This window comes from Ranitomeya imitator, chromosome 1 (assembly GCF_032444005.1).
Source record: "Ranitomeya imitator isolate aRanImi1 chromosome 1, aRanImi1.pri, whole genome shotgun sequence".
Taxonomy (NCBI): domain Eukaryota; kingdom Metazoa; phylum Chordata; class Amphibia; order Anura; family Dendrobatidae; genus Ranitomeya; species Ranitomeya imitator.
This window is the reverse complement of record NC_091282.1, coordinates 300829757-300971899: the sequence shown is the minus strand read 5'-3', so window position 1 is coordinate 300971899 and position 142143 is coordinate 300829757. Positions and strand designations below refer to the sequence as shown.

Genomic DNA, 142143 nt, shown 5'->3' with positions numbered 1-142143 from the left:
AGGATCTGTTCCGCAGGACTGGCGCATAGCAAATGTGGTGCCAATATTCAAAAAGGGCTCTAAAAGTGAACCTGGAAATTATAGGCCAGTAAGTCTAACCTCTATTGTTGGTAAAATATTTGAAGGGTTTCTGAGGGATGTTATTCTGGATTATCTCAATGAGAATAACTGTTTAACTCCATATCAGCATGGGTTTATGAGAAATCGCTCCTGTCAAACCAATCTAATCAGTTTTTATGAAGAGGTAAGCTATAGGCTGGACCACGGTGAGTCATTGGACGTGGTATATCTCGATTTTTCCAAAGCGTTTGATACCGTGCCGCACAAGAGGTTGGTACACAAAATGAGAATGCTTGGTCTGGGGGAAAATGTGTGTAAATGGGTTAGTAACTGGCTTAGTGATAGAAAGCAGAGGGTGGTTATAAATGGTATAGTCTCTAACTGGGTCGCTGTGACCAGTGGGGTACCGCAGGGGTCAGTATTGGGACCTGTTCTCTTCAACATATTCATTAATGATCTGGTAGAAGGTTTACACAGTAAAATATCGATATTTGCAGATGATACAAAACTATGTAAAGCAGTTAATACAAGAGAAGATAGTATTCTGCTACAGATGGATCTGGATAAGTTGGAAACTTGGGCTGAAAGGTGGCAGATGAGGTTTAACAATGATAAATGTAAGGTTATACACATGGGAAGAAGGAATCAATATCACCATTACACACTGAACGGGAAACCACTGGGTAAATCTGACAGGGAGAAGGACTTGGGGATCCTAGTTAATGATAAACTTACCTGGAGCAGCCAGTGCCAGGCAGCAGCTGCCAAGGCAAACAGGATCATGGGGTGCATTAAAAGAGGTCTGGATACACATGATGAGAGCATTATACTGCCTCTGTACAAATCCCTAGTTAGACCGCACATGGAGTACTGTGTCCAGTTTTGGGCACCGGTGCTCATGAAGGATATAATGGAACTAGAGAGAGTACAAAGGAGGGCAACAAAATTAATAAAGGGGATGGGAGAACTACAATACCCAGATAGATTAGCGAAATTAGGATTATTTAGTATAGAAAAAAGACGACTGAGGGGCGATCTAATAACCATGTATAAGTATATAAGGGGACAATACAAATATCTCGCTGAGGATCTGTTTATACCAAGGAAGGTGACGGGCACAAGGGGGCATTCTTTGCGTCTGGAGGAGAGAAGGTTTTTCCACCAACATAGAAGAGGATTCTTTACTGTTAGGGCAGTGAGAATCTGGAATTGCTTGCCTGAGGAGGTGGTGATGGCGAACTCAGTCGAGGGGTTCAAGAGAGGCCTGGATGTCTTCCTGGAGCAGAACAATATTGTATCATACAATTATTAGGTTCTGTAGAAGGACGTAGATCTGGGGATTTATTATGATGGAATATAGGCTGAACTGGATGGACAAATGTCTTTTTTCGGCCTTACTAACTATGTTATGTTACTATGTTACATAGTCTATAGCCACACCCACAGGTGAGGTATCCATCACATGGGCTGATCACATGATCGTGACATCACTGCAGGTCCTCAACCTTAGGAAAATAACAGGCCAAAACTTATCCTGCTGGGAGAAATATATCTTCCGTCCAACACCTTTTACTGCACCACATACCTCCCCCCTTTGTTCAACCCTATGGGGGTGGACACATGACATACAGTGGACTTTGGACAGGGCATCTGCATTCCCCTGTAGTCTGCCTGCCTGATGTTCTACTGAAAATTTAAAATTTTGCAGGGACAGAAACCATCTGGTAACTTGTGCATTTCTCTCCTTAGCTTGACTCATCCATGTAAGAGGGGAGTGATCTGTCACCAAACGAAATTTTCTCCCCAGCAAATAATAGCAAAGAGACTCAAGTGCCCATTTAATGGCCAGGCACTCTCTCTCCACAATACTGTACCTGCTTTCGGCTGGGGTAAGCTTCCGGCTCAGGAAACTAACAGGATGCTCTTTTCCGTTAATTTCTTGAGACAACACGGCACCAAGATCTATTTTAGAGGCATCGGTTTGCACGATGAACTCTCTCTTGAAATCAGGTGTAATCAGAACGGGTGTACCACACAGTACTGATTTTAACTTTACAAAGGCCTCTTCTAACTGATCATTCCATTGGACCATCACAGACTTCCTCCCTTTCAAGCAGTCTGTTAAAGGCGCGGACAACGTTGCAAAGTTGGGAACAAATCGCCTGTAATATCCCACTAAGCCTAAAAAGGCTTTTACCTGCTTTGTTGTGAGGGGACGGGGCCAGTTCTGTATTGCCTCCACTTTGTTTATTTGTGGCTTAAGGACCCCTCTCCCAATGACGTAACCCAAGTACCAAGCTTCCTCCATCCCTATGGAACACTTCTTTGGATTGGCTGTTAGCCCTGCTTGCCGGAGGGAATCAATCACTGCCTGTACCTTGGGTAAGTGACTTTCCCAGTCTGCACTGTACACAACAATATCATCCAGATAGGCTGAGGCATAACGGCGATGGGGACGAAGAACAATATCCATTGACCGTTGGAACGTCGCCGGCGCACCATGCAAACCAAAAGGTAACACCTTATACTGAAGCAACCCTTCAGGCGTTACAAAGGCTGTTTTTTCCTTAGCTGCCTGTGTTAGGGGCACCTGCAAATACCCTTTTGTAAGGTCAAGGGTTGAAAAATACCGTGCCTGCCCAAACCGCTCTATCAATTCATCCACCCGGGGCATGGGGTAAGCATCAAATTTTGAAACTTCATTAAGTTTTCTGAAGTCATTACAGAATCTTAGGGTCCCATCAGGCTTAGGTATTAGGACTATTGGTCTGGCCCAGTCACTTTGTGACTCTTCTATGACCCCTAACTGTAACATATTTTCCACCTCCCGGGATATGGCTTGTCGCCGAGCCTCAGGCACCCGATATGGCTTTAATCGGACTTTGGCCTGTGGCTCCGTAACAATGTCATGTTGGACTATGGAGGTACGTCCAGGGAGTTCAGAAAAAACGTCCATATTTCGGCTAACAAACTCCCGGACCTCCTGAACATGTTTAGGAGATAACGTATCTGGTATTTTGACTACAGACAAGTCTTCTCCTGACTCACCCAGAGGTAATGGAGTCTTCTCTACAGGGAATGAAAGTAGCGGACTATCCCCGCCAAGGTGCTCTCTGTCTTTCCACAGTTTAAGCAAATTAATATGATAAACCTGCTCTGGCTTCTGTTAGGAGTCGAGTTTCCTCTGCTGCACTGGGGGAATCTCGATCCGTCTCCGCTGCGGTCTCCCATTCTTCTCCAGCCGCGGTGGAGTCTGCTCAGCAGGGACGTCGATCCCAGCGTCTCGCTCAGTCTGACTCTGTGCGAAGAGTTACTGCTGCTTTTCCTGCTTCTGCCATTGAAGCCAGTGCTGGGCAGCGGCGAGTGGACGTTTCTGGATCTAAGTCCTGCTTTTCTCTGTCTGAGCATGCCCAGGGCAGGATCTCCCGTTGGAGATCGAGGGTCACATGCTCAGGTATTGCAGCACATCCCATTGGTCCTCTTGGCAGGTCCTGAAAGGGCAAAACTTCTGGAGCTGCTTCCTGTGCTGCTACTATATAAACTGCGCATGACCGCACGGCCATGCGCTAGTATTGTCTTGTAAATATGTGTGTGTGTTGTGAGTGAAAGTCGCTCTTTAAATAACCCTCCCTATTGAATGTCTGTTCGCGGAAGGTGTATGTTTGCTATCTAGCGCCCGACTTGTCCAACAGCACGAAACACACATTACAGCTACCAGTTGCTGTGTCCGCCAGTACGGCGCCGTGCGCTTGCTCTGCGCTTTCCTGACCCAAGCCTGGGTGGTTAGTGGCGTCCGTCAGTGCGGCACCACACGCACTCTTGTGCCTTTATATTATTATTTATGTTCCTCTGACACACCCAGTTGCGGTGTTGTGCCAGCAAGTGTCTAATCGGACTTCGATCCTGTGTAGGGGTTGAGTCCGCTGACTTCTTGCTCGCGCTTTATGTGCGGTACTGCGGTCCTGTGACGCAACAGGATCGCTTCCTTCACGCAGGGTGAAGTTAACCCATGTGTGTATTCTTAGTACCGCCATATAGTCCGTCTTACTAGCAGCAGGGTCTTTTACCTGCACGGTGGACCTCGGACTGCGAACGCACCTAGTTTCTTATTATCTATACTTGGTGCGTTCCGCCGGTCCTTAACAGCTTCCTTCGGCCTGGTTGGTGTACCTTATAGTCTACCGGTCCCACCTTCTCCATAATCTCATAGGGCCCCTGCCACCTTGCCAGAAATTTGCTATCCACTGTGGGCACAAGTACCAACACGCGATCCCCAGGACTAAAGGTTCTTACCCGAGCCTCCCGGTTATAGACCCGACTCTGAGACGGTTGTGCTGCTTCCATATGTTCCCGGACCAATGGTAGGACTGTCTCCATCCTTTCCTGCATTTTTGCAACATGCTCTATTACACTCTTGTGGGGGTTTGGTTGGTTCTCCCAAGCCTCCTTAGCTATATCCAGTAAGCCCCGGGGATGTCGGCCATACAATAATTCAAAGGGCGAGAACCCCGTAGATGCCTGCGGCACCTCCCATACTGCAAACAACAAATATGGGAGTAAAAGATCCCAATCCTTCCCATCTTTAGAAACGTTTTTTTTTAGCATGCTCTTTAGCGTCTTATTGAATCTTTCTACCAGCCCATCTGTTTGGGGGTGATAAACTGAGGTGCGCAACTGTTTGACATTTAACAAGCGGCAGAGCTCTTTCATAATTTTTGACATAAAGGGGGTTCCTTGGTCTGTTAAAATCTCTTGCAGAATCCCCACCCTAGAAAACATACCCATGAGTTCTTTTGCTATGAGCTTAGCTGACGTGTGGCGCAGCGGAACAGCCTCAGGACACTGGGTAGCATAATCTAGAACTACTAGGATGTGTTGGTGCCCCCTTGCTAACTTATTGACAGGACCGTCCAGATCCATTGCCACTCTTTCGAAAGGCACCTCTATAATAGGTAAAGGCACTAAAGGACTCCGAAAGTGTGGCTGGGGACTGGTTACCTGGCACACAGGACAGGAATTACAATACCATTTAACTTCTTCATGGACCCCTAGCCAGTAAAACCGCTGCAAAATTCGGTCTAGGGTTTTCTTTTGGCCCAAATGCCCCCCGAGTACATGAGCATGCGCTAGGTCCATTACCAGCCTACGACAGGCCTGAGGTACCAATAGCTGTTCTACCATTTCCCCCCGTACTTTATCAATTCGATACAACAGGTCTCGGTTTAGCTCAAAGCGTGGCAACTCGGTGGCCGCCCCAGGTTGTTGGGGTTCCCCGTTATTAAACAGTACATTTTCCCTGGCCCGAGTCAAAGTTGGGTCTCGGATTTGCGCTGTACCAAAATTATCGCTCGATACATTTAAGTCTAACAATTCAGGTCCTGGCGGCAAGTCTTCCACATCCCCAGCCAACACTTTTATGGGAGAATTTTCCCCCTCCTCCGCCGAAGGGAAGACCACCCCTACTGCCAATTCTTCTTTCCTCTGGGCTACCAGGTTCATGCCCCACTTCTGGAGAATGTAACCTGGTTGTCACCGGTGTCGGCAGTTGTCCACTGGGTGAGACAACTGTGGGCCAAAGTACAGAAAATAAAGGAAAATCTCTACCAAGTATCAGTTCATAATGTAAGCTAACCACAACCCCCACCTCGTGGCACCGCCTCCCCGCTGGCGTGTTTATCACCACTAGGGCGGTAGGATAGTCTTTTAAGTCCCCATGTATACATAACACCCCAACGTTCCGACCAGTGTACTCGCTGGACTGAACCAGACTGGCTCGTACCAGGGTCACGAGACTCCCCGAGTCCAGTAGGGCCACGGCTGGGGTACCCTCTACATCCACCTTACACAAATGTCCCATATTGGATCCTTCCTGGATACCTGTAGCGCAAATCAGTTCGGCATAATAGGATTGGCGATACCCAAAGTTTGTCTCCATAGGCTCAGCCAGGTGGGGGCAATCAGCTCTCATATGGCCAGGCTCCTGGCACCGCCAGCAGACTATGGGGCCTCTTTCTCCTCCAGATAAGTCTTGAGTGGCCTTCCTGGGCTCTGCTCGCCGAGCCAGGGGCGGAGATTTAGGGAACCTTCCGGACACCTTCCGGGGAGTTCTATCAGGTCCATCATCTGGAGTGCATTAGTAGGGGATGCTTGCCTGACCCATGATTGGAGGGAGTGGGGCAAACCCCTCCAAAATTTATAAGTCACTATGCGGTCCAGCATGGCCACGGGAGACAGAACCTCAGGCTGCAACCATTTCTGAAATAAGTGCAACAGGTCATAATACTGGGATCGAGCTGGCTTGGAAGGGTTAAACTCCCACTGATGTACCCGCTGGGCCCGGACCAACACATTTACCCCAAGACGTGCCAGTATCTCACCCTTGACGACTGCGTAGTCCTCCCTCTGCTCTGGGGATAGATCTTGATAGGCTTTCATAGGTCCTGGAGCCAGAAATGGAGCAATGACTTCTGCCCACTGGTCCCGGGGTAGTCTCTCCCGCTCAGCTACTCCCTCAAACATCTCCAAGTACATCTCGATGTCAGATTTCTCCATTTTGGGGATCGCTGTACGAACCGCTTTCCGGACATCATGGATTCCCCGTGAAGCTCCTCTTGTCTGCGACGCCGTGATATGCTGTATCAACAGCTGGTTGGTTTCCTGCTGCTGCTGTGTAGCCTGCTGCTGTTGTCGCATAGCATCCACAAGCACTTTTATTGTGGCCTCCATTTCTGCAGAGTTCCCCGACTGGGTCTGCGCCACTCCTTTCACCCAAGACATAGGCCGGAGTTCAGAGAAAAAAAAAAAAATAGCCTGGCCTCACTGCGTCTGCCCGCATGCGAACACCAAGATGTAGGGATTGGCTCAGGTGAGCAATGGCAGGGCCGCAGTAATGAGGCAACACACAGGCTTCCAGTCCAAACTTCAGTGGTTTATTTTCACTTTAACCCCTTCGCGACATGCGCCGTACTAGTACTGCGCTGCCGGCACTGCATTTGTGCCAGCAGCAGTACTAGTACGGCGCACCGATCACCGCAGTCTCAGCTCTCAGAATAAAGCGATGCAAAAACAATTATTTTTTTATATAAAATAGTTTTTATTGTGTAAAAGCGCCAACACATAAAAAAAATTACATAAATGAGGTATCACTGTAATCGAACTGACCTGAAGAATAAAGCTGCTTTATCAATTTTACCACACGTGGAACGGTATAAACGCCCCCCTAAAAGAATTTCAGGAATTGCTGGTTTTTGTTCATTCCGCCTCACAAAAATCGGAATAAAAAGCGATCAAAAAATGTCATCTGCCCGAAAATGGTACCAATAAAAACATCAACTCGTCCCGCAAAAAACAAGATCTCATATGACTCTGTGGGCCAAAATATGGATAAATTATAGCTCTCAAAATGTGGTGATGCAAAAACTATTTTTTTGCAATAAAAAGCGTCTTTTAGTATGTGACAGCTGCCAACCCTAAAAATCCGCCAAAAAAAGCTATAAAAGTAGTTCAAACCCCCCTTCATCACCCCCTTAGTTAGAGAAAAATAATAAAATGTAAAAAAATGTATTTATTTCCATTTTCCCATTAGGGTTAGGGCTAGGGTTAGGACTAGGGTTAGGGCTGGGGCTAGGGTTAGGGTTGGGGTTAGGGTTACCATTGGGATTAGGGTTAGGGGTGTGTTTGGATTAGGGTTTCAGTTATAATTGGGGGGTTTCCACTGTTTAGGCACATCAGGGGCTCTCCAAACGCGACATGGCGTCCGATCTCAATTCCAGCCAATTCTGCTTTGAAAAACTAAAACAGTGCTCCTTCCCTTCCGAGTTCTCCTGTGCGCCCACACAGTGGTTCCCCCCAACATATGGGGTATCAGTGTTCTCAGGACAAGTTGGACAACAACTTTTGGGGTCTAATTTGTCCTGTTACCCTTGGGAAAATAAAAACGTGGGGGCTAAAATATCATTTTCGTGGAAAAAAAATATTTTTTATTTTCACGGCTCTGCGTTATAAACTGTAGTGAAACACTTGTTGGTTCAAAGCTCTCACAACACATCTAGATAAGTTCCTTGGGGGGTCTAGTTTTCAATATGCGGTCACTTGTGGGGGATTTCTACTGTTTAGGTACATCAGGGGCTCTGCAAATGCAACATGACACCTGCAGACCAATCCATCTAAGTCTGCATTTCAAACGGCGCTCCTTCCCTTCCGAGCTCTGCCATGCACTCAAGCGGTGGTTTCCCCCCACATATGGGGTATCAGCGTACTCAGGACAAATTGGACAATAACTTTTGTGGTCCAATTTCTCCTGTTACCCTTGGGGGAAAAAAAATTGCGGGCTAAAACATCATTTTGTGGAAGGAAAAAATGATTTTTTAATTTTCACACCGCTACATTCTAAACTTTAGTGAAACAATTGGGGGTTAAAAGTGCTCACCACACATCTACAGTCATGGCCAAAAGTATTAACACCCCTGCAATTCTGTTAGATAATACTCAGTTTCCTCCTGAAAATGATTGCAATCACAAATTCTTTGGTATTATTATCTTCATTTAATTTGTCTTAAATAAAAAAAAACACAAAAAGAATTGTCCTAAAGCCAAATTGGATATAATTCCACACCAAACATAAAAAAGGGGGTGGACAAAAGTATTAGCACCATTCGAAAAATCATGTGATGCTTCTCTAATTTGTGTAATTATCAGCACCTGTAACTTACCTGTGGCACCTAACAGGTGTTGGCAATAACTAAATCACACTTGCAGCCAGTTGACATGGATTAAAGTTGACTCAACCTCTGTCCTGTGTCCTTGTGTACCACATTGAGCATGGAGAAAAGAAAGAAGACCAAAGAACTGTCTGAGGACTTGGGAAACCAAATTGTGAGGAAGCATGAGCAATCTCAAGGCTACAAGTCCATCACCAAAGACCTGAATGTTCCTGTGCCTACCGTGCGCAGTGTCATCAAGAATTTTAAAGCTCATGGCACTCTGGCTAACCTCCCTAGATGTTAATGGAAAAGTAAAATTGACAAGAGATTTCAGCGCAAGATTGTGCGGATGTTGGATAAAGAACCTAGACTAGCATCCAAACAAGTTAAAGCTGCCCTGCAGTCCGAGGGTACAACAGTGTCAACCCGTACTATCCATCGGCGTCTGAATGAAAAGGGACTGTATGGTAGGAGACCCAGGAAGACCCCACTTCTTACCCCGAGAAAAAAAGCCAGACTGGAGTTTGCCAAAACTTACCTGAAAAAGCCTAAAACGTTTTGGAAGAATGTTCTCTGGTCAGATGAGACAAAAGTAGAGCTTTTTAGGCAAAGGCATCAACATAGAGTTTACAGGAGAAAAAAGAGGCATTCAAAGAAAAGAACACGGTCCCTACAGTCAAACACGGTGGAGGTTCCCTGATGTTTTGGGGTTGCTTTGCTGCCTCTGGCACTGGACTGCTTGACCGTGTGCATGGCATATGAAGTCTGAAGACTACCAACAAATTTTGCAGCATAATGTAGGGCCCAGTGTGAGAAAGCTGTGTCTCCCTCAGAGGTCATGGGTCTTCCAGCAGGACAATGACCCAAAACACACTTCAAAAAGCACTAGAAAATGGTTTGAGAGAAAGTACTGGAGACTTCTAAGGTGGCCAGCAATGAGTTCAGACCTGAATCCCATAAAACACCTGTGGAGAGATCTAAAAATGGCAGTTTGGAGAAGGCACCCTTCAAATATCAGGGACCTGGAGCAGTTTGCCAAAGAAGAACAGTCTAAAATTCCAGCAGAGCATTGTAAGAAACTCATTGATGGTTACTGGAAGCGGTTGGTCGCAGTTATTTTGGCTAAAGGTTGTGCAACCAAGTATTAGGCTGAGGGTGCCAATACTTTTGTCTGGCCCATTCTTGGAGTTTTGTGTGAAATGATCAATGTTTTGCTTTTGCTTCATTCTCTTTTGTGTTTTTTCATTTAAGACAAATTAAATGAAGATAATAATAACAAAGAATTTGTGATTGCAATCATTTTCAGGAAGAAACTGAGTATTATCTGATAGAATTGCAGGGGTGTTAATACTTTTGGCCATGACTGTAGATAAGTTCCTTAGGGGGTCTTCTTTCCAAAATGGGGTAACTTGTGGGGGGGGTTTCCACTGTTAAGGCACGTCAGGGGCTTTCCAAATGCGACATGGGTTCCGATCTCAATTCCAGCCAATTTTGCATTGAAAAGTCAAATGGCGCTCCTTCCCTTCCGGTTTATCCCCATATATGAAGTATCAGCATACTCAGGACAAATTGCACAACAACTTTTGGGGTCCAATTTATTCTGTTACCCTTGGGAAAAAAAATTTGGGGCAAAAAGGTCATTTTTTGTGAAAATTAATATGAAATATTTTTTACGGCTCTACAGTATAAACTTCTGTGAAGCACTTGGAGGTTCAAAGTGCTCACCACACATCTAGATTAGTTCCTTAGAGGGTCTACTTTCCAAAATGGTGTCACTTCTGGGGGTTTCCACTGTTTAGGCACGTCAGGGGCTCTCGTTTAGGCAATCGTGACATGGGCTCCGATCTCAATTCCAGCAAATCTTGCATTGAAAAGTCAAATGGCGCTCCTTCCCTTCCGAGCTCTACCATGTGCCCAAACAGTGGTTTACCCCCACATATGGGGTATCGGCGTCCTCAGGACAAATTGTACAACGACTTTTGTGGTCCAATTTCTCCTGTTACCTGTTGTGAATTCTGTGGCAGAGCTCCCTCCTATGGTCACAAGTGGTACTTCGGCTGATTCTCTCTGTGAGCTTCTGTTGGTGGAGGGAAGTGGTACTGCGGCTTCTGAGTTTCCTCCCTCAGGTGATCTGGTGAGGTCGTTAGGTGCTTCTCTACTTAACTCCACCTAATGCTTTGATCCTGGCTTCCTGTCAATGCTCCAGTGTTGGACTTGCTTTTCCCTGGATCATTCCTGTGGCCTGCTGCTCTGCATAGCTAAGTTCTTCTTTGCTATTTGTTTGCTATTTTTTCTGTCCAGCTTGTCTAATTTGTTGCTGGAAGCTCTGGGACGCAAAGGGTGTACCTCCGTGCCGTTAGTTCGGTACGGAGGGTCTTTTTGCCCCCTTTGCGTGGTTTTCTTTAGGGTTTTGTGTAGACCGCAAAGTTACCTTTTCTATCCTCGATCTGTTAAGAAAGTCGGGCCTCACTTTGCTGAATCTATTTCATCTCTACGTTTGTCTTTTCATCTTATCTCACAGTCATTATATGTGGGGGCTGCCTTTTCCTTTGGGGTATTTCTCTGAGGCAAGGTAGGCTTATTTTCTATCTTCAGGCTAGTTAGTTTCTCAGGCTGTGCCGAGTTGCATAGGCAGAGTTAGGCGCAATCCACGGCTGCCTCTAGTGTTGTTTGGAGAGGATTAGGGATTGCGGTCTGCAGAGTTCCCACGTCTCAGAGCTCGTTCTATGATTTTGGGTTATTGTCAGATCACTGTATGTGCTCTGACCGCTATGTCCATTGTAGTACTGAATTGCCTTTCATAACAGTACAGGAAGCCCAAAGTACTAATGATTCTCAATAGAGGGAAAAAAGAAGTTTCTTTGCACTGTGTTTTGCCTTTTTTTTCCCCTAGACATTTGGGTGGTTCAGTACACAGGTGTAGCGATGGACATTAGAAGTCTGTCTTCATTTGTGGATCAGCTCTCGGCAAGAGTACAAAAGATTCAAGACACTATTGATCAGAAAGCTATGTTGGAACCAAGAATTCCTATTCCTGATTTGTTTTTTGGAGATAGAACTAAGTTTCTGAGTTTCAAAAATAATTGTAAATTATTTCTGGCCTTGAAACCTCGCTCCTCTGGTGATCCAGTTCAACAGGTTTTGATTGTTATTTCTTTTTTGCGCGGCGACCCTCAGGACTGGGCATTTTCTCTTGCGCCAGGAGATCCTGCATTGAGTAATATCGATGCGTTTTTCCTGGCGCTCGGATTGCTGTACGATGAACCTAATTCAGTGGATCAGGCAGAGAAAAAATTGCTGGCTCTTTGTCAGGGTCAGGATGAGAGGGGGTATATTGTCAGAAATTTAGAAAGTGGTCCGTGCTCACTCAATGGAATGAATCTGCGCTGGCAGCTATGTTCAGAAAGGGTCTCTCTGAAGCCCTTAAGGATGTCATGGTGGGATTTCCTATGCCTGCTGGTTTGAATGAGTCTGTGTCTTTGGCCATTCAGATCGGTCGACGCTTGCGTGAGCGTAAATCTGTGCACCATTTGGCGGTATTACCTGAGCTTAAACCTGAGCCTATGCAGTGCGATAGGACTTTGACCAGAGTTAAACGGCAAGAACACAGACGTCTGAATGGGCTGTGTTTCTACTGTGGTGATTCCACTCATGCTATCTCTGATTGTCCTAAGCGCACTAAGCGGTTCGCTAGGTCTGCCACCATTGGTACGGTACAGTCAAAATTTCTTCTGTCCGTTACCTTGATCTGCTCTTTGTCATCGTATTCTGTCATGGCATTTGTGGATTCAGGCGCTGCCCTGAATTTGATGGACTTGGAGTATGCTAAGCGTTGTGGATTTCTCTTAGAGCCCTTGCAGTGTCCTATTCCATTGAGAGGAATTGATGCCACGCCTTTGGCCAAGAATAAGCCTCAATACTGTACCCAGCTGACCATGTGCATGGCTCCTGCACATCAAGAGGTCATTCGCTTTCTGGTGTTGCATAATCTGCATGATGTGGTCGTGTTGGGGTTGCCATGGCTACAAGCCCATAATCCAGTATTAGATTGGAAATCCATGTCGGTGTCCAGCTGGGGTTGTCAGGGGGTACATGGTGATGTTCCATTTCTGTCAATTTCGTCATCCACCCCTTCTGAGGTTCCAGAGTTCTTGTCTGATTACCGGGATGTATTTGATGAGCCCAAGTCCGATGCCCTACCTCCGCATAGGGATTGTGATTGTGCTATCAATTTGATTCCTGGTAGTAAATTCCCAAAAGGTCGACTGTTTAATTTATCTGTGCCTGAGCACGCCGCTATGCGCAGTTATGTGAGGGAATCCCTGGAGAAGGGGCATATTCGCCCGTCATCGTCACCATTAGGAGCAGGGTTCTTTTTTGTAGCCAAAAAGGATGGTTCGCTGAGACCTTGTATAGATTACCGCCTTCTAAATAAGATCACGGTTAAATTTCAGTACCCCTTGCCATTGTTATCTGATTTGTTTGCTCGGATTAAGGGGGCTAGTTGGTTCACCAAGATAGATGTTCGTGGTGCGTATAATCTGGTGCGAATCAGGCGAGGAGATGAATGGAAAACTGCATTTAATACGCCCGAGGGTCATTTTGAGTATCTAGTGATGCCATTCGGACTTGCCAATGCTCCATCAGTGTTTCAGTCCTTTATGCATGACATCTTCCGAGAGTACCTGGATAAATTCCTGATTGTGTACTTGGATGACATTTTGATCTTCTCGGATGATTGGGAGTCTCATGTGAAGCAGGTCAGAACAGTTTTTCAGGTCCTGCGTGCTAATTCTTTGTTTGTGAAGGGATCAAAGTGTCTCTTTGGTGTGCAGAAGGTTTCATTTTTGGGGTTCATCTTTTCCCCGTCTACTATCGAGATGGATCCTGTTAAGGTCCAAGCCATCCATGATTGGACTCAGCCGACATCTCTGAAAAGTCTGCAAAAGTTCCTGGGCTTTGCTAATTTTTATCGTCGCTTCATCTGCAATTTTTCTAGTATTGCCAAACCATTGACCGATTTGACCAAGAAGGGTGCTGATTTGGTCAATTGGTCTTCTGCTGCTGTGGAAGCTTTTCAAGACTTGAAGCATCGTTTTTCTTCTGCCCCTGTGTTGTGTCAACCAGATGTTTCTCTTCCGTTCCAGGTCGAGGTTGATGCTTCTGAGATTGGAGCAGGGGCTGTTTTGTCGCAGAGAGGTTCTGATTGCTCAGTGATGAAACCATGCGCTTTTTTTTCCAGGAAGTTTTCGCCTGCTGAGCGAAATTATGATGTGGGCAACCGAGAGTTGCTGGCCATGAAGTGGGCATTCGAGGAGTGGCGTCATTGGCTTGAAGGAGCTAAGCATCGCGTGGTGGTATTGACTGATCATAAGAACTTGACTTATCTTGAGTCTGCTAAGCGGTTGAATCCTAGACAGGCTCGTTGGTCGCTGTTTTTTGCCCGTTTTGACTCTGTGATTTCGTACCTTCCGGGCTCTAAAAATGTGAAGGCGGATGCTCTGTCTAGGAGTTTTGTGCCCGACTCTCCGGGTTTGTCTGAGCCGGCGGGTATCCTCAAGGAAGGAGTAATTGTGTCTGCCATCTCCCCTGATTTGCGGCGGGTGCTGCAAAAATTTCAGGCTAATAAACCTGATCGTTGTCCAGCGGAGAGACTGTTTGTCCCTGATAGGTGGACCAATAAAGTTATCTCTGAGGTTCATTGTTCGGTGTTGGCTGGTCATCCTGGAATCTTTGGTACCAGAGAGTTGGTGGCTAGATCCTTTTGGTGGCCGTCTCTGTCGCGGGATGTGCGTGTTTTTGTGCAGTCCTGTGGGATTTGTGCTCGGGCTAAGCCCTGCTGTTCTCGTGTCAGTGGGTTGCTTTTGCCCTTGCCGGTCCCGAAGAGGCCTTGGACACATATCTCTATGGATTTTATTTCTGATCTTCCCGTTTCTCAAAAGATGTCAGTCATTTGGGTGGTCTGTGATCGCTTTTCTAAGATGGTCCATCTGGTACCCTTGTCTAAATTGCCTTCCTCCTCTGATTTGGTGCCATTGTTCTTCCAGCATGTGGTTCGTTTACATGGCATTCCAGAGAATATCGTTTCTGACAGAGGTTCCCAGTTAGTTTCAAGGTTTTGGCGAGCCTTTTGTGGTAGGATGGGCATTGACTTGTCTTTTTCCTCGGCTTTCCATCCTCAGACTAATGGCCAGACCGAACGAACCAATCAGACCTTGGAAACATATCTGAGATGCTTTGTTTCTGCCGATCAGGATGACTGGGTGTCCTTTTTGCCTTTGGCTGAGTTCGCCCTTAATAATCGGGCCAGCTCGGCTACCTTGGTTTCGCCATTTTTCTGCAATTCTGGGTTCCATCCTCGTTTCTCTTCAGGACAGGTTGAGTCTTCGGACTGTCCTGGTGTCGATACTGTGGTGGACAGGTTGCAGCAGATTTGGACTCATGTAGTGGACAATTTGACCTTGTCCCAGGAGAAGGCTCAGCTTTTCGCTAATCGCAGACGCCGTGTGGGTCCCCGACTTCGTGTTGGGGATCTGGTTTGGTTATCTTCTCGTCATATTCCTATGAAGGTTTCCTCTCCTAAGTTTAAACCTCGTTTCATTGGTCCGTATAGGATTTCTGAGGTTCTTAATCCTGTGTCTTTTCGTCTGACCCTTCCAGATTCTTTTTCCATACATAACGTATTCCATAGGTCATTGTTGCGGAGATACGTGGCACCTATGGTTCCATCTGTTGATCCTCCTGCCCAGGTTTTGGTGGAGGGGGAATTGGAGTATATTGTGGAGAAGATTTTGGATTCTCGTGTTTCTAGACGGAAACTCCAGTATCTGGTTAAATGGAAGGGTTATGCTCAGGAAGATAATTCCTGGGTTTTTGCCTGTGATGTCCATGCTCCCGATCTTGTTCGTGCCTTTCATGTGGCTCATCCTGGTTGGCCTGGGGGCTCTGGTGAGGGTTCGGTGACCCCTCCTCAAGGAGGGGGTACTGTTGTGAATTCTGTGGCAGAGCTCCCTCCTGTGGTCACAAGTGGTACTTCGGCTGATTCTCTCTGTGAGCTTCTGTTGGTGGAGGGAAGTGGTACTGCGCAGGGCAGGCTCCAGGTTTTTGAGGGCCCCGGGCGAAAGAGTCTCAGTGGGCCCCCCCTTTAACACATATCACGATTCATGATCGCATATAAACACAGCCATGTAGTATATAACACAGCCCATGTAGTATATAGCAGCCCAGCCCACGTAGTATATAGCAGCCCAGCTGCCCATGTATTGTATAGCAGCGCCACTCACTCAGGCACTGGTAGGAGCTCCTCCGGAATCTGCCTAAGTTCAGCAGCACAGCAGCCAGCCAGGGGCGGAGATCAGAGCAGGAGAACGTGCTCTCTCCGCCCACAAACAATGTCACACAGGCTGCCTTCTCTTAACCCCTATGTGTGCCTGCCTGGCTGCACTGACTGAGAAGATGCTTGTGTCAGAGCTGGCACATAGGGGTTAAGAGAACGCAGCCAGCAGTGACTTTGTGGGCGGAGAGAGCATGTTCTCCTGCTCTGCTCTCCCAGCTGTATCTATGACAGCGTGAGTGGGCCCCCCTCTCTCTCTAGGGCCCCGGCATTTGCCCAGGTGCGCTGGGTGCTGACGCCGGCCCTGGTACTGCGGCTTCTGAGTTTCCTCCCTCAGGTGATCTGGTGAGGTCGTTAGGTGCTTCTCTACTTAACTCCACCTAATGCTTTGATCCTGGCTTCCTGTCAATGTTCCAGTGTTGGACTTGCTTTTCCCTGGATCATTCCTGTGGCCTGCTGCTCTGCATAGCTAAGTTCTTCTTTGCTATTTGTTTGCTATTTTTTCTGTCCAGCTTGTCTAATTTGTTGCTGGAAGCTCTGGGACGCAAAGGGTGTACCTCCGTGCCGTTAGTTCGGTACGGAGGGTCTTTTTGCCCCCTTTGCGTGGTTTTCTTTAGGGTTTTGTGTAGACCGCAAAGTTACCTTTTCTATCCTCGATCTGTTAAGAAAGTCGGGCCTCACTTTGCTGAATCTATTTCATCTCTACGTTTGTCTTTTCATCTTATCTCACAGTCATTATATGTGGGGGGCTGCCTTTTCCTTTGGGGTATTTCTCTGAGGCAAGGTAGGCTTATTTTCTATCTTCAGGCTAGTTAGTTTCTCAGGCTGTGCCGAGTTGCATAGGCAGAGTTAGGCGCAATCCACGGCTGCCTCTAGTGTTGTTTGGAGAGGATTAGGGATTGCGGTCTGCAGAGTTCCCACGTCTCAGAGCTCGTTCTATGATTTTGGGTTATTGTCAGATCACTGTATGTGCTCTGACCGCTATGTCCATTGTAGTACTGAATTGCCTTTCATAACAGTTACCCTTGGTAAAATTAAACAAATTGGACCTGAAGTAAAAATTTTGTGAAAAAAAAAGTTAAATGTTCAATTTTTTTTAAAAATTCAAAAAATTCCTGTGAAGCACCTGAAGGGTTAATAAACTTTTTTGAATGTGGTTTTGAGTACCTTGAGGGGTGCAGTTTTTAGAATGGTGTCACATTTGGGCATTTTCTGTCATATAGACCCCTCAAAGTCACTTCAAGTGTGAGGTGGTCCGTAAAAAAAAAAATGGTTTTGCAAATTTTGTTGCAAAAATGAGAAATCGCTGGTCAACTTTTAACCCTTATAACTCCCTAACAAAAAAAAATTATGTTTCCAAAATTGTGCTGATGTAAAGCAGATATGTGGGAAATGTTGTTTATTCACTATATTATGTGATATAACTCTCTAATTTAAGGGCATAAAAACTAAAAGTTTGAAAATTGCTAAATTTTCATAATTTCCGACAAATTTTTGTTTTTTTCACAAATAAATGCAAGTCATATCAAAGATGTTTTACCACTATCATGAAGTACAATATGTCACAAGAAAACAATGTCAGAGTCACCGGGATCCGTTGAAGCGTTTCAGAGTTATGACCTCATAAAGTGACAGTGGTCAGAATTGTAAAAATTGGCCCTGTCACTTAGGTGAAAACAGGCTTTGGGGTGAAGGGGTTAAACAGTCCGTGACAGAAAGTAAGAAAAAAACAAACATACTCCAGCTTGGAGAACCACTGGTCTCAGACTCACGCTTACACGGGATGGGCTTAACTAAGCGGCTGCCAGGTCAGCAGCTTCCGCCAGGTGCCATTCCCAGGGTTGCTAACCGTCATGTCACCAACCTTTGTGACATGTGTGGCAGAGCGAACAGTTCAGGCTTCTTCCAGCCTAGCTCCTCAACCTTAGGGAAATAACAGGCCAAAACGTATCCTGCTGGGAGAAATTTATCTTCCGTCCAACACTACACCTTTTACTGCACCACATAAATCATTATCTATAACTGTGCTGTCATCTCTTATATGCTCTGTAGGGCTGGTATCTACCACTGACCATATGGCGGTAATATCCATGTTGGTCGTTATATAGAGATTATCTTCAGTAACAGCGCGGTCATCTGCTGAGGTTCTCCTCCACTATTAGGGGGCGTCACCCAGTTGTAATCAAGGTTACCTGGTTAGGGGCCCACTCAGAAGCTTTGCCCCCCCCGGACCAAAACCCTAGCCACGCCTCTGGTTCCAGAGTTATAACCTCATAAAGGGACAGTGGTCAGAATTGTAAAAATTGGCCCGGTCATTAACGTGCAAACCAACCTTGGGGCTTAAGGGGTTAATGTACAATGTGGCCTGGTCCTTAACCCCTTTACCCCCAAGGGTGGTTTGCACGTTAATGACCGTGCCAATTTTTACAATTCTGACCACTGTCCCTTTATGAGGTTATAACTCTGGAATGCTTCAACGGATCCCGGTGATTCTGACACTGTTTTCTCGTGACATATTGTACTTCATGATAGTGGTAAAATTTATTTGATATTACCTGCGTTTATTTGTGAAAAAAAAGGAATTTGGCGAAAATTTTGAAAATTTTGCAATTTTCCAACTTTGAATTTTTATGCATTTAAATCACAGAGATATGTCACACAAAATACTTAATAAGTAACATTTCCCACATGTCTACTTTACATCAGCACAATTTTGGAACCAAAATTTTTTTTGTTTGGGAGTTATAAGGGTTAAAATTTGACCAGCAATTTCTCATTTTTACAACACCATTTTTTTTTTAGGGACCACATCTCATTTGAAGTCATTTTGAGGAGTCTATATGATAGAAAATACCCAAGTATGACACCATTCTAAAAACTGCACCCCTCAAGGTGCTCAAAATCACATTCAAGAAGTTTATTAACCCTTCTGGTGCTTCACAGGAATTTTTGGAATGTTTAAATAAAAATGAACATTTAACTTTTTTCACAAAAAATTGACTTCAGCTCCAATTTGTTTTATTTTACCAAGGGTAACAGAAGAAAATGGACCCCAAAAGTTGTTGTACAATTTGTCCTGAGTACACCGATACCCCATATGTGGGGGTAAACCACTGTTTGGGCGAATGACAGAGTGCCATTTGACTTTTCAATGCAAAATTGACTGGAATCGGGATGGGACACCATGTTGCGTTTGGAGAGCCCCTGATGTGCCTAAACATTGAAACCCCCCACAAGTGACACCATTTTGGAAAGTAGACCCCCTAAGGAACTTATCTAGAGGTGTGGTAAGCACTTTGACGCACCAAGTGCTTTACAGAAGTTTATAATGCAGAACCGTAAAAATAAAAAATCATATTTTTTCACAAAAATTATCTTTTCGCCCCAAATTTTTTATTTTCCCATGAGTAAGAGAAGAAATTGGACCCCAAAAGTTGTTGTACAATTTGTCCTGAGTACGCTGCTACCCCATATGTGGGGGTAAACCACTGTTTGGGCGCATGGGAGAGCTCGGAAGGGAAGGAGCGCCATTTGACTTTTCAATGCAAAATTGACAGGAATTGAGATGGGACGCCATGTTGCGTTTGGAGAGCCACTGATGTGCCTAAACATTGAAGCCCCCCACAAGTGACACCATTTTGGAAAGTAGACCCCCTAAGGAACTTATCTAGAGGTGTGGTGAGCACTTTGACCCACCAAGTGCTTCACAGAGGTTTATAACGCAGAACCGTAAAAATAAAAAATCATATTTTTTCACAAAAATTATCTTTTTGCCCCCAATTGTTTATTTTCCCAAGGGTAAGAGAAGAAATTGGACCCCAAAAGTTGTTGTACAATTTGTCCTGAGTACGCTGATACCCCATATGTGGGGGTAAACCACTGTTTGGGTGCATGGGAGAGCTCGGAAGGGAAGGAGCGCCGTTTGACTTTTCAATGCAAAATTGATAGGAATTGAGATGGGACGCCATGTTGCGTTTGGAGAGCCCCTCATGTGCCTAAACATTGAAACCCCCCACAAGTGACACCATTTTGGAAAGTAGACCCCCTAAGGAACTTATCTAGATGTGTGCTGAGCGCTTTGACCCACCAAGGGCTTCACAGAAGTTTATAATGCAGAGCCGTAAAAATAAAACAAACATATTTTCCCACAAAAACTATTTTTTAGCCCCCAGTTTTGTATTTTCCTGAAGGTAACAGGAGAAATTGGACCCCAAAATTTGTTGTCCAATATGTCCTGAGTCTGCTGATACCCCATATGTTGGGGGGAACCACTGTTTGGGCGCATGGGAGTGCTCGGAAGAGAAGGAGTGCCATTTGGAATGCAGACTTACAGTAGATGGAATGGTCTGCAGGTGTCACATTGCGTTTGCAGAGCCCTTAATGTACCTAAACAGTAGAAACCCCCCACAAGTGACACCATTTTGGAAATTAGACCCCCTAAGGAACTCATCTAGATGTGTTGTGAGAGCTTTGAACCCCCAAGTGTTTCACTACAGGTTATAACGCAGAGCCGTGAAAATAAAAAAAATAACTTTCCCCCAAAAATTATTTTTTAGCCCCCAGTTTTGTATTTTTCTGAGGGTAAGAGGAGAAATTCGACCCCAAAAGTTGTTGTCCAATTTGTCCTGAGTATACTGATACCCCATATGTGGGGGGGAACCACCGTTTGGGTGCATGGGAGGGCTCGGAAGGGAAGGAGTGCCATTTGGAATGCAGACTTAGATGGAATGGTCTGCAGGCCTCACATTGCGTTTGCAGAGCCCCTAATGTACCTAAACAGTAGAAACCCCCCACAAGTGGCCCCATATTGGAAACTAGACCCCCCAAGGAACTTATCTAGATGTGTTGTGAGAACTTTGAGCCCCCAAGTGTTTTACTACAGTTTATAACGCAGAGCCGTGAAAATAAAAAATCTTTTTTTTCCCACAAAAATTATTTTTTAGCCCCCAGTTTTGTATTTTCCAAAGGGTAACAGGAGAAATTGGACCCCAAAAGTTGTTGTCCTATTTGTTCTGAGTACGCTGATACCCTATATGTTGGGGTAAACCCCTGTTTGGGCACACGGGAGAGCTCGGAAGGGAAGGAGCACTGTTTTACTATTTCAACGCAGAATTGGCTGGAATTGAGATCGGACGCCATGTCGCGTTTGGAGAGCCCCTGATGTGCCTAAACAGTGGAAACCCCCCAAATTATAACTGAAACCCTAATCCAAACACATCCCTAACCCTAATCCCAACAGTAACCCTAACCACACCTCTAACCCTGACACACCCCTAACCCTAATCCCAACCCTATTCCCAACTGTAAATGTAATCTAAACCCTAACTGCAACTTTAGCCCCAACCCTAATCCTAACTTTAGCCCCAACCCTAACTGTAGCCTTAACCCTAGCCCCAACCCTAACCCTAACCCTAACCCTAGCCCTAACCCTAGCCCTAACCCTAACCTTAGCCCTAACCCTAGCCCTAACCCTAACCCTAGCCCTAACCCTAGCCCTAACCCTAACCCTAGCCCTAATGGGAAAATGGAAATAAATACATTTTTTAAATTTTTCCTTAACTAAGGGGGTGATGAAGGGGGGTTTGATTTACTTTTATAGCGGGTTTTTTAGCGGTTTTTTATGATTGGCAGCCGTCACACACTGAAAGACGCTTTTTATTGCAAAAAATATTTTTTGCGTTACCACATTTTGAGAGCTATAATTTTTCCATATTTTGGTCCACAGAGTCATTTGAGGTCTTGTTTTTTGCGGGACGAGTTGACATTTTTATTGGTAACATTTTCGGGCACGTGACATTTTTTGATCGCTTGTTATTCCGATTTTTGTGAGGCAGAATGACCAAAAACCAGCTATTCATGAATTTCTTTTGGGGGAGGCGTTTATACCGGTCCGCGTTTGGTAAAATTGATAAAGCAGTTTTATTCTTCAGGTCAGTGCGATTACAGAGACACCTCATTTATATCATTTTTTTATGTTTTGGCGCATTTATACGATAAAAACTATTTTATAGAAAAAATAATTATTTTTGCATCGATTTATTCTCAGGACTATAATTTTTTATTTTTTTGCTGATGATGCTGTATGGTGGCTCGTTTTTTGCGGGACAAGATGACGTTTTCAGAGGTACCATGGTTATTTATATCCGTCTTTTTGATCGCGTGTTATTCCACTTTTTGTTCGGCGGTATGATAATAAAGCGTTGTTTTTTGCCTCGTTTTTTTTCTTACGGTGCTTACTGAAGGGGTTAACTAGTGGGCCAGTTTTATAGGTTGGGTCGTTACGGACGCGGTGTGTTGTGAATTCTGTGGCTGAATTCACTCCTGTGGTCACAAGTGGTACTGCAGCTTCTGGGCTTCCTCCCTCAGGTGTTCTGGTGAGCTCGTTGGCTGCCTTGTTATTTAACTCCACCTGATTCTGTCTTCCTTGCTCCTTGTCAATGTTCCAGTGTTGGATCTGAGCTTCTGGATCTTTCCTGTGGCCTGCTGCTCTGCTTAGATAAGTGCTTCTTTGCTTTTGTTGCTGTTTTTTCTGTCCAGCTTGTCTATTCGTTTTTGCTGGAAGCTCTGAGACGCAAAGGGTGTACCGCCGTTCCGTTAGTTCGGCACGGTGGGTCTTTTTGCCCCCTTTGCGTGGTTTTTTGCTTTAGGGTTTTTTGTAGACTGCAAAGTTCTCTTTGCTATCCTCGCTCTATCTAGAATATCGGGCCTCACTTTGCTGAATCTATTTCATCCCTACGTTTTGTCTTTTCATCTTGCTAACAGTCATTATATGTGGGGGGCTGCCTTTTCCTTTGGGGTATTTCTCTGAGGCAAGTCAGGCTTGTTTTTGTATCTTCAGGCTAGTCAGTTCCTCAGGCTGTGCCGAGTTGCATAGGTAGTGTCAGGCGCAATCCACAGCTGCCTTTAGTTGTGTTTAGGATAGGTTCAGGTATTGCGGTCTACAGAGATTCCACGTCTCAGAGCTCGTTCTATTGTTTTTGGGTTATTGTCAGATCACTGTATGTGCTCAGATTACTGGCACACTGTGTTACTGGATTGCCTTCATAACAGCGGTGATACTAAATATGTGTACTTTTATTGTTTTTTTATGTAGATAAAGAAATGTATTTATGGGAATAATATATATATTTTTTTTTCATTATTTAGGATTTTTTTTTTTAATTTTTTTTTACACATTTGGAAATTTTTTTTTAACTTTTTTACTTTGTCCCAGGGGGGGACATCACAGATCGATGATCTGACAGTTTGCATAGCACTCTGTCAGATCACCGATCTGACTTACAGTGCTGCAGACTTACCAAGCGCCTGCTCTGAGCAGGCACTTGGTAAGCCACCTCCCACCCTGCAGGACCCAGATGCCGTGGCCATTTTGGATCCGGGCCTGCAACAGGGAGGGAGGTAGGGAGACCCTTGCAGCAACGCGATCACATCGTGTTGTTGCGGGGGTCTCAGGGAAGCCCGTTGGGAGCCCTCTCCCTGCGAGATGCTTCCCTATACCGCCGACACACCGCGATCATGTTTGATCGCGGTGTGCTGGGGGTTAATGTGCCGGGGGCGGTCCGTGACCGCTCCTGTCACATAGTGCCGGATGTCAGCTGCGATAGGCAGCTGACACCGGCCGCGATCGGCCGTGCTCCCTCCGTGAGCGCTGCCGATCGCATATGATGTACTATCCCGTTGGTGGTCATACGGGCCCACCCCACCTCGAAGTACTACGTCTAATGTCAGAAAGTGGTTAAGGGTATAAAGAATATCACACGTTTAGCCATGCTATATCAAAATACTAGGAAATTGCCTTACCACTTTTGTTGGAACAATGGAGATGTGACGATATACAGACATAAAAAAGATTATGAATCTCCATCACTATCCCACATGTAAAACTAACTCTTGAATAATGATAGATGATTGCAAAATTTCCTCCCTCCACCATTAGTGTCCACTGAACTGTATGTAATCAATGGCATATGTGCTAATGGAAGAAATACCATTATCGTGAACAATATCAATATCAAATAACAAGGATACTGAACGATAAAAACATCAAGAAATATTGTTATTGACAATACCTATATCAAATGATAAAAATACCACACAAAACCGATACCATGCGATAACAATATCCAGATATAGATTCTGGAGGACAGTCATCAAATAAGGCACACTGACAAAAGTGTACAAAAAAGTACACTGTTGAAGGGACCGGAGTAGTCTCGAAAACTTGCAATTTGTTACCATCTTTTCAGTTAACCATTAAAAGGTATCAAGTTTTTGTGTACTCACCGTAAAATCCTTTTCTCCGAGCCAATCATTGGGGGACAGAGACCGTGGGTGTATGCTGCTGCCACTAGGAGGCTCACACTAAGTGATACAAAGAAAGTTAGCTCCTCCTCTGCAGTATACACCCTCCTGCTGGCTCTCAGCTAACCAGTTCGGTGCAAAAGGAGTAGGAGATCAATAACAACATATGAGCATATAGCATGTCATATTATATATGAGAGTATAGCATGTCAAATTATAAAACAAGCACAAGCTAATAATAGGGTGGGAGCTGTGTCCCCCAATGATTGGCTCGGAAAAAAAGATTTTACGGTGAGTACACAAAAATCCCTATTTCTCCTACGCCTCATTGGGGGACACAGACTGTGGCATGTCCCAAAGCAGTCCCTGGGTGGGGGCAACATCAGATCAGGCCCTGTGTAACCGCTACTTACAAGTGCGACACCACGGCCTGCAGAGTCCGCCTGCCCAGACTCACATCTGTGAAAGTCTGGGAATTATAGTGCTTCAAGAATGCATGTGGACTGGACAAACCCGCAAGCTTGCAGTCATGCTGTGCCGACGCCTGGTGCCTAGAATCCAAGAAACCTTGATAGACAGGGAGATAGGCTGACATTTAACATTTAAGAATTCCTGGATGGTGTAACAAATCCACCAAGCTAACATGGCCGATGAAACGGCTAAACTCTTCCTGTAACCATCAGGAAGCAGTCCTTTTACAGTGAGGTAGCCCAAATAAAGTGTCCAACCTTCGGAAGGATGCCGTCCTCGAGACGTACTTACTCAGAGCACTCACCACGTCCAGAATATGAGGAACCCATTCCGTTAAAAAGCACATCTACCTTGATGTTCTTGTCTGCCAACCGGAAATGGAGAACAAAATAAAAGTGAGCCAAGAACAAAGACCACCTGAGTTGACGCAAATTTAGGCGCTGTGCAGACTGCAGATAAGCTAAGTTCTTGTGGTCGGTATAGGTAATTACAGTATGAACAGCTCCTTCAAGTAGAAAGCGCCACTCCTCCAAAGCCAATTTAATTGCCAATAGCTCTCGATAGCCTATCGAGTAGTTGCATTCTGAAGCTGAGAAGGCCTTGGAAAAGAAACTGCAGGTCACCATATGCCCTGTGGGAAATTTCTGAGTAAGAGCGGCACTGGCCCCAGAGGAGGAAGCATACACCTCCAAAAATAATTGTTTATTACTGTCAGGTCAATACCGCACTGGAGCAGAAGAGAAGGTCTGTTTTAAGGAAGAAAAGCAATTTCAGCCTCCGGAGTCCAATCCATAGGGTTCGCTCCCTTAGAAGTCAAGGCAGAAATTGGAGCAGTCCTAGTGGAGAAATGTGGAGTGAACTGGTGTTAGTACTTTGCGAATCCCAGAAACCACTTGATACCTTTCAGGCCAATTTAGGATGGCAGACACTTTCTCGGAATTCATCCTCAGTCCAACGTCAGAGATGATGTATCCTAAGAAGAGACTAGAGGTTTGCTCAAAGATACACTTCACAAACTTGGCACACAAATGGTTGTTTCTCAATCTCAGCCTGGTGGACATCCCTCCTGTGTGTGGACACATTGGAGGAGAACAACAGTACATCGTCCAGGTAAACCACTACACAAGAGTAGAGAAGATTCCGGAAGATATTGTTTACCAGTTCTTATAAGACTGCTGAGGCATTGCAAAGCCCCAATGGCATTACGCGATACTCATAATAGCCATCTCGGGTGTTGAATGCAGTCTACCATTTGACCCACTGGTGTATTCAGATTAAGTTATATGCTCCCCACAGAACAAGTTTAGTAAAGACTCAAGAACCACTGAGACAATCAAATAACTCTGATATGAGGGGCAGATGATATTTATTCTCGATTGTTATCTGGATGAGACCCCTATAGTCAATACAGGGACAGATGAGCCATCCTTCCTTTTAACAAAGAAGAATTCTGCTCCAGCTGGGGAAGCTGACTTCTGAACAAATCCCCTGGCAAGATTCTCTTGGATATATTCGGACATAGCTTGGGTCTCTGTCTGAGTCAGGGGATAGATTCGACCATGAGGAGGAGAACCAGGAAGAAGATCTATAGGACAGTCATATGGCCCATGTGGTTGTAGCATCTCAGCCTCACTTCTTATCGGAGACATTTGCGAAGGCCTAATAAGAGGGTGGCGAGTCAGGAAAATTTGATGTTGTAACCGGAGGTTGAGCAGGACGAATGGGGAGCAGGCATTTCTTGTGACAGTACTAACCCCATCACATTATCTCTCCTGATCCCCAATCCAAGACAGGCTTGTGTTCACATAGCCAAGGCAGGCCCAGGAGCAGAGGATGAGGTAGGCCCAGAAGCAGAAGATGAAACAGACCTGGTAGCACTTAAAAGGAGATTTTCTTTTAGTGCAACATTCCTACCTGATGCTCCACAGGCTCAGAGCTGAAGAGAACGGCTTTGGGTAGAGGTCTCTCATCCACAGATGATATCACCAATGGACTCTGGAGAGGGGTTTTAATACCGATCCACAACAGCATTTTGTATGAAATTTCCTGCGGAACCAGAGTCCAGATAGGCCTATTCAATGAAACGGGTGTTGCCATAGGAATTCGACACTAACAGAGTCAGCGGAATAGAGGAGTAGTTCTCACTCAGGTAGCGTCTCCTACTGACCCTAGGCTGTTGAGTTTCCCGGCTTCTCTGGACAGGAGTGAATCAGATGTTCGGTACTATCACAGTAGAAATACCTCCCCTCAGAACATCGGACCGTCTGACAATGCTTTGCTAGTTTCACTCAGTAAACTTGCATAGGTTCAGAGGAGGGTGTCAAAGCTGAGGTCTACGGCTTGATTGACCTTTGGAATATAGGAGCCAATGTGTTCATGTGAGCATCTCCTCAAGATAAATAGAAATGCTGCGGTCTAGAAAGACGCATCGCATGTTCGGATGTAATGGAGATGGGATTTCATAAAATCCACTCCACTATGCTGTAACATCTGGACGCTGCGGATTGGATGCTGCGGCTGTACACACATCCAATCCGCTGCAAATCCTGATGTAATACGCCCAGTGGAAACATACCCTTATAATGAGAGATTGAAAAAGTTGGACTTGTTTAGCTTGGAAAAAAAACATCTCAGAGGAGATCTCATTTACACACGTGGTTAAAATTGTTGGTACCTCTTGTTTAGTGACAGAAAAACCCACAATGGTCATAGAAATAACTTGAATCTGACAAAAGTAATAATAAATAAAAATCTATGAGAATGAACAAATGAAAGTCAGACATTGCTTTTCAACCATGCTTCAATAGAATTAAAAAAATAAATAAATAAAACACATGAAATAGGCCTGGACAGAAATGATGGTACCCTTAACTTAATACAATCTTTTGAGGCAATCACTGCAAATCAAATGAATCAAATGATTCCTGTAACTGTCAAGGAGACTTCTGCACCTCTCGACAGGTATTTTGGCCCACTCCTCAAGAGCAAACTGCTCCAGGTGTCTCGTGTTTGAAGGTTGCCTTTTCCATGTTTCAGCTCTTTCCAAAGATGCTCAATAGGATTTAGGTCAGGGCTCATAGAAGGTGACTTCAGAATAGTCCAATGTTTTCCTCTTAGCCATTCTTGGGTGTTTTAGCTGTGTGTTTTGGGTCATTATCCTGTTGCAAGACCCATGACCTGCGACTGAGACCAAGCTTTCTGACACTGGGCAGCACATTTCTCTCTAGAATCCCTTGATAGTCATGAGATTTCATTGCACCCTGCATAGATACTAGACAACCTGTGCCAGATGCAGCAAAGCAGCCCCGGGACATAACAGAGAATCATCCATGTTTCACAGTAGGGACAGTGTTCTTTTCTTGATATGCTTCATTTTTCCGTCTGTGAACATAGAGCTGATGTGCCTTGCCAAAAAGTTCCATTTTTATTTCATCTGTCCATCGGACATTATCCCAGAAGCTTTGTGTCTTGTCAACATGTAGGTTGGCAAATTCCAGTCTGGCTTTAGGATTGTTTTTCAACAATGGTGTTCTCCTTGGTCGGCTCCCATGAAGTCCACTTTGGCTCATACAACGACAGATGGTGCGATCTGACACTGATGTTCCTTGAGCTTGATGTTCACCTTTAATCTGTTTAGAAGTTTTTCTGGGCTCTTTTGTTAGCATTAGTACTATCCATCGCTTTGATTTGTTATAAATTTTCCTCCTGTGGTCAGGTCCAGGAAGGTTGGCTACAGTCCCATGGATATTAAATTTCTGATTAATATGTGTAACTGTAGTCACAGGAACATCAAGCTGCTTGGAGATGGTCTAATAACTTTTACATTTAACATGTTTGTCTATAATTTTCATTCTAATCTCCTGAGACAACTCTATCCTTCGCTTCCTCTGGACTATGTTGAGTGTGATACACACCATGTCACCAAACAGCACAGTGAGTATCTGTAGCCTATATACAGGCCCACTCACTGATTCCAAGATTGTAGACACCTGTGATGCTAGTTAGTGAACACACCTTGATTTAACATGTCCCTTTTGTCACATTATTTTCAGGGGTACCATCATTTCTGTCCAGGCCTATTTCATGAGTTTATTTTTTTTTAAATTCTGTGGAAGCATGGTTGAAAAGCAATGTCTGACTTTCATTAGTTCATTTTCATAGATCTTTTATTTATTATTACTTTTATCAGATTCAAGTTATCTTTGTGACCATTGTGGGATTTTCTGTCATTAAACGAGGGGTACCAACAATTTTGACCACGTGTGTATATGTATAAATACATGTGTGGTCTATACTAAGGATTTACACATGACGTATTTGTTCCAAAGGCCTCACAAAAGACCAGGGGGCACTCATTATGTGTAGGTAAGGAGATTACAGTAGCTAAATAGGAAAGGATTTTTTACAGTTAGAGCAGTCAGACTGTGTAATCTCATCTGCAAGAGGTAGTAATGGCAGACACTATAACATCATTTCAAAAAGGGCTGGATGCTTTTCTCACAACAAATGGCATTGTGGGATATAAGTAATCTAGTGATGGATGGAGAATGTATAACTGGTGGAGAAAGGTTGATCTCGATGAACCTGTGTCTTTTTTCAACCTATGTAACTTTAACTATGTCACCAGTGATATTGCCAAGGACTGCACAAACTGCTGAACACAGGGATATAGAGGTGATCATTGTCTGATTGGTCAGGGTCTGACACCACGGCAGTCAGCGGTTCTCGCTGTCAACAGGAAATACTCAATTGAGGAGCTGCTCCCTCTTACGATAGTGGCTGCAGCAGGATTCTGCACATCTGCCTCCTATTGATTTAAGCAGAAGACAGAGCAGCTGCACAATTGAGCAGTTCTGGTCAGCGTCCGATGATGACAACACCAAGAACAGCTGATCCCTGACCGATCAGACATTGATGACCTATACTAAGGATAGGTCATCAATGATAAAGTAGTGGACAACCACATGAGGGTGGCATAACACATGACTAGGCACCCACATTGCACCGGATGTGAGTATAGGCTGCTTTCATTTTACAATGGGGAATATAGCAATGGAGAAGTTGTCCTAGTAGTGGACAGCCCCTTGAAATGGGTTCTACTCTTTGTTGAAACTGAAGTTCAACTATTATGTCCACACCAGATAACAAATAAAAGCCATAAATGGATTGCGGTTACTGTTTCACAAGACTTTTTGCCCTATCTATCTGATTAGGCAGATAACTGTCTTTGGTCATGTAATTATGCTTCACACAGATTTCATTGTAATCAGCAGGCATTCTAGCCATGTACTGAAGATAAAAGAAAAGCCTTGATCTTTATTCCTATGTTAGACAAGGCTCTTCACTGAAATCCGGCTTTATTTACCACTCATTGTGCCACAAGCTAGGAATACAAATTTCAATTTTATACAGTTCACGACTGGTTACTTTTCTATATAATAGCAGCACCCCATCTATAATGGCACATGCCACCTATAGGCAGGAGTCTGCAGAGCAAGACAAAAAATAAGTATGACTTTTACCCCCTTCAGTGACTACCTGTAAAACATTCATTTTCGCTCTTTGTTTTTTTGTTCTCAAGAGTCATAACTTTTTTGTTTTTCTATCAACATAGCAATACGAGAGCACTTTGTTTGTGGGAAGACCAGAGGTTTTAAAGGGAACCTGTCACCATTTTTCTGTCCTACCAGCTAAAAATATCATTTCATTCAGTGTCAGCTATGCATTCCTAAGTACTTATGTAACCCCCTGACTCCCCATGTATCACCCATAAAAGCTTTTTATATTTCTCCCGCGATGCATGCTAATAGGGTCGATCCGTCCAATGGGCATGGCTTCAGTTCACTCACTCCACCCGTCTCCTCGGCTGCTGCACACAGTCCTTGACGTGGATGATTCAGATCGCTGTGAGATATCACGCCCGCAAAGTGAAATGGTTTCTCGCTCTGTTTTTATGAGTGATACATGGGGAGTCAGGGGGCTACATAAGTACTTAGGGAATGCATAGCTGACACTGGATAAAATTATATTTTTGGCTGGTAGGACAGAAAAGTGGTGACAGGTTCCCTTTAAATGACACCACATATATTACCCATACACTGTACTGAAGAAAGGAAAAAAAATCTAAGTGCATTTATACGGTAACAAAAAATAATATGATTACAGCGATGAAAAATGGTATTTTGAAAAAAGAATTTAAAAAATTACTTTGTATTTCTGGAGTGCCCCACATCAGGGCAAGGGGGTACTCGGTACCGGGTCCTGCGGTTCACAGGGGGGATGTCATGCTGGCTAACCCGGTCCGTGGCCCTGGGACGTCAGTATAAAAGGGAAAGGTCTTTAAAGGGATAGAGTTTATGTTTGTGATGCCACCTGTGGTATTTGGTCAGGGTGACCCGACGTTGCTTTAAGGGGTCCGCTGGGGTGATGTTATGGCAGCTAGATGGTATACCTTCCCACAGGTGAAGTATACAGTATCCCCAGTGCTTCCCAGTATGTAGATGGTAGAATGGTGAGAGGTGCAGTGAAGAACGAGGACACAAGGTTGCAGTCTCTTTACCTTTACTGAAGACTTCAGCATCCACAGTCCAGAGCACCAGCCCACAGAGTAGGCAGAGTCCGGCCGGTTTGGAGGCAAGGCCAGATTTCCCTTGTCCAGGTGGAAATCAATAGCCTTCCCTTGCGCTGCAGTGGTGTAGTCCCTTACTGCCTATGGCTTCACATAAGGGTCTCATAGATGTGATGTTTCGCTCTCTCTGTCCCCCATATAGGATAGGACAAACCCGTATGACTGGTGACCTGAGCCTGTTTATAGGGTCTCTTAGATAAGCCGGCTCTATGGGGTGTCACCGTGTCTCCTGGGTGCAGGTGTGTTATGGCTGGCAATCAGGCAACACAGCGTGCAGTAATCAGCGCACATACAGAGATCTGGCAATAACCAAAAACAATAGGACGAGCTCTGAGACGTGGAATCTCTGTAGACTGCAGTACCTGATCTATCCTCACACAACTATAAGCAGCAGTGGATTGCGCCTATCACTACCTATGCAACTCGGCACTGCCTGAGGAGCTGACTAGCCTGAAGATAGAAATACAAGCCTGACTTACCTCAGAGAAATACCCCAAAGGAATAGGCAGCCCCCCACATATAATGACTGTTAGCAAGATGAAAAGACAAACGTAGGAATGAAATAGATTCAGCAAAGTGAGGCCCGATATTCTAGACAGAGCGAGGATAGCAAAGAGAACTATGCAGTCTACAAAAAACCCTAAAACGAAAACCACGCAAAGGGGCAAAAAGACCCACCGTGCCGAACTAACAGCACGGCGGTGCACCCCTTTGCTTCTCAGAGCTTCCAGCAAAAGTTAATAGCAAGCTGGACAGAAAAAACAGAAAACAAACTAGAAGCACTTATCTAGCAGAGCAGCAGGCCCAAGGAAAGATGCAGTAGCTCAGATCCAACACTGGAACATTGACAAGGAGCAAGGAAGACAGACTCAGGTGGAGCTAAATAGCAAGGCAGCCAACGAGCTCACCAAAACACCTGAGGGAGGAAGCCCAGAGACTGCAATACCACTTGTGACCACAGAAGTGAACTCAGCCACAGAATTCACAACAGTACCCCCCCCTTGAGGAGGGGTCACCGAACCCTCACCAGAACCCCCAGGCCGACCAGGATGAGCCACATGAAAGGCACGAACAAGATCTGGGGCATGGACATCAGAGGCAAAAACCCAGGAATTATCTTCCTGAGCATAACCCTTCCATTTGACCAGATACTGGAGTTTCCGTCTAGAGACACGAGAATCCAAAATCTTCTCCACAATATACTCCAATTCCCCCTCCACCAAAACAGGGGCAGGAGGCTCCACAGATGGAACCATAGGTGCCACGTATCTCCTCAACAACGACCTATGGAATACATTATGTATGGAAAAGGAGTCTGGGAGGGTCAGACGAAAAGACACCGGATTGAGAATCTCAGAAATCCTATACGGACCAATAAAACGAGGTTTAAATTTAGGAGAGGAAACCTTCATAGGAATATGACGAGAAGATAACCAAACCAGATCCCCAACACGAAGTCGGGGTCCCACACGGCGTCTGCGATTAGCGAAAAGCTGAGCCTTCTCCTGGGACAAGGTCAAATTGTCGACTACCTGAGTCCAGATCTGCTGCAACCTGTCCACCACAGAATCCACACCAGGACAGTCCGAAGACTCAACCTGTCCTGAAGAGAAACGAGGATGGAACCCAGAATTGCAGAAAAATGGAGAGACCAAGGTAGCCGAGCTGGCCCGATTATTAAGGGCGAACTCAGCCAACGGCAAAAATGACACCCAATCATCCTGGTCAGCGGAAACAAAACATCTCAGATATGTTTCCAAGGTCTGATTGGTTCGTTCGGTCTGGCCATTAGTCTGAGGATGGAAGGCCGAGGAGAAAGATAGGTCAATGCCCATCCTACCACAAAAGGCTCGCCAGAACCTCGAGACAAACTGGGAACCTCTGTCAGAAACAATATTCTCAGGAATGCCATGTAAACGAACCACATGCTGGAAGAACAAAGGCACCAAATCAGAGGAGGAAGGCAATTTAACCAAGGGCACCAGATGGACCATTTTAGAAAAGCGATCACAGACCACCCAAATGACCGACATTTTTTGAGAAACGGGAAGGTCAGAAATGAAATCCATCGAAATATGTGTCCAAGGCCTCTTCGGGACCGGCAAGGGCAAAAGCAACCCACTGGCACGTGAACAGCAGGGCTTAGCCCTAGCACAAATTCCACAGGACTGCACAAAAGCACGCACATCCCGTGACAGAGATGGCCACCAGAAGGATCTAGCAACCAACTCCCTGGTACCAAAGATTCCTGGATGACCGGCCAGCACCGAACAATGAAGTTCAGAGATAACTTTACTAGTCCACCTATCAGGGACGAACAGTTTCTCGGCCGGACAACGATCAGGTTTATTAGCCTGAAATTTCTGCAACACTCTCCGCAAATCAGGGGAGATGGCAGACACAATGACTCCTTCCTTGAGGATACTCGCCGGCTCAGATAACCCCGGAGAGTCGGGCACAAAACTCCTAGACAGAGCATCCGCCTTCACATTTTTAGAGCCCGGAAGGAATGAAATCACAAAATCAAAACGAGCAAAAAATAACGACCAACGGGCCTGTCTAGGATTCAAGCGCTTGGCAGACTCAAGATAAGTAAGGTTCTTATGATCAGTCAATACCACCACGCGATGCTTAGCACCCTCAAGCCAATGACGCCACTCCTCGAATGCCCACTTCATGGCCAGCAACTCTCGGTTGCCCACATCATAATTACGCTCAGCAGCAGAAAATTTCCTGGAAAAGAAAGCACATGGTTTGAACACTGAGCAACCAGAACCTCTCTGTGACAAAACCGCCCCTGCACCAATCTCAGAAGCATCAACCTCGACCTGGAACGGAAGAGAAACATCAGGTTGACACAACACAGGGGCACAGCAAAAACGACGCTTCAACTCCTGAAAAGCTTCCACGGCAGCAGAAGACCAATTAACCAAATCAGCACCCTTCTTGGTCAAATCGGTCAATGGTCTGGCAATGCTAGAAAAATTACAGATGAAGCGACGATAAAAATTAGCAAAGCCCAGGAATTTCTGCAGACTTTTTAGAGATGTCGGCTGAGTCCAATCCTGGATGGCCTGAACCTTAACCGGATCCATCTCGATAGTAGAAGGGGACAAGATGAACCCCAAAAATGAAACTTTCTGCACACCGAAGAGACACTTTGATCCCTTCACGAACAAGGAATTAGCACGCAGTACCTGGAAAACCATTCTGACTTGCTTCACATGAGACTCCCAATCATCTGAGAAGATCAAAATGTCATCCAAGTAAACAATCAAGAATTTATCCAGATACTCACGGAAAATGTCATGCATAAAAGACTGAAAAACAGATGGAGCATTGGCAAGTCCGAACGGCATCACCAGATACTCAAAATGACCCTCGGGCGTATTAAATGCCGTTTTCCATTCATCTCCCTGCCTGATTCTCACCAGATTATACGCACCACGAAGATCAATCTTAGTAAACCAACTAGCCCCCTTAATCCGAGCAAACAAGTCAGAAATCAATGGCAAGGGATACTGAAACTTAACAGTGATCTTATTAAGAAGGCGGTAATCAATACACGGTCTTAGCGAACCATCCTTCTTGGCTACAAAAAAGAACCCTGCTCCCAATGGTGACGACGATGGGCGAATATGTCCCTTCTCCAGGGACTCCTTCACATAACTGCGCATAGCGGTGTGTTCAGGTACGGACAAATTAAATAAACGACCCTTAGGGAATTTACTACCAGGAATCAAATCGATAGCACAATCGCAATTCCTATGCGGAGGTAGGGCATCAGACTTGGACTCTTCAAATACATCCTGAAAGTCCGACAAGAACTCTGGGATGTCAGAAGGAATGGATGACGAAATAGACAAAAATGGAACATCACCATGTACTCCCTGACAACCCCAGCTGGTTACCGACATAGAGTTCCAATCCAATACTGGATTATGGGTTTGTAGCCATGGCAACCCCAACACGACCACATCATGCAAATTATGCAGTACCAGAAAGCGAATAACTTCCTGATGTGCAGGAGCCATGCACATGGTCAGCTGGGCCCAGTACTGAGGCTTATTCTTGGCCAAAGGTGTAGCATCAATTCCTCTCAACGGAATAGGACACCGCAAAGGCTCCAAGAAAAATCCACAACGTTTAGCATAATCCAAATCCATCAGATTCAGGGCAGCGCCTGAATCCACAAACGCCATGACAGAATACGATGACAAAGAGCACATTAAGGTAATGGACAAAAGGAATTTGGACTGTACAGTACCAATAACGGCAGAGCTATCGAACCGCCTAGTGCGTTTAGGACAATTAGAAATAGCATGAGTAGAATCACCACAATAGAAACACAGTCTGTTCAGACGTCTGTGTTCTTGCCGTTCTACTTTAGTCATAGTCCTGTCGCACTGCATAGGCTCAGGTTTACTCTCAGACAATACCGCCAGATGGTGCACAGATTTACGCTCGCGCAAGCGACGACCGATCTGAATGGCCAAGGACATAGACTCATTCAAACCAGCAGGCATAGGAAATCCCACCATTACATCCTTAAGAGCTTCAGAGAGACCCTTTCTGAACAAAGCCGCTAGTGCAGATTCATTCCACAGAGTGAGTACTGACCACTTCCTAAATTTCTGACAATATACTTCTACATCATCCTGACCCTGGCATAAAGCCAGCAGATTTTTCTCAGCCTGATCCACTGAATTAGGTTCATCGTAAAGCAATCCCAGCGCCTGGAAAAATGCATCAACATTACTCAATGCAGAATCTCCTGGTGCAAGAGAAAACGCCCAGTCCTGTGGGTCGCCGCGCAAAAAAGAAATAATAATCAAAACCTGTTGAATAGGATTACCAGAAGAATGAGGTTTCAAGGCCAAAAATAGCTTACAATTATTTCTGAAGCTCAGGAACTTAGTTCTGTCACCAAAAAACAAATCAGGAATCGGAATTCTTGGTTCTAGCATCGATTTCTGATCAATAGTATCTTGAATCTTTTGTACATTTACAACGAGATTATCCATTGAGGAGCACAGAGCCTGAATATCCATGTCCACAGCTGTGTCCTGAAGCACTCTAATGTCTAGGGGAAAAAAAAGACTGAAGACAGAGCTAAGAAAAAAAAATGATGTCAGGATTTCTTTTTTCCCTCTATTGGGAATCATTGGATTGGCTCCTTGTACTGTTATGGCTGGCAATCAGGCAACACAGCGTGCAGTAATCAGCGCACATACAGAGATCTGGCAATAACCAAAAACAATAGGACGAGCTCTGAGACGTGGAATCTCTGTAGACTGCAGTACCTGATCTATCCTCACACAACTATAAGCAGCAGTGGATTGCGCCTATCACTACCTATGCAACTCGGCACTGCCTGAGGAGCTGACTAGCCTGAAGATAGAAATACAAGCCTGACTTACCTCAGAGAAATACCCCAAAGGAATAGGCAGCCCCCCACATATAATGACTGTTAGCAAGATGAAAAGACAAACGTAGGAATGAAATAGATTCAGCAAAGTGAGGCCCGATATTCTAGACAGAGCGAGGATAGCAAAGAGAACTATGCAGTCTACAAAAAACCCTAAAACGAAAACCACGCAAAGGGGCAAAAAGACCCACCGTGCCGAACTAACAGCACGGCGGTGCACCCCTTTGCTTCTCAGAGCTTCCAGCAAAAGTTAATAGCAAGCTGGACAGAAAAAACAGAAAACAAACTAGAAGCACTTATCTAGCAGAGCAGCAGGCCCAAGGAAAGATGCAGTAGCTCAGATCCAACACTGGAACATTGACAAGGAGCAAGGAAGACAGACTCAGGTGGAGCTAAATAGCAAGGCAGCCAACGAGCTCACCAAAACACCTGAGGGAGGAAGCCCAGAGACTGCAATACCACTTGTGACCACAGAAGTGAACTCAGCCACAGAATTCACAACACAGGTGCAGACAGGTAACTTGCAATTAGCTGTCCTGCCGGTCTCTGGAATAAGGGGTAGAGGTCGTTATTCCCTCGGTGTTCTGGCTACCGGGGTTCTGCGCCTCAGAAGGAGGCAGCCTGTTCGGGGCTGGTCCCCTTCTGGTATCCTCTCCTTTGCTTCGACTTCCTTCACGCTCACTGAAATACAATTCTGCCGTCAGAATGTCTCTTTCTGGGAGCTGCAGCTCTGAGGGCGTGCACAGATACGTTGACCCTCTGTCCTCCTCAGACTACTGTCTGGAACTGACTGAGCTGAGCTGAGCTCAGCCAGCAAATAACAAACTCTCCCTACAGACTACCAGTTATACAGTATATATATGAGAACCAAAGAGAAAAATAGCACCAAAGAAACCAAATTTATATATAAAAGTAGGGATTTTATTAAGTAAAAAAAGTAATCACAAACTTGAAAAAATTGAGAAAAGCAGGGAAATGACAAGGGATCTCACCAATGAAAGATGGCAGAGTGGTTCCCAACAGGCAAACATGAAATACAATAATCAAATAGTCAGCCCACTAGTGCTAAGGTACATGGTTTGCAAAAGGGTTTCAATAAAATTATGCCCATATGTGTATATACACCAATAAGTATAGAGTTTAACAGGTACCAAGAAAACCCCATGCAAAAAAACCTCTATAGTAACCGCACAAATAGTAGTGGCGCATGAATAGTTAAATTAGCAAACAGTTTACCTGCGGGAACCACGATGCCATCCACCCCAACACGAGTTTCGGCCACGTGCCTTCTTCTGGGGGTAAGACATCATGGGATATGGTTAACATTTTATAGGATACCGCATCCAATCAGCGTAGCGGTGACAAACAACCCGTATGGCGGCGCATGCGCAGTCGGACCGCATCAAGGAGCCGGGACAACACCGAGGGCGTCAAGCGAGGAGGAGGAACACGTCACCCGGACCGCCCACACAGAAGCATGTTATATATATATATATATATATATATATATATATATAGGGAGTGACCTAATAAATAGGAGCAGAAGCTCCCCCTGGTGGCTTGGAGTGTGAATGTGTTGCATGTTTGTGATACCTGGATGCAGTTATCCTTTCTTGCCTCCAAATGTAGCATCACTCTCCCTTGGAGGAAAGCAATACCACTGCGACAACCAGGACCCTGGGGCGCCACATTTCCATATTCTGAAACACTAAATTTTTAATTGTTCCATTGTTGGAGCTGTGTTCAGGCTTTTTTCTTTGCGTGGCATGCATTTTTATTTATACATTTTTTTTAGGTAGATACAACATTGTGATTGCTCATTATTGCATTTTTATGGAGGTGTTGCAACAAATACATGTAATGCCATGGTGGTGTGAGATCTGTGGCAAAAAAAGTAATTTAACAGTTTAGAAACATCAGTATCATTCAAATTGTGAAAATGGATTGTCTGCCCCCTCCGATGCCAGCTCTGATGCCCAGATGCCATTTGGCCCAGGCTGGCATGACCTGAATTTGATGATAGGCATCCCTATCTGTGTGTTCAGTGCGAGATCAGTGGCCGGAAGTCTTTTAACCCTTTCAATAACCTTTGGTTCCCACTTTCATGCATTGTTGTGCCACTTTTCTATTTTTGCACACGTACTTTTACGTGTAGTCACTTCAGGGCATTGTATTTTATTATTGTGATGATTTCTTATTGTTATTAAACCTGTAAAAAATGCTTTGAGAATATGGAGCTGCTGAATTAGAAGCCATCTTTATCACTGCGGTATACAGCCAGCTGACTGACGGGAAACACATGCTTCGGTCAGTCATAATTTCGGCAAAGTCCCCTCCCCTGTGACGCTGGCAGCGGTGAAGGATATTACAGCGCTGCGAAGTTTGGTCTTCAACAAAATGGCCGCCATTATCTTTCGTGAACTTGAATTTACTTTCGTTTTTCAATTTGAATAACCCCGGGACGCCCTGTGATGACGTCAGTGACTCGCGACCAGTAAACTTTGCTGTCTGGCGCGGGGGTTGAACGGGGACTGTTGGCAATTGTGTGACCATGAGTCTCCCGGGAGGGAGTCCGCCGCCCAGCTACCTGCTGGTGAGTAGTGTGACGGCTCCCCTCCGCTCGTTCCTTGTCCCGGCCGCCATAGGAGTCCTGATCACTTTGTGCCCGGGCTATAAATGGCTCCGCATGCGGCAGCAGATTGGTGACTACCACAAGTTCCCAGTGCATCTTATGATTGGGGGCGCTGTAGAGTCATTCCGCAGGAGCCTCGGTGACAATCACTAATGCATTCAGCTTTCCTAGAGTCCTGAATGGCAATTCTGCATTTTCCAGGATCCCACAGTATTACTGCACAGTTTGGGAAATGTGCTGTTCAGGAGCATAGGAAAGCTGGGTGATACGAGAACAGGTGCTGTAATGGTGGCCATTGTGGTGACCGCTATAAAGCTGAGGCCGTGTCCGCGCCTTCTTTTCTGTTGGTCTCCTTCGCTTTCTGACCAGGACTGCAGTAGAGCTTCCCTTTTAGCCAGCAAACCAATAAATGAACCTGACAAATCCAATATAACTGGAGCAGAAGACCTGTCCGTTAACGGATCCAGCATGCGTCATGCTGTAAATAAAGCCATCTGTTTACCTTGTCTTATCGCAGACAGTGGTGACATAATGCCAGTGTACTCTCGCTAGAGTGCTGCTCCGGTTCCCTTAGACCTGAGGAGGCCGGTGTAGTTATTTAGGAAAATCCATGTTAGAATGGCAGTAAAATCCTAAAGCTGGACCATCAAAAGACTCATTAATATTAGAGAATCTTTCACAAAGCCATTCTGACATGGATTTTGGCAGTAAGTACACCAGCCTCACAAGGTCTATTTAATATTATATGCAGTTTGTCTAGTAAACTCCGGGAGAAGTCCTCTAGGCTGAGGCCACATGGCAACTTTGGCTACGACACCTGTGGCGAGGTGACGCTGCTTCATTGCAAGTGAATAGGTCACATTGAGAGTATGATGACTAGCAAGTCCCAAGAAGTCCAACCTCGTCAGGTTTTTGGCGCAGTAACTTCTGGGTCTCAATTCACTTGCATTGTGCTGTGATGTAGCAGCGGCACCAAGCGATCCTTGGATGCGTGACATGTCGTGGGCAAAGTTGTCGTGTACGCTTTTGCTGCTTTTTTTCTGCAGCAAAACCTGAGTGCTTGGCAGGAAAGAAGCTGCAGCAAAATCAAATGTCTTGCTGCTTTTTTTTTTTTTGTGTGCGTTTTTTCATTTTTTTTCCCATTCAATTCAGTGGTGGAAAACGCTGAAAGAAGTGACATGCTCTGTGTCCAAAATACCAAGCAAAGAACAAAATACTGATGACAAAAAAAACCAATGTGTGTGCATGAGATTTCTGGAATCTCACAGACATAGCTGGTACTGTAAAATAAAGCTGAAATTTAGCATTAAAAAAAAGCAGCAAAAACGTCCAGTGTGAACTTAGCCCAATAATACTCTTGAAGTCTGTCCCAATAATCAACAGCTCCACAGAAGATGATGACTGAAAAAAGTCCCAAAGAGTGGTCAGAAACACTGCTGCTTGGAGAATTAACAGCTGCCGTTTGTGTCACTAGCACCGTCATTACTGAAGTGCCCTTTAGACAGTGCAGAGGATTAGGCCATGTATTAGTTTTAATAATAAGCACATGCTGACCATCACATTTCATATATTCTTTCGCTTTTTCCTACATAGGCTTCTCTGAAGGCTGACTGTATCAATAAACCCTTACCCCTCCGATGTCAAGACCTTATCAGAGTAATTGACGATTTTCCTGCAAAGGTACCATGTTCTATTGTAAGCTGTGATAATAGCAGGCATTAGTGTTTGTGCATTATGTTCTCTTTCTTAGGGTGGGTGCGGATGATCAGTAAACGCTATGGGTTGGACGCTGTGTACTTGTACAGCATCCAACCTGCATTGTCCAGATGTAACAGCATAGTGGATGGGATTTCAAGAAATCCCATGCCCACTATGCGACCAGAGACGCCTGCAGATAACCCGCGGAGACGGACATGCAGCGCGTCTTTCCAGACCGCATGTCTTCACCACAAGATAAATATCACGCATACAATGCATTGAACGCGGTAAGTCTGCACGGTTCAGTGAACACATGCAGATTTACCTGCGTTCAATAGACGGCAGCGCTTTGGACTCAGCAGACATGTGCAGCGTTCCAAGCGCTGCCAATTTCTGAACATATGCACCTACCCTGAGGGCAGGTGCAGACAACTGAATTTTTAGTCCGAGAGTGATCTGACAAAACATTGACTCACACTCAGACCAATGTTATTCTATTGGGCTCGGCACAGATGTGATTTTTTTTTTTCCCAGAGGAAAAAAATTGTAACGTGCACGAGTTTTACTTGGCCATGCAGACCAATGACTCCGTAGAGGAAAACATCAGACCGCACTCAGATCACATCCAAGTGCGGTGCGACTTGTAGATTTGAGAAAATGGAGACTTTTTTTTTCTATCTTCTCATCCAAGAAAATCAGGTCGAAGTGTGGTCCTCTCGGATGAAAGAGATAAGGCCTGTGACCCAAGCCTTTGGGTAAAGTCACACGTACTGTGCTCAGTTGCACAAGGAAACATTTTAGTGGAAATCCCATATTACAGCGCCTGCCATGGGAGATTTCAACAAAATAAACATTTTGACATCCTTTCATTGTAAAATGAGGGACATCAGATGCAAATCAGCGATTTAACCATTTGTAATTTTTTTTTTTTACAGTTAATTTGATTTACAGCAAAATGCACACTTGGATCTTTCTGCCGTGTATGCAGCTACCTTTTATTTATCTACACTGTATTATTCACAATGTGCATTTGTTTGTGTACAATTCAATCAGAATATATTTTTTTCATTATAGGAACTGCATGCCATCTTTCCATGGCTAGTAGAGCAGGTGTTTGGCAGTCTGGATGGCAGCATTATGGGCTGGAACCTAAGATGCTTACAAGAGAAGATGACTCCACTGGAATTCCATTCCACATTGTTTTTTTTAGATCCCGTGTGAGTCCATGTTGTTTGCGATCCATTTTCCTCTTTTTGAAAAATGATGGCTTGTTTTTTATGACAATGAACTGCTTTTTTCTTTTTATGATTTAGTGGTGCAATGATGAAACTAGTCTACAAACTACAAGCAGAGGAATACAGATATGATTTTCCTGTTTCATTCCTACCCGTAAGTAAGCCTTTATTTGGTATGCAAGGGGGAAGTATGGTAGTTAAAGGGTTTAGAAAAAAAAGTCTTTGCAACCAGGGCTGTGAAGTCTAAAGGTACCTTCACACTAAGCGAGGTCGCTAGCGAGATCGCTGCTGAGTCACAAGTTTTGTGATGCAACAGCGACCTCAGTAGCGATCTCGCTATGTGTGACACGTAGCAGCGACCAGGCCCCTGCTGTGAGATCGCTGGTCGTGTCGGAATGGCCTGGACCTTTTTTTGATCGTTGAGGTCCCGCTGGGTAGCACACATCGCTGTGTTTGACACCTTACCAACGACCTCGTTGACGACTCAGACACCGACACATAGGCATGCATTTGCGTTGCCTTTTCCACACTCCTCCGCTCTGATTGGTGGTCGCTACTGCGTTCTGATTGGCGGTCATGCCTTCAACAGAAGGAGACATAGTAGCGCTTCCATCCTTTGTTCCTGACCGTGTGGTGGTTTGCAGATCGTTGTAGAGTTCTCCGGCCTGCGACTCCTCTTCGATTTATCTATTCTTCAACGGTTCTTCTGACACCTTTTGTGCACGGTAGGTATCATTTGGGGTCTCAAATGCGTTCCCACCGAAGGGCTATTGTGTCGCCTCATAAGGCAAGGCCGCCACCAATCAGAACGCAGTAGCGACCACCAATCGGAACTGAATGGGCGCGGAAAAGGCAACACAAATGCACGCCTGTGTGACTACAACGTCACACAGGACGTCCCTCATCGAGGTCTAAATCGTCATAATAGCTGCCATGTGACAGGGTCACAACGACCAACGAGGTCGCTACACGTCGCCGCATCGCTGCTGCGTCGTTGGGAAGATCTCACTGCTTACTGTAGCGCTGTCTCTCCTGCGGGCGGTACGTGCACACGGAGGAGAGTGCACACTGTTCTCCGTGTGCACGTGTGCGGGACGTATTGCGGTACGTGCTGCCGGAGAAAAGCGGACATGTCTCCGTGTTTTGCACATGGACACATGGTCCGTGAAAACACGGAGACGTGCACAGACCCATTCATTTGAATGGGTCTACGTGTGTCAGTGTCTCCGGTACGTGAGAAAAACTGTCAGTACACGTACCGGAGACACTGACGTGTGAAAGAGGCCTAATGAAGGGGACATGGTGCTGTCAAGAGTAGCAGAGGATTGCAAGCAAAGCTAATTTGCATATGTATGATAGACGAGTTTCAAAGCAAGGAAAGACCAGATAGGAAAGAAACAGGTATAGTTGTAAAGGTTTTACACTGCCCTAGCCTGACAGATTCAATTTGTTTTAACTGGTAGTTTTCTTTTTCCAGGGCCCTGTACGTGCATCTATACAGGAGAGAGTCTTGCCTGAGTGTCCTTTCTATAACAAGATCCAGTTCCCGTCCGCTGGAGGACTAGGACTACATTTGTCTCTTAGTATCCTTCTTATTGCTACAGGAAGGTAAAAAAAGATATGTGTGTGTGTATATATATATATATATATATATATATATATATATATATATATATATATATATATATATATATATATACAGTACAGACCAAAAGTTTGGACACTCTTTCTCATTAGAAGATTTTTCTATATTTTCTTGACTATGAAAATTGTACATTCACACTGAAGGCATCAAAACTATGAATTAACACATGTGGAATTTTATACTTAACGAGAAAGTGTGAAACAACTGAAAATATGTCTTATATTCTAGGTTCTTCAAAGTAGCCACCTTTTGCTTTGATGAATGCTTTGCACACTCTTGCCATTCTCTTGATGAGCTTCAAGAGGTAGTCACCGGGAATGGTCTTCCAACAATCTTGAAGAGTTCCCAGAGATGCTTAGCACTTGTTGGCCCTTGTGCTTTCACTCTCCAGCTCACCCCAAACCATCTCGATTGGGTGCGGTGACTGTGGAGGCCAGGTCATCTGGCATAGCACCCCATCACTCTCCTTCTTGGTCAAATAGCACTTACACAGCCTGTAGGTGTGTTTGGGGTCATTGTCCTGTTGAAAAATAAATGATGGTCCAATTAAACGCAAACTGGATGGAATAGCATGCCGCTGCATGATGCTTTGGTAGCCATGCTGGTTCAGTATGCCTTCAATTTTGAATAAATCCCCAACAGTGTCACCAGCAAAGCACCCCCACACCATCACACCTCCTCCTCCATGCTTCATGGTGGGAACCAGGCATGTAGAGTCCATCCGTTCACCTTTTCTGCGTCACACAAAGACACGGTGGTTGGAACCAAAGATCTCAAATTTGGACTCATCAGACCAAAGCACAGATTTCCACTAGTATAATGTCCATTCCTTGTGTTCTTTAGCCCAAACAAGTCTCTTCTGCTTGTTGCCTGTCCTTAGTAGTGGTTTCCTAGCAGCTATTTTACCATGAAGGCCTGCTGCACAAAGTCTCCTCTTAACAGTTGTTATAGAGATGTGTCTGCTGCTAGAACTCTGTGTGGCATTGACCTGGTCTCTAATCTGAGCTGCTGTTAACCTGCGATTTCTGAGGCTGGTGACTCGGATAAACTTATCCTCAGAAGCAGAGGTGACTCTTGGTCTTCCTTTCCTGGGGGGTCCTCATGTGAGCCAATTTCTTTGTAGCGCTTGATGTTTTTTGCCACTGCACTTGGGGACACTTTCAAAGTTTTCCCAATTTTTCGGACTGACTGACCTTCATTTCTCCTTCGCCACATTGGGGGACACCGGACCATGGATGTTATGCTGCTGTCACTAAGTTGAGACAAAAAGAGTTAACTCCTCCCCTGCAGTATACACCCTCATGCTGGCTTCCAGAGACCCAGTTCAAGCTTAGTGTCCGTAGGAGGCACACTGGATTTAACCTTTTTTTACCGGACGAAGGGGCGACGGAACCTTTCAAGGCTCCAATCTCCCCGAACCAACAACAGGCGAGCACGGGAGTTTTACCTCTCCGTATCCTCTCCTGCGACTTGGGATGCCACTGCCTGAGCTTATTTTTTGGGGGCGACGGGCCCTTTCAAGGGCACCGATATCTCCCCCCCCCCTCCTTACAGACGAGCACATGGAGTGTCCTCCATGTATCCTCTTCTGCAGCCAGGCCTATTGCCGGACATTCTGCCCTGCCCACCAGGTTTTAACCTCGGCTGTTCAGAGGCTCTCTGCATTGTGGCGTCCGTGCAGCCCCCACTGCATCACCACTGAGAAAGCGGATGATGGAAGGAGGCGGACGGTTCCTCTCCACACCCCTCTTATGAGGATGGCGGATAGAGGCTTCCCCAACCCTGCACTGTCCTAACCACCCCGGGCACAGGTAACCTGCTGCAAGCTGCTCCGCAATTCCCCTCCATACGGGGTAAGTGCCACCTGGGGGGGTTGGTCTTTCCAGCGGTTCTGGAGGGCTCATCTGTCAGGGTCCCCACAGGGCTGCTAGGCGTGTTTTCCGGCGGTCACGCGGCCGTGCGCCGGGCCGAAGCCATAAATTTAGTCACCGGCTTCGGCCTAGTGCAGGCCGCATCCCGATAGGCCCCGCCCACTGCTTGCATCATCTTGCGGCTCCGCCCCTGGACCTGGCGCTTCTCGCTCTCTGTGAGATTACCCTCACAACCCCCGGCGGCCATCTTTTTTTCCTCTGCATGCCGCATCTCCATCAATTCTACATGTGCCAGCGTTTTTTCTACTGGATGCCGGTGTTTTCTTCTATCAGCGCCACCTTATCTCTTGCGGGACACAGGACCCGGGTAAGGAGACCGCATTAGTTGCTTCCCTGCAGCGTTACCCTCGCTTCCATCTAGCAGCGTTTCCTGTTACTTATATTGGGGTACATCATGTCGCAGTCAAGGGCCAAAAGGACCACCAAGGTGCATACTACCTTTTTTTACTGCGTGTACCACCTGCCAGGCTCCACTTCCTCGGCCTCAAAGTTCCCCTCTCTGCTCAGCCTGCGATGCCCAATGTACCCAGGAGCCCTCCGTCGCCACTGACCCCAGTGTATCTAGCCCCCCTAAGTGGGCCTCGTCACTGTCACAGTCCATGGATTCTTTAGCGAAAGCGATAAAAATCCCTTCATGACCCCTCTGGGGAGCGGGGCACTCTTTTTCCGGGGTTAAGAGATCCCTCCATAGCAGGGGCTGCTCTCACCGGAAGGAGGTACGGTCATTCAAAAAATCGATCCGAACTACCTCTCCTGAGCATTCACCACGCCATTCAGCCTCTGGTAGCTCCACCTCTCGCTCACCCTCTCCAGGGGCTCGTAGCGATCACGACTGAGTATGAGTCTGATGCATCCTTAGATCCGGATTCTCCGGAGTTTAGAACTACTGTTGACTCCCTCATCGAGGCAGTCAATCATGCGCTAAAGATGGACGATGACGGATCATTCGGTTTCCTTTACGAGAACCAAGCGTACCCATAAGGTGTTTGCCTCTCATCCAGATTTCCTGGATATAGTCCGGCGACACAGGGAGCGACCGGATAAGCGCTTTACGGGCAAAAAGGCCCTGGAATCGAAGTATCCCTTTTCCGCAGATCTTGTTAAAGATTGGACGGAACCTCCACTAGTAGATCCTCCGGTATCGCGCTTGGCTACCAAAACGCTCTTATCCGTACCTGATGGGGCTTCAATTAAAAATCCCACAGAACGCCAGTTAGATTCCCTGGCTCGCTCAGTGTATGAAGCCTCAGGTTCCTCTCTATCTCCTTCCTTCGCTGCGGCTTGGGTCGCCAAAGCAATGGTTTTCTGGGCAGATGCCCTTGCAAAATCCATTCAGGAACAGGATCTTCTGTCTGAGTGTCCCTTCCTGCTTAGGTGGGCGATGCCACGGCCTGGTGTCCATGGGAGGGTTGCAGCAGTGATTACCGGCAGAGGTGCTGGGATGAGGAGGTGCTGGGATGAGGAGGCGCAGTAAGAGGTATGGCGTGAGAGGGGTCCCTTTCCCCGGTATGGTGATGCAGCAGCCCGGTACGCAGCAGAGCCGGTTGAATCCTGCGGTGGCAGAGGAGGCGCAGTAAGCGGGGTCCCTTTCTCCGGTGAGGTGATGCAGCAGCCCGGTAAGCAGCAGAGCTGGGTGAATCCTGTTATCGGTGGGGGCGGCCATCTTCCTGAGGCCGCGCGTGTGCAGATGAAGCGCTCTGCTTCCCGGGGCTTCAAGAAAATGGCCGCGGGAGGCCGCGCGTGCGCAGATGGAGATCGCGGCGGCCATTTTCCTGCCGCCGCACCTCTGCCACCGCACCTCTGCCGCCACGGTAAGCCTGCATTGCGACTATTAGACGCAGCCCCCATTTTCCCCCCTTTTTTTTTTGGGGGGGGGGGGGGGGGCGTGCGTCTTGTAGTCCGAAAAATACGGTATATATATATATGTATGTATGTGTGTGTGTGTGTGTGTGTGTGTGTGTGTGTGTGTGTGTGTGTGAGCTATGGTAATACCTTTAGCCCTTGTGCAGTTTTCAGGAAGCGCTGGCAAAGTCAGTCTGCACGACACACTTCCTTTGGAAGCAATTTCCTACTCCTTATTGATTTCTATTTATTACTTTGACTTACATAGAAGTCTATGAACTCGGTGGAGCTTATGCTGGAGATGCATAGCTGCACACAATAATACATCCATGATTTGAGTGCTGAATACTAGTGATGTGGGCACTGCAGCTGAAGTCTCCTTTGTGATGATGGCCACTATGAGACTTTCTTCTTTAATGGTGCTATATTGAAGTGTAGAACAGCAATATACACATAGGCACCTGAAGAAAGCCTTAACTGTTCCTCCTCAAGTATCTTTTTATAATTTGCAATCTTTCTCTTATAATTGCATTTAGAGCCATTCTGACATGAACCCATTTTTGTGCTCTTTTAGCTAAGCTAGACATTAGTGTATTTAAAGTCATACCAGGTTATTAATGAATGTGCAATCCTTTTCTAGCAGTAACTTACTGGATTTCTACTATCTTGTGCTATATATATATATATATTTACATATAATATGCGTGTGTGTATATGTATATGTGTATATATATATATATATATATATATATATATATATATATATATATATATATATATATATATATATATATTATGTGTGTGTGTGTGTATGTATAGTATTTTGTGTTTTCTCAGTCCCCCATGACAGCACCACCAGAGAGAGGGGATCCGCCCTTCAGGGACAGGAAACCTACAGGATAAAAGGGCGGTACCTCTCCCCTGCGTCAGTTTGGTTTCCTGTCCCTGACGGGGAACCTACTAGGACGGTACCTGCGTATCCGAAGACCGACCGAGGATATCCGAAGACGGAGTCCGGAGCCGGCCAGTCCGAGTTCTGGCAACGGGGATGCCCCTGTCACGGATGGCTGCCACGGCTACGACCGATGGGTCCGGAGCATGAGCTGGGGGATGCGCAGCCGCCATTCCGGATAAGAGTTAGTGGCTTCTGGAACGCCTGGATTCCAAGATGGCGCCGCACCGGAAGTGCTAAGAAGACGTTCGGGGGGGGGGGGGGGGGGGCGGTCGCAGTGAGTGAGGTGCACCAAGATGGCGCTGCCCCGGAACAGGAACGCTTCATTTCCGGGTCACTGACAGCGCGCGCATGCGCAGAAGAGAATTAGGAAAAAAAATTAAAAAGCGCTTCCTCAGTAATGCAGCCACAGGGGGAGGGGCTGGCAATAAGCGCCAAGCTTTAAAAGAATGGTGGATATGGAAGCTCCAGGCTACATGCCGTCTCAAGGTAGTACCATGGAAGACAGCGACCAGCAGCTCCAGCCGCCGCCACAGCAGCAGCAGCAGCGCCACCACCAGCGACCGAAGCCGGATGTACAAAAGAAACGAACTTCTGCTGACTCCCTGAGTTCTCGGTCCAGTAGCCATTCCACACAGCATAACAAGAACTCCAGCGTGGTGAACCAGCTACCGCCTACGGATCTCACACTTCAGGATCCTATCCCTCCTCCAGAACCGGTACCTGTGGCTGTGTCAGATTGGTGAGTGATCTTCGTGAAAGTTCACTTTTGTAATTGGGGTTCCCTCTTCTCCGTTTCTTAGGCAAGAAAAAGAACGGGGAAAACAAAACACAGAACCTGCCCCTTGTGCAAAGAAGCTTTACCGCAATCTTGGGATAAGAAGTTGTGTGACTCCTGTATAGGACGAGTCCTCTGTGAGGAGACCACAAACTTTGCCTCTGAGTTACAATCTGTAATTAAATCAGAGGTAGAAACTGTGTTCAATTCCCTTAAATGTGAAATAGGAAAGAACCTATTGCTTATCTGAACTCTGACTCTTCCAGCTCTGAGAGTAGAAACTCAGATACACAGGACTCCTCCTTCTTTTCTTCGGATAATGAGTGGAGGTCGTCATTGCTTCCCCCTAGATGAGGTTGACGCACTTGTAAGGGCAGTAAGATCGACTATGGGGGTATTGGACCCTCGTCCTGACAAAACTGTCCAGGATATTATGTTTGGAGGACTATGCCAAAAAAAGCGTAAAGTTTTTCCCCTTAATGAAAGCATACAAGCGTTAATTAAAAAGGAGTGGGAAAAACCAGAGAGGAAGAACTCATCGGTTCTCTCTATAAAAAGAAAATATCCTTTTGAAGAGGAGGCTTCTACTTCATGGGATAAAGCCCCCAAACTCGACGTTACGGTAGCTAAGGCCTCAAAAAAATTTGCACTACCATTTGAGGATATGGGAACCCTGAAAGATCCTCTTGATAAAAGAGCAGATACTTTTCTTAAAGGGGCCTGGGAGTCAGCAGGGGGACGTTTAAGACCAGCCATAGCAGCTGCTTGCACGTCACGATCCTTAATGATTTTGGTTGATAACATAGAGAAACAGCTAAGGGACGGGGTGTCCAGAAATAAAGTATTAGAATCTATCCCTATGATTAGAGGAGCAGCGGCGTTTTTGGCAGATTCATCGGTTGACTCAATTAAACTAGCGTCTAAATCTGCAGCTCTTTCGAGTGCAGCACGTAGAACCTTATGGCTAAAGAGCTGGCCAGGTGATTTACAAACTAAGCAAAAACTTTGTTCAATCCCATGTGAGGGCAAGTTTCTTTTTGGAGAGACTCTGGACGATATCCTGCAGAAAGCAGGTGACAAAAAGAAAGGGTTCCCCAACCTGGCCCCAACGTTCACTAAGCGGCCCTTTCGGAATAGGACATTTTTTAGGAAAAGACCATCAAGGGAGCAAAACAGATGGGATGATGGAAAAAGAAGAGACAGGGGGTTCCTTTTCGGTAATTCTTCACGGGATAGAACCCCCACCCCTCCCCCTCCCCCAGTGACGTCTCCCCCAGGGTGGGAGGGAGATTGTCTCAATTCCTCCTGGCCTGGGGGAAAATTTCAACCAGCCTTGGATACTAAATTTAATAAGAGTAGGGTTTCGAATAGACTTTTTATCCCTACCCCCCGAACCTATGTGGTAACACCGCTGAGGTCCTCTCCTCAACAGCAAGAAGCTCTAGAACTAGAAATCTTAAAACTGATAGACAAAGCTGTCATCCAGGAAGTCCCCCCTCTGGAGAGAGGAAAGGGATTTTACCCCCCATTATTCCTGGTTCCCAAGCCGGAACTGACCTTCCGGACTATAATAAATTTACGGAAGTTAAATACTTATGTAAGGAACCAGAGATTCAAAATGGAGTCAATAAAGTCAACAATAAAAAACTTGTTTCCAAACTGTTTTATGATAGTACTGGTTCTCAGCTACGCGTATTATCACGTCCCCATCCACAAGAACTCTCAAAAATTCCTCAGACTGGCAGTAGTCATGAAAGGACAGATAAGGGAATACCAATACAGAGCTCTTCCCTTTGACATATCAAGTGCACCCCGCATTTTCACCAAACTGATAGCAGAGATGATGGCACATCTGAGAGAGAAAGACATCTTGATTGTTCCATATTTGGACGACTTTCTGATTGTGAGCAACTCGGCCCAACTCTGCCGTCAGCAATGCGTCAGAGTGATAGATACTCTAAAAAAAAATTAGGCTGGCTGGTGAACATTCAAAACTAGAACCAACCAGGGTTCAGGAATTTTTGGGTCTCACCTTGGACTCTTTTTCTCAAGAATGACGCCTCCCAGTCCAGAAAAGACAAAAGATAATAAATCAAGTGTCAGAAGTTCGCTCAAACCCTTCCATGTCTCTGAGAAAGGCGATGTCATTACTGGGGTCCCTCTCTGCTTGCCTTCCAGCAGTTCAGTGGGCACAGCTCCACTCGAGACCTCTCCAGTGGGACATCTTGAGAAACCAGAATTTGATAAGGGGACGGTTAGAAGGTTTACCTACTATTCATTCTCTTGCTTGGTGGTTGAATCCCAGCAACCTATCAAAAGGGATTCCCTGGGTGATAGAGGTGTCTCAGATAGTTACCACAGACGCAAGTCCCACAGGGTGGGGGGCTCATCTGGACAACAGAGTCGCTCAAGGGGTGTGGACAAGTCAGGAACTCGGGCCTGGAACAGAACAACTTTCTATCCCTCTCGGCCCTACATATAAAAGGTGTAAAGAACCAGAAAGCGGACTTCCTGAGTCGTATCCAACTAAAGCAATGGGAATGGTCTTTAAATTAGGACATCTTCGACAAAATTACAGATCTGTGGGGAATCCCTGTAATAGACCTCTTCGCAGACATGCACAACAGAAAGGTGAAAACCTTTTGTTCCCTAGACCACAGGGGGAACCTTCAGGCTGTAGATGCATTCACGATTCCCTGGACACAGACTCTTGCATATGCATTTCCTCCTACTATCCTCATTCCATCAGTTCTGCAAAAAATCAGACAGGACAGATCCAGACTCATCCTAATAGCCCCCTTCTGGCCCAAAAGGACCTGGTTCTCCTGGCTGAGAATGCCATCGGTCACCGATCCCTGGGTTCTTCCGGATCTTCCAGACCTCCTGTCTCAGGGACCGGTGTTCCACCCTCAGTCAGAGAATCTCCACATGACAGCGTGGAATTTGAGAGGTCACTATTGAAGGAAAGAGGGTTTTCTGACAAGTTAGTTTCTACACTAATGAAAAGTAGAAAACCTGTGACCACAAAAATTTATGGCAAAACCTGGGAAAAAATTTTGTCCTCCTCTGGGGTAAAGTTGCAAGACGGGGTCCCAGTTGCTGAAATATTAGAATTTTTACAAAAGGAGTTAGACCTAGGCATTTCAGCAAGTACCTTAAAAGTACAGATAGCAGCTCTAGGAGCATTGTACTGTGAAAACATAGCAGCTAACCCTTGGGTAATAAGGTTTGTCAGAGCAGCCGCAAGGTCTAAACCTGTAACTATGCATAGATTACCTAGTCTTGTCAGCTTTAACACAATCCCTGTTTGAGCCTATAGAATCAATACCCCTTAAAATTCTATCACTTAAAAGTGCCCTCCTGATAGCCCTGACATCGGCCCACAGAATAAGTGATCTCCAAGCCCTGTCTGCAAACCCTCCCTTTACACAAATCCTGGATGATAAGGTTGTACTAAAAACAGACCCTGCCTATTTACCAAAAGTAGCGTCCACATTCCATAGGTCTCAGGAAATAATCCTTCCTTTCTTCTGTCCAGACCCTAGAAATAAGAAAGAAGAAAAGTTCTACACATTAGATGTGAGAAGGTGTCTAGTTCAGTATCTAAAATCCACCCAGCAGCATAGGAAGGAAGGGTTTCTTTTTATCTGCTTCCAGGGACCCAGGAGAGGACTTAGAGCCTCTAAGGGCACTATAGCACGTTGGATAACAGATGCGATAGCCTTGGCGTACTCGTCCACCGGGAACGCAGTTCCAGAGGGTCTGAAGGCCCACTCTACAAGGGCTATGGCGACCTCCTGGGCCGAAAGGTCGGAGGTACCATAAGATCAAATTTGTAAGGCAGCCACCTGGTCATCACCTTCAACCTTTTTTAGACCTAGCCTCTTCATCTGACCTAACCTTCGGAAGAAGGTTCTGCAGGCTGTGGTCCCTCCCTAAGCAACAATCTCTGAAATTCTCTCTGGTGGTGCTGTCATGGGGGACTGAGAAAAGCGTAGTTACTCACCGATAACGGTGTTTCTCAGAGCCCATGACAGCACCTGCTTATTCCCCCCCTCATCACATGTGCGGTGAGCACATTTTTTTTGTATGAAATGTGTTTTTTCTATATAGACACGGTGTTCACTTGTTAAGCAATATGATATAGTTGTATATTCTTTTGTTGTTATGACTAACCTGGAGGACCTCCGATGCTCTGTAAACCAAACTGATGCAGGGGAGAGGTACCGCCCTTTTATCCTGTAGGTTTCCTGTCCCTGAAGGGCGGATCCCCTCTCTCTGGTGGTGCTGTCATGGGCTCTGAGAAACACCGTTATCGGTGAGTAACTACGCTTTTTTTTTTGTTACTGCTATTTTAGTTTCTGATCACTAGGCGGTGGGGGCTTATCTCATTTTGCAACATGAATCCTAGTTATGCTCCAGCTGCTAGGACTTAATGTAGCACTTTCCAATCAGTAAATTTATCCTTGACATTTGAGGCAGAAGACTTAGGCTAGGTTCAGATTGCGTTAGAGCAATCCGTTTAGCGCTAAGCGCTAGCGGGTTGCGCTAACGCAATGTGATTTTCGGGGTCGCGTTTAACGTCCCCGCTCTCGCAGATCCCTGATCTGCGAGAGCTGGGAACGGACCTCGGGCGTGCCGCGGACGCTGCAAGCAGCGTCCGCGGCGCGCTACAAAACACCGGTACATCGCTAGCGCGTGCCGAAAATGGCACGCGCTAGCGATGCGCGTTCCCATTGCCTTGAATGGGCGCGCTAACGGACGCGTTGCACGGCGTTAATTTCGCCGTGCAACGCTGTCCGTTAAACGCGATCCCATAACGCAATGGGAACCCAGCCTTATCGTGGTCCTCTGACACAGTAGATTTCATGGGCATAGCATCTTTTTCGGGCGGATTCTGCCCAGAGTTCTCCTGAAAAAGTATCACAAAAGTCCCCTAAAAAATGACCATAATGTACAGCAATGTAAAATTGACAGCACAGTGCGCACGTTTCATTTTATGTCACTTTTAAAATCTTTAAGGTTCAGAAACCCCAAAGCGATGAAAAGACGTGACATGACCATCCTTGGGGCATATTCTCTTAGGAATCCACCCACTTCCTATGCTTAAAGAATATAAAGAAGCCATCGGCAGTCATTTTCAGGGCCGTGGGGTCTGTTAGCCAAACCTTCGACTCCCCAATTTCCCTGACTCTGACCCCACAGCACTGCCCCATACTGAGCATGTACATAAAGTGCAGCACAGATTCATCTCAGCTAAAAGCCGAGATCCTTAGATCAGAGACCAGGAACAGAACAGACATTTATAGGACATTTCAGAATTTTCCCACATAATTCTGAAAACATTTACAGCACATCCTGCACTGAACTACTGAACCCAATTTATTATATATTTTAGGAGTTGGAGTCGGTCCACTTTATTCAGACTCTGCCAAAATGGATTCCGACTCCACAGCCCTGGTCAATTCCCTGAGGCGTCTTTACTGTCATGAAAGCAAAGCTGCCTCAGGAAAACGACCACCGGCATTATCCTGAAGCGGCTTTGCCAAGAAAAACTCGAGAGCTGCACTGGCGTCTAAATTATACTGTGTGCACAGCCGTAATATTTCTCTTAATCATTCGGTTCACTAATCTTCCTACTGTTCTGCTGATAATTTCTTCATGCTGCCATATGCTGGCCCTCACCCTAACTGGTATTTGGCCTTGGCCAAACCAGAGAAAATTATTACAGGACTAGATGATGGCCTGATTCTAACACATCGGGTATTCTAGAATATGTGTGACAGTACTTGTTCAGTAAACGTAGCATATAACAGCCCACGTAGTATATAACACAGCCCATGTAGCATATAGCACAGCCACGTAGCATATAACACAGCCCACGTAGCATATAGCACAGCCACGTAGTATATAACAGCCACATAGCATATAGCACAGCCACGTAGCATATAACGGCCCACGTAGTATATAACAGCCACTTAATATATATCACAGCCATGTAGCATATAACAGCGCACATAGCATATAGCACAGCCACGTAGTATATAACAGCCACTTAGTATATAGCACAGCCACGTAGCATATAACCGCCCACGTAGTATATAGCACAGCCACGTAGCATATAGCACAGCCACGTAGTATATAACAGCCTGTTGAGGGAGGATCTAAAGTGATCCTTCACTGTTGACTCAGTGATTTTCAAATTGATCTACAGAGCGTTGCCGGCAACTGAAAATGACCAGACGGAGACGTGTGTCTCTGTTTGGGAGGATCGATCAAATCTCTGGCCCCCGTTTATTATGTATCACTTTTCATAATCATAGAAGTTATACTTCAACCAATCAGCATAAGAACACGCTCACAGTTCTTAACCTATAGGAATGCAGGAACAGTCTGTATGTCAAAGTCTCGTAGAACAATACACCCTCAGTCTCACGTCCTGTCCAGATTGAAACAATCAAGGTCTCGTAACAGCTGTGAACTTTACCTAGTAACAAAAATTTATCTCAAAACAGCAAGAGATAAGGGGTAGCCATGCGCTTGGCTTCAATATCTTCATCAGGTAACTTTGTGAAATCGGTGTAGAGAAGAACAGGGGTGGCAACGCTTTTGGTATCCTCATTAGTTATCCTAGTCCAGAATTTCCTAATACATACAGAAATACACCAAAAAACAAGTTTTAGTATTACATACATGACAAGGATAAAGGCAGCGATGTGTAACAAACTTTGCAAGGTTCCAGCTATCCAGCCCCCAAGTCCCTTAAACCAATTGGCTGGATTAAGAAAGGAGAAGGTGTTTGCCCACCAACTGTCCTTAAGGTACCTTCACACTAAACGACGCTGCAGCGATACCAACAACGATCCGGATCGCTGCAGCGTCACTGGAGAGCTGTCACACAGACAGCTCTCCAGCGACCAACGATGCCGGTAACCAGGGTAAACGGGTTACTAAGCGCAGGGCCGCGCTTAGTAACCCGATGTTTACCCTGGTTACCATCCTAAAAGTAAAAAAAACAAACGCTTCATACTTACCTTCCGCTGTCTGTCCCCGGCGCTGTGCTTCTCTGTACTGGCTGTGAGCACAGCGGCCGGAAAGCAGAGCGGTGACATCACCGCTCTGCTTTCCGGCCGCTGTGCTCACAGTGAGTGCAGGAAAGCACAGCGCCGGAGGACAGACAGCGGAAGGTAAGTATGAAGCGTTTGTTTTTTTTTACTTTTCGGATGGTAACCAGGGTAAACATCGGGTTACTAAGCGCGGCCCTGCGCTTAGTAACCCGATGTTTACCCTGGTTACCAGCGAAGACATCGCTGAATCGGTGTCACACACGCCGATTCAGCGATGTCAGCGGGAGAGCCAGCGACCAAATAAAGTTCTGGCCTTCTAGCCCCGACCAACGACATCACAGCAGGATTCTGATCGCTGCTGTGTGTCAAACTGAACGATATCGCTAGCGAGGACGCTGCAACGTCACGGATCGCTAGCGATATCGTTTAGTGTGAAGGTACCTTTATTCTGGTCATTGTCTTTATCATATTGATCTCTGAGTCTTTGAATGTTTTCTAACTTTAACTTCATAGTGCTATTGGGATCTATATAATGGCAGCAAGCGGGTCCAATAACCTGACACATACCACCCTGTGCTGCTGTTAAGTAATCCAGTATTACAGTATGTTGATTAGTGGCTATGATAAGTTGGTTTTGGACAGCAACAGTAGTATTACGTATATCCAATATATCCCAAATTTGATCATCTAGATAGTCTGTGGCCCTAACCAATTTATCCCACATTTGTGTAATCATAGGGTAAATGAAAATAGAACTGACAATTTTATTGGCTATACCCATCTGTACTACTAATCTTTCATGATATTGTACAAACTTATTATTCAAGGATGTTGGGGAATTTAGGCTGTCCCATGCGGTTACCAATGTTAATATGGAAAATGCGAAAAACCAAAACATTATGTCCCCTTATTTGCTACTAGTCTGTTTGACCAGCTTGCAGTGCGATGCGTGGATCCACGTCTGCCTTCCTTCCAGCTTTACTGACATAGTGATAAGGAGGACCTGATAGGGACCGTCATACAAGGTTCTAGTCCGTGTTTTCTGACATGCCTTTTCGCGACCACAAAATCACCAGGCTTCAAGTTATAACAAATATCGGTTTCTGCTGAATCTGGAAGGGAAGAAGAAACTAGAGCATTGGTGTTAGCAAGATTTTTACTAAGCTGAATAATATATTGAACAGCACAGTCAGTTTCTTCTGATAACTACTGAGGCTGGAAATTTGCAACTGGGGGCCTAGCACCAAACAATATCTCATATGGGGACAGGCCATGTTTTGCAATAGAGGTAGTACGAATGTGGTACAGTACAATGGGTAGGAGCTCTGGCCATCTAGCCGTAGTCTCCTGCATCATTTTGGTCAATTGTCCCTTCAGTGTGCCGTTCAGCCTCTCAACTTTCCCACTAGATTGTGGATAGTACAGAGTATGGAGGGCTACAGTGGATCCAAGCATTGTCAGAACCTCCTGATACACATGAGAAGTAAAGGCCGGGCTTTGGTCACTTTCAACGACTTCTGGAACACCATAACTGCATATGACTTCCATCACCAGTTTCTTTGCTGTAGTTTTTGCAGTCATGTTGGTAACGGGGAATACTTCCGGCCAACTGGAGAACATGTCGAAAACCACCAGACAATATTCATACCTTCCAGACTTAGGCAACATGATGTGGTCCACCTGGAGCCTTTGGAAAGGATAGTCGGGCTTAGCAAGGTGCTTCGGGGGTACACATTGAAGTTGACCGGGATTGCAGGTCTGACAGATATTACATGCACGGTTGAGTGCTGTCAAGACTGTAAAAATACCTGGAGCCCAGTAGAATTTTTGTACCAGAGCTAGGGCTTGTTTTTTTCCTTGATATGTGGGCCCATGTGCCCACGTGGCAATACCAGGGTACATCCGCTTAGGGAGGCACACAAGTTGGTCCTTTTTCCAGATGCATTGTCCATACGTGCTCCATCAGCCTTCCACTGCTTCACTTCTTTCTTTGGGGACATTCTCTGCATCGTCATTAAGCGGTCTCGTGGGGTCCGACAGAGAAGCTCAGTCTGGTGCAGATCATCAGGTTCTTGTAGAGTCAGTGTTTCTTGTAACTGTTTACGCTGAGAGTGTGTGGTCTGCAAAGGCGTTACCAACAGTCTGTGGACTGTTCCTAGGACCGTGCGCCTTAACTTTGATCATGGCCACCTGGGTAGGTAATTTGATTGAGTCCATAAGGGTTTTATCAGCTTGAGCATCCCGGCGGTAGTAACAAACCTTCGATTGGCCCATAAGGGTCGAGTATAGTCCGGAATACCCAAGGTAGGGGCGGAAGCAATAAGCTGCTTTAATTCAGAGAAGGCACGATAAAGGCTTTCCATACAAACCGGTGATCTTTCTTTATAGTTCATTCTACCGTCTTTCAAGGCATTGTAGAGAGGTTGCATTATACGGGATGCCTCCGGTATCCACTGACGACAATAGGTACATAGTCCAAGAAAATACGTCTCATCTTTCAGAAAAGGAAGGGAGCTGACGGCTATTTTTATTTCTTTTGTGAGGTGTCTGACACCCCGAAGGAGACAGTGACCCAAAAATGTCACTTGACCAAGGCAGAACTGAAGTTTCGAGGCCAAAACCCTACAGTTCAGATCTGCCAGATACTTGAGGAGGCTAACTGTGGCAGCAATGGCTTCCTGCTCTGTTCGTGCACTCAACAAAAGATCATCCACATACTGAAGCAGCGTGACATAGGGGTGATTTAACTGCCAGAGTAAAAGACACAGGCCCATATTTTTTGCAAACTGATTGGGACTGTTTTGGGCCCCTTGTGGCATAACTGTCTACGTCAATTGTCCCTGATAAGTGAATGCAAACAGAAACTGGCAATCTGGGTGTAATGGAATACTGAAGAAGGCATTGGCAAGGTCGATGACTGTGAACCAAGCAGCATCCTGAGGTATCTGGGACAAGAGTATGTGGATTAGGCACCACCGGAGTTTCTAGAACAGTAGCTACATTAACTGCCTGTAGATCTTGTACCAGCCGGTGCACAGGGGGTTGGCCGGGTGGGGTCTTTTTCTTAACGGGAAACAAGGGCGTGTTAGATGGAGAAACACAGAGTACCAGGGCACCATTATCGAGTAACGTTTGTATTTCCTGTTGAGGCCCCGCTCCTGATCATGTTTCAAAGGGTATTGATGGACTTTGGGAAAAGGGGCACCAGGTTTGAGAAACACTTTTACTGGTTCTACAGGCATTATTGGGGGTGGATCTGGGCCTATCAGGGCCATCATAACCGTGGGAAAGGCATGTAGGATACAGATCTCCTCATTGTGTTCATCTGCATAAGGGTTATATAATGTAAGGACCATCTGACCATCATCTTGGAATTGTATTCTGGAGTGGAACTGTGATAATAAATCTGCCCCCAGTAAATTTACCGGACATGTGGGAGAGATTAGGAACTGGGCCGTGACCTCAGGGAAGGGTCCCACAGGTATGAGTTTTGTAAGAGTATGTTTATTGGGTCTGCCATCTACTCTAATTAAAACAAGCTCTTGATCTGAGAATTGACATGGCGGTGCTGGGGAGCAAGACATAGGGTTCAAAGGGAGATTCGAGTATGGGGACTGGATTTGTGTATGGGAGGAGGGCTGGAGTCTACTGCTGCCAGGCCACTGATAAGGAACGAGCTGTGTCCTTGTAGCTGGGGTGGGGGCTGAGGTTGGGGCAGGAATCACTGCGTTTACTAGTTTAACCTTTAATTTCCCTGCTGATGCAGAGCGGGCGAAGTTCTTCTGAAAACTTTTTTACTATTTGCAATGCATCATCTGGAGTGGAAATCTCGATATCAGGTCTAACTGGCATTATTGCCTCTTTGAATTCAGATTTAAGGCCGGACATTAAAGCTGCCACAAAAATGTGTGAATGGGCTTTATTTTACAATGAGAATCCCAGATCTTTAAATACTACCATAAGACGCCCATAAAACTTCTCAGCAGTCCAGGATATATTGGTGCCTTGGGGTTAAAGGGCATAGGGCTTATAGTCAGAAGAAGAGGCTTAATTTCCTGGGGAGGGACCATATCATCTAACAGGGAGCCCCCTGTCCCAGATCATTATTTTTAATTATTTGTATTTCTAGCATGTTACCCTCAAGTGCTTTCTCAATTCCTTCCTGCAAAACAAAACATCCAGCCACTTTCTCAGTCTATGTCATAGAAGTAGACTGCTTTCCTTTTTCAACGTAACGGTAACAAAAACTATCAGAACTCACTTCCTCTGTTGATCCTCAATTTGCTATATATCAATCACTCAACTTGAAGCAGGTGAATCTTTTACCAATCTGTCAATCACACTGATAACCAAACAATCACTTACAAGTTTCCTTCTAAAACTAGGCACCATATTTCACTTTCAACTTCCAACTTCAACTTACAATATTTCTTTCTATTTCAATACAGTACTGTTGCTTTAAACAAAACACAGATCTCCCAGCGCGTGTTACACCAAGGACAGAATATACAGAGAATCTTGAGCGCAGCTACATGCCCCCTCCCATCCGAGACTTCAGCGGAGATAAAAATTCACAGCATTCCTCAACACAGAAAGGAGAAAGCAATCGTGCAGCTGTTATGACTGCCCCTCCCATCAGATTTTTAGAAATTTCACACAGAAACAAAACAGCAGTTCTCAGACTTAATTAATTTCTACAAAACCTTCATCACACAAATTCTTCTTTATCTTCCACGGAAACTGATTCTCCTTTAGAACTAAATATCCTTACTTTAGTTGTGCACAGTACTAGAGCGGCTGTATAGTCTGTTCCACCGGGTCTACCTGTCACCCACTGGGACAACCCAAAAAACGCGGTACTCAGTGAAAGGAGGAGGGCGTCTCAGACTAACCCTCCGGACACCTCTGGACATATATATATATATATATATATACAGTGGGGCAAAAAAGTATTTAGTCAGTCAGCAATAGTGCAAGTTCCACCACTTAAAACGATGAGAGGCGTCTGTAATTTACATCATAGGTAGACCTCAACTATGGGAGACAAACTGAGAAAAAAAAATCCAGAAAATCACATTGTCTGTTTTTTTAACATTTTATTTGCATATTATGGTGGAAATTAAGTATTTGGTCAGAAACAAACAATCAAGATTTCTGGCTCTCACAGACCTGTAACTTCTTCTTTAAGAGTCTCCTCTTTCCTCCACTCATTACCTGTAGTAATGGCACCTGTTTAAACTTGTTATCAGTATAAAAAGACACCTGTGCACACCCTCAAACAGTCTGACTCCAAACTCCACTATGGTGAAGACCAAAGAGCTGTCAAAGGACACCAGAAACAAAATTGTAGCCCTGCACCAGGCTGGGAAGACTGAATCTGCAATAGCCAACCAGCTTGGAGTGAAGAAATCAACAGTGGGAGCAATAATTAGAAAATGGAAGACATACAAGACCACTGATAATCTCCCTCGATCTGGGGCTCCACGCAAAATCCCACCCCGTGGGGTCAGAATGATCACAAGAACGGTGAGCAAAAATCCCAGAACCACGCGGGGGGACCTAGTGAATGAACTGCAGAGAGCTGGGACCAATGTAACAAGGCCTACCATAAGTAACACACTACGCCACCATGGACTCAGATCCTGCAGTGCCAGACGTGTCCCACTGCTTAAGCCAGTACATGTCCGGGGCCGTCTGAAGTTTGCTAGAGAGCATTTGGATGATCCAGAGGAGTTTTGGGAGAATGTCCTATGGTCTGATGAAACCAAACTGGAACTGTTTGGTAGAAACACAACTTGTCGTGTTTGGAGGAAAAAGAATACTGAGTTGCATCCATCAAACACCATACCTACTGTAAAGCATGGTGGTGGAAACATCATGATTTGGGGCTGTTTCTCTGCAAAGGGGCCAGGACGACTGATCCGGGTACATGAAAGAATGAATGGGGCCATGTGTCGTGAGATTTTGAGTGCAAACCTCCTTCCTTCAGCAAGGGCATTGAAGATTAAACGTGGCTGGGTCTTTCAACATGACAATGATCCAAAGCACACCGCCAGGGCAACGAAGGAGTGGCTTCGTAAGAAGCATTTCAAGGTCCTGGAGTGGCCTAGCCAGCCTCCAGATCTCAACCCTATAGAAAACCTTTGGAGGGAGTTGAAAGTCCGTGTTGCCAAGCGAAAAGCCAAAAACATCACTGCTCTAGAGGAGATCTGCATGGAGGAATGGGCCAACATACCAACAACAGTGTGTGGCAACCTTGTGAAGACTTACAGAAAACGTTTGACCTCTGTCATTGCCAACAAAGGATATATTACAAAGTATTGAGATGAAATTTTGTTTCTGACCAAATACTTATTTTCCACCATAATATGCAAATAAAATGTTAAAAAAACAGACAATGTGATTTTCTGGATTTTTTTTTCTCAGTTTGTCTCCCATAGTTGAGGTCTACCTATGATGTAAATTACAGACGCCTCTCATCTTTTTAAGTGGTAGAACTTGCACTATTGCTGACTGACTAAATACTTTTTTGCCCCACTGTATATAGTGAAAAAATTGGAACAGCATCAAATTACTACCTTACAAGGCATGCAGAGCTCTTCCGAACAGCAATCCAACGGGCAAAAAGTAATAAACTCAAAAAAAAGGAAAAGCAGCACAAAATAACCGAAAAAAAGTGGACTCCAATGCCTGAACGGCGTGGCAACGCTTCGGACGTGTTATCCTTTGTCAAGCTTGGCAAAGGATAACACATCCGAAGCGTTCCACTTTTCCTCGGTTATTTTGTGCTGCTTTTCCTTTTTTTTGAGTGTATATATATATATATATATATATATATATATATATATATATATATATATATATATATATATATATATATATTCCTGAGTTACGCATCCTACCCATCTTCGATCTCAATCACCTCACCACGCCTGATTCTAACAGTGATCAGGATTTCAGGATATTTTGACTAAAGAGAATTACATCACCGGTCAATCCGGGGTGTCTGTCTCTTTATGAGGTACGGTTCGAGCACTGGGCCCCCAACGGAACTACACCTCTATATGATTTCACCTAAGAATCACCCCACCATCGGGGACAAACCTCAGATCCTCTTTGCAGCAACAAACACTGTAAAACCACACCAAACGGTCACTCTGAACAGTATAACTGCCAACTTACCGTGGTTGTTGTGGGGGATGATCAGTCCCAATTTTCCAGTGCCTGTGTCCGGTCCGAGAGTCCTTTGTCTTGTTGTCCTCCAGGGGGCAGAGGCGTTCCTGTTTGGGGCCCCTTGCTCGGGCACCAAGCTGTTGAGGGAGGATCTAAAGTGATCCTTCATGGTTGACTCAGTGATTTTCAAATTGATCTTACAGAGCGTTGCCGGCAACTGAAAATGACCAGACGGAGACGTGTGTCTCTGTTTGGGGGGATCGATCAGATCTCTGGCCTCCGTTTATTGTCTATCACTTTTCATAATCATAGAAGTTATACTTCAACCAATCAGCATAAGAACACGCTCACAGTTCTTAACCTATAAGAATGCAGGAACAGTCTGTACGTCAGTCTCATAGAACAAAGACCCTCAGTCTCATGTCCTGTTCAGGTTGAAACAATCAAGGTCTCGTAACAGCTGTGAACTTTACCTAGTAACAAAAATTTATCTCAAAACAACAAGATAGTCGAAAAGCACAAAATGAAGCCTGCTTTAATTTTTCTTAGTTTAACCCTTCACAAGTCCACGTAGCATATAACAGCCCACGTAGTATATAGCATAGTGACGTAGCATATAGCACAGGCACATAGCATATAACAGCCCATGTAGTATATAGCACAGCCACGTAGCATATAACACAGCCCGCGTAGCATATAGCACAGCCACGTAGCATAAAGCACAGCCATGTAGCATATAACAGCCCACGTAGCATATGACACAGCCAACGTAGTATATAGTACAGTCCACGTAGTATATAGCACAATCCACGTAGTATAAAGTACAGTCCACGTAGTATACAGCACAATCCACGTAGTATATAGTACAGTCCACGTAGTGGATAGCACAGCCACGTAGTATATAGCAGCCATGTAGTATATAGTACAATCCACGTAGTATATAGCACAGCCACGTAGTATATAGCAGCCACGTAGTATATAGCAGTATGGGCACCATATCCCTGTTAAAAAATAATTAAAATAAAAAATAGTTATATACTCACCTTCCGGCGACCCCGGATCCAGCCCAGGAGTTAGCGATGCTCTCGCCAGGTCCGTTCCCAGTGATGTTTTGCGGCAATAACCCGTAATGACGTAGCGTTCTCTCGTGATCCTACGTCAACTGGGGTCATTTCGCAAAGCATTACTGGAGCTGCCGAGAGCATCGCGAGGATGGGGAAGCCTTCGGGGGCCGCCGGAAGGTGAGAATAGCACGATTTTAAACATTCTATCTTTCTACTATTGATGCTGCATTGGCAGCATCAATAGTAAAGCCTGTCGCTGATTGGTTGCGGCCGGCCAGGCGCGACCAATCAGCGACGCTGGATTTCCGTTACAGACAAAGAGACGGAAATGGACCTTAGACAATTTTATATATAATATTACAGGATGGGCGCCAGGACAGAGGACATTATGACAGGATGGGCACCAGGACAGAGGACATTAATATAGGATGGGCGCCAGGACAGAGGACATTATTACAGGATGACCGCCAGGACCGAGGACATAATTACAGGATGACCGCTAGGACGGAGGACATTATTACAGGATGAGAGCCAGGGTAGAGGTCATTATTACAGGATGAGCAACAGGACATTATTTCTTATTCATTAAAGGGAACCTGTCACCCCGAAAATCCCGGGTGAGGTAAGCCCACCGTCATCAGGGGCTTATCTGCAGCATTCTGTAATGCTGTAGATAAGCCCCCGATGTAACCTGAAAAGGGAGAAAAAGACGTTAGATTATACTCACCCAGGGGCGGTCCCGCTGCTGGTCAGGTCGGATGGGCGTCTCCGGTCCGCTGCGGCGCCTCCTATCTTCTTTCCATGACGTCCTCTTCTGATCTTCAGCCACGGCTCCGGCGCAGGCGTACTTTACTCTGCCCTGTTGAGGGCAGAGGATAGTACTGCAGTGCGCAGGCGCCGGAAAGGTCAGAGGCCCGGCGCCTGCGCACTGCAGTACTTTGTCTGCCTTCAAGAGGGCAGAGCAAAGTACGCCTGCGCCGGAGCCGTGGCTGAAGATCAGAAGAGGACGTCATGGAAAGAAGATAGGAGGCGCCGCAGCGGACCGGAGACGCCCATCCGACCTGACCAGCAGCGGGACCGCCCCTGGGTGAGTATAATCTAACGTCTTTTTCTCCCTTTTCAGGTTACATCGGGGGCTTATCTACAGCATTACAGAATGCTGCAGATAAGCCCCTGATGCCGGTGGGATTACCTCACCCGGGATTTTCGGGGTGACAGGTTCCCTTTAAGCAATGAGGCCCGTCAACTTCAAATTTTTTCTATGTGCGACTTATTTAGCCGTCTGAATTTGAGACCCGCGTCTTATTTCCTGTCAGTGCTTTATCTTGACTTGTGTTCAAATGATTTAGTTTTATTTATTTTTCTGACATTTTCCTCTCCATGCTTTGCTTGTCATGTTTTTTCTTAATCGCCTCCTCAGATGCTTTTGAGTATTTTATGTTCCACTTTGCCAACTTCTTAATCATTCAGAGGGTAAGTAATCATTCTGTGATAAGTCCTGTTATACACAAATAGGAACCTGTTTTAACCCCTTAATGACGGAGCCAAATTTTTAAAATCTGACCAGAGTCACTTTATAGAACCAAAAACACATGGGCTACTTGCACATTAAACAAGTCTGTAGTCTGTAGGAACATGTTCACACCACCAAGAAACTTGAAGACACAAAAGAGCACAGTGAGGTCAAAAATACTCTGTTGTAAAAAAAAAAAATCACAGTAATAAGTGCTAGTCAAAAGATGGAAGAAAACAGGGTATTTAGGTGATACTTTTTTTTGCAAAAAAAATGTATACTAAGCTGCTCCACCAATCGCCAAGGTATACCCATATAGAGCAGTCCTAACTAATGTATATAATCCCTATCTGATGTATTTAAAAACCTGATCATCTGTATAGTACCTGTATAAGCAGGGTTCAGAGAGGGAATATCCATGTGGACCTGCTAGATGGATGGAACAGCTTTAGTGCAAATGACCGAAAAAAGGAGTGGTGGACTCCCTAGTCTTGTAGAAACAAGATAACAATTACAGAACCAGAAACACATGGGCTACTTGCACATTGAACAAGTCTGTAGGAACATGTTCACACCACCAAGAAACTTGAAGACACAAAAGAGCACAGTGAGGTCAAAAATACTCTGTTGTAAAAAAAATCACAGTAATAAGCAAGTGCTAGTCAAAAGATGGAAAAAAAACAGGGTATTTAGTTGATACGTGCAGCAAGTTGTCAGCTATAGTGTACAGCTGACAGCTGCTGGATTGTCACCTGTATGTGGATGCAATTCTCTTCTATCTCAGGTCAGTTAAAAGACGTGTCTGTGGTCATTAAGGGGTTAAAAAAGGAAATTCAGCTTCTATTTATCCAGAAATGCTTTTCTTATCTGCAATCTCATGGTTGTTCTTTTTGATGGGTGCCCTGATGCATTTGAAAGGGGGTATCCAGAATTAATTTTTTATATTCTCAATGAATGGTATAAAATTCTAAGGTTTTTCATTTTAGAAAAGTAGACCCCAAACATTTACTGTCTTGTAAAATAACCAAGATCCCAATAGTTCTCGTGCTCTTCGCCGGTCCTCTGGTGTCAGTGTGTTGGCTGCAGCGGTGACGTCTCGTTGACAGCTTACACTGGACTCGACGGCTCGACCGAGATAGATGACCCGAGCCATTCCCCTTTGGCTGCAGCAGTGATGTGAGCTTCTACCTTGTGTCACTGCTGCAGCCAAAAGACAGACTGGAGTAGCGGCAACACTCGGCCTTGGATTTGTACTATCTGATTTGGTTAAATCAGGACTCAGACTACATTTGTCTCTTCCTACACCTTACATTGCTACAGAGGCCAGTTCTTACAGGAATTCCCTGCTTCTTAGAAGTTATTTTTGTATAATGTTCATCCAGTCAGAAGGGGACTTTCCTACAGTTCTGAGGTTTTTGAAGAATTCCGTGAATTCATATATGTGATCCTAATGGGGTGATGAGGGTCTCGCTTTACTCTTCTTATTTGGTAATCATGCTATTACAATTTTTCTCTATGTAGGCTTTTTAAAGTAGATTTGTCACTAGATTTCACATTAGACTGCATAATTTATTAGGCTGACTTCTTAGATCTGATGGAGCAGAGGTACTGACTGTGAAAATTGATGTCAGAGTAGGTGTTTACCTCTGAAAATGCTCATTTTTAAAATAAGTCAGGGTATCTTTCAAAACAATGATTACTATGATTGCGCACTGTGATATTTCTGATGTTTGTGGTTTCTTTGTATAAAAAGATTAATGATTTTCTATATATATTTATACATTTTCCCCATGCAGAACTTTATCACTGGACAAGTCTGCAACTACTCTGATAACGCCTACTACATCTTGGTGGAGAAATACCTGAATTGTTTCCTTCCCATAGAAGGAAATGTCCCACAACCTCATTTTGCCAATCCTGGAGGAACGGTGCCGTCCCCTGCACCAAGGTGCTATGCTTGGCATTATTGACTTTAGCTGGCCATACAGATGAGATAGTCGGCAGTCCAACGCTCATTCGGTAACCTCTACAGACAAGCTCTAGGCTGTGCCAAAGAGATAGCAGAGAAATCTGCTGCCGGACAACTCACTCGTGTCCCCTTTAAATTCATACATGGCCTGTAGGGGGGATATCCCCAAATACATCAGATGGTTGGCTGGTGCCATCAACATCAGTGGGTTTGGCTGATGTGTATGGGGGTTATAATGATCTGTGTTTAATAACATGTTATTGTTAAATAATGGAATTGGCCATAATCTATTGCCAGCTTGATTGTAGTGGCTCTAAAATAGGTCCACAGAGCGGGGCCCACAAATTGGCTACTTCAAGCCCTTACAACCAGGCAAAGAAATAACTTATTAAATTGTTTTATGAGGTTTTTTTTTTGTCCATATGGGGTATAAGGGAATTCTGACTGATGTCATTTTGTATGTACAGATCGCCATCAATTTCATTAACTTCGTATGGGACTAGCCCCAGCCTTTTAAAGAGACACATTTCCCACCAGCACTTGGTGAATGCTGACCCTGCAGCTCATGAGATATGGAGGTCGGAAACCTTATTGCAGGTGAGTTCCATAATTGTAAACCCTAAAAAAAAACTGCTTAGAAAAGTCATTAAATAACCAAAAAGGGGTTTAACAAATTAATACTTTATTATAGAAACTCCAATTTGACAAGACAATATAGAAACCTAAAACAAGACCAAATTAAAAGCGAATACAAAATAAAAATTGAGAGGTGGAGGAACATGAGCACCATGAATCATACATGGTCATATATAAACGATATAACAAATAAATATACCGTACTCCCATATAATTTGCAAGTGCACTAGAAACGAAAATGTTGTAAAATCAGAGGTTGTACAAGGGAATAGTGAAATAAATATCGATGCCACAAGTGTGGATTATAAAAAATGGTGAAAAAACATCACTGACCTGGATTCATCAAAACACAGCCCAAAAAAGTATATAATCCGAGGTCATAAAGTGCTATACGCTTACAGATTTTAAAATTCAATTTTTATTGGAAAAATATAAAAAATACAATAAAATGAAGCGGGTGAATATACAGCTAACAAGGCTCTTTATTAGTGTTTAATATATATATATATATATATATATATATATATATATATATATATATATATATATATATACTCAAAAAAAAAGGTAAAGCAGCACAAAACAATTGAAAAAAAGTGGACTTTAATGCCTGAACGGCGTGGCAACGTTTCGGATGTGTTATCCTTTGTCAAGCAATGAATACAAGAGTGAGACCACATTTTATATCCAACACATACATATCTCATTAGAAAATCATTAAATATAATAAAGTCAATAGTATTAAACAGTGTTATTGTGCATCATCAGTGTAACAGTGCAATTGTGCAAGTTACTCAGCCCATCAAACCACAGCTATTGACGGGTATCATGAATAACATACTGCGTGAAAATAATTAAAAATAGCTTAATGGCCAATTGTTTTTTTATCCATTCCAACTCTTTCTTTTTAAGTAACCGTATACGGTCACCTCCCCTTATCTGAACCGGTACCATATCAATAATACGGAAGCGCAGTTGTTTTTCAGTATGACATTTCTCCGTGAAATGTTTAGACACTGGTAGATCCAAACGTTTCTTCCTCATGGTATGTCGGTGTTGATTGATTCTAGTCTTGAAATCACACGTAGTTTCACCGACATACCATAAGGAGCAAGGACACTGAAGTAAATATACAACAAACTCTGAGTCATGCAGAGTTCGGGGTTACTAGGATCGCTACTGTATTTTTTATATTGCTATTGCAATAGTTATGTGGTTCCGTCCTCCGTGTGGGCAAAGCCGCCCCTAGCTAACATGGCGCCATGGTCCTCGGAAGGCTCTGAGCAGCTGCAGGGCAGAGCAGTGTGGGTCCCTGACTGTGATGTCACGGACATGTGCAGTAGGCACTTGGGAACGCCGTGATCATGGCTGCCATTACTGAGCTGTGTATGTAAGTGTACTTGGATTATAATATCGTTAGTAAGGACACCTGATTTGTTTTTAATAACAATTGGCCATTAAGCTATTTTTAATTATTTTCACGCAGTATGTTATTCATAATACCCGTCAATAGCTGTGGTTTGATGGGCTGAGTAACTTGCACAATTGCACTGTTACACTGATGATGCACAATAACACTGTTTAATACTATTGACTTTATTATATTTAATGATTTTCTAATGAGATATGTATGTGTTGGCTATAAAATGTGGTCTCACTCTTGTATTCATTGCTTGACAAAGGATAACACATCCGAAACGTTGCCACGCCGTTCAGGCATTAAAGTCCACTTTTTTTTCAATTATTTTGTGCTGCTTTTCCTTTTTTTTTGAGTTTATTACTTTTTGACCATTGGATTGCTGGCCGGGAGAGCTCTGCATGCCTTGTAAGGTAGTAATTTGATGCTGTTCCAATTTTTTCACATTATATATACGAGGGGCGATCCAAAAGTAATGATAATCAATACTAAACACAATGAATATAGTAAAAAAAATTTTTTATTTTTTTACATAGTCTCCTATCAAGTCTATACATTTAGTCCATCTCTTTTCTAAACTTAGAATTCCCTTAGAAAAAAATTCTTGATCTTGACCCTCAAAAAAATCCCCAACAGCGGTTATCACGTTGCTATTGTCATCAAATTTCTTGCCCCGGAGGTGTTCCTTGAGTCGAGGAAAGAGAAAGAAGTCACTGGGGGCTAGATCTGGCCAATAGGGGGGTGTTCCACCCGTTCAAAGCCCGCTTCTTGAATGGTAGCCATGGCAACTGCAGCTTTGTGAGCCGGCGCGTTATCTTGGTGAAACAGCACTCCAGCCCACAGTTTGCCGCGCCTTTTCTCCTTGATAGCCTCCCACAATCTTCTTATTTGTTCTGCGTAGTAGGAGCCCGTAATAGTGGCTCCCTTCTCCAAATAGTCCACCATAATAATTCCTTCATCGTCCCAAAAAACGGACGCCATAACCTTCCCTGCTGAGCTTGACACTTTGAATTTCTTCGGCGTTGGTTCGTTGGCTCGTTTCCACGTCATCGATTGTTGTTTAGTTTCGGGATCTAAGTGGTGGATCCAGGTCTTGTCCATGGTCAAAAAACGTGACAAAAAAATTTCCTTGTCTGCTTGGAACTTTTCGAGATTTGCTATTGAAATGTCAACTCGTTTCTTCTTTTGCTCGTCGGTTAACATTTTTGGCACCCAACGCGCGGAGACCTTTCTCATATGCAATTCTTTTGCAAGGATTCGTTGAATACTGCCATATGAGATCCCTGGGACCTCAGCTACATGCCTGATAGTCACTCTTCGATCTGCCAATACAACTTCTTCAACTTTTTTCACGTTTTCTTCATTGAGGGACGTGGATGGGCGTCCTTGACGATGTTCATCTTCCGTCGATGTTCTTCCCAGCTTAAATTCCTTGGCCCAGCATGCAACTGTGGAATATGGAGGAGAAGAGTCCCCCAATGTTTCCACCAAGTCGCTGTGTATGTCTTTGGTAGTCATTTTTTTCAAGCAGAGGTATTTGATGACAGCTCTGAGCTCGTTTTTTTCCATTTTGATGTTCACTCCTCGGCAGTTCATATTCAAATGAATGTAGCTCCCGGGAATCGTGGTCTATTTAAGTGATTTTTTTTTTCCCTGGACTAGTGGGTACCTAAGAGAGAAGAAAACATTTTATTTTAATTTCTGTGTGCAATAGAAATAACCGATTATCATTACTTTTGGATCGCCATTCGTGTGTATATATGTGTGTGTATATATATATATATATATATATATATGTATGTATATGTATGTGTGTATGTATATATATATATATATATATATATATATATATATATATATATATATGTATATATGTATGTATATATATATATATATATATATATATATATATATATATATATATATATATGTATATATGTGTGTATATATATATATATATATACCGTATATACTCGAGTATAAGCCGAGATTTTTGGGCTGAAAGTGCCCCTCTCGGCTTATACTCGAGTCAAGGTGGGTGGCAGGGTCGGCGGGTGAGGGCGCTGAGGCATACTTACCTGCTTCCAGCGATCCTGACGCTCCCCGCCTGTCCCACGGTCTTCGGTGCTGCAGTTCTTCTCTTCAGCGGTCACGTGGGACCGCTCATTAGAGAAATGAATAAGCGGCTCCACCTCCCATAGGGGTGGAGCCACATATTCATTTCTCTAATCAGCGGTGCCGGTGACCGCTGATACTTAGAGGAAGACCAGCTGTGCGGGAGAAGGAGCCGGACGCCGGGAGCAGGTAAGTATCGCATATTTACCTGTCCACGTTCCAGCCGCCGGGCGCCGCTCCATCTTTCCGGCGTCTATCTGCGCTCTGACTGTGCAGGTCAGAGGGCGCAATGACGCATATAGTGTGCGCGGCGCCCTCTGCCTGATCAGTCAGAGCGGAGAGACGCCGGGACCGGACGCTGGGAGCTGCAAGCAAGAGAGGTGAGTATGGCTTTTTTTTTTTTTTTTTTACTGCAGCAGCGGCACAGATTTATGTGGAGCATCTATGGGAAAATATGAACGGTGCAGAGCACTATATGGGGCACAGCTATGGGGCAATAATGAACGGTGCAGAGCACTATATGGCAGAGCGATGGGGAAATATGAACGGTGCAGAGCACTATATGGCACGGCTATGGGGAAATATGAACGGTGCAGAGCACTATATGGCACGGCTATGGGGAAATATGAACGGTGCAGAGCACTATATGGGGCACAGCTATGGGTAAATATGAACGGTGCAGAGCACTATATGGCAGAGCCATGGGGAAATATGAACGGTGCAGAGCATTATGTGGCACAGCTTTGGGGAAATATGAACGGTGCAGAGCACTATATGGCACAGCTATGGGGCAATATGAACGGTGCAGAGCACTATATGGCACATCTATGGGGAAATATGAACGGTGCAGAGCACTATATGGCACAGCTATGGGGAAATATGAACGGTGCAGAGCACTATATGGCACAGCTATGGGGCAATATGAACGGTGCAGAGCATTATGTGGCACAGCTATGGGGAAATATGAACGGTGCAGAGCACTATATGGCACAGCTATGGGGCAATAATGAACGGTGCAGAGCACTATATGGCACAGCTATGGGGAAATATGAACGGTGCAGAGCACTATATGGCACAGCTATGGGGCAATATGAACGGTGCAGAGCACTATATGGCAAAGCTATGGGGAAATATGAACGGTGCAGAGCACTATATGGCATAGCTATGGGGCAATATGAACGGTGCATTGCATTATGTGGCACAGCTATGGGGAAATATGAACGGTGCAGAGTACTATATGGCACAGCTATGGGGCAATATGAACGGTGCAGAGCACTATATGGCACAGCTATGGGGAAATATGAACGGTGCAGAGCACTATATGGCAGAGCTATGGGGAAATATGAACGGTGCAGAGCACTATATGGCACAGCTATGGGGCAATATGAACGGTGCAGAGCACTATATGGCAGAGCTATGGGGAAATATGAACGGTGCAGAGCATTATGTGGCACAGCTATGGGGAAATATGAACGGTGCAGAGCACTATATGGCACAGCTATGGGGCAATATGAACGGTGCAGAGCACTATATGGCAAAGCTATGGGGAAATATGAACGGTGCAGAGCACTATATGGCACAGCTATGGGACAATAATGAACGGTGCAGAGCACTATATGGCACAGCTATGGGGCAAGAATGATCTATTTTTATTTTTGAAATTCACCGGTAAATGCTGCATTTCCACCCTAGGCTTATACTCGAGTCAATAAGTTTTCCCAGTTTTTTGTGGCAAAATTAGGGGGGTCGGCTTATACTCGAGTATATACGGTGTGTGTGTATATATATATAGATATATATATATATATATATATATATATATATATATATATATATATATATATATATATATATATATAACACCCCTACTTGGCATGTGAGTTTATTCGGTATAATATTAGCCATATAAGCAGATTATGCATTTGCATTCTGCACCTTACATGTTCTAATGTCACGTTAAAAACTTTGTAGAATAGGCAGATTCTGAGGCTGTTATGCTGGCAATTATATAGGATACCCTTATACTCTGAGGGTATTATACTAAGTAAATCACTACTATATATGCACGTGTACTCTACCCTAACCCTGAATTGAAAACATATATGTTATATGTACTCAGCCATCTATAATTGCTCTACGTAGCCTTGTTAGCTGTATGTTCACCTGCTTATTTTATTGTATTTTCCAGGACGTCCCTCCTGACAGTACCGTAGAAGTTGTCCTTCTATCCTTATAGGGACAGGAAAGACCCCTCCCACCAACACCAACCAGTGCTCCGGCGCTTCCTCAGTTATCTTGTGGGCTCAGGGGGATCGGGGGTCCATCCTCTCCTTCCCCCGGTAAAGAGGTCCAGGGCTGACACTCCCCGAAGGGGGTTTCCTCAGCCGCATACCCATTCGAGCGGAAAAGACCTCAATCCCCTTTGAGGATTCCTCTAAACCAGTGGTCCCCAACTCCAGGCCTCGAGGGCCGCCAACAGTGCAGGTTTTCAGGATTTCCTTAGTATTGCACAGGGGTTGGAATCATCACCTGTGCAGATGATCACATTACCACCGATGCAATACTAAAGAAATCCTGAAAACCTGCACTGTTGGCGGCCCTCGAGGCCTGGAGTTGGGGACCCCTGCTCTAACCTCAGAGATCCTATGGACAGAAAGGCGGACAGGCTGCTTAAAAGAGCTTGGGAGGCGTCAGTGGCAGTGATGAAAACTAATATAGCTGCCACCTCAGTTGCTATATTCATGTACTTATGGATCGACCAACTGGAGGATCAGCTAAAGAGGAAAACTTCTAGGGATAACATGTTAGAAAGTCTTCCCTTATTGAAACTTGCAACCGGATTCTTGGCGGATGCTTCGGCGGAATCTGTGCAGTTTGCAGCCTGAAACAATTCTTTATCCAACGCGGCTCGTAGAGCCATGAGGATGAAGACCTGGTTGAGAGATTATTAGTCTAAGAATAAACTGTGTGCTATACCATTTTCAGGATCAAGGGTGTTCCATATAATATACCGTATATACTCGTGTATAAGCCGAGATTTTCAGCCCACTTTTTTGGGCTGAAAGTCCCCCTCTCGGCTTATACTCGAGTCATACCCAGGGGTCGGCAGGGGAGGGGGAGCGGGGGCTGTCTAATAATACTCACTCCTGGCGCGGTCCCTGGCTTCCCCGGTGCTGGCAGCAGCAGCCTCTTCCTGTACTGAGCGGTCACATGGTACCGCTCATTACAGTAATAAATATGCGGCTCCACCTCCCATAGAGGTGGAGCCACATATTCATTACTGTAATGAGCGCTAACGGTGACCGCTCAGTACAGGATGAAGCTGCGGCGTCGGGGAAGCCAGGGATCTGCACAGCGCCAGGACCAGGTGAGTATATCGGGGTGAGGGAGCGCTGCGCGATAGTCACCTTTCTTCGTTCCGGCTACGCTCTGTCTTCAGCTGTGACGCTCAGGTCAGAGGGCGCGGTGACGTGGTTAGTGCGCGCGCTCTGCTGAACGTCAGTGCTGAACATGGAGTGGCGCCGGAACGAGGAGCAGGTGACTATTGAAAGTGACGGGGGCCTGAGCGACGGAGAGGTGAGTATGTGATTTATTTATTTTTTATCGCAGCAACAGCAAATGGGGCAAGTGTCTGTATGGAGCATCTATGGGGCCATAAAGTTTGTGCAGCACTATATGGGGCAAGTGTTTTGTATGGAGCATCTATGGGGCCATAACGTTTGTGCAGCACTATATGGGGCCATAACGTTTGTGCAGCACTATATGGGGCCATAAAGTTTGTGCAGCACTATATGGAGCCATAAAGTTTGTGCAGCACTATATGGGGCAAGTGTTTTGTATGGAGCATCTATGGGGCCATAACGTTTGTGCAGCACTATATGGGGCCATAACATTTTTGCAGCACTATATGGGGCCAAAACGTTTGTGCAGCACTATAAGGGGCAAGTGTCTGTATGGGGCCATAATTAACGTTTGTGGAGCATTACGGTATATGGGGCAAGTGTCTGTATGGAACATCTTATAGGGCCATAATCAAGGTTTGTGCAGCACTATATGGGGCAAATATCTTTATAGAGCATCTTATGGGGCCATAATCAGCATTTGTGCAGCATTATATGGGGCAAATGTGTCTATGGAGCATCTTATGGGGCCTTTATTAACCTTTATGCAGGATTATATGGAGCATCTTATGGGGCCATCATAAACTTTATGGAGCATTATATGGGGCTCCTGATTCAAAATGGATATTCAAAAACACTTAACCTACTGATGTCTCAATTAATTTTACTTTTATTGGTATCTATTTTTACTTTTGACATTTACTGGTAGCTGCTGCATTTCCCACCCTAGGCTTAAACTCGAGTCGTTAAGTTTTCCCAGTTTTTTGTGGCAAAATTAGGGGGGTCGGCTTATACTCGAGTATATACGGTACTAGAAAATTTCACCGATAACAAGAAAGAGTTTCCCAAGGAAAAATCTAAGAGAATACTATCCCTTTCAGAGGACCCGTCCCTTCAGAGGCAGGAATATCGGGAAAAGGGAAGTTTAGTTGGCGGAGTCACCCTAAAGGGGGTAAAGGTAGAGCCCTGCCCTCGCACTTTAGATTAGGGTTCAGGAAATGATGCCATATCTGTAGGGGGTCACCTCTGTGAGTTTGCAGACTCATGGAGACTCATCTCCCAAAATCAGTGGGTCATAAACACCATTTCTCAGGGTTATGCCTTAGAATTTGTCAGATCACCCCCAAGAATATTTTTAGTTACAAATCCTCTTTCCAGATCCCTCAACTCCCCCATATGGGTAGAGGTAAAAGACCTACAGTACAGACCAAACGTTTGGACACACCTTCTCATTTAAAGATTTTTCTGTATTTTCATGACTATGAGAATTGTATATTCACATTGAAGGCATCAAAACTATGAATTAACACATGTGGAATTACATACTTAACAAAAAGTGTGAAACAACTGAAATTATGTCTTATATTCTAGGTTCTTCAAAGTAGCCACCTTTTGCTTTGATGACTGCTTTGCACACTCTTGGCATTCTCTTGATGAGCTTCAAGAGGTAGTCACTGGGAATGGTCTTCCAACAATCTTGAAGGAGTTCCCAGAGATGCATAGCACTTGTTGGCCCTTTTGCCTTCACTCTGCGGTCCAGCTCACCCCAAACCATCTCGATTGGGTTCAGGTCTGGTGACTGTGGAGGCCAGGTCATCTGGCGTAGCACCCCATCACTCTCCTTCTTGGTCAAATAGCCCTTACACAGCCTGGAGGTGTGTTTGGGGTCATTGTCCTGTTGAAAAATAAATGATGGTCCAACTATACGCAAACCGGATGGAATAGCATGCCACTGCAAGATGCTGTGGTAGCCATGCTGGTTCAGTATGCCTTCAATTTTGAATAAATCCCCAACAGTGTCACCAGCAAAGCACCCCCACGCCATCACACCTCCTCATCCATGCTTCACGGTGGGAACCAAGCATGTAGAGTCCATCCGTTCACCTTTTCTGCGTCGCACAAAGACACGGTGGTTGGAGCCAAAGATCTCAAATTTGGACTTATCAGAGTAAAGCACATATTTCCACTGGTCTAATGTCCATTCCTTGTGTTCTTTAGCCCAAACAAGTCTCTTCTGCTTGTTGCCTGTCCTTAGCGGTGGTTTCCTAGCAGCTATTTTACCATGAAGGCCTGCTGCACAAAGTCTCCTCTTAACAGTTGTTGTAGAGATGTCTGCTGCTAGAACTCCGTGTAGCATTGACCTGGTCTCTAATCTGAGCTGCTGTTAACCTGCGATTTCTGAAGCTGGTGACTCGGATAAACTTATCCTCAGAAGCACAGGTGGCTCTTGGTCTTCCTTTCCTGGGGTGGTCCTCATGTGAGCCAGTTTCTTTGTAGTGCGTGATGGTTTTTGCAACTGCACTTGGGGACACTTTCAAAGTTTTCCCAATTTTTCGGACTGACTGACCTTCATTTCTTAAAGTAATGATGGCCATTCGTTTTTCTTTACTTAGCTGCTTTTTTCTCGCCATAATACAAATTCTAACAGTCTATTCAGTAGAACTATCAGCTGTGTATCCACCAGACTTCAGCACAACACAACTGATGGTCCCAACCCCATTTATAAGGCATGAACTCCCACTTATTAAACCTGACAGGGCACACCTGTGAAGTCAAAACCATTCCTGATGACTATCTCTTGAAGCTCATCAAGAGAATGCCAAGAGTGTGCAAAGCAGTAATCAAAGCAAAAGGTGGCTACTTTGAAGAACCTAGAATATAAGACATAATTTCATTTGTTTCACACTTTTTTGTTAAGTATATAATTCCACATGTGTTAATTCATAGTTTTCATGCCTTCAGTGTGAATGTACAATTTTCATAGTCATGAAAACACAGAAAAATCTTTAAATGAGAAGCTGTGTCCAAACTTTTGGTCTGTACTGTATTAAGGTTGAAAGTAGTGATTCCGGTTCCCCAATCAGAAGTGGGTCAATGTCATAGTTCCATATTTGGACGATTTTCTGCTATTATCCCGTTCAGAGACCGAACTAGAAGAGCAGCTCAGGATGATGATTTCAACATTGGAAAGTCTGGGTTGGATCATAAACCAGGAGAAATCAGACCTGCTACCAGGGACCAGGAAGACATTTCTAGAAGTTATTCTGGATTCCAGGCAAAGAATCTCGATTTTGCCAGAGGAGAAGCAGAAAGTGATAATCAGAATCTGTCTACTCCTTCAAAATCAAGTTTCCATAAGAACGGCATTGAAGGTCTTGGGAACCTTAACTGCTTGCATATCACGTGTCCGATGGAGTCAGTTCCACACGAGGACTGCTGAGAACAATCCTTTCAACCTGGGACAGATGACAAAGTTCCCTGGACAAAGAGATTCATCTATCTCTGACATTAAAGACATTGCTGGAATGGTGGACCATTTCCAGGAATATCTGTAGTGGAGTCCGGCGGATATTGTTGCCTTGCGTCACGATCATCACAGACGCAAGGAAGGATGGGGAGCTCATCTGGAAGGAAGATGTTTCCAGGGAGTTTGGTCTCCAGAAATCCAATCCCATTCCTCAAATTTCAGAGAGTAATGGGCGGTTTGGGAGACCCTGAAGCGGAATCAGTCCTGCTTACGAGGTCGACATATAAAGATTTTCAAACAACATGACGGCGGTGTCATTTCTTCATCACCAAGGGGGTCCAATACACCGCCCCATACAGGACCTATTCTCAAGGATATTTGCTTGGGCAGAAAGAAGAGACAGGTCAATATCTGCAGTACATCTAGAAGGATCCAAGAACATGGTTGCCGATTACTTGAGCAGACGAAGGATCCAGTCTACCGAGTGGGAACTGAATGGGGAAATATTGAGGTACCTGTGTCATAAATGGGGCATCCTCCAACTGGATCTCTTCGCAAATAGGAAGAACGCCAAGGTCCGAAGATTCTATTCTCTCAATCCAGCAGACAACCCGGAGGGGATCGATTCCTTAAGCCAGGTATGGGAAAAAGATCTCATGTACACCTTCAATCCCATTCCCAAGATCCCAAGGATCCTCAAAAAGATCCAGGAAGGAAGCATTGGTGATACTGGTAGTCCCATTTTGGCCAAGACCAAACTGGTTTCCCCTACTTAGGAAGATGTCCCGGGAAGAGCCACTCCTGCTACCAGGGAGGAAAAACCTACTTTCTCAAGGGCCAGTTCGGATCCTGAAAAGAAGATCTTAAGAGCTAGAGGTCTCTCCAACCAGGTGATCTCCATGATCCAGGCTACCCGTAAGCCAGTTACTTGTGCAGTTTACAATAAAATCTGGAAGTTTTGCTTGGAATGTGGTAACTCTTCTATAGACTCTTCTCACCCTGACATTCCAAAGATCTTAGATTTCCTTCAGGCAGGGTTTAATAAAGTGTGAAACCAAGCACGCTAAAGTTGCAAAGACTCTCCCCTGGCATCTCAACCGTGGGTAGCAATATTTTCTAGAGCCATCCAGAGATTGAGGCCCACAATAAGGAAATCAGTCCCTCCATGGGATTTAAATCTAGTCCTCAATGCCTTGTGCAAAGCACCTTATGAGCCAGTAGAGAGCATTAACAATGCAAAACTCACTCTCAGGACAGTCTTTTTAGTGGCTATCACCTCAGCCAAGTTACTAGGAGAAATTCAGACTCTTTTGGTCCAGAACCCGTATATTCAGATCTTTGACAACCATATAGTTCTAAAACTTAACCCCACCTTTTTGCCTTAAGTAGTCTCTTCTTGAAATTTAAATCAGGAGATAATATTTCCCTCCTTCTGCCAGCACCCTAAATACCCGAAAGAGAGATTCTTCCATTCTTTGGACGTTCGAGGCCACTCGTGAGTGGAGACTGGACACTACGGTAATTTATTTGTCCAATATGGTGGCAAAAATAGGGGGGAAAAGGCATCAAAACCTTCATTAGCTAGATGGATAACCCACCATCTCCCTAGCATATGAGGCCTAGAAATTGCCTATACATGAGGGTCTCAAGGCCCATTCCACCAGACAAGTAGCAACATCATGGGCCGAAAGGGCTGGGGCATTGGTAGAACAGATTTGCAGGGCAGCTCCTTGGTCTACCTTAAACACGTCCTGTAGGCATGATGATTAACTTGTAAAGGATTTCAATAAATAGAATTGCATCCATCCTGGTGTGGTACTTGGAAAATCACTGGTGGGTGGGAGTGGTCTTTTAACCTATCGTGTGTTTCCTGTCCGTATAGTGATAGAAGGACAACCTGATTGTTTCCAGGTGCCGTCAGGATTGACTCCTGGAAACAATATTGTGTGTAGGTCTAATCCCCGTATTTCCAATAAAAATTTATTTTTTAAATCTTTAAGCATACAGCATTTTATAACCTGGGATTATATATATATATACAGTTAGGGCCAGAAATATTTGGACAGTGACACAATTTTCGCGAGTTGGGCTCTGCATGCCACCACATTGGATTTGAAATGAAACCTCTACAACAGAATTCAAGTGCAGATTGTAACGTTTAATTTGAAGGGTTGAACAAAAATATCTGATAGAAAATGTAGGAATTGTACACATTTCTTTACAAACACTCCACATTTTAGGAGGTCAAAAGTAATTGGACAAATAAACATAACCCAAACAAAATATTTTTATTTTCAATATTTTGTTGCAAATCCTTTGGAGGCAATCACTGCCTTAAGTCTGGAACCCATGGACATCACCAAACGCTGGGTTTCCTCCTTCTTAATGCTTTGCCAGGCCTTTACAGCCGCAGCCTTCAGGTCTTGCTTGTTTGTGGGTCTTTCCGTCTTAAGTCTGGATTTGAGCAAGTGAAATGCATGCTCAATTGGGTTTAGATCTGGAGATTGACTTGGCCATTGCAGAATGTTCCACTTTTTGGCACTCATGAACTCCTGGGTAGCTTTGGCTGTATGCTTGTGGTCATTGTCCATCTGTACTATGAAGCGCCGTCCAATCAACTTTGCAGCATTTGGCTGAATCTGGGCTGAAAGTATATCCCGGTACACTTCAGAATTCATCCGGCTACTCTTGTCTGCTCTTATGTCATCAATAAACACAAGTGACCCAGTGCCATTGAAAGCCATGCATGCCCATGCCATCACGTTGCCTCCACCATGTTTTACAGAGGATGTGGTGTGCCTTGGATCATGTGCCGTTCCCTTTCTTCTCCAAACTTTTTTCTTCCCATCATTCTGGTACAGGTTGATCTTTGTCTCATCTGTCCATAGAATACTTTTCCAGAACTGAGCTGGCTTCTTGAGGTGTTTTTCTGCAAATTTAACTCTGGCCTGTCTATTTTTGGTATTGATGAATGGTTTGCATCTAGATGTGAACCCTTTGTATTTACTGTCATGGAGTTTTCTCTTTACTGTTGACTTAGAGACAGATACACCTACTTCACTGAGAGTGTTCTGGACTTCAGTTGATGTTGTGAACGGGTTCTTCTTCACCAAATTAAGTATGCGGCGATCATCCACCACTGTTGTCATCCGTGGACGCCCAGGCCTTTTTGAGTTCCCAAGCTCACCAGTCAATTCCTTTTTTCTCAGAATGTACCCAACTGTTGATTTTACTACTCCAAGCATGTCTGCTATCTCTCTGATGGATTTTTTCTTTTTTTTCAGCCTCAGGATGTTCTGCTTCACCTCAATTGAGAGTTCCTTTGACCGCATGTTGTCTGCTCACAGCAACAGCTTCCAAATGCAAAACCACACACCTGGAATCTACCCCTTACCTTTTAACTACTTCATTGATTACAGGTTAACGAGGGAGACGCCTTCAGAGTTAATTGCAGTCCTTAGAGTCCATTGTCCAATTACTTTTGGTCCCTTGAAAAAGAGGACGCTATGCATTACAGAGCTATGATTCCTAAACCCTTTCTCCGATTTGGATGTGGAAACTATCATATTGCAGCTGGGAGTGTGCACTTTCAGCCCATATTACATATATAATTTTATTTCTGAACATGTTTTTGTAAACAGCTAAAATAACAAAACTTGTGTCACTGTCCAAATATTTCTGGCCCTAACTGTATATAGCAGAGCTCGCAGCTGTTAACCTGTTAACTGCCACTATCAATCTCTGACAACAGCATTTAACATGCATCGGCAGTGAGATCTGTCATTTCACGCTCCCATCTGCGCACCCGTGATGTGATCACGGGGTGCCGATGGGACAGCAGGGGTCTGCTGAAGACCCCTGTGCCTGTCATTACAATCCTCCTATGAAAGTCAGCTCATGGTCGGCATTCATAGGAGATTGTGATTTTCACTAGATACAGCAGTGCATTAGCACTGCTATGTATAGCACAAGCGATCAGATTATTGCATCTTCAAGACTATTAAATACAGTAAAAAGTAAAAAAAAAAAGGTAAATCGTGTAGCAAGAAAGAAAATCAAAACGCCAAAATTATTTTTTGAGGGCCTCTACAACATTTCATTAAAATGCAATAAGAGGTGATCAGATCATCATATCTCCCTCAAAATGATATCAGTAAATATGTCAGTTCGGGGCGCAGAAAAAAAAGCCACCCCACAGGGCCGTGTCCTGAAAAATTAAAACATTACTGGTCTCAGAAAATGGCGACAAAAGCACATTTTTTTAATTACTTTTTATTTATTTTTACAAATTTCTGGAATTTTTTTCACCACTTAAATAAGTTTAAAAAAAAAAGACCTATATACGTTTGGTGTCTGTGTACTCATACCGACCTGGAGAATTAAATTGCCAAGTCAGTTTTACCATATAATAAACATAAGCTGTTCTACCCTGTATGCACACAAAAGCTGTTCTACCCTGTATGCACACATGGATTTTTCCTCTCTGAACCCTGTTCACACAGGTAATATACAGATGATCAGGTTTTTAAATACATCAGATAGGGATTGCATACATTAGTTAGGACTGCTCTGATATGGGTATACCGTGAAGATTGGTAGAGCAGCTTAGTATACATTTTTTGCAAAAAACGTATCAACCAAATACCCTGTTATTTACATCTTTTACTAGCACTTGCGGATTACTGCAAACATTTTTTCAAACTGAGTGTTTTTGGTTTTACTATTCTCTTTTGTGTCTTCACATATAATAAACATGGTAAATATAAAAACTCAGAAAAAAACTGTAAAATTGCACTTTTTTTTTTTGCAATTTTAACCCACTTGGAGTTTTTTCCAGCACATTTTGTAGTAGAATGAATGGTGTCATTCAAAAATCCAACTCTTCCCGCAAAGAAACGAGCGCTCATACGGCTATATTGAGGGAAAAATGAAAAAGTTATGGGTCTTAGACGAAGGGGAGGAAATGGAAAATGGCCTTGACATGTGGTTAAGTGAATCTGTCAGGCAATGTATGTAATAACTACTGATATGTGATTAGAATGTGTCACAAATGTTTCCTGTATATGTTTTCCTACTTGCAGATATTTGTAGAAATGTGGCTTCACCATTATTCTCTAGAAATGTACCATAAAATGCAGTCTCCGCATGCAAAGGTAACGACCTATTTTGTATCCATGGTATTGAATTCCTTTATTAGTTATCGGCCATGACAGGCTCGGTACTTATTTTTTTTACTAGCCATTATGTCTTGTGGTTTTGTCCCTGTGTTGTGCATGTGTGTATTCATATGTTTTCTTATGTTTTTGCCACATACTGTATTTCCTATTGTTTGTATGTTGATGACTAAGCATTGTAGAAGTAGATGGCAATACACGGTATGTCTGGGTTTCGCCACGTTTAGTTGTTTTTGTAGCCCAGTGGCAGCCAACGTACCGGCAGTGCAATAGTCTTATCGAATAGTGTTTGGCTCTCAGTCTCATGTTGTGTTGTCCAGTCTTCTTTTTTTTATAACACAGTATGTTTTCTCTCATTCCATGTTTTGTGTTTTTTGTTATCTCTCTATTTTTTTTTGTTCCTACTTCTCCCCAATTTCTCATCACTCGTTGGCTCCTATGTGTCTCAGCTGGAAGCGCTTCACCACAGGCTCAGTGTGTCCAGTACTTCCTACATTAATCCTGCTCAGCCCGGCTCCTTCCATTCATACCAAGTACTTCCAGTTCTCTGGCACACACTTCTGCGTTGTAAATTGTGGTTGTGGGGGAAGGATGGGGCTTCTGCCATGTTTCGCCACTTTTTAGCCAATACAAACTGGGTAATGATGGGCACAGGCTGCATTAAAGGGCTCTAACAGTTGTTGACTATGATGTACTGATTAGAGCAGCTTTGCTTCTGTATTATTTTGCTTTTCTCGATGCTTTCTAACTTTGCATATGTGTTTCTCTTTTCTGGGTGCCTCAGGGGATGCTGCTTTGCCTGTTTTTATTTTTTGGCTGGAACTGTGTGATAACCAGTAAACTGCTTTGGCTCAATATTTTTTTTTTGTATACAAGTTATGAATTTTAACAGAAAAGGTGCATTCATTCTAATTAGTGTAACCTATCCAATTTACCACTCAGCAGAGAAGTATTGCATGTTTAACTGTATTAATGGTATTTTTAGCTCGGCTCATATGCTATATAAATACATAGATACTTCCTTTAGTCACTTTTTGGCTGCTGGGTCTCACTTTACTGTGGAAAGGGATGAATGCAATTTTCTTTTTTACTAACTTCTGACAACTCATCTTCAAGTGCCCATGCTTTAGTGCTTTTTGTTTTCCTGCTATTTGTTGTCATTCTCTAGGAAATGTAAAACTGTAAAATCCATCTTTTATACTTGATTTGTAGGATTCTTTCCAGCCCACGGAGGAGCATGTCTTATTGGTCAGAGTCCTTGTGAAGCATTTGCATGCTTTTGCCAATAGCTTAAGACCGGAGCAATCATCCCCTTCTGCTCACTCTCAGACCCCAAGTCCATTGGAAGAGCTGAAAAGGTAACTGAGCATATGTAGTTATTCTAATGCTGGCCAGGAATTAGGAGCTGCCATTGTTGCTTCGGATTATAAGACGCACCCCCATTTTCCCCCTAAATTATTGTGCCGAAAATATGGTATGATATGTCATACCATATTTTTCGGATTATAAGATGCACTTTTTCTCCTAAAAATTTTGAGGGAAAATGGAGGTGAGTCTTATAATCCGAATAGTGGCTGCAGTGGAGCAGGGTCCCAGGGGGTCGCTGCTGTCAGAAGCTTCAGCGGCTGCAGGAGACTGGGCGATGGCTGCCCCAGGCTAGTACGATGAGGTGCGGTGGACTCCGTGAAAATGGACGCATGCGCAAACTGAGATCTCTGCTCTTGAGATCTAAATGGTGCATGTGCCGCTTGTTGCGGCCATTTTTCCGGAGTCCACCATATTAGAAAGTATTAAAGGTGCGGGGCTCCGGACTATCACAAAATGTCGGCAGAGCCCCCGCACCACTGAACACTTTGTCGTACCAGCCTATGGCCCGACTCTTGCTTCCTCCGAACACCCTGTCTTACTAGCTTGGAGCCCAATGCATCTCCTGCCTCCGCCACCACTGACCGTGCCACCTGGGACCCTGCTCCACCCCCGCTTTCCCCCCCAGTAAGCAATTGGACAAACGGATTATAACACGCACCATTTTATGACAAAAACCAATTTTTCATAATTGCCACCCTCAAACTTTGGATATATATATATACTCCATTGCTCATGTTTTTCCCCTTTCTTGTTAGGGTTGTTATTTCTAGATTCATTCAGCCTAAGCTGTACATCTTTCTGCAACATTGCTTTGGTCACTGGCCTCTGGATGCATCCTTCAGAGCGGTATGTACAATAAAATATTAAAACAAGTTATTTTTTAAATTGAGTGCAGTTACAAACGGTATGGATCCCAAACAACTTGTTTATTAGTTGCCTAAATGGGCCGTGTCCTACGTGGGTTGAGTTTGCAAAATCAACGCACTGGTTATTTTTTTGTATTTTAATTTTGTTTATGTCGATCATAAGAATAATCCTTCCTCTTTGCAGGTACTGGAGATGTGGCTGAGTTATGTGCAGCCCTGGAGATATGTTCCTGAGAGATCGTCTTCACCGCTCAATAATGAACAGAACCGTGCAGTCTCAGAAAGATGGTGAGTAAATGCTGACAATGCATATGGCTGCCCGAGTACACGGCAGAGGGCACTTTACGGCCATGCTATAAATATGCAGTATGGAAATGCCACTTTATCTGGAGTAGACAGTTGTTCTGTGCATATTAGTGGTTAGCACTGCAGCCTTGCAGCGCTGGGGTCCTGGGTTCAAATCCCACCATGGACAACATCTGCAAGGAGTTTTTATGCTCTCCCCGTGTTTACGTGGGTTTCCTCCGGGTTCTCCGGTTTTCTCCCGCACTCCATAGACATACTGATAGGGACCGAATGTGTGGTCACACGGTAGTGAGAGCAACATCATTGAGCTGAGTGACAGTCAATGTGACGGGCCGTGATTAAAGCCAACGCTTATAATATAGTGAGCGGTGACTGTAGCTGTGCTGGCATGACTGAAAGCTGGTGCCTCCCCGGAGAAACCAGGTTAATTTTTCTCGGTGCTGCACTTTCAGTACTGCATTTTGGGACCTCCATAACACTATAAGGCTATGTTCACACGTTGCGTTTTTTGATGTGTTTTTATTGTTTCTTGTGCATATTGATAAAGTTTAGTGGCACAAAAACTTAACTTAATTTAACTTAACTTAATACCTGCATTTTTTTTGCTGCATATTTGCACTTACCCATTGGTTTCTATAGGTGAAAAAACGCTCCAAATACACTTAACCCCTTTCTGCCATTAGACGTACTATTCCGTCCATGTGGGGTGGGCTTTACTTCCCAAGGACGGAATAGTACGTCATAGGCGATCGGCCGCGCTCACGGGGGGAGCGCGGCCGATCGCGGCCGGGTGTCAGCTGCCTATCGCAGCTGACATCCGGCACTATGTGCCAGGAGCGGTCACGGACCGCCCCCAGCACATTAACCCCCGGCACACCGCGATCAAACATGATCGCGATGTGCCGGCGGTGCAGGGAAGCTTCCTGCAGGGAGGGGGCTCCCTGCGGGCTTCCCTGAGACCCCCGCAGCAACGCGATGTGCTCGCGTTGCTCCGGGGGTCTCCTACCTCCTTCCTGCAGCAAGTCCCGGATCCAAAATGGCCGCGGATCCGGGTCCTGCAGGGAGGGAGGTGGCTTACCAAGTGCCTGCTCAGAGCAGGCACTTGGTAACGCTGCACTGCTCTCAGACAGATCGGCGATCTGTCTGAGAGCAGTGCACACTGTCAGATCACCGATCTGTATTGTCCCCCCCTGGGACAAAGTAAAAAAGTTTAAAATTTTTTTTACAAATGTGTGTAAAAAAAAAAAAAAAAATCCTAAATATTGAAAAAAAAAAAAAAAAATTATTCCCATAAATACATTTCTTTATCTAAATAAAAAAACAAAACAATAAAAGTACACATATTTAGTATCGCCGCGTCCGTAACGACCCGACCTATAAAACTGGCCCACTAGTTAACCCCTTCAGTAAACACCGTAAGAAAAGAAAAAAAGAGACAAAAACAACGCTTTATTATCATACCGCCGAACAAAAAGTGGAATAACATGCGATCAAAAGGACGGATATAAATAACCATGGTACCGCTGAAAACATCATCTTGTCCCGCAAAAAACGAGCCGCCATACAGCATCATCAGCGAAAAAATAAAAAAGTTATAGTCCTGAGAATAAAGCGATGCAAAAATAATTATTTCTCCTTCGCCTCATTGGGGGACACAGACCGTGGGTGTATGCTGCTGCCAATAGGAGGCTGACACTAAGTGATACAAAAAAAGTGATCTCCTCCCCTGCAGTATACACCCTCCTGCTGGCTCTCAGCTAACCAGTTCTTGCTTAGTGTCTGTAGGAGGCACATGGGTCTGTTTCAGACCCCAACGTTTTTATTTTATTGTTTACTTTTCTGTAAATTTTTATTTTTTAATTAACGGAGTGAAGGGGGCGACGGTCCCTTTCAAGGTTCCGATCTCCCCCGAACCATCAACAGGCGAGCACAGCGAGTATACCTCCCCGTACCCTTTCCTGCGACGTGGGAAGCCATGCCTGAGCTCACTTCAGGGGCGACGGTTCCTTCATGGTCCTGATCTCCCCACACCAGCAGCAGGCGACCACATGGAGTGTCGCCTCCATGTATCCTCTCCTGGAGCCAGGCCTAATGCCGGACAACTGGCCCTGTCCACCCGGACTGAACTCCGTGGATGCACAGAGGCCCCTCTCTATGGCGTCCGAGCAGCCCCCACTGTCCCACCACTGTGAAAGCGGATGGCACAAGGAGGCGGACGGTTCCTCTCCACCTCCCTAACAAACGGATGATGGATTGAGGCTTATCCCTGCACCGTCCACGCTGCACAGAACAGCGCTGAAACCCACATCCGCGGCGGCTCCATGCCGGGACGCGCATCAATGAGTGGATGAGTGGTGAGTGGATCCATCTTCAGTGGGATATTCACATGCTGACAGGCAGCCTCAGCCACTTCCCTGTGGCCCACCTCTCTGAGGTAACGCTCTGGATGGCTGCAAAAATTTAGTCCCCGGCTTCGGCCGATTTGTAGGCCGCATCCTGGAAGTCTTGCCTGGAACGCCCCGCTGGTGTCGCCCGCCGGCTACAGAAATTTAGGCCCCGGCTTAGGCCTATTCAACATCGTGCCTGTGGCTCCGCCCCCCAAATTGGCGCTTCTCGCTCTCTGCGAGATTTTATCAACTCTGCAGCTCCCGGGGGCCATCTTGGTCCACCCGGCCAGCTCACACTGGGGTGACAGTATTTTTGCATTAAAGGGGCACATCGACTACATCAGTACCCGGGTAAGGAAGTACCTGGCCTGGTCTTAAAGGCATATGGCCAGTATTCCCAGTCTTAAAGGCGCATGACCAGTATTCTCTGGTCTTAAAGGTGCATGACCAGTATTCCCTGGTCTTAAAGTTGCACGACCAGTATTCCCTGGTCTTAAAGGTGCACGACAAGTATTCTCTGGTCTTAAAGGTGCATGACCAGTATTCTCTGGTCTTAAAGGTGCACGACCAGTATTCTCTGGTCTTAAAGGTGCATGACCAGTATTCTCTGGTCCTAAAGGTGCATGACCAGTATTCTCTGGTCTTAAAGGTGCATGACCAGTATTCTCTGGTCTTAAAGGTGCATGACCAGTATTCTCTGGTCTTAAAGGTGCATGACCAGCTTTCTCTGGTCTTAAAGGTGCATGACCAGTATTCTCTGGTCTTAAAGGTGCATGACCAGTATTCTCTGGTCTTAAAGGTGCATGACCAGTATTCCCTGGTCTTAAAGGTGCATGACCAGTATTCCCTGGTCTTAAAGTTGCATGACCAGTATTCTCTGGTCTTAAAGGTGCATGACCAGTATTCCCTGGTCTTAAAGGCGCATGACCAGTATTCCCTGGTCTTAAAGGCGCATGACCAGTATTCCCTGGTCTTAAAGGCGCATGACCAGTATTCTCTGGTCTTAAAGGCGCATGACCAGTATTCTCTGGTCTTAAAGGCGCATGACCAGTATTCCCTGATCTTAAAGGCGCATGACCAGTATTCTCTGTTCTTAAAGGCGCATAACCAGTATTCCCTGGTCTTAAAGGCGTATGACCAATATTTCCTGGTCTTAAAGGCGCTTGATCAGTCCGAGGAGCCCTCCGCCGCCGACCCCAGCTTTATCCTCTAGTTCCCCTCAGTGGACTTATTCACTGACCAATCCATGGTTCTCTGACCAAGAGATTGAATCCCTCTGTGTACCCTCTGTGTTTGGAGTGCTCGCAGGACCAATATACATGGTCCCTATCCTACATGGGAGCCGTCGGCTAGCAGGGGCCGCAAGTATTCTAGAAACGTGCAGGCGTCTAGAAACATACAGGCATCTAGAAAACGGAAGTTTTTCGTTTCCTGCTCCCTCACCAATGATTTGATGACAACAAGGCTCTGAATATGGATTGGATATTGCCTGAGCTTGCCAGAGCTTCAGAGACTAAACTCCCTCGAGAGCATTTGCCTTTCAATTCGGATAAGCGATTCACTGGACAGAAGCCTCTACGTGGGATGCCATGCCTGGCCTGTTTTTTAAGGGCGACGGGTCCTTTAAAGGGCACCGATCTCCCCACACCATCAACAGACGAGCACACGGAGTGTCGTCTCCATGTTTCCTCTTCTGCATCCAGGCCTAACGCCAGACAACCTGTCCTGTCCACCTGGAGACCTGTACTCTGTGGACATATAGAGGCACCCTTTTTGGCGTACGAGCTCCCCCCTCTGCATCACCACTATTTAGTGGATGATGCAAGAAGGCGGACAATTCCTCTCCACTTCCCTGTTAAGAGGTTGATGGATCGAGGGTGCCTAATTTTTTTCTCTGCACCGTGAAAAGAGGAGATGGCAAGAGACTATGACCTGCTGGATGCAGCCGCACATTCTGCCATGGGGCAGATTAACCGGGTAGAATCTCCTGTGGTATTCCTACCAGTATCCCTACCTGATGGGTCATCAATTAAAAATACCACGGACTGTCAGATAGCAAATCTGGTTCGTTCCGTCTTGCGGCTTCGAGTCCAGCGCTCTATCCTCCCTAGCGGCCGCATGGATTGCTAGAGCAATGGTCTCCTGGCTGGAGACCTTAACTACCTTGATTCACACCAGCAACAACTGGCCAATCAAATCCTTTGAGCGGGAGACTGACAAAGGATTGTATAAGGATTGTCCAGCACAGTCTAGATCTAAGGGATCTTGGTTCCAAACAGGGGAACGAAAAGTAAGATCGACCCTGGACCTCAAACTTCTAACAATCTTTGACATGGTCCTCCTTCTTTGGATGGAGTTCCTCCGCTCAGCCATTACTTCAACAGAAAAAAGTGCAGTTTCCGGCATCCATCGACATTCGGGTTGCTTGCCCTCTGCAAAAATTCCTTCGCCTTTCCATTCGTCAACAGCATTTTCATGTCACAACCTTGTCCTTTGGCCTTGCTTCCGCACCCAGAGTGTTTGCTCGGGTCATGGCGGATGTCATGTTTCTCTTGCACTCTAGAGGCGTGCTCGTCCTGCCCTGTTTGGTCTGTCTAGCCGCCCTTCCAGGACTACGCTGAGTCGTCTATATCTCTTGCGATACCTTCTCTCCTGGGCTGGCAGCTACACTTAGACAAGTTCTCCTCATTTCCAGCCCAGCAGATATCCTTTTTGAGGATGATCCTGCACACTTCTAGAAGGATGGTAATTCTTCCTCGAGACAAGGTCATGGCCCTTCAACAGGGAGCTCGCGCAAGGAGAGTTCTGAGGACTTGTTTACTCACCCCTCATTTCATTCGATTTGCTAAGAGAGTTCTGAGCAAAAATGGTGACGACAATCGAAACGGTTTCCTTCGCTCCGCTCGTTTTCAGCAAGTCAAATAGACTTTCAGACAATAGTCTCTGAGCTCCTTCTTTATCCAGGGCCTTTCTCCCGGTTCAATGGTTATTAGTAACTACCAATGCCAGTCTTCTTCTCCCCATCATTGTTCTGGAGATCCGAACGGTAGTCTTACATCAGGTCCACTGCCTTCTGGCGGGTCACCCTATCCGAATTCAATTGGATAATGCCACGGCGGTGCCTTACGTCTGTCATCTAGCAGGTACCCACGATCAGGCGCCATGACCGAGGTACCTCACTTTCTCTGATGGGCCGAAGTCTATTATTCGGTGATCTCGGCAGTATATATCCCAGAAGTAGAACTCTGAACGGCAAACAAATTCAGCCGTCAGGGTTCCGCCTCAAGTCAGTGGGAACTTCACCCCGAAGTCTTCCATCAGATCTGTCCTTACTGGAGCTCTCCAGTTGTAGGTGGGATGACATCCAGACTGAAGGCCAATGTACTCAAGTTCGTGGTTCGGCCTCGAGATCCAAGAGCCATCGCTCCATGCTCTGGTTCTGCCGTGGTACCAGTTTCCATAACTCCCCTTCCACTGCTTCCGAAAGCCTTTCGGAAGCAGAAAGGGGCCCCAGTGATCCTCAGAGATCCGCACTGACCACGTCCGTTTTTTTGTTTGCGGAGCTAGTATCTTCTCGCCTTATCGCAGCACAACTGCAAGTAGGGACTTTCTCACAGGGAGTTTTCACACATAGTTCTTCCCTATCGCATACCGTTAGATCATTGGGACCTTATCATTCCTAGGAGCCTTACGGTAGGCTCCTTTTTCATCCGGGCAGACTTTACGATCAGGGAAAGTCGTCCCGTTCTCCTCTGCGATATTCTCACTCTGACGAGTCTTCGGAGCTAGCTTCTCTGCTCTTTCAGACTTTTTTCCCTTATTACCTTCGAGGCAAGGTTGTCCTCAGGCCATCTCCATCCCTTGTTACCAAGGTGGTACTGTATTACCACTGTTATGAGGGCATAGTTCTTCCCTCATCTCTTTTGGCTCCAGTCCACAAAATGGAATAAGATCCCCCATATTCTGGACGAAGTGAGTGCTCTGAGTAGGTACGTCTTGAGGACAGCGTCCTTCTGAAGGTTGGACATTTTATTTGGGCCTCCTGACGGTAGAGGAAGGCTTCCTGTCATTTTCAGGAAGGGTTTAGCCGTTTCATCGACCATGATAACATGGTGAATTCTTTTCACCATCCAGGAGTCCTTCCGTGCTAGATGTCACCTGCCTGCAAGCTTGCGGATTCATCCAGTCCGCATGCATTCTTGAAGCACTATAATTCCCACACTTCCACAGATGTGAGTCTGGGCAGGCGGACTCTGCAGGCCGCGGTGGCGCACTTGTAAGTAGCGGTTACACAGGGCCTGATCTATTGTTGTCCTCACCCAGGGACTGCTTTGGGACGTTCCACGGTCTGTGTCCCCCAGTGAGGCGAAGGAGAAATAGGGATTTTTGTGTACTCACCGTAAAATCCTTTTCTCCGAGCCATTCATTGGGGGACACAGCTCCCACCCTGTTATTAGCTTATGCTTGTTTTTTAGAATATGACATGCTATACGCTCATATATTGTTATTGATCTCCTACTGCTTTTGCACCGAACTGGTTAGCTGAGAGCCAGCAGGAGGGTATATACTGCAGGGGAGGAGCTAACTTTTTTTTTTTTTGTATCACTTAGTGTCAGCCTCCTATTGGCAGCAGCATACACCCCACGGTCTATGTCCCCCCAATGAATGGCTCGGAGAAAAGGATTTTACGGTGAGTACACAAAAATCCCTATTTTTTTCTATAAAATAGTTTTTATCGTATAAAAGCGCCAAAACATAAAAAAAATGATATAAATGAGGTATCGCTGTAATCGTACTGACCAGAAGAATAAAACTGCTTTATCAATTTTACCAAACGCGGAACGGTATAAACGCCTTCCCCAAAAGAAATTCATGAATACCTGGTTTTTGGTAATTCTGCCTCACAAAAATCGGAATAAAAAGCGATCAAAAAATGTCACGTGCCCGAAAATGTTACCAATAAAAATGTCAACTCGTCCCGCAAAAAACAAGACCTCACATGACTCTGTGGACTCAAATATGGAAAAATTATAGCTCTCAAAATGTGGTAACGCAAAAAATATTTTTTGTAATAAAAAGCGTCTTTCAGTGTGTGACTGCTACCAATCATAAAAATCCGCTAAAAAAGCTGCTATAAAAGTAAATCAAACCCCCCTTCATCACCCCTTTAGTTAGAGAAAAATAAAAAAATTAAAAAAATTGTATTTATTTCCATTTTCCCATTAGGGCTAGGGTTAGGGTTATGGTTAGAGCTAGGGTTAGGGCTACAGTTAGGGTTAAGGCTACAGTTAGGGTTGGGGCTAAAGTTAGGGGTAGGGTTTGGATTACATTTGCGGTTGGGAATAGGGTTGGGATTAGGGTTAGGGTTGTGTCTGGGTTAGAGGTGTGGTTAGGGTTACTGTTGGGATTAGGGGTGTGTTTGGATTAGGGTTTCAGTTATAATTGGGGGGTTTCCACTGTTTAGGCACATCAGGGGCTCTCCAAATGCGACATGGCATCTGATCTCAATTCCAGCCAATTCTGCGTTGAAAAAGTAAAACAGTGCTCCTTCCCTTCCGAGCTCTCCCGTGTGTCCAAACAGGAGTTTACCCCAACATATGGGGTATCAGCGTACTCAGGACAAATTGGACAACAACTTTTGGGGTCCAATTTCTCCTGTTACCCTTGGGAAAATACAAAACTGGGGGCTAAAATATAATTTTTGTGGGAAAAAAAAAGATTTTTTATTTTCACGGCTCTGCGTTATAAATTGTAGTGAAACACTTGGGGGCTCAAACTTCTCACAACACATCCAGATAAGTTCGTGGGTGGGGTCTAGTTTCCAATATGGGGTCACTTTTGGGGGGTTTCTACTGTTTAGGTACATTAGGGGCTCTGCAAACGCAATGTGACGCCTGCAGACATCTAAGTCTGCATTCCAAATGGCGCTCCTTCCCTTCCAAGCCCTCCCATGCGCCCAACCGGTGGTTCCCCCCCACATATGGGGTATCAGCGCACTCAGGACAAATTGCACAACAACTTTTGGGGTCCAATTTCTCCTGTTAGCCTCGGGAAAATACAAAACTGGGGACTAAAAAATAATTTTTGTGGGAAAAAATTTTTGTTTTATTTTTACGGCTCTGCATTATAAACTTCTGTGAAGCTCTTGGTGGGTCAAAGTGCTCACCACACATCTAGATAAGTTCCTTAGGGGGTCTACTTTCCAAAATGGTGTCACTTGTGGGGGGTTTCAATGTTTAGGCACTTCAGTGGCTCTCCAAACGCAACATGGCGTCTCATCTCAATTCCTGTGAACTTTGCATTGAAAAGTCAAACGGCGCTCCTTCCCTTCCGAGCTCTCCCATGCGCCCAAACAGTGGTTTACCCCCACATATGGGGTATCAGCGTACTCAGGACAAATTGTACAACAACTTTTTGGTTCCAATTTCTTCTCTTACCATTGGGAAAATAAAAAATTTGGGGCGAAAAGATAATTTTTGTGAAAAAAAATGATTTTTTATTTTTACGGTTCTGCATTATAAACTTCTGTGAAGCACTTGGTGGGTCAAAGTGCTCACCACACATCTAGATAAGTTCCTTAGGGGGTCTACTTTCCAAAATGGTGTCACTTGTGGGGGGTTTCAATGTTTAGGCACATCAGTGGCTCTCCAAACGCAACATGGCGTCCCATCTCAATTCCAGTCAATTTTGCATTGAGAAGTCAAATGGCGCTCCTTCGCTTCCAAGCTCTGTCATGCGCCCAAACAGTGATTTACCTCCACTTATGGGGTATCGGCGTACTCAGGACAAATTGTACAACAAGGTTTGGGGTCCATTTTCTCCTGTAACCCTTGGTAAAATAAAACAAATTGGAGCTGAAGTAAATTTTTTGTGAAAAAAGTTAAATGTTAATTTTTATTTAAACATTCCAAACATTCCTGTGCAACACCTGAAGGGTTTAATAAACTTCTTGAATGTGGTTTTGAGAACTTTGAGGGGTGCAGTTTTTAGAAAGGTGTCACACTTGGGTATTTTCTATCATATAGACCCCTCAAAATGACTTCAAATGAGATGTGGTCCCTAAAATAAAATGGTGTTGTAAAAATGAGAAATTGCTGGTCAACTTTTAACCCTTATAACTCCCTAACAAATAAAAATTTTGGTTCCAAAATTGTGCTGATGTAAAGTAGACATGTGGGAAATGTTACTTATTAAGTATTTTGTTTGACATATCTCTGTGATTTAATTGCATAAAAATTCAAAGTTGGAAAATTGCGACATTTTCAAAATTTTCGCCATATTTCCGTTTTTTTCACAAATAAACGCAGGTAATATCAAAGAAATGTTACCACTATCATGAAGTACAATATGTCACGAGAAAACAATGTCAGAATCACCGGGATCCGTTGAAGCGTTCCAGAGTTATAACCTCATAAAGGGACAGTGGTCAGAATTGTAAAAATTGGCCCGGTCCATAACGTGCAAACCACCCTTGGGGGTAAAGGGGTTAAAAAAATGCCAAAAAAGTGACACGCTGCAGTTTTCCAAATCAGTCAGGAAAAAAAAATGCATATGCATGAGATTTCTGAAATCTCATAGACTTTGCTGATGTAAAAGCAGCTTAAAATACGCAGCAAAAAAAAATGCAACAAAAACGCAATATGTGAACATAGCCTTAGGGTGGAGATTAACCCTATTTCTGCTGGTTAATAGCATTATCAGACATGACTGGCCCTTTTTAAGTCAAAATTGTTATGCATAAACATTTTAGAATGCAGTACAAATACATTTATAAGTCTGTTCTCTTCCAACAGGGCTCCATTTGTGCAGGAAAACTTGCTGATGTATACAAAGCTCTTCCTCCGTTATTTGAACCGCGCCATTCGTAGTGACCTTGTCAGCCCCAAGAATGCACTAATGCTCTTCAGAGTAGCAAAGGTTTTTTCCCAACCAAATCTAACAGAGATGATCCAGAAAGGTAAAAAATAAAACCTTCGTTCAATGTCAGATGTGCTTGTCATCAGCTGTACATATATTAAGCACTTGTTCACAATCTTTACAGGCGAGCAATTACTACTAGAACCAGAGCCTGTTATTCCCCATCGGCAGCACCGACTTCTTATGTCCCCCAACCTTGGTGGAAGCTTCTTTTCATCTTGGCAGCCACCGATTACAGATGCTGCTTTCAGGATCAAGAGTCATGTGTACAGCCTGGAGGGGCAGGATTTCCAGTATACACAAATGTTTGGTAGTGAGACAAGAAATCTGGTAAGTGTAGTGTTATGGATAAGACATAACTGTAGCCAATCACTGCCAATGTAGAGTGCACAGCCTTCTAAGACCAGTGATTGGCTGCAGTGCTGTTCATGTTAGGTCACCCTGCACCAATCCAAAGGCAGAGATGCTGGATGGGACCTGAGGAGGGTGGGTCCAGCGCAGAGTCCACCGCTGTTCCTGGTGTCTTATTGACTGAAGTGCTGACATTCTGTCAACAGCGCTGCACTAAGTTACTGAGCTTAGCAGTTCTGAACAGCTTGTGCCGCCTACTTGGCCAAATCCTCAAGGTGCAAACAAACTGGACTGTAGACACTTACACATGGATCCATTCAAATCTGTGGGTCTGCGCACATGTCATTGTGTTTCCACGGGCCGTGTGTCCTTATGCCAAACATGTAGACATGTCACTTTTTCCGTCAGCAATATGTCCTGCACACGTACACATTGATGACATGCATGACATCCGTATGACACGTACCGGCAGCTGGGAAAAGCAGTACAGTTAGCGCTGTTCCCAGGTGCTGACTACAACTGTCATCATCCTAGCTTGGTCTCCCTGCGATCAGCGAGACCAGCTCTCAGCCTGTCATCGCTCACCAAAGCATCCGGATGTAGCGGAGTCTGGGATCGGCGTGGGATGGATTTACAGCATACCACTTTGGGTTATTATGTTTTTGTGCCATTTTCTCCAAAATTCCTATATTTTCACAAATAAGTACAAAAAATGTCTACCTAAATTTACCACCAATATGAAGTACAATGTCTCTAGAGTTATAACCTCATAAAGTGACAGTGGTCAGAAAGATGATAACAGGCTTCGGGGTGAAGGGGTTCATTTTAGTCATTTCGGTGAACTTATGTCTCCTCAGTAAATAACCCAAAAAGATGACCAATGCAATACATAAAAATAAAATAGAAGAGGAAAAATAAATGGGGATTGATGAATAGTTAGGCACAAGAAATGAAAAATAAATACTAATAAAACTAACAATCTTTATATTTATCTTTATCCTACGACTCATTGGGGGACACAGGACCATGGGTGTTATGCTGCTTGCCACTAGGAGGACGCTAAGTAAATACATAAAGAATTAACTCCTCCTCTGCAGTATACACCCCTTGACTGTCCAGTAATGACCCAGTTCTTGCTTAGTGTCTGTAGGAGGCACTTGGGTCTGTTTTCAGACCCCACCATTTTTATTTTTATTTTCTGTAAAAATCAACTTCGAGTAATCTTCTCCAGTGCCGGCTCAGCAAATCTGCTTCCTGGGCATGATTTTGGATTCTTCCCGCGAGTTAGTCATTCTCCCTCCAGATAAGGTTTTGTCCTTACAACAGGGAGCGCGCAAGCTCTCCCGCCCAGTCCCTCACTCCATTCGCTTCACTATGCGCATCCTTGGGAAAATGGTTGTGGCAATGGAAGCCGTTCCGTTTGCACAGTTCCATCTCCGTCCCCTGCAACAGGCGCTGCTGTTAGCCTGGGACATGAGTCCGTTCTCCCTCGACCGACGTTTTCGCCTGTCCCCACAGGTCAGACAGACCATCAGGTGGTGGATGCTACAGTCCTCCCTGAACCAAGGGAAGTCCTTTCTACCGCTGCACTGGTTAGTGGTGACCACCGATTCCAGCCTTTTGGGCTGGGGCGCAGTTTTCAATCACCACACGGCACAGGGTCGTTGTTGCACACGAGAGTCACGTCTCCCAATCAATATCTTGTTGATTCGAGCGATCACACTTGCCTTACGCAATTTTTACCACCTTCTCGCAGGCCATCCCATCAGAATCCAATCTGACAATGCCATGGCCGTGGCGTATATCAACCTGCAAGGGGGAACCCGCAGCAGGGCAGCCATGCGCGAAGTCACCCACATCCTACGCTGGGCCGAGACCAATCGTTCGCTCATCTCGGCGATCCACATACCGGGTGTGGAGAATTGGGAAGCGGACTTCCTCAGTCGCAAGGTCTTGCCTCAGGCGAGTGGTCCCTCCATCCGGAAGTTTTCCAGCAGATTTGTCTTTGCTGGGGGACGCTGGATGTGGATCTCATGGCCTCAAGGCTAAGCAACCAGGTTCCCCAGTTCATTGCTCGATCCCGCGATCCTTGCGCCATTGGAGCAGATGCTCTGGTTCTGTCGTAGCATCGGTTCCAGCGGCCGTACATATTTCCTCCTCTTCTCCAGAGGGTCATCAAGAAGATCAGGGCAGAGAGGAGACCGGTGATCCTTGTCGCGCCGGACTAACCGTGCTGAGCATGGTACGCGGAACTTGTCCAAATGGTCACCGAGGTCCCCTGGCGACTTCCAGATCGCATGGATCTTCTCTCACAGGGCCCGATTTGCCACCAGAACTCCGGGGCCCTGTCTTTGACGGCGTGGCTGTTGAATCCTGGATTTTAGCCCAAGCCGGATTTTCTCCAGGGGTTTCTTCTATCATGATTCGTGCTAGGAAACCCGTATCCATCCTCTGGTGTTTTCCATTCCGTCCATTCTGGAGTTCCTTCAATCAGGTTTAGAGTCAGACCTTGCCCTAGGCTCGCTCAAGGGACAAGTGTCAGCATTGTCAGTTCTATTCCAACGAAAGATCGCTTCCAGACTGCCGGTTAAGATGTTCATCCAAGGAGTCTCCCGGATGGTCCCTCTCTATAGAATGCCATTGGCTTCATGGGATCTGAACTTGGTTCTCGGAGTTCTTCAGGAGGCCCCTTTCGAACCATTGAAGGGCATCTCTCTCACCCTCCTTTCATGGAAGGTGGTTTTTCTAGTGGCGATTACGTCAATCAGGCGAGTCTCTGAGTTGGCGGCTCATTTGCCGACGCCTTTTCTGATTTTTCACCCAGACAAGGCAGTTTTTGAGGACTTCTCCCTCTTTCCTACCTAAAGTCGTCTCCTCTTTTCACCTAAATGAGGACATTGTCTTGCCGTCATTTTGTCCGGCACCAACCCATCGTATCGATAAAGCTCTCTTACTCTTGATGTAGTTAGGGCTCTTCGGCGGTACATCTCTCGGACAGCTCCCTTCCGTAATAGTAGAAGAAAACACGACACTCAATAGAAAAAAGTTTTTTGTAGGTGCTCAAGTAGGGTCTCCAACCCATAGAACAATAATAGGTTCTATGGGCACGTTGCCACACTTCCTCCTCACTGATCCGGACACAGCACTTTGCCTCTGCAACTGATGTTGCCACATACCCCGGCGCTTTATCCTCCCTGTGTGATTGGTGTTCTATATCTCAGATCATACCTATTGCAGCAGGCTGTTATATAACCTATATAATCTGTGGATGCTCCTTATACCTTCTTAGATTGCTTCTACATCCAGTTCACACTAAAGAATTGTCTGATGAAGGTCCTTTGCCGGACCGAAAACGTTTAATTTTGTCTGGATGCATTAATAATAAAAAGAAGCAAAATAATTTTTCTCACTACTGAGTGCAAAGTTTTTTCTATTATTGGCTCCCTTCCGTAAGTCGGATGTTCTCTTCGTGCTTCCGGAGGGACATAGGAAAGGTCTAGCCACCTCAAAGGCCACTCTAGCCAGGTAGATTCGCTCAACTATCCAGGAATCATACCGCGTTAGGAACACCCCTGTCCCAGCAGGGATTATGGCGCATTCGACTCAGTCGGTCGGTGCCTCTTGGGCCATTCGGCACCAGGTGTCAGCACATCAGCTTTGCAAAGCTGCGACTTGGTCCAGTCTGCATACATTAACGAAGCACTATCACGTTCATACCCAGGCTTCGGCAGACGCTGCCCTTGACAGGCGCATTCTGCAGACAGCGGTACCTCAGTAAGCCAGTGGTACATGGGGTTTTAGCAGTGCAATTGCTCCCAACCCAGGGACTGCTTTAGGACGTCCCATGGTCCTGTGTCCCCCAATGGGACGTAGGAAAAAAGGAGATTTTTGTGTACTCACCGTAAAATCTTTTTCTCCGAGCCAATCATTGCAGGACACAGCACCCACCCTGTTAGCCTATTGGCTGGTTGTAGTTGTTGGTCGTTCCTCAGTTTTGACATAGTTTACTTGTCTTGGTTTTCTTATACTCCTACTGTTTTACTACCGAACTGGGTCATTACTGGCCAGTCAAGGGGTGTATACGGCAGAGGAGGAGTTAATTCTTTGTGTTTACTTAGTGTCCTCCTAGTGGCAGCAGCATAACACCCATGGTCCTGTGTCCCCCAATGATTGGCTCTGAGAAAAAGATTTTACGGTGAGTTAACAAAAATCTCCTTATCTAATCTAATTTGCACCTTACACAAGTCCCCAAATGAGGGCAATAAACCCAGGAGAATAAATATATTAGAAAAACAAAAAATGGGTAAGAAATGACCTTGGAGGAATATATTTACATTATTAACCAAAGGGGGGACACGTGTCCTTTAAAATTATATGTCCTGTTCTGCCAAAATAGGGATGGCACCCCGGGGTGCCATCATCCATCAGTCCAGGCAAATATTAGTGATGAGCGAGTATACTCGTTGCCCGAGTATTTGTTATTGCTCGGAGATATAGTTTTCATCGCCTCAGTTGCATGATTTACGGCTTCCAGATACGCTGAATATATGTGGGGATTCCCTAACAAACAGGCATTCCTCACATGTATTCAGCGTATCTGGAAGCCATAAATCATGCAACTGAGGTGAGGAAAAATATATCTCCGAGCAATAACAAATACTCGGAGGTCACCCGAGCATGCTCGGGAAAACCCCGGCAACGAGTACACTCGCTCATCACTACTGTTTATATATTATATCAGTGGCAGATTAGGGACAGAATTTTTATCATGACCACGTACATTTTTAAACATGAATAATAAAAGCTAAATTTAGAATTGTTGGAAAGGGATTTAATTATGGGGATCTCTTTGGTTATTAATGTAAATATCCTTCCCAGGTCATTTCTTCCGCATTTTTGTTTTTCTATTCTAATATGCATAAGATTTTGCATGTCGTGTGTCAGTTTGTAACCAAAATATTGCCCCCATGAGGTTGGATGACCAAGTGACACTCTTGAGACCTGTATCTACGTGGACCAATAGAGGAAGAATTGACTCCTAAATGTTTATACTGTAGAGGACACAGTGGGCCACATTCACCAGATGTAGCGGAGAGCAGCTCCAGGGGCAGTTGCAGTCAGCACTCACATCGAAGCGCTGTGTAGAGATGTACAAAGCTGAGGACGGAGGTGGAAGAAGGAAGTCATCTCGTCCAAACCCGCTCCACAGAGCCTACACTCGCCAGTGTACAGTAGTTCCCGCTACATTAACTTGGGCGTTTGGCTCAGCTCCTCCCGTTTCACCAACTTGTGGCCGCTTGTTCCTGCTGCATTCACTGCCCACAGTGAAGTTCTGTGTAGGGATGTACAGCATGATGTGGGCAATAGCAAGGACAGCAGGGTTCATGCCAAGAAGTCCCTGCTGCCCAAGCATGGGTGGGGTGGAATATGCTCGCCTATGGGATCGGTGGCTCCCATGCCAGAGGATCGTGCTGTATTCAACTCGTACATCGAAGTGCTGAGAAAGAAGGGTGAAGTGGGGACGTGGCCTAGCGAGTAATGTGAGCGGACGTGCGACGGATCTCTCTCCCCGCACCGCTCCTAAGACTCACCTTTGAAGGCGCCGCCGAACGCCGAAAACCGGGCAGAGAGGCCCCGCAAGTCCCCAGCGAGAGGGAGAAAGCACCGGAGACAACGAGCGGTGAGGAGCGGAGATGCCACGCCAAAAGCAGTCGGCGCCTGCAGCCGGCGCGAAAACCCAAGATGGCGCCGTGGCAGAGGAGAAGGCGGCCAGAGCCAGCGCTTCATACCGCCGGAGGCTGGAGGTAATAGCCCGGCTGGAGCGATTTGCCAGCACGGAGGAGGGGGGAGCCCTGCTGCTGGGTCCAGAGGGGCTTGGTGAGGAGGAAGCCCTGATGAGGCAGAAAAGTGGAGGGGAAGTTAGCCCCAGTGAAGTGGAGGTGCAACGTTCTCCAGGGAGGGCGCAGGGAGTGCACAGTGCAGAAAATGTGACACCTGCTGCTAGCCCTGTGCAGACTAATGATTCTGATGAGGTGCAGCAGCCAAGTATGGGGGAACCAACGCTGCAGGACATTTTCTCTGTCGTTATACACTGCAAATCTGCTTTGGCCGCGCTGAATCTAAGGGTGGATGATCTGACAGTTGAAATGAAGTCCCTTAACTCTGCTATGCGCAAAGTGGAAAAAAGAGTGGAGGTGGTGGAGGAGCGTGTGGGCAGTGTGGAGGATCAGACAAACGAACTGTTAAAAAGAGAAAAGAAATATATTCAACGAATCGCAGAGTTAGAATTCAAGACAGATGATTTGGAAAATCGATCTCGGAGAAACAATTTAAGAATAATCGGGGTGCCGGAGAAGGTGGAGGGAAACAACCCCACTGAATATATTGAGGCATGGCTTAAGAACTCGGTGGGAGGAGCAGACCTTACCAACCATTTCTCGGTGGAGAGGGCTCATCGAGTCCCCACTCGTCATCTGCCGCCTGGCTCTGCCCCTCGAGCTATATTGGCAAAAATTTTGGACTACCGGGATCGGGAAACCCTACTGAGGAAGGCTAGGCTCAGTGATGGCCTGAGCATAAACGGAAATCAGATCTCCATTTATCCGGATTACTCAGCATCGGTGCAGAAACTTAGAATGAAGTTTGGTGAAGTCAAGCGACGGCTCCGTGAACTGGACCTAAAATACTCAATGCTCTACCCAGCCAAGCTCAGGGTGGTGGCGCTGGACCGTGTTCAATTTTTTCAAAGTCCGGAGGAGGCGATGCAATGGCTGGACACTAACGCCAAGAAAATTGGCACTGATCGGAACCGTTGAGACTGATTCTGAAGATTTATAACTCTACTGGTTCTGCCTCTCTTTGGGGGAGGGGTTCTTTTTGAATGTGACTGGTGTAGTTGGTCTAATTGCACCTAACTGTTACAGTATTGTGTTCGGCGGCGCAATGAATAGTTCATATTGGTCGCGGTGGGAGGGGGAGAGATGGACGGTAAAGGACCTAGTTCTAGGGTATGTCAAGTGCCCTCAGTTCTCATATAGAGAAAGAAAGTTCGGAGTATCTGAGTTATTTTGAGTTTCAGATGGGGAAGGTTGGTTTAGTTGTTGGGGTGGGGGGTGGGAAGGGGGGGGGAGGAGGGCATTGGTGGAGACCTGGGAGAGACGATTCTCATCTTATATCTTTCTTTAAGGAAATGGGAGGGAATGTTAATATTATAAGTTGGAATGTTAGGGGGCTAGCGGATGCTACTAAGCGAGCGGCAATATTTCAGTACCTATTGTATTGAAACAGAGGCCCTCGGTGATATGCCTGCAAGAAACTCATTTAGTGGAGGAAAAAGTTGATATGTTACAGAAAAAATGGGTGCGCAGGGCGTATCACTCGACGTTCTCTAATTATGCAAGGGGGGTGTTTGTTTTGATCCATACAAGTACTCCATTTGAGGAAATTGAGGTAAAAACTGATAAAGATGGTCAGTATGTCCTTTTAGTGTGTAAAATTTTTAACCGTTTGATTTGCATTGTTTCACTATATATACCCCCACCGTATTCTGGTAAGAAAATTCAAGAGATTTTGGAGCATATGAGAGGGTGGGTCGGGGTTCCCCTTCTGGTGGTGGGAGATGTGAACAACATTGCTGACGACCACTGGGATAAGAGTAATCACGCTACGCTACGCAGGGACGGGAACGGCACTCCTTTTGGGAACTATCTTGGAGAAATAGGCTGGATTGACTTATGGCGGGTTCGCAATGCTAATACATATTCTTATTCCTGTTACTCGACCACGTATGGTTCTATGTCTCGTATCGATGTCGCCTTGGGTAATGATGGGATGAACGAACTGTTAAGTGGGGTGGAATATAATCCCAGGATTCTATCAGATCATAGTCCAGTTCAGGTCTCATTAAAGCTATCAGAACAGGTTGGATCACGGAAGATGGGATGGAGGGTTCACCCCTCCTGGTTACAACTCTTGGACATGGAAAGGGTGGGAGCTGAGATAGAGGAGTTTTTTTAAGATTAACGATGGTAGTGCGGAATGTCATGTAGTATGGGACACTATGAAGGCGTATTTAAGGGGCATTTTGTTTCGGGACATTTCACGACACAAGACAAGGACTAGAGTACAGGATCAAGCTGTCCTGGAGGAACTGAAGGCAGCTGAGGCGGCATTGGGGGCCCATTGCACTAGGGAGTCTCAGAGTCGGATGAGGAAGGCTCAACAGGAGGTCAATCAATTATATTTGAGAAAGGCGGAGAGATTGCGGGCTTTTCAAAGAGCATCTTTCTATTCAGAGGGGGAAAAGGTGGGGCATTTACTTTCGGTAGTGGCGTCTGCACAGAGGGACTCCTCGCATGTCTACTCCATTAAGACGGAGGATGGAACATTGGTTACTCGGGGGGAGCAAATTCTGGAAGTGTTTAGGAAATTCTACGATAAATTATATACTTCTAGTGTGGAGAGGGGGGCTGCGGACATGACGGGCTACTTGGAGGGGATTGACCTGCCTAGGTTGAGCAGAGAAGAATGTGAGGTGTTGGAGGAGCCGATTGGGGAGGAAGAATTGGGGGCCGCTTTGGCGGGGGTTGCTGGGGGTAAGGCTCCGGGGGCGGATGGTATTCCAGCCGAGGTTTATAAGGTACTGAAAGAAACTTTGTTGGCCAAATTGTCGGAGGTGTATAATAGATCATTGGAAAGAGGGGAGCTACCTTTATCAATGAGAGAGGCTATTGTGGTCGTTATCCCTAAGGCCGACAAGGACCCACAACTACCAGAATCCTATAGACCAATCTCACTTTTGACGGCCGACATTAAGATACTGGCAAAAGCTTTGGCAAATAGGTTGTTCAGGGTGATTGACAGACTGGTTCACCCGGATCAATCAGGCTTTATGCCCAACAAATCAACGGCACTCAATCTGAGAAGGTTATTTTTAAATTTGCAAATCCCTTCTGATAAACCGCTGCACGGCCAGCTCTACCCTCACCTACTGTATCCTCACCCATCCCTTGTAGATTGTGAGCCCTCGCGGGCAGGGTCCTCTCTCCTCCTGTACCAGTTGTGACTTGTATTGTTCAAGATTATTGTACTTGTTTTATTATGTATACCCCTCCTCACATGTAAAGCGCCATGGAATAAATGGCGCTATAATAATAAATAATAATAATAATAATAATAATGTCGGTAAACGGGTTGTGGTATCCTTAGACGCCCATAAGGCTTTTGTTTGCGTGGAGTGGAGCTATCTGTGGTCAGTACTGGAACGAATGGGGTTTGGACCTAAATTTATTTCCTGGGTGCGGCTGTTGTACTCTTCTCCGGTGGCCAAAATTAGAGTGAACGACGCTCTCTCTGAGACCTTTTCTTTGTCTAGGGGTACTAGACAGGGCTGCCCTCTGTCCCCGCTGCTCTTTGCCTTGGCGGTGGAACCCCTCGCTGCGAAGATCAGAGGGTCCCGGGAGGTGAGGGGTTTTATGTACGGGGAGACAGAAGAAAAAGTAGCGTTATATGCTGATGATATTCTGCTTTTCTTGGAGGATTCTGAGGAGACCCTGGTTAAGACGGAAGCCATTATTGAGGAATTTGGGAGTTACTCGGGCTTAAGGATCAATTGGGACAAATCGAATATGATGTTGATAGATGGGGATTGTGGTGACGGTGGTGGGGGGGACTATTTCACAAGGTTGAGGCTAGTTGATAAATTTAAATACTTGGGGATCCAGATCGCTCTCCCTTTGACTAGTTTTGAGGAACTGAATTTGGCACCTCTTCTGCGTAAGATACGTACTAAGGTCCAGGCGTGGAAAAAGTTACATCTATCAGTAATCGGCAGGATAAACCTGATAAAGATGATTGTGATGCCGCAGCTACTTTATGTGCTGCACAACTCCCCTATATGGATATCGCAGAATAGATTTCGGAGGATTAGATCTTTGTTTGGCGAGCTGATTTGGGGTGGAAAGAGCCCCAGATTTAAACAGGAAACTCTACAGAGACCAAAGACGGAGGGAGGGGTGGCATTGCCTAATCCGTGGTTGTATTTTTTGGCTTCACAGTGTCAGCATTTCAAGGGATGGGGTGATGTGTCAGGGGGGACGCGGGCACCCTGTAGCCTGAGATCATTGATTGGGATGAAGGTATTGAGTGAGGGCCTGGAGGGGGGGCATTTCCGTGAGAAAGGTTCTAAATTTTGTACTATTAGGCTCATTCACAAGATTTGGGACAAAGTTAAGGGGATTAGGGGAGTGCGGGCACTTACTAGATTCTCACCCATTTGGAATAACTGTTTCCTACAAGAGTTTAGACAGATGGAGGGATTTCATATTTGGAAGGAGGCAGGCGTCTCTCGGATGGGCCAGATTTTACACCAGGGCAGAATTAGAAACTTTGAGGCACTGCAGGAAGAGTTTTTACTCCCGGACTCTGAGATGTTTCAATACCGCCGTCTTTCTCATGCGTACCGGGCACAGTGTAGGAGAGGACCCGTGGAGTTCCAGGTGGATCTTATGCTGGATTTTATCCTTGTAGGGGGAGGCACGAAGGGGGTGATCTCGGGAATATATGAATTCCTTCTATTCTCTTTCTTGGAGGAGCACCCTATTAGAGCAAGGGCGAAATGGGAGGCTGACCTGGGGGCGATTGATAATGACCACTGGGAATCAGTACTGGACTATGTGCCCAAGATATCAATGAGCGAGCCTGGGAGGCTGTCACAATTATTTGTCATTCATAGGGCTTATAGAACCCCGGACATGTTATTCAAAGCCGGATTGAGACCTAATTCAGAATGCCCTAGATGCTCGCAGTCCGAGGCGGGCATCCTTCATATGTTGTGGCAGTGCCCCAGGTTGTCCTCCTTCTGGGTGGTGGTGCTGAATAAAGTGGGACTGGCATACAGTTGCACTGTGCCGCGGGATCCCTTGGTATGTGTTTTGGGCTATGTGGAGGAGATTATAACTGATAAGTTGTATAAAATGGTTATTGCTAGACTGTTATTTATTGCGCGAAAGTTGATCGCCAAATTCTGGATTAGGGAAGAGCCACCAACAAGGAGAGACTTTATGAAGCAAGTGGACCATATTATTGCTTTGGAGAGGAGTATCTACGCTAGGAGGAACAAGATGGACCTCTTTAATAGGTTGTGGAACCCGTGGCTTGAATCAATGTGATCTAAAGGCCTTTTGCCCCATTGGGAGTATTATTGACAAGTCATCTTCCTTTTCTTGTACTTTTATATATGATATAGTAGGGGGGGCGACTCTTGACAGGTCTCTAGAGGGTGGGGGGAAGGGGGGTGGGAGTTTGGTTTGGGACTAAATAAGTTTTCTAAAAAAGTATTGTACATCTGTATATTGCTGATAACAAAGTATTCCTTTTTATTGTTTATGGGATTCAAGCTTCAGGAGGCTAATTTGCATATTCCAGGTGCCTTCTGGGAGAAGCGAAGTCTCCCTAAGCTAGAAGATCGTTGGGTACAGCCGGGACCAGCTGCTTCGAAAGCATCACCAAACCAGGGATTCAAGCTTCAGGAGGCTAATTTGCATATTCCAGGTGCCTTCTGGGAGAAGCAAAGTCTCCCTAAGCTAGAAGATCGTTGGGTACAGCCGGGACCAGCTGCTTCGAAAGCATCACCAAACCAGGGATTCAAGCTTCAGGAGGCTAATTTGCATATCCCAGGTGCCTTCTGGGAGAAGCGAAGTCTCCCTAAGCTAGAAGATCGTTGGGTACAGCCGGGACCAGCTGCTTCGAAAGCATCACCAAACCAGGGATTCAAGCTTCAGGAGGCTAATTTGCATATTCCAGGTGCCTTCTGGGAGAAGCGAAGTCTCCCTAAGCTAGAAGATCGTTGGGTACAGCCGGGACCAGCTGCTTCGAAAGCATCACCAAACCAGGGATTCAAGCTTCAGGAGGCTAATTTGCATATTCCAGGTGCCTTCTGGGAGAAGCGAAGTCTCCCTAAGCTAGAAGATCGTTGGGTACAGCCGGGACCAGCTGCTTCGAAAGCATCACCAAACCAGGGATTCAAGCTTCAGGAGGCTAATTTGCATATTCCAGGTGCCTTCTGGGAGAAGCGAAGTCTCCCTAAGCTAGAAGATCGTTGGGTACAGCCGGGACCAGCTGCTTCGAAAGCATCACCAAACCAGGGATTCAAGCTTCAGGAGGCTAATCTGCATATTCCAGGTGCCTTCTGGGAGAAGCGAAGTCTCCCTAAGCTAGAAGATCGTTGGGTACAGCCGGGACCAGCTGCTTCGAAAGCATCACCAAACCAGGGATTCAAGCTTCAGGAGGCTAATCTGCATATTCCAGGTGCCTTCTGGGAGAAGCGAAGTCTCCCTAAGCTAGAAGATCGTTGGGTACAGCCGGGACCAGCTGCTTCGAAAGCATCACCAAACCAGGGATTCAAGCTTCAGGAGGCTAATTTGCATATTCCAGGTGCCTTCTGGGAGAAGCGAAGTCTCCCTAAGCTAGAAGATCGTTGGGTACAGCCGGGACCAGCTGCTTCGAAAGCATCACCAAACCAGGGATTCAAGCTTCAGGAGGCTAATTTGCATATTCCAGGTGCCTTCTGGGAGAAGCGAAGTCTCCCTAAGCTAGAAGATCGTTGGGTACAGCCGGGACCAGCTGCTTCGAAAGCATCACCAAACCAGGGATTCAAGCTTCAGGAGGCTAATTTGCATATTCCAGGTGCCTTCTGGGAGAAGCGAAGTCTCCCTAAGCTAGAAGATCGTTGGGTACAGCCGGGACCAGCTGCTTCGAAAGCATCACCAAACCAGGGATTCAAGCTTCAGGAGGCTAATTTGCATATTCCAGGTGCCTTCTGGGAGAAGCGAAGTCTCCCTAAGCTAGAAGATCGTTGGGTACAGCCGGGACCAGCTGCTTCGAAAGCATCACCAAACCAGGGATTCAAGCTTCAGGAGGCTAATTTGCATATTCCAGGTGCCTTCTGGGAGAAGCGAAGTCTCCCTAAGCTAGAAGATCGTTGGGTACAGCCGGGACCAGCTGCTTCGAAAGCATCACCAAACCAGGGATTCAAGCTTCAGGAGGCTAATTTGCATATTCCAGGTGCCTTCTGGGAGAAGCGAAGTCTCCCTAAGCTAGAAGATCGTTGGGTACAGCCGGGACCAGCTGCTTCGAAAGCATCACCAAACCAGGGATTCAAGCTTCAGGAGGCTAATTTGCATATTCCAGGTGCCTTCTGGGAGAAGCGAAGTCTCCCTAAGCTAGAAGATCGTTGGGTACAGCCGGGACCAGCTGCTTCGAAAGCATCACCAAACCAGGGATTCAAGCTTCAGGAGGCTAATTTGCATATTCCAGGTGCCTTCTGGGAGAAGCGAAGTCTCCCTAAGCTAGAAGATCGTTGGGTACAGCCGGGACCAGCTGCTTCGAAAGCATCACCAAACCAGGGATTCAAGCTTCAGGAGGCTAATTTGCATATTCCAGGTGCCTTCTGGGAGAAGCGAAGTCTCCCTAAGCTAGAAGATCGTTGGGTACAGCCGGGACCAGCTGCTTCGAAAGCATCACCAAACCAGGGATTCAAGCTTCAGGAGGCTAATTTGCATATTCCAGGTGCCTTCTGGGAGAAGCGAAGTCTCCCTAAGCTAGAAGATCGTTGGGTACAGCCGGGACCAGCTGCTTCGAAAGCATCACCAAACCAGGGATTCAAGCTTCAGGAGGCTAATTTGCATATTCCAGGTGCCTTCTGGGAGAAGCGAAGTCTCCCTAAGCTAGAAGATCGTTGGGTACAGCCGGGACCAGCTGCTTCGAAAGCATCACCAAACCAGGGATTCAAGCTTCAGGAGGCTAATTTGCATATTCCAGGTGCCTTCTGGGAGAAGCGAAGTCTCCCTAAGCTAGAAGATCGTTGGGTACAGCCGGGACCAGCTGCTTCGAAAGCATCACCAAACCAGGGATTCAAGCTTCAGGAGGCTAATTTGCATATTCCAGGTGCCTTCTGGGAGAAGCGAAGTCTCCCTAAGCTAGAAGATCGTTGGGTACAGCCGGGACCAGCTGCTTCGAAAGCATCACCAAACCAGGGATTCAAGCTTCAGGAGGCTAATTTGCATATTCCAGGTGCCTTCTGGGAGAAGCGAAGTCTCCCTAAGCTAGAAGATCGTTGGGTACAGCCGGGACCAGCTGCTTCGAAAGCATCACCAAACCAGGGATTCAAGCTTCAGGAGGCTAATTTGCATATTCCAGGTGCCTTCTGGGAGAAGCGAAGTCTCCCTAAGCTAGAAGATCGTTGGGTACAGCCGGGACCAGCTGCTTCGAAAGCATCACCAAACCAGGGATTCAAGCTTCAGGAGGCTAATTTGCATATTCCAGGTGCCTTCTGGGAGAAGCGAAGTCTCCCTAAGCTAGAAGATCGTTGGGTACAGCCGGGACCAGCTGCTTCGAAAGCATCACCAAACCAGGGATTCAAGCTTCAGGAGGCTAATTTGCATATTCCAGGTGCCTTCTGGGAGAAGCGAAGTCTCCCTAAGCTAGAAGATCGTTGGGTACAGCCGGGACCAGCTGCTTCGAAAGCATCACCAAACCAGGGATTCAAGCTTCAGGAGGCTAATTTGCATATTCCAGGTGCCTTCTGGGAGAAGCGAAGTCTCCCTAAGCTAGAAGATCGTTGGGTACAGCCGGGACCAGCTGCTTCGAAAGCATCACCAAACCAGGGATTCAAGCTTCAGGAGGCTAATTTGCATATTCCAGGTGCCTTCTGGGAGAAGCGAAGTCTCCCTAAGCTAGAAGATCGTTGGGTACAGCCGGGACCAGCTGCTTCGAAAGCATCACCAAACCAGGGATTCAAGCTTCAGGAGGCTAATTTGCATATTCCAGGTGCCTTCTGGGAGAAGCGAAGTCTCCCTAAGCTAGAAGATCGTTGGGTACAGCCGGGACCAGCTGCTTCGAAAGCATCACCAAACCAGGGATTCAAGCTTCAGGAGGCTAATTTGCATATTCCAGGTGCCTTCTGGGAGAAGCGAAGTCTCCCTAAGCTAGAAGATCGTTGGGTACAGCCGGGACCAGCTGCTTCGAAAGCATCACCAAACCAGGGATTCAAGCTTCAGGAGGCTAATTTGCATATTCCAGGTGCCTTCTGGGAGAAGCGAAGTCTCCCTAAGCTAGAAGATCGTTGGGTACAGCCGGGACCAGCTGCTTCGAAAGCATCACCAAACCAGGGATTCAAGCTTCAGGAGGCTAATTTGCATATTCCAGGTGCCTTCTGGGAGAAGCGAAGTCTCCCTAAGCTAGAAGATCGTTGGGTACAGCCGGGACCAGCTGCTTCGAAAGCATCACCAAACCAGGGATTCAAGCTTCAGGAGGCTAATTTGCATATTCCAGGTGCCTTCTGGGAGAAGCGAAGTCTCCCTAAGCTAGAAGATCGTTGGGTACAGCCGGGACCAGCTGCTTCGAAAGCATCACCAAACCAGGGATTCAAGCTTCAGGAGGCTAATTTGCATATTCCAGGTGCCTTCTGGGAGAAGCGAAGTCTCCCTAAGCTAGAAGATCGTTGGGTACAGCCGGGACCAGCTGCTTCGAAAGCATCACCAAACCAGGGATTCAAGCTTCAGGAGGCTAATTTGCATATTCCAGGTGCCTTCTGGGAGAAGCGAAGTCTCCCTAAGCTAGAAGATCGTTGGGTACAGCCGGGACCAGCTGCTTCGAAAGCATCACCAAACCAGGGATTCAAGCTTCAGGAGGCTAATTTGCATATTCCAGGTGCCTTCTGGGAGAAGCGAAGTCTCCCTAAGCTAGAAGATCGTTGGGTACAGCCGGGACCAGCTGCTTCGAAAGCATCACCAAACCAGGGATTCAAGCTTCAGGAGGCTAATTTGCATATTCCAGGTGCCTTCTGGGAGAAGCGAAGTCTCCCTAAGCTAGAAGATCGTTGGGTACAGCCGGGACCAGCTGCTTCGAAAGCATCACCAAACCAGGGATTCAAGCTTCAGGAGGCTAATTTGCATATTCCAGGTGCCTTCTGGGAGAAGCGAAGTCTCCCTAAGCTAGAAGATCGTTGGGTACAGCCGGGACCAGCTGCTTCGAAAGCATCACCAAACCAGGGATTCAAGCTTCAGGAGGCTAATTTGCATATTCCAGGTGCCTTCTGGGAGAAGCGAAGTCTCCCTAAGCTAGAAGATCGTTGGGTACAGCCGGGACCAGCTGCTTCGAAAGCATCACCAAACCAGGGATTCAAGCTTCAGGAGGCTAATTTGCATATCCCAGGTGCCTTCTGGGAGAAGCGAAGTCTCCCTAAGCTAGAAGATCGTTGGGTACAGCCGGGACCAGCTGCTTCGAAAGCATCACCAAACCAGGGATTCAAGCTTCAGGAGGCTAATTTGCATATTCCAGGTGCCTTCTGGGAGAAGCGAAGTCTCCCTAAGCTAGAAGATCGTTGGGTACAGCCGGGACCAGCTGCTTCGAAAGCATCACCAAACCAGGGATTCAAGCTTCAGGAGGCTAATTTGCATATTCCAGGTGCCTTCTGGGAGAAGCGAAGTCTCCCTAAGCTAGAAGATCGTTGGGTACAGCCGGGACCAGCTGCTTCGAAAGCATCACCAAACCAGGGATTCAAGCTTCAGGAGGCTAATTTGCATATTCCAGGTGCCTTCTGGGAGAAGCGAAGTCTCCCTAAGCTAGAAGATCGTTGGGTACAGCCGGGACCAGCTGCTTCGAAAGCATCACCAAACCAGGGATTCAAGCTTCAGGAGGCTAATTTGCATATTCCAGGTGCCTTCTGGGAGAAGCGAAGTCTCCCTAAGCTAGAAGATCGTTGGGTACAGCCGGGACCAGCTGCTTCGAAAGCATCACCAAACCAGGGATTCAAGCTTCAGGAGGCTAATTTGCATATTCCAGGTGCCTTCTGGGAGAAGCGAAGTCTCCCTAAGCTAGAAGATCGTTGGGTACAGCCGGGACCAGCTGCTTCGAAAGCATCACCAAACCAGGGATTCAAGCTTCAGGAGGCTAATTTGCATATTCCAGGTGCCTTCTGGGAGAAGCGAAGTCTCCCTAAGCTAGAAGATCGTTGGGTACAGCCGGGACCAGCTGCTTCGAAAGCATCACCAAACCAGGGATTCAAGCTTCAGGAGGCTAATTTGCATATTCCAGGTGCCTTCTGGGAGAAGCGAAGTCTCCCTAAGCTAGAAGATCGTTGGGTACAGCCGGGACCAGCTGCTTCGAAAGCATCACCAAACCAGGGATTCAAGCTTCAGGAGGCTAATTTGCATATTCCAGGTGCCTTCTGGGAGAAGCGAAGTCTCCCTAAGCTAGAAGATCGTTGGGTACAGCCGGGACCAGCTGCTTCGAAAGCATCACCAAACCAGGGATTCAAGCTTCAGGAGGCTAATTTGCATATTCCAGGTGCCTTCTGGGAGAAGCGAAGTCTCCCTAAGCTAGAAGATCGTTGGGTACAGCCGGGACCAGCTGCTTCGAAAGCATCACCAAACCAGGGATTCAAGCTTCAGGAGGCTAATTTGCATATTCCAGGTGCCTTCTGGGAGAAGCGAAGTCTCCCTAAGCTAGAAGATCGTTGGGTACAGCCGGGACCAGCTGCTTCGAAAGCATCACCAAACCAGGGATTCAAGCTTCAGGAGGCTAATTTGCATATTCCAGGTGCCTTCTGGGAGAAGCGAAGTCTCCCTAAGCTAGAAGATCGTTGGGTACAGCCGGGACCAGCTGCTTCGAAAGCATCACCAAACCAGGGATTCAAGCTTCAGGAGGCTAATTTGCATATTCCAGGTGCCTTCTGGGAGAAGCGAAGTCTCCCTAAGCTAGAAGATCGTTGGGTACAGCCGGGACCAGCTGCTTCGAAAGCATCACCAAACCAGGGATTCAAGCTTCAGGAGGCTAATTTGCATATTCCAGGTGCCTTCTGGGAGAAGCGAAGTCTCCCTAAGCTAGAAGATCGTTGGGTACAGCCGGGACCAGCTGCTTCGAAAGCATCACCAAACCAGGGATTCAAGCTTCAGGAGGCTAATTTGCATATTCCAGGTGCCTTCTGGGAGAAGCGAAGTCTCCCTAAGCTAGAAGATCGTTGGGTACAGCCGGGACCAGCTGCTTCGAAAGCATCACCAAACCAGGGATTCAAGCTTCAGGAGGCTAATTTGCATATTCCAGGTGCCTTCTGGGAGAAGCGAAGTCTCCCTAAGCTAGAAGATCGTTGGGTACAGCCGGGACCAGCTGCTTCGAAAGCATCACCAAACCAGGGATTCAAGCTTCAGGAGGCTAATTTGCATATTCCAGGTGCCTTCTGGGAGAAGCGAAGTCTCCCTAAGCTAGAAGATCGTTGGGTACAGCCGGGACCAGCTGCTTCGAAAGCATCACCAAACCAGGGATTCAAGCTTCAGGAGGCTAATTTGCATATTCCAGGTGCCTTCTGGGAGAAGCGAAGTCTCCCTAAGCTAGAAGATCGTTGGGTACAGCCGGGACCAGCTGCTTCGAAAGCATCACCAAACCAGGGATTCAAGCTTCAGGAGGCTAATTTGCATATTCCAGGTGCCTTCTGGGAGAAGCGAAGTCTCCCTAAGCTAGAAGATCGTTGGGTACAGCCGGGACCAGCTGCTTCGAAAGCATCACCAAACCAGGGATTCAAGCTTCAGGAGGCTAATTTGCATATTCCAGGTGCCTTCTGGGAGAAGCGAAGTCTCCCTAAGCTAGAAGATCGTTGGGTACAGCCGGGACCAGCTGCTTCGAAAGCATCACCAAACCAGGGATTCAAGCTTCAGGAGGCTAATTTGCATATTCCAGGTGCCTTCTGGGAGAAGCGAAGTCTCCCTAAGCTAGAAGATCGTTGGGTACAGCCGGGACCAGCTGCTTCGAAAGCATCACCAAACCAGGGATTCAAGCTTCAGGAGGCTAATTTGCATATTCCAGGTGCCTTCTGGGAGAAGCGAAGTCTCCCTAAGCTAGAAGATCGTTGGGTACAGCCGGGACCAGCTGCTTCGAAAGCATCACCAAACCAGGGATTCAAGCTTCAGGAGGCTAATTTGCATATTCCAGGTGCCTTCTGGGAGAAGCGAAGTCTCCCTAAGCTAGAAGATCGTTGGGTACAGCCGGGACCAGCTGCTTCGAAAGCATCACCAAACCAGGGATTCAAGCTTCAGGAGGCTAATTTGCATATTCCAGGTGCCTTCTGGGAGAAGCGAAGTCTCCCTAAGCTAGAAGATCGTTGGGTACAGCCGGGACCAGCTGCTTCGAAAGCATCACCAAACCAGGGATTCAAGCTTCAGGAGGCTAATTTGCATATTCCAGGTGCCTTCTGGGAGAAGCGAAGTCTCCCTAAGCTAGAAGATCGTTGGGTACAGCCGGGACCAGCTGCTTCGAAAGCATCACCAAACCAGGGATTCAAGCTTCAGGAGGCTAATTTGCATATTCCAGGTGCCTTCTGGGAGAAGCGAAGTCTCCCTAAGCTAGAAGATCGTTGGGTACAGCCGGGACCAGCTGCTTCGAAAGCATCACCAAACCAGGGATTCAAGCTTCAGGAGGCTAATTTGCATATTCCAGGTGCCTTCTGGGAGAAGCGAAGTCTCCCTAAGCTAGAAGATCGTTGGGTACAGCCGGGACCAGCTGCTTCGAAAGCATCACCAAACCAGGGATTTTTTGCCTGTAGGACATTATTGCAAGAGAGCTTGGCTGAGTAGATTACACAAGAAGGAAAACACACAGCAAGTCAGCAGGATCTAGGAGCAACATGGCAGATGTGACAACCTACATGGTGAGCTGCAGCATGTGCTACATGTTCACAGATCGACCAGAAGAAGAATCCAATTTCACCTGTCAGAAGTGTAGACTAGTGGCCCTTTTAGAAGAAAAGGTGCGGGGTCTGGAAGAAAGAATAGCAACTTTGAAACTCATCAAAGAGAATGAAGACTTTCTAGACAGAACAGAAGCATCTCTACTGGTCACAGAAGGTGCAAAAAGTGTCAGAGAACCTCCAAAAGCAGATGAGTGGAAGCATGTGACCAAAAGAAGCAAGAAGACCATGGAGAAATCACCAACCACACAACTGAAGAACCGATATCAAATCTTTGTAGAGGATGAAGATGGCACACCTAAGAATGAAGCAATACCAGCAAGCAAAAAAGAAAAGGGCACACAGCAACAAGTGACAGCAAAAAGTACAGCCAAGAAGCAACGAAGAGTGGTGGTGGTGGGAGACTCACTACTGAGAGGCACCGAAGCAGCCATCTGCAGACCGGACATAACTGCAAGAGAAGTATGCTGCCTTCCAGGTGCGATGATCAAGGATGTGACCGATAGGATACCAAAGCTCTTCAGCTCCAAGGACGTCCACCCATTTCTTCTGATACATGTTGGCACCAATGACACGGCAAGGAAGGACCTACCGACAATCTGCAAGGACTTTGAAGAGTTGGGGAAGAAAGTAAAGGAACTGGATGCACAGGTAGTTTTTTCTTCTATCCTTCCAGTAGACGGGCATGGCACCAGGAGATGGAACAGGATCCTTGATGCAAACAACTGGCTAAGACGATGGTGCAGACAACAAGGATTTGGATTCCTGGACCACGGTGTGAATTACTGGTATGATGGACTCCTCGCCAGAGACGGACTACACCTCAACAAACCTGGGAAACACACATTCGCCAGAAGACTCGCTACACTCATCAGGAGGGCGTTAAACTAGAAGAAGAGGGGACGGGAAGAAAAACATTAGACTCGAACAAAGACGACCCAGGAAAACATACTCAGAAGGGAGGTAAGAACATTTCTAAAACAATCCACAGTGAGGAGATTGGAACAAAACAAAATCCTCTAAACTGCATGCTCGCAAACGCCAGAAGCCTGACAAACAAGATGGAAGAACTAGAAGCAGAAATATCTACAGGTAACTTTGACATAGTGGGAATAACCGAGACATGGTTAGATGAAAGCTATGACTGGGCAGTTAACTTACAGGGTTACAGTCTGTTTAGAAAGGATCGTAAAAATCGGAGAGGAGGAGGGGTTTGTCTCTATGTAAAATCTTGTCTAAAGTCCACTTTAAGGGAGGATATTAGCGAAGGGAATGAGGATGTTGAGTCCATATGGGTTGAAATTCATGGAGGGAAAAATGGTAACAAAATTCTCATTGGGGTCTGTTACAAACCCCCAAATATAACAGAAAGCATGGAAAGTCTACTTCTAAAGCAGATAGATGAAGCTGCAACCCATAATGAGGTCCTGGTTATGGGGGACTTTAACTACCCGGATATTAACTGGGAAACAGAAACCTGTGAAACCCATAAAGGCAACAGGTTTCTGCTAATAACCAAGAAAAATTATCTTTCACAATTGGTGCAGAATCCAACCAGAGGAGCAGCACTTTTAGACCTAATACTATCTAATAGACCTGACAGAATAACAAATCTGCAGGTGGTTGGGCATTTAGGAAATAGCGACCACAATATTGTGCAGTTTCACCTGTCTTTCACTAGGGGGACTTGTCAGGGAGTCACAAAAACATTGAACTTTAGGAAGGCAAAGTTTGAACAGCTTAGAGATGCCCTTAATCTGGTAGACTGGGACAATATCCTCAGAAATGAGAATACAGATAATAAATGGGAAATGTTTAAGAACATCCTAAATAGGCAGTGTAAGCGGTTTATACCTTGTGGGAATAAAAGGACTAGAAATAGGAAAAACCCAATGTGGCTAAACAAAGAAGTAAGACAGGCAATTAACAGTAAAAAGAAAGCATTTGCACTACTAAAGCAGGATGGCACCATTGAAGCTCTAAAAAACTATAGGGAGAAAAATACTTTATCTAAAAAACTAATTAAAGCTGCCAAAAAGGAAACAGAGAAGCACATTGCTAAGGAGAGTAAAACTAATCCCAAACTGTTCTTCAACTATATCAATAGTAAAAGAATAAAAACTGAAAATGTAGGCCCCTTAAAAAATAGTGAGGAAAGAATGGTTGTAGATGACGAGGAAAAAGCTAACATATTAAACACCTTCTTCTCCACGGTATTCACGGTGGAAAATGAAATGCTAGGTGAAATCCCAAGAAACAATGAAAACCCTATATTAAGGGTCACCAATCTAACCCAAGAAGAGGTGCGAAACCGGCTAAATAAGATTAAAATAGATAAATCTCCGGGTCCGGATGGCATATACCCACGAGTACTAAGAGAACTAAGTAATGTAATAGATAAACCATTATTTCTTATTTTTAGTGACTCTATAGCGACAGGGTCTGTTCCGCAGGACTGGCGCATAGCAAATGTGGTGCCAATATTCAAAAAGGGCTCTAAAAGTGAACCTGGAAATTATAGGCCAGTAAGTCTAACCTCTATTGTTGGTAAAATATTTGAAGGGTTTCTGAGGGATGTTATTCTGGATTATCTCAATGAGAATAACTGTTTAACTCCATATCAGCATGGGTTTATGAGAAATCGCTCCTGTCAAACCAATCTAATCAGTTTTTATGAAGAGGTAAGCTATAGACTGGACCACGGTGAGTCATTGGACGTGGTATATCTCGATTTTTCCAAAGCGTTTGATACCGTGCCGCACAAGAGGTTGGTACACAAAATGAGAATGCTTGGTCTGGGGGAAAATGTGTGTAAATGGGTTAGTAACTGGCTTAGTGATAGAAAGCAGAGGGTGGTTATAAATGGTATAGTCTCTAACTGGGTCGCTGTGACCAGTGGGGTACCGCAGGGGTCAGTATTGGGACCTGTTCTCTTCAACATATTCATTAATGATCTGGTAGAAGGTTTACACAGTAAAATATTGATATTTGCAGATGATACAAAACTATGTAAAGCAGTTAATACAATAGAAGATAGTATTCTGCTACAGATGGATCTGGATAAGTTGGAAACTTGGGCTGAAAGGTGGCAGATGAGGTTTAACAATGATAAATGTAAGGTTATACACATGGGAAGAAGGAATCAATGTCACCATTACACACTGAATGGGAAACCACTGGGTAAATCTGACAGGGAGAAGGACTTGGGGATCCTAGTTAATGATAAACTTACCTGGAGCAGCCAGTGCCAGGCAGCAGCTGCCAAGGCAAACAGGATCATGGGGTGCATTAAAAGAGGTCTGGATACACATGATGAGAGCATTATACTGCCTCTGTACAAATCCCTAGTTAGACCGCACATGGAGTACTGTGTCCAGTTTTGGGCACCGGTGCTCAGGAAGGATATAATGGAACTAGAGAGAGTACAAAGGAGGGCAACAAAATTAATAAAGGGGATGGGAGAACTACAATACCCAGATAGATTAGCGAAATTAGGATTATTTAGTCTAGAAAAAAGACGACTGAGGGGCGATCTAATAACCATGTATAAGTATATAAGGGGACAATACAAATATCTCGCTGAGGATCTGTTTATACCAAGGAAGGTGACGGGCACAAGGGGGCATTCTTTGCGTCTGGAGGAGAGAAGGTTTTTCCACCAACATAGAAGAGGATTCTTTACTGTTAGGGCAGTGAGAATCTGGAATTGCTTGCCTGAGGAGGTGGTGATGGCGAACTCAGTCGAGGGGTTCAAGAGAGGCCTGGATGTCTTCCTGGAGCAGAACAATATTGTATCATACAATTATTAGGTTCTGTAGAAGGACGTAGATCTGGGTATTTATTATGATGGAATATAGGCTGAACTGGATGGACAAATGTCTTTTTTCGGCCTTACTAACTATGTTAATATGTATGGTTTAATAAAAAATATCTGATTAAAAAAAAAGAAGGGTGAAGTGGATGACCGAGTCATCAAATTGCACTGCTTTGTGGCCTGTACTCTATGTTTCACATGAGTAGTCCAGTGGGACAACACACAGTACGACCTCCACACATTGCTTTGTCCTATTTGAAATAGCTGATGTCTTTTCACTACAACTATTATTCCTAATTCCAGTAATTTTTGTGAGCATTGATATATAGATATAGGAATCGTCCTGGAACAAGATCTCTGCCCTTTAGTGGATTCCTCTGGAACGGGCAATCTATTAGTCTATATGTGAGTGTACGCTGATATATATCGCACACATCTTATTCCATTTTATACACAGGTTCTGCGACTTGCTCAATTGATCATACAAGCCAAGCAAACTGCCAAATCCATCTCGGAGCAGTATCCGGACACAGGCAGCCAGACACTATTCTCCTGGTTTGGGTTAAACAGCCAGGACCAGAACAATACCTACACAGGGAATGACCTTGATGAGGTGGGGTATGACAGCATTCGGAAAACTGATGAACACCTGGAAAAAACGCTGGAGTATCTCTGTCAAATCTTCCGGGTAAGTCTGAATATGAATTTCTAAGCTATATTACTATGAGTTCACACTATCAGCATTTGATCAGTATTTGTAAGCCAAAACCAGGAGTGGAACAATCAGAGGAAAAGTATAATAGAAACACGCCACTTCTGGATTTATCACCCACTCCTGGTTTTGGCTTACAGATACTGAGGTAAAATACTGACCAAATACTGAACGTGGCCTTAACCTTCTGGAAATGTTTCTGCTTTAGACGCCCCACTTTGCACTGGCCTCGTGCATGTAATAGAGGGGAAGAGGACCTTACTTGTCCATGCTGGAATATATTCTGTATGTATAGGAATGTGTATATATGATACTACATTAGTTTATAATGCAGTTTTCCATAAGATCGATGGCCAACTGTGACATACTGTAGAAACCTATGTATATACTAGTGCAGCTTCTTCTGTATCTGAGCTGTATACATAATTGTAAATGTAGCCTCTTATTCCACTTATGATTGATTGTGCATGACATTGACCCTTATTAAAAAAATCTTCACTGTTCTATGTGCACACGGGTCAGTATTTGCCGCAAAAAAATCTGCTCCAAATACTGGAGTGTTGGCAGGAAAACCGTTGCATAAAATACGGTCTTTTTTATGCTTTTTTTACTTGCTGCAAGAACTGACCTGCTGGAGATATGAAACTGCTTCAAATCGGGAAGGAAAAAATCAGCAACATGTGCCCGAGGCTCCAGGAATCTTATTCACTCATTCACTTTGCTGATGCAATAAATCATGATTTTTCTCCTTCGCCTCATTGGGGGACACAGGACTGTGGGGGACACAGGACTGTGGGTGTATGCTTCTGCCGCCAGGAGGCTGACACTAAGTAAACTTAAAAAAAAAAGTTAGCTCCTCCCTCATCGTATACACCCTGACACTGGCTACCAGAGACTCCAGTTTATGCTTAGTGTCTCAAGGAGGCACATCTCAGGGTCCTGGATTTTTTGGACCCGACTTTCAACTTCTGGATTGAGGGGGCGACGGACCTTTTTGAGGGTCCGATCTCCCCAAATCATCAACGGGCAAGCACGTGTGATACTACTCCACGTATCCTTCCCCGCTACGTGGGATTTTTCACTGGACTTGGCCCTGACCACCCTGAGGTATCTAGACCCCAGGCTGTACAGGTGCTCCTAGACATCCGTGTGTTCCCCCAGATTTCTACACCCCTGCCGGGGGTGTTAGCTGGGGTGGAGGATGGTCCCTCTCATTATCCTGGATAATGGAGCTTGGGTGCCTGCACCGTCATTCTTTCCACCCCTTGCTGAGTGTGGTGTGTCAGGGGGGGCTCCTGAGTACCTGTTGCGCTTCGGGTGAGGCTGGCGTCCCTTTTTTGTGTGGATCGGCGGTGGTCCGGCGCTGAGGCGCCTGCGGAGGCCGCGCTGCGGGGCTCCGCCCCTTCCGGCGCGTCACGTCCGGTTCCGGTTTCTCCGGTCTCTGAGGGGGAAATTGAGGCTGCGGCTTAGTTTGGCGGTCCCTCCTTCCCTATAGCCTGCGGGACATATAAGACAGCACATTTGGAGTATCGTGCTGTCAGGATCCACTGTATTCGTGGGGACACAGGACTGGGGTAAGTGCTTCTCTCTCCAGCTGGACTGAAGCATTCCTTTTTTTCCCAGTCTCTGGCCCTGGGTATAGCATTACGGATCAGTATGTCTAGAAAGGTTAAGACTCACACGGTTCTTTTTACCGGTTGTGTATCTTGTAATGCCCTTTTTCCGCACGCCCAAAGTAATCGCCTCTGTGAGGCCTGTGACCCTGAACATGTCCAGGAGCCCCCCCCCCCGCCAGTCCTCCAGTAGTCTCTCCAGCTCCGGTCCCTCAGCCAGATGCTGTGGTAGCTCCACCGGAATGGGTCACGTCCTTGTCACAATCCATGGCGTCCCTTACTGAAGCGATCAAATCGCTGCAGACCCCGGCGGTCGGGACCGGTAATCCGCCTGTCTCAGAGAAGGCCTCGGGGTCTCAGGAGTCCTGCAGGGGGCGCACTCTCACTCGACAGACGCATGGAAAGCGGACTCGCAAAGCGTCTCCCAGGCACTCAGGTGCTTCCGCATCCTGGAGTTCCGTATCTCGCTCTCCTTCCCCTGCAGAAAGCGGTGAAGTTGAGACTGACTATGAGTCAGAAGGGTCTCTTAATTTTGATAAACCTGGGTTTCAGGAGTCAGTAGACAGCCTAATTGAAGCTGTCAATCAGTCTTTGGGGATAGAAGACGAGCTCGTCTCTTCCTCTGATCATAAGGTCTCATTTAAGCGGTCTAAACGGGCCCATAGGGTTTTTTCCTCTCATCCTGAGTTCGAGGACCTGATTCGTCGCAATAGGGAGCACCCGGACAAACGCTTTTCAGGGCAAAGAGCTCTGAAGGCTAGGTATCCCTTTGCTTCGAAATTTTGTAGTGATTGGGCAGAAAATCCTTCTGTAGATCCTCCAGTGTCCCGTTTAGCCTCTAACACGTTACTATCTCTCCCTAATGGCTCATCAATTAAAGATCCTACGGATCGTCTTATAGAGAGCTTGGCTCGTTCCGTCTTTGAGGCCTCAAGCTCAGCACTTTTTCCTTCTTTTGCGGCAACCTGGGTTGCCAGGGCTATGATATCTTGGTCTGACTCGTTATCTAAGGCTCTCCAGGAAGGTAATGTGTCAGCAGAATTGGCTGAAATGTCATCTCAGGTAGCTATGGCCGGTAGTTATCTGATTAACGCATCTCTGGATGCGGCAGATTGTGCTTCCTCGGCTGCATCTAATGCTATTGCCATCAGAAGGGCCCTTTGGTTAAGGTCCTGGCGGGCTGATTCTACCTCTAAGAAATCTTACATCCCTGCCGTATCAGAGTGGTCGTTTGTTCGGAGAAAAGCTGGATCAGCTCATTTCTGACTCCACAGGAGGGAAAAGTAAGTTCCTTCCTCAGCAGAGGGCCAGACAGCCTTTTCGGCGCCATTTTCAGGCTCGCTTTAGAACCTTTCCCTATGTCAGATGGGCCCCAGCATCAGGTTCTGCTGCGCAGGGTCGGCCCAATCAGGACCAAGACGGTCGGACCCCTTATTCGGCCAGCCAGGGGGGAAGAATGCGTCCCCAGTCTTCTAGATCTAGAGGATCTAGGACGCAAAGATTTTCGGCCAAGTGACTGGAGGCCTCTTCCAGGCATCTCCAAAAAGGTAGGCGGACGTCTACTTTTATTTCGCCAGGTCTGGCTTCAGGTAATCCACGACCAGTGGGTAGCAGAGCTCATATCTTCAGGTTACAAAATAGAGCTGGTCTGTCTCCCTCCTCCCCGGTTCTTCCCATCCCGTCTTCCCAAGTGCAAATCTCTTCGTCAAAGCTTGTTCAATTCCATAGAGTCTCTCCGTATCAGCGGTGTCATTTCTCCTGTTCCAAAGGAAGAAAGATTCCAGGGTTTTTATTCCAATCTTTTTGTAGTGCCCAAAAAGGATGGAGCAGTGAGGCCTATCCTAGATCTCAAACTCTTAAACAAGTTTGTCCGCGTTCGACACTTTCGGATGGAGTCTCTGCGGTCGGTCATCGCCTCTCTGGAAAAAGGAGAATTTTTGGCCTCAGTAGACATTCAGGATGCTTATCTTCATATTCCCATCTTTCCGCTCCATCAAAGATTTCTCCGGTTTGCCGTAAACAATCTACATTTCCAGTTCACGGCATTACCTTTCGGACTGGCTTCCGCTCCCAGGGTGTTCACAAAAGTCATGTCGACTGTGGTGTCCATTCTGCACTCCCGAGGTATTGTCGTCTTGCCATACCTAGACGATCTGCTGATCAAGGGACCGACATTTCAGTCTTGCAAGGAAAATGTCGACATCACTCTGGACACCCTTTCCCGTCTAGGTTGGTTGCTAAATTTAAGGAAGTCATCACTACGGCCGTCTCGAAAAATCTCTTTTTTAGGCATGATCTTCGACACCTCTCAAGCCTTAACTATCCTTCCCCAGGACAAGGTCCTAGCCCTTCGGCGGGAAGTGAGGAACCTTCTACAACCATACCCTCATACGATTCGGTCCGGGATGAGGGTGTTAGGAAAGATGGTTGCAACCATAGAGGCGGTTCCGTTTGCACAGTTTCATCTTCGACCCCTCCAACGTGCAATCCTATCAGCATGGAACAGAAATCCTCTCTCTCTCAACCGCAAATTTCGGTTGTCTTTCCAGACCAAACAGGCTCTCGCTTGGTGGCTAAACAGCTCTTCTCTACTCAGGGGGAAGCCCTTTCCCCCAACCAATTGGCTAGTGGTCACAACAGATGCCAGTCTCCTGGGTTGGGGAGCAGTGTTCTTCCATCACACAGCTCAGGGACGCTGGTCTCTTCGGGAATCAGAACTCCCCATCAATATCTTAGAGATTCGAGCGGTCCGGCTAGCCTTGTTACGTTTTCACCATCTTCTGGCGGGTCGCCCTGTCCGGATTCAATCGGACAACGCCACAGCGGTAGCTTATATAAATCACCAGGGGGGCACCCGCAGCAAGGCAGCCATGCAGGAGGTAAAACTGATTCTACTTTGGGCGGAGAGAAATCACTCTGTGATCTCAGCGGTCCACATTCCGGGAGAAGAAAACTGGACGGCAGATTTCCTAAGCCGTCAGGGTCTAGCCTCCGGGGAATGGTCTCTCCACCCCGAGGTATTTTTGCAGATATGCCATCTTTGGGGAACTCCAGACGTGGATCTAATGGCGTCCAAAGTGAATGCCAAGGTGCCCAGTTTTGTCTCTCGGCACCGAGATCCCCAGGCTATCGCCGTGGATGCGCTGGTACTGTCTTGGAACCAATTTCATCTCTCTTATCTGTTCCCTCCTCTGGCACTGCTCCCGAGAGTAATCAAGAAGATCAAATCAGAGAGAGTGCCGGCCATCCTGATCGCTCCGGATTGGCCACGACGGACCTGGTATGCAGACCTGGTACAACTTCTAGCCGGGGCTCCTTGGCGGCTCCCCGATCGGCCAGATCTTCTATCTCAAGGGCCGATCTACCACCAGAACTCAGAGGTCCTACGTTTGACGGCCTGGCTGTTGAATCTTGGGTTTTAACTCAGGCTGGCTTTTCTCAAGAAGTGGCTGATACCATGATCAGTGCACGTAAGTCCGTTTCGGCCAGGATTTATTATCACACTTGGAAGGTGTTTCTTTCCTGGTGTAGAGAACGCGGGCTGCCCCCTCTGCGTTTCTCCGTTCCTAACATTCTAGCCTTCCTTCAAGCAGGCCTGGATTCTGGGCTTGCTCCGAGTACCCTTAAAAGGCAGGTTTCAGCTTTATCGGTACTTTTTCAGCGCAGGATTGCTCCTAATCGTCAAGTCAGGACTTTTTTCCAGGGAGTCGCTCATGAGGTCCCTCCTTATAAGACTCCTTTGGAAGCTTGGGACCTTAATCTGGTCTTAAGGGCTTTACAGGACGCTCCTTTTGAGCCTCTTCAAGAGGTTTCTTTGATGTTTCTCTCTTGGAAGGTCGTATTTTTAGTGGCCATAACGTCCATAAGACGGGTATCGGAGCTGGCAGCTCTTTCTTGTCGTCCTCCTTTTTTGCGATTTCATCAGGACAAGGTGGTGCTCAGACCAGCACCGTCCTTTTTGCCGAAGGTTGTTTCATCATTTCACATTAATGAAGATATTGTTCTGCCCTCTTTTTGCCCGGCACCTACGCACCGTGTAGAAAAAGCTCTCCATACGTTGGATCTGGTGAGAGCTCTGAGGAGGTACGTTTCCCGTACGGCCCCCTTTCGCCAGACGGATGCTCTGTTTGTCCTTCCGCAGGGTCGCAGGAAGGGATGCGCGGCTTCAAAATCTACCCTGGCCAGATGGATAAGGGCGACCATTCAGGAGGCTTATCGCTCCATGGGCATGACGGTGCCGGCCGGAATCAAGGCTCATTCGACTAGAGCAGTGGGGGCTTCCTGGGCCGTTCGGCACCAGGCCTCAGCAGAACAGGTTTGCAAGGCTGCGACCTGGTCTAGTCTGCATACATTTGTCAAACATTATAATGTCCATTCCCAGACCTCTGCAGATGCAAGTCTGGGTAGAAGAATTCTTCAAGCGGCAGTGGCGCATTTATAGTCAAACATTATCTGGATGTCTTTTTCTGGTGAGTGATTTTTCCCACCCAGGGACTGCTTTAGGACATCCCACAGTCCTGTGTCCCCCAATGAGGCGAAGGAGAAATAGGGATTTTTGGTTACTCACCGTAAAATCCTTTTCTCCAAGACGCTCATTGGGGGACACAGCTCCCTCCCTGGTAGCCTTATGGCTGCTTTGGTTATATCTGATTACATTACTCAGTAGGATCTTTTCTAGACATAAAGTTTCTGTATTTATGCTGTTATATTATTTTTTGTGTTTTTTGTTCTCCTACTGCTTTTTGCACCAAACTGGAGTCTCTGGTAGCCAGTGTCAGGGTGTATACGATGAGGGAGGAGCTAACTTTTTTTTTTTAAGTTTACTTAGTGTCAGCCTCCTGGCGGCAGAAGCATACACCCACAGTCCTGTGTCCCCCACAGTCCTGTGTCCCCCAATGAGCGTCTTGGAGAAAAGGATTTTACGGTGAGTAACCAAAAATCCCTATTTTTTTGTCTGTGTTTTTGCATTAGAACAAACAACCTCTAGATTAGTTTTTGTATTCTCTTTTTAGCTGAATTCTGCACAACTTAGTCACCTTACAGTAAACTTGGGGAACGCGCAGGACGAAAACCAGAGGAATCAACTGCCCGATTTTATACAAAATGAAAATGGTGTTTGCCTGACCGCATTAGGCAGGCAGCAGGTAAATGATGTATTACAAGTTTCTTGGAGAGTAAAAGTACATCACATTGATGATTCATGTAGCCACTATAACGTCGCAAAAATATCCTCTATCTATATATATAATTGTCTAAGGGGTACTTCCGTCCGTCCGTCCGTCCGTCTGTCTTTCTGTCTGTCTGCAACATCCTTCACGGAAATCCTGCGTCGCTGATTGGTCTCGCTAGCTGCCTGTCCTGGCTGCCACGACCAATCAGCGACGGCCACAGCCCGGCCGAGAATTAGTCCCTCCCTACTCCCGTCCAGTCAGTGCCCAACGCCCGCTCCATACTCCCCTCCAGTCAGCGCTCACACAGGGTTAATGACAGCGTTAACGGACCGCGTTATGCCGGGGGTAACGCACTCTGCTAACGCTGCTATTAACCCTGTGTGAACAACTTTCTACTATTGATGCTGCCTATGCGACATCAATAGTAAAACGATCTAATGTTAAAAATAATAAAAAAAAAAAAAATCTGCTATTCTCACCTTCCGTCATCCGCCTATGCGCGCGCGGCTGCCGCCAGCTTCCGTTCCCAGAGATGCATTGCTAAATTACACAGATGACTTAGCGGTCTCGCGAGACTGCTAAGTCATCTGGGCTATTTCGCAATGCATCTCTGGGAACGGAAGCTGGCAGCAGCCGTGCGCGCATCGACACAGCTTCGCTGGACGCCGGAGGGTGAGTATATACTCGAGTATAAGTCGACCCGAGTATAAGCCGACCCCCCTAATTTTGCCACAAAAAACTGGGAAAACTTATTGACTCGAGTATAAGCCTAGGATAGGAAATGCAGCAGCTACCGGTGAATTTCAAAAATAAAAATAGATGCTCCATACCGTTCATTATTGCCCCATAGATGCTCCATATAAAGCTGTGCCACATATAATGCTCCATACTGTTCATTATGGCCCCATAGATGCTCCATATAAAACTGTGCCATATAGAATGCTCTGCACCGTTCATTATGGCACCATAGATGCTCCATATAAAGCTGTGCCCCATATATAATGCTCTGCACCGTTCATTATGGTCCAATAGAAGCTCCATATAAAGCTGTGCCACATATAATGCTCCATACTGTTGATTATTGCCCCATGGATGCTCCATATAAAGCTTTGCCATATATAATGCTGCTGCAATAAAAAAAAAATCACATACTCACCTCTCAGAAAATGGCAACAAAAAGCAATTTTTTTTTTTACATTATGAATTTTTTTTCATCAAATATTGATGCATGGTTGATATTGCCATAACCAGAATGATGTGAACAATCCAGACCATTTTTACTGCACAATCAACGCTGTACAAACAAAACTCAAAAAACAATGGTGGAAGAGCATTTTTTTTATTTTTATTTCATCACACTTTTATTCAAAACTACAACTCGTCCCACACACAAAAAAAAAAGACAAGCCACCATAGAGCTGTGCTACGGAATAATTAAAGTTATGGCTCTTGAAGAAGGCGAGATATAAAACAAAAACAAAATATTCCTTTGTTTTTAAAAGGTTAAAGAGCAGAGGGGTTTTTATAGATGTGGATAATTTTTTATGGATAATTTTTTACCTTCCCATTAAACCTCCATTGTGTGAATAAAGACGCTCTTTGTCTTGTAATTTCAGATAATAAATGGATTACGCAAGTTTGACCTACAGTACTACGGTGATCCTGAGCTCCAGCCCATCCGCAGCTATGAGAATGCTACACTAGTGCGATTCCTCTACCAACTTTCTAGTGTATTAAATGAAAGGGTGAGGTTACATTTTGGTGTTGCCTTCCCACTGTAAAGCTTGTAAAGCCATCAGAATTGTGGCTGTTGGTGTTCAAAATATGTACTTTAATTATCCATCATGATTTCTTTTCCAGAATGTCTTTTAGTTTCTCACTAGTAATTGCTTTGTCTTTCAGTTTGGCAGTACATTGGCTTCATTATGCAGAAGACAAGACTTCCTGGGAAAGTTTTGTAGCTATCATCTGAGTAGCAAGCCCATTGGGAGAATGAGCCCCATGCCGTCCAGTAATACCTACGACCCAACAGTTCCCCGCATACGTCTGCGATTCTTTGCCAATTATCGAGTCCTGATGTATTTGCTTCTTTTCTACTTTGTGTGCTGCGGATTATCGTCTATGGGACCCGTATCCTGTACGCTCTTCCTTCTCTTTGTATATGTTCTCTATGCAGCGGTAATGACCTTCATCACTGAACATCGGAGACCACACCAGGACTGATGCCGATTATTTTATAATTATTTTTTTATGGCGTAGACTGTGTATTGTAATGGGGAAAAGCAAAAACGGTGCTCGGAAATAAAATCAACACTTTATATATCTTCCTTGCTTGTGAATCTGCAATAGAAAGTAAATAATGGTTTGTCTGATTCATGTAAAAGTTCTTAATTGCACTTTGAGCCTGAATTCAGGCACAGTCTATATACGTGGCTGTTGTTGGCGATTTCTATGTGATTTGGCTGTCTTTAATCTGTTTCGTAGATGGAATTCAGAACAGATGGGAAAATCCACACCGAGCCGACAATCTGATGTGGATTTTTATTTTTTGTGCTGAATGCAATTTGTTAAAATTCTATTTGATTGCATTGTACAGAACTTCGTTCCAGAAGTTTTGTAACAAATCGTATCGGCACAAAGTGTTATAATTACGGTGTACACTATAGATTATTAACCATTTGAAAATAAGTTACGGTAGATCATTTTAGAAAATGTTTAATTTCACAACGATACAAAAAAATTGCCCTTATTCAAACTTTTTTTTTTTAATATATTTTCATTTGCCTACTCAGTGAGTTAAAGGAAGTTAAAGATCAGAGTGACTGTTCAAACCCAGTACATGCACTTGGTGTAGCCAAACATTTGAGTACACCTTCTCACCTACTTATTTTCCAGTGATCTCTGCCCTACCCTTGCTCCCGTAAAACCAAAGCTGTCAATCAATGAATAAGGGGGGCAGGGATGAATGGGAAAATAAGTTAAGGCAAGAAGATGCACTGAACTACTTGGCTCGCTGAGGGTACACGGAGAGCCTATGCTTGGTTTGAACAGTCATTTCATACTCACAGTCGACCTTTAAATGTTAGCAGAATTTGGATTGCAAAAAAATGTTGGTTTATTAAGTTCTGTTGAATATATGTAGAAGTGACAAGCATGAATCTTAGTAGTTTTAGTTAGTTTGTGTCTCTGCTTGCATTTTTTTTTATCCTTCTGATGCAAAGTTGTTTGCAATACTCATACCTGTGAAAATGCCACCAATAGCTTTACAATATGCCAGGTCTGTAACTTACAGAATAAAGAATTATTTATCATTTTCTGACCCACTAAAGCTGGCAGTAGTAGGGCTACTCTTTTGTTTTAGGAACGACGTAATAGAAATGGCTTCTTTTGAATCATTGTTTTTATTAAACAAAACCTCTTTACATGCCGTTTTCCTTTTTCTTTTTGTTAATAGGAAGAGGAAATAATAACATAAGCTATTGACATAGTTACAGATTAGTTCCAGACAATTATGGTATATATGTGTGTGTATGTATACACACAATTAATAAAACACAATGATAAAGCAACAGGAATTGATATTATCTAGCCTTTGTGTAGAGACTTCCATCTAACCAACAGCTGATTCTTGTTGAATTTTCGGTCATTGGGTTCCAATTTTGATGATTCCTTTTTTTTCTCAAATCTTAAGTGTAATAGGACTGAGAATAGAAAGAATCGCGCTCTCTTAGTATATAGGAAGGCAAATCGGAAGTATTCAACCAGGGTCCCCACATCGACTCATATTTACACATCACGTTTCTCTTCTCCATAAATATAGTATTATTAATTTTACTTTTTAATTCTGTTAAGGTTGGAGTTTTTAAATCTAGCCAATGATATTCCAGCAATTACATGCATGAAAAAGAATCCTTGAGATATCCAGAGCCACTGGAGTGTCAATTTTTCCCTCCAAAATAAACAATATACATTTCTGGGCTCCGGTTCTAATCTCGCCTCAAATACTCCCCTTCAAAAGGCTTTATTAAAACTGTGAGAGAACAGACTCTAGTTTGGTGTCTGTGGTATCCATCTTGTCTTAACTTTTATGACTTGGTGATCAAACAATACTGCTGGGAGGACGCTACCTAAGAGTCTCCATGTGCTAATAAAGCAGAAATCCTGAGTACAGCCTACAAGGCTGTGCTGTATTGATTTCCTGAGACATTCTAAATAAAACCGTATTAATTTGGAGTTCAGAAGGCATAGAAGAGAGGATTTATTTAGTCGCCATGACAGCACTAACGAGAGAGGGGATCCGCCCTTCAGGGACAGGAAACCTACAGAGATAAAAGGGCGGCACCTCTCTCCCGCATCAGTTGGTTTCCTGTCCCTGACAGGGGACCCTACAGACTTGCCTTAAGAAGAAAGGTGTAGACTGAAGACAGTACCCAGGCTCGGCAGGCCGGTTCTGGAAGCGGCGGTTCCCCTTCCTCGGTCAGGTCCGGTGTGCTGGAGGTGCCACACCACAGAGGGCTGTGGGGGTAGGCAGCAAAGGAAAGCAGCCTTCAGGGGAAGTGCTGTCTTTGGAGTGTCCCATCGCCGCAGGTACAGGTCGGTATGTTATGGGAGGCCCTGTCTTCCGAAGCCCTGCGGCAGAGCTGGCGTCTTTTTTTTCGGTGGACCTGGGGGTGTCTCGCACGCGTGGGGCATTCCGGACACAGCGGGCGGCCTGGTGAGTGACGGCGCTGCATGTACAGTCTGCCGCGGCGGTGATTATGGCGGCGCCCTGTAGTTTGTGGCCGGCGAGAGATGACACGCGGCATATGCGCAGTTGGGCCGCCGCGGTGATTATGGCAGTGCCCTGTAGTATTGTGGCCAGCGAGAAATGATGACGCGCGGCGCATGCGCAGTTGGGCCGTGGCGGTGAAGATGGCGGCGCCCTGCAGTACACATCGTGTGGATGCGGGCGCTGGGCGTTCCTGGGTCAGGTGCGGTCATTAAAGGTCATATACGGCACAGCTGTGGGGGCAGGCTTCTGGGGGAGGGGCCTCCCAGATGCGATGTACCAGGCAGTTCACCTGGATTAACCTGCTGACCCCATCCAGGGGAGGTACCTAAAGGGGATGGCTATTTAAGGACTCCTAAAGGGCTACCACATGCTTCTTTCCATATTACAATGGAGTCTCAGGAGCAGGAACCGTTGCAGTCTGAGCAGCAGTGTCAGTCCTTGGAGAGGCCCCAAACAGTGAGCACCCAGCGGCGATCTAGTGGCAGTAGTCCTGGAGGTGATAGAGCTGATCAAAGATCTATGGCCGGAAAATCCTCAAGCCGTAAGGATGTTACAACGGCTGAGAGGGTCCCCCCGCAAACTACGGTGCCGCTCAGTCTCTATAGGGGTAAGTGATCGCCGAGAAAGTTCACTTAGTGATGTGTGTCTCCCCTTATATTCCCTCCATGTCTATCAGGGAAAAAACGGCCCTCTAAATCTAAACACGAAGAATGTGCTGAGTGTGGAGTTCCTCTCCCAGATGACCACATAAGGAAATTATTCGGACCGTGTATTCAACGCTTAATAGCAGAGGAGACACCAGACTTCGCTACCAGCCTAAGGCAGATGGTCAGGCAGGAGGTCAGGGATTCAGCAAAATCCCTATCTCAAAATAGAGGTTCTAGAGAAAGAGAACCTAGATCCCCAAGTTCATTTGACGACAGTGAGTCAGGGGAACTAAAGTCAGAGGTTTCTCATCCATCATCATCTTCAGAAACGGAGTCCGGTCATTCATATTTTTCCTTTGACCGGATCGACCGCCTCATCAAGGCAGTGAATAACACTATAGAAATTGAAAAAACCCCGTCAGAGAAATCTATGCAGGATGTCATGTTTAAAGGACTAGACCGAAAATCTCGTAGATGCTTTTCTGTAGTTGACTAAGCTGCCTCATTACACGTGAGTGGAAAGAGACGGAAAGGAAAGGTTCTCTTCCACCATCATTTAAGAGAAAATATCCGTTTGAGGAGACAGCATCTGCGTCATGGGATAAAGCTCCAAAGCTTGATGCAGCCGTAGCTAAGGCTTCCAAGACATCCTCGCTGCCGTTTGAGGATTTGGGAACTTTAAAGGACCCGCTAGACAGGAGAGCCGATGTGTTTCTTAACCCCTTAGCGACCGCCGATACGCCTTTTAACGGCGGCCGCTAAGGGTACTTAAACCACAGCGCCGTTAATTAACGGCGCTGTGGAAAAAGTCCATAGCGCCCCCCAGAGGCCGATTTTCTCCGGGGTCTCGGCTGCCGAGGGTAGCCGAGACCCCAGAGAACATGATTCGGGGGGTTTTTAACCCACCCCGCATTTGCGATCGCCGGTAATTAACCGTTTACCGGCGATCGCAAAAAAAAAAAAAAAAGCGATCTCTTTTTAATTTCTCTGTCCTCCGATGTGATCGCACATCGGAGGACAGAGAAAAGGGGTCCCAGGTGGCCCCCCAATACTCACCTAGCTCCCCCGATGCTCCTCGTGTCTCCCGGTGGGCGCCGCCATCTTCAAAATGGCGGGCGCATGCGCAGTGCGCCCGCCGGCCGGCATCGGGAGTAGCCGAGACCCCAAAGAGCATGATCGGGGTCGGTATTACCGACCCCTGTTTTGCGATCGCTGGTAATTAACTGTTTACCGGCGACCGCAAAAAAAAAAGTAAAGTGTAATTCTCTGTCCTCTGATGTGATCGCACATCAGAGGACAGAGAAATAGGGGGATTCGGGGACCCTAGCATACTCACCTAGGTCCCTGGATCCTCTTGCTGCTCCTCCTGGCCGCTGGCAGCAGAACATGGCGGACGCATGCCCAGTGCGCCCGCCATCTGTCTCCATCTGCCGGCCGGCAGGAGAACAGCAGTTGGGGCTAAAATTAGGGTTAGGGGTAGGGTTAGGGCTAGGGTTGGGGCTAAATTTAGGGTTAGGGTTGGGGCTAAACTTAGGGTTAGGCTTCTTTCACACTTACGTCGGTACGGGGCCGTCGCAATGCGTCGGCCCGACATACCGACGCACGTTGTGAAAATTGTGCACAACGTGGGCAGCAGCTGTAGTTTTTCAACACATCCGCTGCCCAATCTATGTCCTGGGGAGGAGAGGGCGGAGTTACGGCCACGCATGCGCGGTCAGAAATGGCGGATGCGACGTACAAAAAAACGTTTCATTGAACGTTTTTTTGTGCCGACGCTCCGCCAAAACACAACTGATCCAGTGCACGACGGACACGACGTGTGGCCATCCGTCACGATCCGTCGGCAATACAAGTCTATGGGCAAAAAACGCATCCTGCGGGCACATTTGCAGGATCCGTTTCTTGTCCAAAACGACGGATTGCGACGGAATGCCAAACGACGCAAGTGTGAAAGTAGCCCTAGGGTTAGGGTTGGGGCTAAAGTTAGGGCTAGGGTTGGGGCTAAAGTTAGGGTTAGAGCTGGGATTAGGGTTGGTATTAGGGTTAGGGTTGGCATTAGGGTTACGCTTGGGATTAGGGTTAGGTTTGGGATTAGGGTTAAGGTTAGGGTTGTGATTAGGGGTGTATTGGGATTAGGGTTAGGGTTGAGATTAGGATTAGGGGTGTGTTGGATTTAGGGTTTTGATTAGGGTTATGGTTAGGGTTGACATTAGGGTTGTTTTGGGGTAAGGGTTGTGATTATGGTTAGGGTTAGTGATTAGGATTATGGATGAGGTTGGGATTAGGGTTAGGGGTGTGTTGGGGTTAGGGTTGGAGCTAGAATTGGGGGGTTTCCACTGTTTAGGTACATCAGGGGGTCTCCAAACACGACAGCCAATTTTGCGCTCAAAAAGTCAAATGGTGCTCCCTCCCTTCTGAGCTCTGCCGTGCGCCCAAACAGTGGGTTACCCCCACATATGGGGCATCAGCGTACTCGGGATAAATTGGACAACAACTTCTGGGGTCCAATTTCTCTTGTTACCCTTGTGAAAATAAAAACTTGGGGGCTACAAAATCTTTTTTGTGAAAAAAAAAAAATATTTTTTATTTTCACGACTCTGCATTCTAAACTTCTGTGAAGCACTTGGGCATTCAAAGTTCTCACCACACATCTAGATAAGTTCCTTGGGGGGTCTAGTTTCCAAAATGGGGTCACTTGTGGAGGGTTTCTACTGGTTAGGTACATCAGGGGCTCTGCAAACGCAACATAATACCCGCAGACCATTCTATCAAAGTCTGCATTCCAAAACGGCGCTCCTTCCTTCCGAGCTCTGCCGTGCGCCCAAACAGTGGTTTACCCCCACATATGGGGTACCAGCATACTCAGGACAAATTGGACAACAACTTTTGGGGTCCAATTTCTCTTGTTACCCTTGTGAAAATAAAAATTTGGTGGCTAAAAAATCTTTTTTGTGGAAAAAAAAAATATTTTTTATTTTCACGGCTCTGCATTATAAACTTCTGTGAAGCACTTGGGCATTCAAGGTTCTCACCACACATCTAGATAAGTTCCATGGGGGGTTTAGTTTCCAAAATGGGGTCACTTGTGGGGGATTTCTACTGTTTAGGCACATCAGGGGCTCTCCAAACGCGACATGGCGTCCGATCTCAATTCCAGCCAATTCTACATTGAAAAAGTAAAACGGCACTCTTTCTCTTCCAAGCTCTGCGGTGCGCCCAAGCAGTGGTTTACCCCCACATGTTGGGTATCGACGTACTCAGGAGAAATTGCACAACAACTTTAGTGGTCTAATTTCTCCTGTTACCCTTGTGAAAATAAAAATTTGTGGGCAAAAAGATCATTTTTGTAGAAAAAATGCGATTTTTTTTTTTTTTTCACGGCTCTACGTTATAAACTTCTGTGAAGCACATGGGGGTTCAAAGTGCTCGCCACACATCTAGATAAGTTCCTTAAGGGGTCTAGTTTCCAAAATGGTGTCACTTGTGGGGGGTTTCCACTGTTTAGGCACATCAGGGGCTCTCCAAACGCGACATGGCGTCCAATCTCAATTCCAGCCAATTCTACATTGAAAAAGTAAAACGGCACTCCTTCTCTTCCAAGCTCTGCGGTGCGCCCTAACAGTTGTTTACCCCCACATATTGGGTATCAGCGTACTCAGGAGAAATTGCACAACAACTTTTGTGGTCTAATTTCTCCTGTTACCCTTGTGAAAATAAGAATTTGTGGGCGAAAAGATCATTTTTGTGTAAACAAAAGCGATTTTTTATTTTCACGGCTCTACGTTATAAACTTCTGTGAAGCACTTGGGGGTTCAAAGTGCTCACCACACATCTAGATAAGTTCCTTAAGGGGTCTAGTTTCCAAAATGGTGTCACTTGTGGGGAGTTTCCACTGTTTAGGTACATCAGGGGCTCTCTAAATGTGACATGGTGTCCGATCTCAATTCCAGCCAATTCTGCATTGAAAAAGTCAAACGGCGCTCCTTCACTTCTAAGTTCTGCGGTGCGCCCTAACAGTGGTTTACCCCCACATATGGGGTATTGGCGTATTCAGGAGAAATTGCATAACAAAATTTATGGTTACATTTCTGTTTTTACACTTGTGAAAATAAAAAAAATGGTTCTGAATTAAGATGTTTGCAAAAAAAAGTTAAATGTTCATTTTTTCCTTCCACATTGTTTCAGTTCCTGTGAAGCACGTAAAGGGTTAATAAACTTCTTGAATGTGGTTTTGAGAACCTTGAGGGGTGTAGTTTTTAGAATGGTGTCACACTTCATTATTTTCTATCATATAGACCCCTCAAAATGACTTCAAATGTGATGTGGTCCCTAAAAAAAAAGTGGTGTTGTAAAAATGAGAAATTGCTGGTCAACTTTTAACCCTTATAACTCCCTAACAAAAAAAAATTTTGTTTCCAAAATTGTGCTGATGTAAAGTAGACATGTGGGAAATGTTATTTATTAACTATTTTTCATGACATATCTCTCTGATTTAAGGGCATAAAAATACAAAGTTTGAAAATTGCAAAATTTTAAAAATTTTCGCCATATTTCCGTTTTTTTCATAAATAATCGCAAGTAATATCAAAGAAATGTTACCACTAACATGAAGTACAATATGTCACGAAAAAACAATCTCAGAATCAGCGGGATCCGTTGAAGCGTTCCAGAGTTATAACCTCATAAAGTGACAGTGGTCAGAATTGCAAAAATTGGCCTGGTCATTAAGTACCAAATTGGCTCTGTCACTAAGGGGTTAAGGGTGCGTGGGAAACGTCAGCAGGGGCTCTCAGACCATCAATTGCAGCCACCTGTACAGCACGCTCTATGATGGTTTGGCTGAACAGCTTAGAGGATCAGCTTAAAAATAAGACTCCAAGAAATGAAATCTTATCCTCCCTCCCTATGATTCAGGGGGCAGCAGCTTATCTTGCTGATGCATCAGCAGATTCGGTGAAGTTGGCGGCAAGATCGGTGGCACTTTCTAATTTGGCCCGTAGAGCCATTTGGTTGAAATGTTGGCAGGGGGACATGCAGGCCAGATCAAAGCTGTGCAGCCTCCCATGTGAAGGGGCGCATCTATTCGGTCCAGTTCTGGATGAACTATTAGAGAAAACGGGGGATAGTAAAAACGATTCCCCGACCTGGGAAGACCCACCTACAAGCGGGGCACTAACAGAGAATGGTTTGACCGTACAAGGTCAGACAGAGAGAAGCCCATATATGATACTAATAGGAAGAAAGGTAGAGGCTACATGTTCAACTCCTTTCGAGACAACAGGAAGCCACAATGACTGCCGATCCGGGTGGGAGGCAGGCTTTTGGCCTTCTATCCCGCTTGGCCTAAAATTTCCAGTAGCCCATGGGTCCTGAACATTATTAAAGCAGGACTAAAGTTTGATTTTCTGAACATTCCTAATGATAAATTTCTGGTAACACCTGTGCGTTCTTCACCTGCAGAACAACTGGCATTAGAGTCGGAGGTCCGGGAAGTTCAACAGAAGGGTGTGTTAGTGGAAGTTCCTGAAATGCAAAGGGGTAAGGGGTTTTATCCCCCCCTCTTCTTAATCAAAAAGCCAGATAATTCTTTCCGCACCATCATCAACCTTAAAGGCCTGAACAAATTCTTGTGGGTCCAATCATTTAAAATGGAGTCTGTGAAAACAGCAATAAAACTTGTTTGATCAGTGTTTCATGGTCGTCTTAGATCTAATACGCCTATTATCATGTCCCTATACACGTAGACCACCAGCGGTATTTAAGGGTTGCAGTCTTACGAGGCGACACGGTTAAACACTTCCAATACAGGGCACTTCCCTTTGGTGTTGCAGTTGCCCCTCGTGTGTTCACGAAGATAATGGTGGAGGTTATGGCACATCTTCATGAACCGGATATTCTAGTGGTTCCATATCTGGATGACCTATTGATAATCGGGAACTCAGAATTGCACTGTTCGGCCCAATTAGCAAAAGTAATTGCAGCCTTACAAAGATTGGGTTGGATTATTAATTTTAAAAAATCACGTTTGCAGCCACTAAGAGTTCAAGAGTTCCTGGGTCTCGTCCTGCATTCCAGGTTGCAGGAATGCCGTCTACCAGATATAAAGATAGAAATAATTCAATGGCAAATACTCAAGGCTGTTAATAATCCATTAATAACATTAAGAGGAGTGATGTCACTGTTAAGCTCACTCACGTCGTGTATCCCGGCGGTTCTTTGGGCTCAATACCACACCAGATTCCTACAGTGGGATGTATTGTACAATACTCGCCAGTTAGAGGGCCACCTGTGGATAAAACCTTTTCCTTGTCTAATGCCTCTATTCAGTCCTTACGATGGTGGTTGCACACGCCAAACTTACGAACGGGGGTTCCCTGGATAAACCATATATCTCGGGTGGTGACCACAGATGCTAGCCCCAGAGGATGGGGAGCACATATGGGTGATATATGGGTCCAGGGAGTTTGGTCACATTCTGGACAAAGTTTATCTTCCAACCTTAAAGAGTTGTTGGCAGTAGAACGAGCTTTGAGTTATTTCCTTATGTCCTTACAGGGCCATCACGTCAGGCTATTCTCAGACAACCAGGTAACTGTAGCTTATATTATTCAAGGGGGTACCCGATCCAGATCTCTAATTGAAGTAGCGGGGCGTATCTTGCAGGTAGCCGAATCTCATCTACTGTCACTCACATCGCTTTATATAAAGTGAAAACACAACATCATGGCCGATTATCTAAGTCGCAGGAAACTTGGCCAAGGAGATTGGGTTCTCAATCAGACCGTCTTTGATCAGATCACACTTCTTTGGGGGTGCCCAGATATAGACCTTCGCCAGCAAAGGTAACAAAAAGAGTCACCAGTTTTCTCCCTAAACCCCAGAGACAATCCATACGCGGTGGATGCCCTCCTAATTCCATGGCATTTCAATATGGCCTATGCCTTTCCCCCATTGGACTTGATCCCGATTGTTCTGAGGAAGATTCGGGAGGACAGAGCTCGAGTAATCCTAATAGCGCCGTTCTGGCCCAGGAGGCTGTGGTTTCCGTGGCTGAGGAAAATGTCCATTTCTCGGCCTTGGATTCTCCCAGATCTCCCAGACCTCCTCTCCAAGGGTCTAGTTCTTCATCCACGAGTGTCCAGTTTACATCTGACTGCGTGGAATTTGAAGGGTCATTACTAAAGAAAAGGGGTTTTTCCCAAGGACTAATTAATACTTTGTTAAAAAGCAGGAAAGTTTCCACGACAAACATTTGTTAGAATCTGGAGGAAGTTCTTAACTGTTTCAGGATCAGAGATGAGTCAAAAAGTCAGTATCTCTAAAGTTCTGGAGTTCCTGCAGAAAGGTCTAGAGATGGGGCTAGCTACAAGCACCCTTAGAGTCCATGTGTCAGCTTTAGGGGCATTATACAATTGTAATTTAGCTAACAATTATTGGATTGCTAGATTTATCAAAGCAGCGACTAGATCAAGACCTATTGTTAGGAATAAACTAGCCCCGTGGGACTTAAACTTGGTGCTTACGGCTTTGACTAAAGCCCCCTTTGAGCCTATAGAATCTGCTCCTATAAAAGTCCTGTCCTTCAAAACAGCTCTTTTGGTCACTCACATCTGCAAGGAGAGTTAGTGACTTACAGGCCCTCTCTAGACAACCTCCATACATTCAGTTTAGAGACGATAGGGTAGTATTAAGAACTGATCCCCTTTACGAAGGTAGCGTCAAAATTCCACAGACTTCAGGAAATAAATCTTCCCACTTTTTGTCCTAATCCTAAAAATCAAAAACTCAAACTCCATTCATTAGATGTCAAAAGATGTCTACTTAGATATATAACTTTAACAGAACCCTGGA

At 45.6% G+C, this 142143-nt stretch overlaps 1 protein-coding gene across 3 annotated transcripts; it reads left to right on the top strand.

The window, feature by feature from the left end:
- The first annotated feature begins 39386 nt into the window (after nt 1-39386).
- On the top strand, nt 39387-132296 carry SMPD4 (sphingomyelin phosphodiesterase 4). 3 transcript variants are annotated; one of them, XM_069757359.1, is made up of 19 exons: nt 39387-39516; nt 41149-41235; nt 42328-42470; nt 42567-42642; nt 43966-44071; nt 66361-66413; nt 68250-68401; nt 68890-69019; nt 84539-84610; nt 85081-85164; nt 85844-85989; nt 86755-86845; nt 87050-87153; nt 97352-97515; nt 97600-97805; nt 121836-122066; nt 128716-128847; nt 130491-130619; nt 130777-132296. In XM_069757359.1, the coding sequence occupies exons 1-19, from the start codon at nt 39475-39477 to the stop codon at nt 131095-131097; spliced, it is 2469 nt and encodes an 822-aa protein (XP_069613460.1). In that variant the 5' UTR covers nt 39387-39474; the 3' UTR covers nt 131098-132296. The 3 variants fall into 3 exon arrangements, with proteins under 3 accessions (XP_069613460.1, XP_069613467.1, XP_069613450.1); XM_069757349.1 differs by having other exon boundaries at nt 39396-39516; nt 85081-85269; XM_069757366.1 differs by lacking the exon at nt 85081-85164 and having other exon boundaries at nt 39394-39516.
- The last annotated feature ends 9847 nt before the right edge of the window (nt 132297-142143 follow it).

Coding starts and splice junctions, on each gene's coding strand:
- SMPD4 (XM_069757349.1), top strand. CDS start 39,475: ATGAGTCTCCCGGGAGGGAGTCCGCCGCCCAGCTACCTGCTG. Junction 85,270..85,843: donor TTTTAGCCAATACAAACTGG/GTAATGATGGGC, acceptor CTTGATTTGTAG/GATTCTTTCCAGCCCACGGA. Junction 97,516..97,599: donor AACAGAGATGATCCAGAAAG/GTAAAAAATAAA, acceptor CAATCTTTACAG/GCGAGCAATTACTACTAGAA.